Source organism: Narcine bancroftii, chromosome 3, assembly GCF_036971445.1.
Source record: "Narcine bancroftii isolate sNarBan1 chromosome 3, sNarBan1.hap1, whole genome shotgun sequence".
Taxonomy (NCBI): Eukaryota; Metazoa; Chordata; class Chondrichthyes; order Torpediniformes; family Narcinidae; genus Narcine; species Narcine bancroftii.
Genome location: NC_091471.1, coordinates 136,713,478 through 136,815,821, shown reverse-complemented (window position 1 = coordinate 136,815,821; position 102,344 = coordinate 136,713,478). Strand labels below are relative to the sequence as shown.

At 39.3% G+C, this 102,344-nt stretch overlaps 1 long non-coding RNA gene across 4 annotated transcripts; it reads right to left on the bottom strand.

The window, feature by feature from the left end:
• Window positions 1-41,395: 41,395 nt before the first annotated feature.
• Window positions 41,396-98,577, bottom strand: LOC138757603 (uncharacterized). 4 transcript variants are annotated; one of them, XR_011353727.1, is made up of 8 exons: window positions 95,260-98,577; window positions 78,787-78,974; window positions 76,534-76,635; window positions 71,424-71,459; window positions 54,965-55,217; window positions 47,408-47,461; window positions 44,969-45,175; window positions 41,396-41,770 (listed from the first exon to the last, which is right to left on the bottom strand). It is a non-coding gene; the product is annotated as an uncharacterized lncRNA (long non-coding RNA). The 4 variants fall into 4 exon arrangements; XR_011353726.1 differs by having other exon boundaries at window positions 76,534-78,974; XR_011353729.1 differs by lacking the exon at window positions 54,965-55,217 and having other exon boundaries at window positions 76,534-78,974.
• Window positions 98,578-102,344: the final 3,767 nt, after the last annotated feature.

Genomic DNA, 102,344 nt, shown 5'->3' with positions numbered 1-102,344 from the left:
AAGATGGGTTGTGAGTGCTTAGTTCAGCCTGTTCAAAGCCTTTGTGGTCCAAAAAAGAGGAGAGGACTGGGTGCCTAATGTTTCACTTGAAATAAGAGAAACAAAAAGGAACTCTGTGGTTATATAAAAGAAAGAGGTTAACATCTGAAAAACCCTGATGAAGCAAGTTTCTTAGGCTAGACACTGAAGTGGCTGATCTGAAGTAATCAGTTGTGGGTGTCCAGCAAACAACGAATCTCTCTCTGAAAACTGACAAGAACCTTCCTGAGAGGTCACCATTTACCTTTCAAGCACCAAAGCCTGGTAAACTTCATAAATGTTAAATTATATGCACAGTATAAGAATTGCCTGCAACCAGTAAACTTGGAGGAATGAGAAGTGAGTTTGGACTGTGAATCAAATAACTTTTCTGAACTTACACACACATTACATACACATGTGCTTTGAATATGAAGTGGGTTAAGTTAGGTTAGTTAAGTTAATAGTGATAAGTTAAAGTGTGATTCTGTTTTCATGTTTAAAGATAATTAAAAGCAACTTTTGTTTAAGTAACCATTTGTATTGGTGAATATCTATTGCTGCTGGGTTTTGGGGTCCTCTGGCCTCGTAACAATATATACATTTCAATTCCTAAAATGCAATAGATCAATCGTATTGATTATAAACTGAATGCACAGGATGAATAAATTAATTCTTCCATGTTGTCATGGTAAAATATTAGCATCACTGACCGATTCAGTAAGAAATGTAATCGTATTATTTGATTTCATTTAATTAATAACTGAATGAAGTTCAAAGCCAATTATGTGGATGTTAATATCTAATTTTTTACCTGGCTGCATGTTTCAACACATCTCATGTTTTTTTTTAATATATAGTAAAAATGAAATTGAATTATTCACTTTTCATCTCACCAAACAAATAATCATCCTGAACTGTTCATGTAACATAAGTCTCAGGATTTACTTGGCAACTATAACAAAGAAGTCTTGCTTGTAAATTTAAATCAAAGTTTGATGGTTCTGATGAAAATATTTTTTATAACTGGCTGCAATTAAGTTAGAGGCAAAAGTCTGAAAAAATATCAACAGTGCATTGTGGTAGTAATACAATATGGTTAATAATTGACCATTTTTCCACAAGGATTCCTCTCCTGCTTCTTTAGTGGTTAACTCTGAGTAAAATGCTACAAGGCAATAAAGTGTTACATCATTTTCATATGTGTTCCAAAACATATTGGCTCAATTATTTTAGTTCTTTAAATGAGGATTTTCCCAAACAGCCGAATATTTTGGTTGTTTCGTTGACTACATCCAAGGATGTATACAGACTTGGAAACTTACACCTTGCTACAAGGCTCATCATTGTTTGTACAGATCACCAAAGTGCTGAACAAGCCTCTAAATTCTAACCCTACATGAATTTTCAGGGATTCATTAGTCATCACATATTTTTACTTGTTCAGAAAAGTGTTTATGGAAATCTAATGGTTACACCCAAGAAAAAGCTCTCACATGTACCACAGAAAAGAATTCAATCTAGCTGAAAACTGCCATTCTGAAAAATCTGTGGAAAAATATTGAACATTTATACTTTGTAGAGATTTCCTGTGATTATTTTCCAAATGTGGAGATATTCAATTAATTTCAATTCATAAAGAAAAAGGCAGTGGTACAACGGCAGCGCTCCTGCTGCTGGGCCCATGAAGAGCGAGGAGCAGAGACACAGCTCTCCAGCGGGATCTACCTTCTCAGTCCAACTGATGTCAGCTCCACACAGGCTTTGAATGGCTCACTAAATGAGCTGGCAGTGGTTTTATTTAAAATCCTGCTTTGATCAGCAGCAGCCATGAGGGTTTTCAGGCTCCAGGAGACCAACCCCCGTCTGAGAAGGAGAAGGAGAGAAAAAGACCCACGTGACACTGGACTAGTGAGTGGTTCTTCAGCTGAAGGAACCACACAGGCAGTGGACTGCTGATCACTCGAGGTGACGAACCCATGGAGGATGTGGGTTGCTGGAGACTGCCATCAAGGGATTTGTGCCAGGCTGCAGCCTGCTGGAGATGGGCTCAAAACTGGCTGAAGGGGGAGTCAGATATCGGAACCGGGAAGCAAGAGGGTGCCAAGGGTTCTGAAGGGTTCCAAATCGTATTGGAGGTTTGGATCTGGAGCTCCGGCGGACCATGGTTTGGATTGGTCTCTGCATGGCTCTAGAGTGCTGGGGTGAATCCTTGGACACTCGGTGATTCTGGGGAAACTCTCTTTTCTTCTCTTTCTTGAATGTAAGAGTTGCTTCAGGCAGTTTCTGCCAGTTTCTGCCTTACAGCTGACATAAGCAATTTTGTGTAATATGACACGTTTTATTGCATGACAATAAATTGTATCTTGAATCTTGAATAGTGCATCAAAATTGTGATCAACTATACTTTATTGACGAACCATATTGGGCTAGTTTTTTTGATATTTAAACAACGTCAAGTCACATTTATTGTCATCTGATTGTACAAGTACAACCTGACAAAACAGTCTTCAGCAGTCCTCAGTGCAAAACATGCAGACACACAACCAGACATAACACACATACAGACAAACAATATATATGCAGGACAAGTATTTCATCTATGCAAATAAATAAATATTGTTTTGTACATATGAGAGTCTCGAATGGTAAGTGTGAGCAGTTTCCTTGATCGTTAGGCATTCTCACTGCTCTTGGGAAGAAGCTGTTCCTCAGCCTGGTGGTACTGACTCTGATACTCCTGTATCTCTTCCCCAACGAGACCAGCGGAATGATGCTGTATTCAGGGTGGAAGGGGTCCTCAGTGATTTTGCTTGCTCTCTTCAGACAATGATCCCAGTCGATCACGTCAATGGTATGGAGGGAGACACCAGTGATCCTCTCTGCCACTCTTATAGTCCTGTGGTTTGTCCTCTGATCCATTTCTCTGCAGCAATCTTACCATGCTGTGATGCAGCTACCTAGGACGCTCTTGCTAGAGCTCCTATAGAAGGTTTACATAATGATGGCTTGTCGTCTTTCCCACTTCAGTCTTCTCTGGAAGTGCAGTCATTGTTGCACCTCCCTGACATATAAGGAGATGTTGAAAGTCCATGATAGGTCACTAATTGAAGGAACTTGGTACTCTTCACTCTCTTTAATACAGTTTTTGATGTGCAATGGAGGGTGGTCATTCTGATCCACCTGAAGTCCACGATCATCTCCTTTGTTTTGTCCACAGCAAGACTCATTGTTACTCTCGTACCATTCCGCAGAATTTTCCACCTCTTCTCTGTAGTGCAATACATTTGTTGTTGCTGATGAGTCCAACTAAAGTTATGTCATCTGCAAACTTGATGACACTGTTGGAGCTGGATCTGGTGATGCCGTCCTACATCAGTAGCATGAACAGGAGCAAGCTGAGCACACAGCCCTGAGGTGCACCAGTGCTTGAAATGCAATACAAATCTTGCCCATTATAATGATGAGGAGGTTTCCTTTTCTGAGGAATCTAGATAGAGAAGGCAAGGATCAAGAATAAGGGGTGAACCATTTAAGACAGAGATAAGGAATTTCTGCTCTCAGAGGAGAGGGTCATGAACCTTTGGAAACTCCTGCCACAAAGAGCTGTGGAGTTTGAGTCATTAAATATATAAAACATCTCCTCATATTTCCCATATCCCTTCCCTCTACATTTCCCATCTGACCACCATCCTCGATAATCTTGATCTATTCATTAACTTCCTTTCTTGTCATTCCATAGGCTGCAGCCCTTTGTCATCCCTACATATTTCCTCCCAGCCATTATCACTCCTTTCACCCTTCCCTCATTGACCTGGCTCTATCTGCCCATTAAACCCCCCTATCTCTTCCCCTCACTGTTAGCTCCTTATACTGGCTAGCTCCCATTTCCAATCTCAGTTCTAGTTCAGGGTCTTGACCTAAAAATGTCAACAATCTATTTCCTTCCACCCACCAAATATTTCCAACGTTTTGTTCTTCACTGTAAACATAAGCAGGAAGTTTCTGCTGAAAAATTTGTTAGCACTTGTTAGTCAAATGATTTTCTAATTAGTCAAACATTTTATTGACATGCTACTTGTGATGGGCCAAATAATTCTTGATCAAATCAGTTCCTTCAGGACCCTGTCTCCACTCTGAACCTGCATGCAGCAATGATGACTATCCTCTCCCTATACCCTATACCCTACTCATTGCTGGGCCCACCTCGTGAGATGGAACCAAGTCAACATAAAGCAAAGCAGCTGGGTGGAATGTGCAGCCTCCCCCCCCCACCCCCCCCCACCTCGTGAGATGGAACCAAGTCAACATAAAGCAAAGCAGCTGGGTGGAATGTGCAGCCTCCCCCCCCCCCCACCCACTCCCCCCCACCTCGTGAGATGGAACCAAGTCAACATAAAGCAAAGCAGCTGGGTGGAATGTGCAGCCTCCCCCCCCCCACCCACCCCCCCCCCCCCGCCCACCTCTCCACCCCCCACATTTTGCTCAAGATGTTTTCGTTCCATCCCTGGACTCAGACCTGGCAAAGGAGCTGGAGGTAAAGTGACAAAGTGATCAGCAAATGGGAACTTGCAGGTGGTTCTTTAGAAAACTCCCACTAAAAGATAATAAAGTTTTGGGTCATGTTGATGCATTTAATCAAAGTAATGAGCATTGTTTAATTTGGGCTTGAAGCCACTAAGGATTTTGAATGAAGAGTTATGAAACCATCACCAGAAGAAACATTACTGGTTTTTCACATCAACTTATCAATATCTCAAATTGTATTTTGAATCTTCTCTGGTGAAGAAAGCCACCTCAGCAATTATCACAGTTAACATGAATTATAATGGCGGGTGCACCCACAGAGTTCAGTTTTCCTATGACCGAGATCAACAGTACAACAGGGCTTTTCTGGGGCTGGTTTGTCACACCATATATAGGTATGAGACTAGTAGGTATGTTATTACAAGATGCTTGGATTTACATATACAAGTTTTTACATGCAGGCAATATTTTACACTACAGGTACAGAAACATCTTAAACTATTTGTCCAAACACTTGCATTTCTCTGTCCATTTAAAATAACATGGCATCACTTCACTGAGAGTCTCTTTGCACCTTAAGTTCAAGTTGAAGTTTATCATTATCATCCAATTGCATCAGCATAACTGGACAAAAAAAATGTTCTTCAGTTCTCAGTGTAAAAACATGCAAACACATATATAGACATAGCACACACATTTACAAGCGATTTGTATGCAGTATATATACATAAATAAATAAATTTTGTGAAATAATTGAGTCTCGGGGGGGGGGGGGGGGTTGTGTGAGTAGTTCATCAGTCAATCAGCGGTCTTATTGCCTGTGGGAAGAATGTGTTTCTCAGCCTAGTGATTCTGGCTCTAATACTTCTGTACCTTTTTTTCCTGATTGGAGTAGCTGGAAGATGCTGTCTGCAGGGTGGTAGGGGTTCTTAATGATTTTGCGAGCCCTCTTCAGAAAAAAATCCTCCTCTATCATGTTGACTGGGGGGAGGGGGAGAGAGAGGAGGAAGATCCCAATAATCCTCTCTGCCGCTGTTATGATCCTGTGGTTTGACCTACAATCCAATGCTCTACAGCAGGGATGGCCAATCATGCTTAAGATAAGAATAAAATATAATAAACTTCAGATGTTTGAGAGCCACAAGTCATGAAAAAAATATTACATGCATGTCTTTATTCTTACATGCACGTATTGATGCAAACATTTGCAATAAATATTAAGATGTTTGGAGAATACATTGAAAGGAATTAGGAAAGCTAAATGAAAGTATGAGGTGGCTTTTGCAAACAGGGTGAAAATAAATCCAGAAGATTTCTACAAATATGTTAATAGCAAAAGGAGAATGAGGGATAAAATTGGTCCCTTAGGGAAGCAGAGCAGGCAACTGTGTGTGGAGGCAAATGAGATAGGGGAGATCTTGAACAAGTTCTTTTCTTCGGTATTCACTAAGGAGAAGGATATTGAATTGTGCAGAGTAAAGGATGCAAAGAGTGTAATTATGGAAACTGTAGTAATTAAGAAAGAGGAAGTACTGGAGCTTTTGAAGCATACAAAGGTGGATAATCTCTGGTCCTGATGGAATTTTCCCCAGAACCTTGAGAGAAGTTAGTGAGGAAATAGTAGAGGCTCTGACAGTAATTTTTCAAATGTCATTAGAGATAGGTATAAGTGTGGAGGCTCGGCATATTGCACATGTGGTTCCTTTGTTTTAAAAGGGTTCGAGGAGCAAGCCGAACAAAAGTTTGACATCTGTGGTCAGTAAGTTAATTGAAAGTGTTCTTAGAGATATATATATATATATATATATATATATACATATATCTGGAGAGACAGGGTCTGATCTGTAACACTCAACACGGATTTGTGCGTAGAAGGTCATGTTTGACCAATCTTGTTGAATTTTTTTGAAGAGGTGACTAGGAATGTTGATGAGAATAGAGCAGTGGATGTTGTCTATATGGACTTCAGTAAGGCTTTAAATAGATTCCATATGGAAGGTTAGTCAGAAAGTCGATCGCTAGGTGTTAATTTTGAGATAGTCAAATGGATTCAACAGTGGCTGGAAGGGAGATGCCAAAGATTTGTAATGGATAACTGTTTGTCAGACTGGAGACCATTGACAAGTGGTGTGCCTCAGGGATCTGTATTGGGTCCCTTGCTGTTTGTCATTTATATTAATGATCTGGATGATAGGGTGGTAAATTGGATTAGTAAATATGCAGAAGATACTAAAATAGGTGGAATTGTGGATAATGAAGAAGGTTTTCAAAGATTGCAGGGGGGGTTTGGATTCTTAAAAGATTCTTAGAAGATGACAGATGGCAGATGGAGTTTAATGCTGAGAAGTGTGAAGTGGTTCATCTTGGAAGTAAGAATGCAGAGAATATTTACAAAAATGTTGCCTGGGTTTCAGCATCTAGTTTACAAAGAAAGGATGAGCAAATTAGGTCTTTATTCTTTGGGCCATAGAAGGTTGAGAGGGGATTTGATAGAGCTATTTAAGTTTATGAGGGGGATAGATAGAGTTGATGTGGAGAAGCTATTTCTTTCAGAGCCAGCTCTTCAGCGCTTGACGTCCTGTTTTGCGGAAACTGCCAAAATGTGTGGCCTGGAAGTCAGCCTGAAGAAAACTGAGGTCCTCCATCAGCCAGCTCCCCACCATGACTACCAGCCCCCCCACATCTCCATCGGGCACACAAAACTCAAAACGGTCAACCAGTTTACCTAACGGTCAACCAGTTTACCTATCTCGGCTGCACCATTTCATCGGATGCAAGGATCGACAACAAGATAGACAACAGACTCGCCAAGGCAAATAGCGCCTTTGGAAGACTACACAAAAGAGTCTTGAAAAACAACCAACTGAAAAACCGCACAAAGATAAGCGTATACAGAGCCGTTGTCATACCCACACTCCTGTTCGGCTCCGAATCATGGGTCCTCTGCAGGCATCACCTACGGCTCCTAAAACGCTTCCACCAGCGTTGTCTCCGCTCCATCCTCAACATTCATTGGAGCGACTTCATCCCTAACATCGAAGTACTCAAGATAGCTGAGGCCGACAGCATCGAATCCACACTGTTGAAGATCCAACTGCGCTGGGTAGGTCACATCTCCAGAATGGGGGACCATCGCCTTCCCAAGATCGTCTTCTATGGCGAGCTCTCCACTGGCCATCGTGTCAGAGGTGCACCAAAAAAGAGGTACAAGGACTGCCTAAAGAAATCTCTTGGTGCCTGCCACATTGACCACCGCCAGTGGGCTGATATTGCCTCAAACCGTGCATCTTGGCGCCTCACAGTTCGGCAGGCAGCAACCTCCTTTGAAGAAGACCGCAGAGCCCACCTCACTGACAAAAGACAAAGGAGGAAAAACCCCACACCCAACCCCAACCAACCAATTTTCCCCTGCAACCGCTGCAACCATGTCTGCCTGTCCCGCATCAGACTTGTCAGCCACAAATGAGCCTGCAGCTGACGTGGACATTTACCGCTCCATAAATCTTTGTCCGCGAAGCCAAGCCAAAGAAGAAGAGACAAGGAAAGATTGAAACAAGAGGTCATGAGTTAAGAGTTAATGGGCAAAAGTTTAGAAATAACATGAGGGGGAACTTCTTCACTCAGAGAGTGGTGGCTGTGTGAAATGAGCTTCCAGGAGAAGTAGTGACAGTAGGGTCCATTTTGTCATTTAGAGAAAAATTGGACAGATACACGGATGGGAGTGCAATGGAGGATTATGGGCAAGGTGCAGGTAGGTGGGACTATAGGAAAATACTTGGTTTGGTGTGGAGTAGAAAAGCTCAAATGGCCTGATTCCATGCTGTAATTGTAATATAGTTACCTGGTTAAATACATGTATGTAGTTTTTAAACTGCTAATTTCTATTGGTTTTGATAATCAAAATGTACACAACATATATGTAATAGTTAAATTTTGTGGAACAATTTTTAGAGTAAAATTTAGGGACCTGATTATTACATATTTACAACCTTTGACTGCAGTAGATATCTGAGTCAGTTGAGGTGTCAGGAGCTCAGATGGGCAGTCAGCTGGCCCGGAACTGGTGGTAAGTCTGGGTTCAAGATGTTGGGAGCTCCGATGGGTGGGCAGGTGGCTGAGGCAAGAGTCCACGGTTGGGATGTCGGGAACTTCAGATGGTGGGCGGCTGGGGTGACTTGAGCACAGATGGCAAAACAGTTGTGGTGTCGGGAGCCGGGAGCTTGGATGGGTGGGCAACGGGGTTGTTGGGAGCTTTGGAGGGTATACAGTCAGGGCGTCAGGAGCTCAGGAGGGCAGGTGGCCAGAATGTTGAGAGCTTGGATGGAATGATGACCTGGATCACACTTACTCTCCGCTAATTTCACTGCCAACAACATGCACCACAATCAGGCGATTGCAAGCCACAATCACTACACAGCCAAAGTCCCTCTGCAAGCTGCACATTCCTTCAAAAAGTTGCAAGTGGCTCGCGATCTAAAGTTTGGCCACCCTTTATCTACAGCAACCATACCACGCTGTGATACAGCTGGCCAGATGCTCTTGATAGAGCTCCTGTAAAAAGTTGACAGGATAGTGACCAATGGGTTGCCTTACCCACCTGTCTTCTCTGGAAGTGCAGTTGCTGTCACACCTTCCTGACCAGTGAAATGCTGAGTGTCCAAGATAGGTCAATACTCAAAGACTCCAAGGAATTTGGTGCTCTCTGCTCACTCCACTACTAATCTATTAATGTGTTGTGGAGGGTGATCATTCCCAAGTCCTCCTGAAGTCCACAATCATCTACTTTGTTTTGTCCCCAGTGAGACTAAGGTTATTATTCTCACACCATACACAAGATTTTCCATCTCTTCTCTGTAATATGATTTAATGTTGTTGCTGTTGAGGCCAACTATGGTCATGTGATCTGCAAACTTGATCATTCTGTTAAAGCTGGATCTGGCATTGCAGTTGTGGATCAGTAGTGTGAACAAGAGCAGGCTGAGCTCCCAGCATTGAGTTTTGTCAGTGCTCAATGAGACAGTACTCAACATTCTGCTATTGACCTGGACAGATGTGGTCTTTCTGTTAGGAAGTCTAGAATCCAGTTACGGAGAAGGGTGTTGTGTTCCAATGAGGACAGCTTCTCCACCAGCCTCTGGAGATTGACTGTATTAAAAGCTGAGCTGAATTCAATGAACAGCAGGCTGGTGCATGAGGCATCTTTCTCCAGGTAGGTCAGGAGAGAGTGGAGGGACAAGGCTATAACATCATCAGTGGAATGGTTCCATCTGTCAGTGAAATGAAATGTGTCCAATGTCTCTGGGAGATGTTTCATTACCAGATGCTAGAAGCATTTCATAATGGTGGAGATCAGTGCCATGGGGTGGTAGTCATGGAGGCCTTTTTACTGTCACCCTATTTGGTATCAGGATGACAGCTGGTGTCTTGAAACTCATGGGTACGATGGACGTGTTGAAGATGTCTGTAAGGACCTCCATCAGTTGGCCTGCATAGCCCTTCAGTACCCAACCAGGTATGTTGTCTAGCCCCACTGCCTTGTGTGAGTTCACCTTGGATAGGGTTCTCATTACCTTGGCCATGATTATGCAGGAGGACACAGAACTTTCTTCAGTGTCAGACTGTTCTTCTTGTCAAACCGTGTATGAAAGTTGTTCAGTCTGTCTGGAAGGGAGGCATCATTGTTTTTGATTTGCAAGGTTGTCTTATAATCTGTTATAGTTTTGATCGCTTACCACAATGCCTTGTGGCACTGGTGTCACTCGGCTGTCTGTGGATTGATTGTCTGTGCATTCTCACGTTTTGCCTTCCAGATTGCACAGGAGAGTTCTGCCCTGGCTGATCTTAGTGCTATGTTGTCTCCTGTTGCAGCATCATGAAGTGCCCCGACCTATGCATCCATAGGTTTTGGCTTAGTCCTGGTTGTAAGTCTTTGATCTCAGTGACATCCTCAATGTACTTTCTGATGTAGCCAGTCGCTGAGCTCTTGTACTCCTCGATGACCATTGTAGGTGGCCACCTCCCTGAAACAGCTCCAGTCTCAAAGCAGTTATGTAGCATTGCTGTGGCGCTTTCTGGTCACATCCCAATCTCTCTGCGTACTGGCTTCATTTGTTTTGCCAGTGGCCTGTAAGTCAGGGTTAGCAGGACTGATATATAATCAGAGTATCTAAGATGGGAGTGAAGGCAGCCTTGTACACACCAGGGATGTTGGTGTAGAGCACACATGTCAAACTCTAATTATATTTGGCCCGCAAGATCATTTCAAAAATGTATTAGAGGTGGCCCGCTGGCCGCCGCGCCAGTATAGCGCATGCACAGTAATACAACAAATCCCAGAATGCATTGGCGTCAGCCTGCTAATCGCCCCCACCTCCTCTGTTTACGTTGCAGGGTCTCACCGTGGACTCTGGTTTTGGGGCCTGGCCAGTGTCAGGGGAAGCCAAGGCCGCTTCCCAGCGCCTGGAACCGGAGGACTCGGGCCTGACCTCGCCAGGACCGTTGCCCACTCCCCCTCCCTGCCGCAGGCCGACCCGCGACTCACGGTGACGAGGCCACTGATCAGCCGAGATGCCGCCCTGCAGCGAGAGCCGATGCCCCCACACTGTCGTTGTCCAACCCGATCGCCCGCAAACCCTGCCCTCCTGCACACAGGCCTGAGTAAGTATTATGAACTTTAATCTCAGGATAAAACGATCTTCCAATAGTTTCATGTCACAGTGATAAATATATTCCTGGTTAAAAATGGTCCTGCACCTGGATACAAGCTCATTAGGCATAAAACTTGAAAAGTGTGTAAATCAAAGGATATCTGTACAAATGGAAAAAGGGCATGGCAAATAACCCTGCTAGAGTTCATGCCCACAATCAGTCACCCATTTGATTGTTTCAGGAATCATGTTATTCTCCCTCATTCTCAATAGCCCTCAGATTTTACTATTCGACAGAGCACTAGCAACATTTGACAAATCCTCTATAGAGAAATATTATTTATTGAATATTTTATTTCTCATTTGTTAATGCTTCTGGAAAGAGTTCATCCGAAACTATTATTAAACATTTATTTTAATAAGAAAAAGTTTAACATTACATATGTTGAAAGAAGAGAAAACATGCAGATGTTGTTGAAAATTTTCAATAAATATTTAGTTCGGCCCTCGACTTAGTCCAAGTTTTTAATTTTGGCCCTCCGTGAATTTGAGTTTGACACCCCTGGTGTAGAGTATATCTCTTCTAGGGCATTCTCTCTCCTCTGGTGGTGGGTGGCATGCTATTGGTACTGGTAGAGCTGTTTTCAGGATGGTATGGTTGAAATCACTAGCCAGAATAATGGCACCGACAAAGTGGGGCATCTGGGGTGCGCAGGTGGCTCCGTTAGATGTGGGGAACAAATCTTGCTCATTTATGTTCTAAGATTCCTTCATTAATGTATAGGGGCTATCACATATACTTTATTGAAATACAACTCAATGTGTTACTCAAAAAAATATATATACTTGCAGATGTGTTGCAGGTTGATGACCTGCGGCTTGTAAGGGAGAGTGAGGAGTTAATCGACTCAACTTTCAGGGCGATAAATACTCCAGAACCCATGTCAGGTAAGTGGGAAACCGTCAGGGGGGGAAAGAAAAAAGCGAGAAAAATGGAGAGCACACCAGTGACTATCCCACTCAGCAACAGTTATGTTGTGTTGGATTCTGTTGAGGGAGATGACCGGACAGAAGATGGCCACGGCAATGAGCCTGGCAGAGTGGTGCAAAAGAAAAGGAAAAGAAGAAATGCAGTAGTTATTGGGGACTCCATTGTCAGGGGTACAGACAGGAGGTTCTGTGAGCCAGATAAGTATACCCGCATGGTGTGCTGCCTCCCTGGTACAAGGGTACGAGGTATCACAAATCGGGTCCAAAATATTCTGAGAGGAGAGGGAGAGCAGCCTGATGTCTTTGTACATGTGGGTACAAACGACATTGACAAGAAAAGGGAGGAGGTTATGAAAAGGGACTGCAGTGAGCTGGGATGAATGCTGAAAGACAGGAACACTAGGGTGGTGACCTCGGGATTACTACCTGTTCCAAATGCAAGTGATGAAAAGAATGCAAGGATAAGGAAAATGAACGTGTGGCTGAGGTGCTGGTGTACAAGGCAACGATTTGGCTTCTTGGATCATTGGGACCTCTTTTGGGGAAGACATGATCTTTACAAAAGGGATGGGTTGCACCTAAATCCAAAAGGTGTCAACATTTTGGCAAGTATGTTTGGTATAGCAGTGGGGCAAGGTTTAAACTAATTTGGCAGGGGTATGGGAACCAGAGTGATAGGGAAAAGGGTAGGGAAGATAAAGTAATGGCCAGGAAAAGTAAAATAGGAAAAGTAATATTGGGAGGAGAAAGTAAAAAATCCGATGGTGCAGTGAGTTTTCAGGTCAATGATAGTGTTAAGAAAATTACAAAGAAAAATAGTGGGCAGAAAAATCAAAAGAAAAGGTTACAGAAGTCACTAGATATTAAAAGGACAAAGAGCATAAGGGCACTTTATCTGAATGCCCGCAGTATTAGAAATAAGGTTAGTGAACTTGAGGCGCAAATCGGTACCCATGCCTATGATTTTGTAGCCATCATGGAAACATGGCTACAAGGTGACCCTAAATGGGAATTAAACTTTCAAGGGTATCAGGTGGTGCAAAAAGATAGACAGGATGGTAAGGGAGGTGGAGTTGCACTCTTAATCAAAGATAAGCTCCAGGCAGTAGTGAGGAATGATATAAGATCTAAAGAGCATAATGTTGAGTCCATTTGGGTAGAGATAAAGAATAACAAAGGGAAAAAATTATTGGTGGGTGTTATCTATCGCCCACCATATAACAATAGTTTAGTGGCACAGGAAATAAATAGAGAGATAAGTGAGGCATGTAATAATGATACGGCAGTCGTCATGGGGGACTTTAACTTCCACATAGATTGGGAAAATCAAGTTGGTCGTGGGAGTCTGGAAGAGGACTTCATAGAATGCATCCGCGATAGCTTTCTTGAGCAGCATGTTAAGGAACCCACAAGAGAAAATGTTCTCCTGGATCTAGTGTTGTGCAATGAGATAGGTAGAGTAAATGATGTAATAGTCAGAGACCATCTGGGAAATAGCGATCATAGTATGATTGAATTTCTCATTCAGATGGAAGGGGAAATAGTTAGATCTAAAACTAATATATTATGCTTAAACAGGGGTGACTACCATAGGATGAGGGAAGAATTGGGAAGAGTGGACTGGGAGCACAGGCTAATTGATGAAACATTTGAGGAACAGTGGAAGATTTTCAAAGAAATATTTTGTAATGCTCAACAAAAATATATTCCGGTCAGGAAAAAGGACAGCAAGGGAGGGAAAAATCAACCGTGGTTAACAAAGGAAATAAAGGAGAGTATAAAATTGAAGACGCAGGTGTACAAAGCTGCAAAGAGCAGTGGGAAACTGGAAGATTGGGAAAACTTTAAGAGACAACAAGGGGTTACAAAGTAGGTAAAAAGAGATGGGAAAAAGGATTATGAAAGTAAATTGGCACAAAATATAAAAACAGAAAGCAAAAAATTTTATAAATATATAAAATGGAAGAGGGTGGCCAGAGTTAACATAGGGCCCTTGGAGGATGAGAAAGGAAAACTGGTAGCAAAAAATGAGGAAATGGCGAGGCATTAAACAAATATTTTGTGTTAGTCTTCACGGTGGAAGACATGTCCAGCATGCCCAAGTGTGGAGTTAAGGATATGAATGTTGGGGAGGGCCTTGATAAAATAGTTGTTACAAAAGAAGTAGTGATGGAGAAACTAATGGGACTAAAGCCAGACAAATCACCTGGTCCTGATGATATGCATCCAAGGGTTCTGAAGGAAATGGCAGAAGTTATAGTTGATGCATTGGTGGTCATATACCAAAATTCCTTGGATTCTGGGCAGGTCCCGGCAGAGTGGAAGACAGCAAATGTCACGCCACTTTTTAAGAAGGGATGTAGGCAGAAGACTGGAAATTATCGGCCAATTAGCTTGACGTCTGTAGTTGGAAAAATGCTTGAAGCCGTCATTAAAGATGAAATAGTGAAACTTTTGGAACGTAAGGGTTCAATCAGGCAGACGCAGCATGGTTTTAGAAAGGGAAGATCTTATTTGACAAACTTGTTAGGATTCTTTGAGGATATAATGGGTGCGGTGGATAGAGGGGAACAGGTTGATGTTGTATATTTCAATTTCCAGAATGCATTTGTTAAGGTCCCGCACAAGAGACTTATCAGTAAGTTACAGGAAAATGGAGTCCGGGGAAGTATATGGCCTGAATTGAAAATTGGTTGTCTGACAGGAGGCAGAGAGTCAGGATAAATGGGAGTTTTTCAGGTTGGCAGAGAGTGGTAAGTGGGGTGCCACAGGGGTCAGTGTTAGGCACTTAACTGTTCATCATTTACATTGATGACTTGGAGGAGGGGACAAAATGTGGTGTAGCCAAGTTTGCGGATGACACCAAATTGAGAGGAAGAGCAAATTGTAATGAGGATGTGGAGAGTCTGCAGAGGGATATAGTTAAGCTGGATGAGTAGGCAAAGGTCTGCCAGATGGAGTACAATGTTAGTAAGTGTGAGGTTATCCACTTCGGCAAGAAAAATAAAAGAGCTGAATATTATTTAAAGGATGAAAAACTACAGCATGCTGTTGTGCAGAGGGACTTGGGAGTGCTTGTGCATGAATCGCAAAAAGTTAGGTTGCAGGTGCAGGAGGTTATTAAGAAGGCAAATGGAATGTTGGCCTTCATCGCTAGAGGAATTGAATTCAGGAGTAGGGAGGTAATGTTGCAACTGTATAAGGTACTGGTGAGACTGCACCTGGAGTACTGTGCCCATTTCTGGTCTCCATATTTGAGGAAGAATATACTGGATTTGGAGACGGTCCAGAGGAGGTTTACTCGGTTGATCCCCGGGATGAAGGGGTTGACTTATAATGAAAGATTAAATCATCTAGGATTGTATTCGCTCGAGTTCAGAAGAATGAGAGGAGATCTTATAGAAACATACAGGATTATGAAGGGTATAGATTGGATAGATGTAGGAAGGTTTTTTGAGCTGGCCTGGGAAACTAAAACGAGAGGACACAGTCTCAAGATTCAGGGGAGTAGATTTAGGACAGAGACGAGGAAAAATAGTTTTTCCCAGAGAGTAGTAAATGTTTGGAATTCTCTAACCAGGGAAGTGGTTGAGGCTGCCTCATTAAACATATTTAAAATTTGGTTAGATACATTTTTACATGATAGAGGAATTAGGGGATATGGGGAGAAGGCAGGTAGGTGGAGTTAGGTCATAAATTAGATCAGCCATGATCGTATTGAATGGCGGAGCAGGCTCAATTGGCCATTTTTGGCCTATTTCTGTTCCTACTTCCTATGTTCCTATGTTCCTATGTACAGTGACCCTCCCCCCCCCCCCCCCCCCGCCCCCGTCCCATAATGTTTGAGATAAAGACTGTTTTTCTTTATTTGTTTTGGTGCTCCAGAGTTTTAAATTTGAAATCAAATAATTAATGTGATTAAAATGTACATTGAGGATTTTATTTAAAATAGAACATAAAACAATACAGCACAGTACAGACACTAAGGCCCTCAATGTTGTGCCAACCTATATATTCCCACCAAAAAGAAAATTAAAGGTTATTTCTATACATTTTGGTTTGACCACAAAGAAATTACAGCACTTTTGACACATTCTGTAGTTTCCACATTTCAGGGCACCTAATGTTTGGGACATTTGACTTCACAGGTCTTTGTGATTACTCAGGTATATTGAATTGCTTCATTGGTGTAGGTATAAGAGAACTAGGCTTGCTTCTAGGCTTTTGGTCACCTTTGGAGCACGTAGTTGCCATTTTTCAACATAAGGATCAGAGTTGTGCCACGCAAGTCAAAGAACCTATTATGAGCTTTACAAAAGAATAAAACTGTAGAGACGTCGCTCAAATTTAGGATTACCAAAATCAACTGTTTGGAACTTCATTAAGAAGAAAGACTGTGCTGGTGAGCCCAGTAATTGGAAAAGGACTGGTAGGCTAAGGAAGACTTCTATTGCTGATGACTGAAGAATTCTGATCATAATGAAGAAACATCCCCAAACACCTGTTCGACGGATGAGAAACACTCCTCAGGAGGCTGGTATGGAGGCATCTGCAAAAGACGTCATGAACGGAAATACAGAGGCAACACTGCAATATGAAAACCACTAGTTAGACACAGAAACAGGATGGCCAGATTACAGTTTGCCAAGAAGTACATATTTAAAAGAGCCTATAAAATTCTGGAAAAATGGTCTGTGGACAGATGAGACCAGATTAACCTGTATCAGATTGATGGCAAGAGCAAAGTGTGGAAGTGTAAATGAACTTCCCAGGATCCACGGAATACACCTTTATCTGTGAAACATGGTGGAGGGGGTATTATACCCTGGGCATGTCTGGCTGCCACAGGTACTGGTGCATTTATCTTCATTGATGATGTACCTGCTGATGGCAGTAGCAAAATGAATTCTGAGGTATATAGAAATATCTTATCTGCTCAAGTTCAAGCAAATGCCTCCAAACTTATTGGATGGCACTTCAACCTACAGGAAGACAATGATCTCAAACATACTGGTAAAGCTGTTTCAGAACTAAAAACTGGAAAATTCTTGAATGGCCAAGTCAGTCATCTGATCTAAATCCAATGGAGCATGCCTTCCATAGGCTGAAGTGAAAATTTAAGGGGACAAGCCTCCAAAACAAGCAGGAGCTGAAGATGGCTGCAGTTGAGGCCTGGAAGAGCATTAGCAGAGAAGATACTCAGCACCTGGTGCCCTGAAATGAGGGGACTATGTATCAAAAGTACTGTAATTTCTTCATGGTCAAACCAAAAAGTATACAAATAGCCTTTAATAAAATCTGTAAAGCACACTTTAATCACGCATGAATTGTTCGATTACATATTTAAAACTGTGGAGCACAGAGGCAAATAAAGGAAAAACGTGTCTTTGCCGAAACCTTATGTAGGGTGTTGTCTTTCTTTATCAAAATAGAAACATGATTATAAAATAATAGATAACAGTGGGATTATATGTGGCAAAAATGGAAATGAGAATCCAGAAAATGTTAACATTTATCATATCAACGACATGAAATATTCCATCACAGCTACATGTTGCTATCATGGTACACCTCATTCCAATCTACAATTAATATCCTATTGGAAAATGTTTTTAGAATATAAGAAGCCTGATAGAAACCATTGAATGAAGAAGAAAAATGTATCTAGCTGCAGTGCTGGGATCACCGTGGCAAATCTCAGCACTGAAAGTATGCCGCTCAGGACTTGGACATTTGAGTGTTTATGCATACTCTTCCAAATTCAGACTTGCATATCCTACTCCTGCACTGGTTATTAGTTCAGAGAAGTGGTCATCATCAGAAATGTCCATCCCTAATTCCACCACGACTGGAGCAGGCATTCCAGAGGACAGATGGAGGCCAACCTGGAGTGATGCTTAGGTGAGTGGTAGCAGTGGCTAACTTCCTTCTCTGAAGAATATTTGTGAACCATGTAACTTATTATAATCAGTCTGGTGGATTTTTTGTCTATTCAAGATTTATTTAATTATAGTACATACATGTATTCAATTATTTAAATTACAATTTCCCAACTGTGTTGTTGGCATTCAAACATGTCTCTGAGTTACTGGACTGGGCTTCTGATAAGAAGATTAACTATTGATTGGTCTTCATTTTTCATTTGTGTTCATAGTTTCATTGTAAAATATATTGAATTTATTGGTTTAGTCCAATCCATTAATTGTTATAAAATATATCCACTTAAACATTATATATATTAGATATAATATATTTATATATTAGATAAATGAATCCATTGCAGTAAATGATTGCCCTCATTTTATACAAGTCTGTGGGAAATGATGCTCTTTCTTTGAAGATTTTGATGACAGAGCTGAAAACAGGAGTATTCCAATATTATACTGGCTTTTTACAATCTAGCAACATCAGAAAAAGTTGGTTGGTTCTGTTTCCTTTCCCAATGACCTTTTTTTGAGAGAGCCAATCCTTTAACATTCAGATCTGTGGAGGCTGGAGTAAGAATGGATTCAGAGATCTGATTTCCCTGTGTACAAAACAGTTAAAAATTAAACTTTGAACGGTTTGGAAATATGCTTTGTAAGTAGAAGGTCAACAAATTGAATATTAACCCAAAATAAATTGCAGTGTTCTTTCAAAGCAAGCTATTGTTACCTGAACAGAGAAGAGATTCGAGAGATGATTTAAACCATCCACATACATTGAATAAGAATTTGGCAAAGTTCATGTTTCATGTCTATGAACAATAATGCCTTCAGATTTTTATTGAAACACTGTTTTAGTTCTGACTAAAGGTCTGTGCTAAACATGGCAAACATGCTTGCCTCTTGTCATGGGTTAAACCTGCTAAACTTGAGAAACTTCACTCTCTATGGCTTTGATTGATTCACTCTGAGGATTGATGTTCTAAACTGAAGCTAGCAAAATGAAAAGCATTATTATTTTTTGCTTCAGTACTGAGGGCATTTCATGCTGGAAGCAGTTTTCTTCACCAGAAGTTTTGTGAGCCATCTCCAGTATTGAACCAAGTCACTAGCAGTATTGGTAAAAGAATACAGATGGTGTGACATTGTGACTGATTGGGATCACTTTCAGTGCTCAACACATGTTCTGGGAGATGACAAAGTTGGCACGTTTCAGCTCCTGTTCATGCTTGGATAAAGCACCAACATGATTGAAAAATCCATGGCCTCATTCAAAGAAGCAGTAAAGGCACCATGTATGACAATCGGCAGGAGTCAGGCATGCACATTCTTCCAAAATCAAAGGAATCAGTTTTAAAGTTAAGAAGCAACTTTTCCCGACATATTCAGGACAGAGACATACCACATTGTTCTGTTACTTTTCAAATGAGTTGAGCACTTTCTAAGCAATATTATTTTGTGAAATAATTATGTAGAAGACATAAAGGAGGCCTTTTTGGAAATGAGTCCTTCAGACTGCATCAACTATCAATCATCTGTTTATATAAATCCTGTATTAAATAAATGTAACTCTACCCCTAGATTCTACCCCCACCTACTCACCTGCATGATGTGCTGGGGAGACTAACAAGGGATAAGGAAGGAGGTTCCCAAGTTCCTTCAGCAGTTTTTTTTTACTGCAGATTCCAGTACCTGCAGGTTCTTGTGTCTCCAGTGTACAGATTGCCAGGCATGTCAGTAATTGACAAACAAAGAATTGGTGGAAGAACTCAGAAAGTCAGACAGCATCCATGAGTAGAAATAATCAGTCAATATATAGTCAGTAATGGGTATCATTCATCAATTACCAGCTGGTTGATGATCATATTATAGTCAAAACATAATCTAAACCTTTTATCTATCTTGTGTAACATCACATGTCGCAAAGCTTCCATTTAGAACTGTATCCTTCTACCTCTACATTCTGCCTAGGCAGTTTTGGGTCTAATTAGCCAATGCATCTCATGTGTTTCAATCATCTGTACCTGTCTATCTGCAAAACCTTGTCAAATGCCTTACTAAAGTACATGTACACATTGTCTGTTGCCCTGCATTCATTAGCTTTTTAGTTACCTTCTCAAACAAAATCTATCAAGTAGGTGAGACGGGAACTCCCCTTCACCATACCATATTGACTATTCCTAATCAGCCATAAATGTACATAAATCCTATGATTTAGAATCATCTGCAACATCCTACTATCATAAGGCTCACTGGCTTATCCCTGCTGCCTTTCATAAATAAAGGAATCACATGAGCTGTCATCCATTCTTCAGGCATCTCGTCTATGGTTAATGAAAATGCTAGAAACCTCTGCCAGGGCCCTTGGTTTCTCTTCCTTTTCTTCAAATAACATGATGGGGAAAGATTTCATCCAGCTTTGGGGACATCAACCTTAATGCATCACATGATACATTTTGCTTCTTAATACAGCCCTGCTCCAGATTACTCCTTCCTGGGACTCAATGCATTTCACATGAATTTTTAGTGAATATAGATGGAAAGTATTTATTTAGGACCTTGCTATATTAATGGCTGAGACAAAAACAATTAAATTAATAAATTGACAAACTTTCTAAATTACAAGATTATGGTCATTGATTCCAACACTTACATCACCATCACTGGCCTGGTTTTGTTGCCCAAGTTAGAGTCAGGCAATGTCCTACCTCCAATAGGACTCTGTATGTATTGAGTCAACAACTTTTCTTGGATGCATTAACAAATTCTAACCCAATTTAGCCTCTTTCACTGAAGCAATCCCAGTCAATATCGCTGGCATAATTACAAAATCCACAATGCCCTTTTATAAAAGCTTTAATTCATAGCCCTTTGAAAACTATATGGAGCATCTAGCAACTCTGAGATTTGTCTGCTGAAAAATTTACATTGGCTTTTTGTTTTCAGTCTTTAACCCATAGAAGTGTTAAAAGTTTTGAATTTGAGTGAAAACCAAAGAGTGGTTCTTGAGGATTTTTTTTGCCATTTTGCGAAGATGTCAGTAGCTTCCTGTTTACTTTTCTCATTCTGTGCTTAAATCCAGCCAGAATGACTTCACTTTCTCTCATTAACGGTTTCTGAAGTAAAGCAACATTGCGGCTTTGACCTAATTCCTCCTGGAACAATTGAAATTCATCGTATGATTTATTGAGAAGCTATATGAACAGGAAAGTGGAACATTCTCACTGGTGCTGTAAAGGGAGTGCTTCTGAAATCAGGGTTACAGGTGGAAAGGGAGGATCCTCTGCTAGAGGACCACTGTGTGCTCATAGCAAAGGGTTGGAGATATTACAACAGAGTTAAGCAAAATAACAAAGTCATAGTTGACTGAAATAGTCATAGCCTCCCCCACCAATCCCTGAAAAATGACATAGCTCTCCTTTCATCAGTGATGGGAAGTCAGGAAATCTTTTTAATCTGTCAGAGTTCTCACAAAAGAAGACATTACATGGAGTTGAGTACTCATATTTCACACTTTCCAATATGTATATGATCATCAACAACACTGACAAAGTGAATGCCCACTCTAAATTATGCTTCTGAAAATGCCTTCAGGGATCATACATCTGAAAGGAAAGACCAAGTGAAACACAGAGATTAATGCCTGCGGTGTCTTCAGTGCACAGTTCTGACATTAAGCAGACATTCTGAGATGAAGAGACTTGGCCCCTGCTGAACCCAGGAAGCTATGTAATAACATCTGGACCTGGAGGAAAATATCACTTTCAAGCAGAAATGTAATAATGGAAGGGCCATTTTTTACATTGTGCGAGAAGGGGACTGAAAACAATTTAAGATTTGGATGAATGATTAAAAATGTTTTGCTCTCTTTATATTTATTTAAAACTTGAGATGATTAAATGTGTTCAGAAGTCAGGGTAATTAGAAAAAAATACATTAAAAATTATAAATAAAGAAACACTATTTATGGATGAAGCCACAAAGGATAAATCTGTAGCAAAATTCTTCTAATTAAATTCTACATTCTTCCAAGTAAGTTCTGCAGGCACCTTGAAGTGGAAAATATTTATTTAAAGGGTGGAACAGTCGGAATAAATTCCCACATATTTACATGTCTGGTGATCAGATCTGGATCCCACATTGATGTAATAGTCAAGAATGCACAACACCCCTACTCCCTTTGGATGATAAGGAAGTTCGACATGCGTCCTATGCCCCATAACAACTTCCTCAGATGTACCCATCGAAAGCATTCAAGTGTGGTACAGGAGTTGCTCCGCCCAAGATCGGAAAAAGCTGCAGAAAGGGATAAATGCAGCTCAGAACATCACACACACCCATCTCCCCTTCATCGACTCCATCTGCACCTCCCATTGCCTGGGAAAGACAGCCAACATACTGAAGAATCCATCTCACCTGAGGCACACTCTGATCTCCCTGCTCCTGTCAGTAAGAAGGTACAAGAGTATGAAATTGTGCGCCATCAAGTTCAAGGATAGGTTCATTCCTGGAGCCATAAGGCTCCTGAATAAATATTACAATGGTGCTCTCATCCCACCCTTGTTATGTACTATTTGATCTTTTCACTGTAACACTACAGTCTGTAATGGACTATTGCTCTTTTACTTTGCATAACTGTGCGCATGTTAGAATTGACTTGTTGAACTGCTGGCGGAACTAACCCTTCTCATAGTTACCAGGTTTCATGTGACAACAAACCTTAACTTGAATACAATGTTTTACTGCAATTTCTCATGGTGAATTTATTCATCTTAATTAATTACATACTTCAGAAAATCAATTTACACCAGATTATCAAAATAAAATAAATAGACATCCTCAGCAAGCCACAGGACATCTATGAAGAGGGAAAAGTAAATCCCAAAATTCTGTAGTCACCGTGGTTGGAATAAAAAGCACACAAAATGCTGGAGAAGTTCAGCAGGTCAAACAGTGTCCTTTATGTAGCAAAGGTAAAGATACAGAACTGACGTTTCTGGCTTGGACTCCATCAAAGTATGAGAAAATGCCGGCAAGCGTCTGAACAAAAGAGTAGGGTTGGGGTGGAGGGGTGTGACAAAGACAGGTGATGATAGATGGAGAAAGGAGGGAGGGGACAGCAGCAATGAGGGGGAGGAGGGATGGCTGGGTGAGTAGGAGAACTGGAAAGACAGGAAAAGGGGAAGGGGAAAGAAAAGGCAAGCAGATTTAGTGCAAGGCAGTAAAGTCAATGTTAGGAGGGTGCTCAGACGGAAAATAAGTATTGTTCCTCCAATCTGCGGGTGGCCTGGATGCACAAAAAGTAAGGCAGGGTCTATGGTTCATTGATTATTCAGGAATCTGATGGAAGTGGAAAGAAGCTGTCCTTGTGCCACTGTGTATTCATCTTTAGGCTCCTGCACATTTTTCCTTATGATAGCAGTGTGAAGAGACCGTGGCCTGGGTGGTGGGGTCTTTGAATTCAGAGACTGTTTTTTTTTTAAGGCACCACCTCATGTAGATATCTTTGATGGTATGAACTCTGGTGCCTGTGATGTCACAGGCTGAGTTAACAACCCTCTGGAGTTTATTCTTGTCCTGAGAGTTGGTGCCTCTATACCAGTCAGTGATGCAACCAGCCAGAATGCTCTCCATGGTACACCTTTCTTATTTTTCATTCTTTTTATTATTCACATTATGGGTAAACAATACATGAGGAGAATATGAATACAAAACCAAGGAGGAAAAAAATCGCTACATGACATAACATTTTGCATAGCACCACAATTAACTAATATGTTCTCATCTCCTCAAACTGAAATCTCAAAGTAAAATACTTTTTAAAATTTTATAAAGCCCCTCCTAATCTAAGAAAAAAAAAGACTTGGCAGTCTATTCTGGATAACTTATTAATAAAAATTAACCATCTGGTCTTCACGAACAAAGAGAAAAGAAACAAAATTAAATATAGTCTAGAAGAGAAAATAATTATAGTAACTAAATCATGTGGATATAATTTATAAAAGGTTGCCATGTCTCTTCAAGTATCAAATGTATGACTCCTTTCTCTAAACTTAAACATGACATAATTTGTGAGAACTATTAAGTCAAATTAGGCAGATTAGAATCTTTCCATTTAAATGAAACAGCTCTTCAAGCTAACAATATAGAAAAGGCAACAACCTGATATGTGGAAGTGGGAACTCATCCCAATTCTGGAACTATAATTCCAAAAAGAGAGCAGTCAGTGGGTTAGGTTGCAAACTAATAACCAGTATAGTTGACACAGACTTAATGGTACACCTGTAGAAGTTTACGAGAGTCTTCAATGACATATCGAAACTCCTCAGACACCTCACAAAGTATAGCCACTGGCAAGCCTTCTTTGTGATTGCATCAATGTGGAGGCTCCAGGACAGATCCTCGGAGATGTTGAAATCCCTTAATTTGAAGTTCTTGACCCTCTCAATGATTGATCCCTCAATGAGGACTGGGTAGTGTTCCTCTGACTCCCTCCTCAAGTCCACAATCATCTGCTTGGTTTTGCTGACGTTGAGCGCAAGGATGTTGTCATTCCACCATTCAACGAGCTGACTCATCTTCCTCATTTCCATTTGTGATTCTGCCAACAAACTTGTTGATGGCATTGGATTTGTGTCTGGCCACACAGTCATGGGTGCATAATAAGTAGAAAAGTGAGCTAAGCATACATCCTTGGAGTGTACCCATGTTGATGATCAGTGAGAACGAGACATTGTTTTCAATTCGTGCTGACTGTGGTCTTCCGATGAGAAAGTCAGGGATCCAGTAGCAGAGGGAGGTACAGAGGCCTGGAGTTTGTAGCTTCTTGATCAGCATTGAGGGAATAATGGTATTGAAGACCGAGCTGTAGTCTATGAAGAGCAGTTGTATTTAAGGCTGTTTTCAAGATGAGCTGAGTGGAGAGCCAGTGATATTGCATCTGCTGTGGAGTAATTGTGATAATAGATGAATTGCAGTGGGTCCAGATCAATTCTATCCATGACCAGCCTCTCAAAGCCATTTCATCACAGCAGGTTAGTACTCCTGGGTGGTAGTCGTTGAGGCAGCTCACACTACTCTTCTTGGGTACTGGGATGAAAGTTGTTTTTTTGAAGCAGGTGAGAATTCAGCAATGAGAGGTCTGATGTCTTGCGATGGTTCACCTTTTTGAATGATATTCTGATATTGCCCTCAGAGACACATATCACAGAGTCCTAAGCCTTTTTGGTTCACCTTCTTGAATGATATTCTGACGTTGCCCTCAGAGACACATATCACAGGGTCCTCAGCCTTTTTCAGGGATTCTCGTAGGCACTGTTTAGTTCTTCTTCTCAAAGTGGGCATAGAAGGTGCTCAGCCAATCAGGTAGTGAAACCTCACAGCCATCTATACTGTACACCCTCACTTTGTAGGCTGTAATGACCTGAACTCCCTACCACAGCTGGTGTGTATCTGTCTCTGTCTCAATTGAATCTCTTGTGCTATAACATTCCTAATGAAAAAGATGAGGCCATCTCTTGAGCTTCAGATGTGTTTTTGTAAAATAATAAAGGAGGATAGAGAGGTCAAAGTGGAAGTGCGGCAAAGAATTAATGAGAGGAAATCAGAAAGATAAAGGGTTCAAACTCAAAATGTTGACTGACAATTTCTGCCTATGGATGCTATTTGACACATTGAGTTCTTCCAGCAATTCTTCGTCTAAATCAGAAAAAATGTTTGGGTGATTATATGATTCAATTTAAGAAACAAAATGCAAAAGAAGAAATAAAAAGAACAAAAAGTTTAAAAATATTTTTCATTAGTACTACAGAGATTTGCTTGTATTATGTGACAGGCAAAACCTATATCCATGAGTCCATTTCCAAAGAAATAATCCATGTTCTGGCCGCTAGAAATATCTAGAATGTAGCAGTGAGCACATCTGTTATAGTGCCAGCAATCAGGACCAGGGTTCGAATCCTATGCTGTCTGTAAGGAATTGGCATTTTCTCTCTGTGTCTATGTGGCTTTTCCCCAGGGTTCCATTTTCCTCCAACCATTCAAAATGTACTAGGGATTGTAGGTTACTTAGATATAATTGAGAAGCACGGGGTCATGGGCAAAAATGGTCAGTTGACATGCTATATGTCTGTATGTCTATATTTAAATTTAAGATATCCAGTTGATAGATAAGGCAAAGTGTACACAAGTAATCTATTTTTGTCAACCTCTGTTTTATTTATCTAGTGTATATTTCGGCATACAAGTTGAGTCATGAAACCCTAAAAAACTTCTCAAAAAGCAGGGGTGGGGGGGTCGACTTATACACTGGATATAATTTTAAGACCTTAAATCCACCGATAAAACCAGATTGACGTATTAGTTGATGCTGGAAACACCTCCCTACTGCCAGCGCCGCTGCTCCCTGACAATTCCCCACTGCTGCGTCCTGCCATAATCACTCCTACCTGGGACCCTGAGGTCGCCGTAACCGCTGCTGCCTGATAGGCCGAGATTCCTGCTCAAACTGGGAGCACAAGGCGCTCCAGCTCTGTGGGCTATCGCGCTGCTGCCTGGTAGGCTGTGGTTTTTTTTTTTTACTTACTTAATTTACAGCTTTGTTACTTGTGATTAAGGTGTTTTTTAAAAAAAATTGGGTTGTTCCTGCGAGGACTGAACAGCCCGAAAAATGGGAGTTGACATATGCTGAACATATTATAAAACCATTAACATTAGGCTGAAAAATAGGGGTTGACATACGCCAGTCGACAAATGCAGAAATATACGGTATTTAATTTTCTTTTCTAACATTAAAGCTGCTTTCTTTTACAGAGGCTATCGACATACCATGCAATCTTTATCTTGCAGGTACATTTCTTGCTTGGATACCTGGCTTTGTGTATAATAAGATCAATCCTTGGTTGGAATTCCTAAGTAGAACCTTCACTCTTCAGAAAATAACTTGAAGCTGGAGAAAGGTAATTATCAAGAGAGACTGGTTCAGAACTTTGGAGTCAAATAATGGGCTAAATCCAGCAGTCGACTACAAAAGACAGAAAAAAACACTCTCAAACAGAATGATTTTAACCTTCATCTGTGGTTTCCTGTCATTTTCTTCATTGAATCATCAGTTAACAATCTTGCCTTTTTTAAAATATTGATTGAGGAAGTGCTGCACTCTCAGAGAGCCACAGTTTTAATGACATGATATGGTGAAAACTTGGTGGCTATCATACAAAAATACCAAAGATTGGTCTTTCTTCTAATCATGGCTGAAAGGATCCTGCTGATAGGTTTAGATGCTTAACTGTGGCTGCATTTTATGATGTGTATGAGAATCCAATGTGCTCAAATTGTCTTGATTTTATAAGGTCTGACCAATAAATGTGAATCTTAAATGAGAAAAATTCTTTAGCCCCCTTGTGCCTATTTTATTGCATCACCTGTCAAGATGTTGTAAAACAGATGTGGCCAAACCATGGCTCGCCAGCCACGTGCAGCTCTTTGGCATGTAATGTGTGGCTTGAAGAAATATACTGGCTGTAGGAGATACCAGCACTCCCAAAGCCATATATAACTATATTTAAAAAACAATATAACAATTACAGCACCGAAACAGATCAAGTCCATGCCAAATACTTCTCCCATCTAACACCTCTGACCTACATTCAACCCACAAGCTTCCATTCCATTCCTGTCCATAGACATATCTAACTTCCCCTTAAATGCTAATATTGAGCCTGCCTCCACCTCTTCTTCTGGAAGCTCATTCTACACATCCACCACCCTCTGAATAAAGAAATCTCCCCTCATGTTTCCGCTAAATTTTTGTTCCAGCTGTGTCAAGAAAGGACTTTGGGTGAGGGTTTGCCATGCGAGGGCAAGTCCACAGCCTGCACAGCACCCAGATCTGACTCCGGCCCCGAGCTGTCTGCCCCAAATTCACCCGAACCCACTTTTTGCGCCACACAATAATTGGCCGCAATCCCAATAGGATGTATCCCCTGTTCGAGTTCCCCATTCCCAAGACCTTGAAAACTTTGAGGAGATGCCTAGGATTTTTCTAATATTATGCCCAGTGGATCCTTCAATGCGCTGATAAGGTTTGTTCTCTCTTAAAAGCCACTATTTTCCCTCTCTGGGCTGAAGGCCAAATGGCTTTTAAATACCTCTGAAATCATGTGCAATAGCTGCCATACACACGGTGGACGAGAATATACCTTTCCAAGTGGAAAGCGATGCTTTGGATGTAGCCCTGGCCATTACCCTGAACCAGGTTGGCAGGCTGGTTGCATTTTTTCCTCAGACATTAAAAAGCCATGAGCTCTGGAACCCCTCTTTTGAAAAGGAGGCTCAAGCCATTGTAGAAGCTGTGAGGCAATGGAGACACTACTTGGCTGGTAGGAAATTTACGATCCTCACTGACCAGCGCTCGGTCGCATTCATGTTTAATAATGTCAAGACGGGCAAAATCAAAAATGACAAAATTGCTAGGTGGAGGATCAAGCTCTCCACCTAAAATTATGACATTGCCTATCGGCCAGGAGCCCTTAACGACCCTCCAGATACCTTATCCAGAGGAAGTTGTGCCTCTGCAAACACTGGTCAACTGTAGTCTCTGCATAATGAGCTCTGCCATCCAGGGGTTTCCCGCATGGCTCATTTTGTCAAGGTGCGCAATCTGCCCTACTCCATGGAATATATCAGGGAAATGACCAGGTCTTTCCAGGTCTGCGCAGAGTGCAAGCCGCACTTCTGCCTTGAAAAGGCGCACCTGATCAAGTCATCAGGCCCTTGAATTTTAAGGGACCTCTACTGGCCACAAAAGGGAACACTCTCTTCCTCTCTATCACTGATGAGTACTCCTACTTCCTGTTCACCATTCCATGTCCAGACATGTCCACCTCGTCAGTCATAAAGACCCTAGATTCCAGTTTCACCCTGTTCAGGTATCCTGGCTATATTCATAGCGACTGGGGCTCATCTTTTATGAGTGATGAGCTACTTCAGTACTTGCTGGGGAGGGGCATCGCATCCAGCAGGACTATGAGCTACAACCCCCGGGGAACGGGCAGATTGAAAAGGAAAATGCCATGGTCTGGAAGGCTATCAGTCTGGCCATGAAGTCAAGAGGCCTTCCAGACTCATGCTGGCAGAAAGTCCTTCCTATGGTGCTCCATTCCATCCGGTCGCTACTATGTACTGTGACCAATGCTACTCCTCATGAGCTCCTTTCACTTTCAAAAGAAGGTCGGCATCAGGAACTACACTCCTAACCTGGGTCACCACTCCTGGTCTAGTCTTTCTCAGGAATCACATGAGGAGAAGCAAGTCTGACCCCCTGGTGAAAAGGGTGAAACTACTCCACGACAATCCCATGTACGCCTACGTGGAGTATCCAGATTGCATGAAGGACACTGTCTCCATCAGGGACATGGCACCCACCGAAACAGAGGGTCCGTTGCCTCAAGTGCCCTGTGAGCCACGGAGCTCATTCCCACCCCCACAGTCAGGGCCTCAGGGAATCCAGTTCAAGAGGAAAATGCATCCCCCTCGACCGTAGGACTGGAGACTCCACCTGCCACTCCTTCCCCACAAGGGGAATAGGAGACTCAAGAAGCCCAAGGTCCTCCTATGCTTAGGTGCCCACCAGGATCTCCAGAAACCCAAACCATTTAAATCTGTAACTTTTCAACTTTTTTTCTGAATCAACATTCTCTGTCTTCAGCCACAGATCCTAAATTCTGCAGGATGGGGTGAATGCAGTGAAGTGAGTTTCACTAGTAGTGTGTTAAACTGATGTCTGGGTACACCCCCATCCATCCATATATAACCCTGGTTTCCCACCTGAGCCTCTCTGAAGACCACTGTAAAACCCTACCCTCAGTTATAAGCTATTAAAAGCATATGTTCTCCCTCAGTTGTGAGAGCTTTTATTCACACTACAATCATTATTATAAGAATATATTTTCTGAAACATCGTTTGCTTGGTGAGAGATTACTGTATATGCTGTCATACAGGATGAACCTGTATAGGACAATCTTTGGAATTTCCACCTCAAATGTTACAGCTATACCCGCTGTAAATGACAACCCTCAAATCTGGCACTTACCATTGACCACAGACCAGTGGAGTGATGCTGTCACAATATTTTAATACCAAATTACCTTGTAAAGGTTTTAATTTTATTTGCATACTTTTTTTTTAAATAATTTTTATTGATATTTACATTTGTACAAAATTAAACCATACAGTTATAATTTAGGATACAATTACCAAAGGAAAAAAGAAAATAAAACATTTGGTCAAAAACCCTTTCCATTTAGCAAGGTTAGAAAAAGAAACCTAACATGTAGATATCAAGTGACAGCAAGTTAGAAACCAACAAAACAGGTTAGATCAGTTTTAAAATTTTAGATTATGGTAATAGACCCTGAAAGGACCCCTTGTCTTTATGAAATTAATATTTGATTCCTTCATGGAATATCTATATTTTTTCTAAACTTAAACAGGACATAACATCATTTGACCATTGTGTATGTGTAGGTACAAGGACTGCCTAAAGAGGTACAAGGACTGCCTAAAGAAATCTCTTGGTGCCTGCCCCATTGACCACTGCCAGTGGGCTGATATCGCCTCAAACCGTGCATCTTGGCGCCTCACAGTTCGGCGGGCAGTAACCTCCTTTGAAGAAGACCGCAGAGCCCACCTCACTGACAAAAGACAAAGGAGGAAAAACCCAGCACCCAACCAAAACCCACCAATTTTCCCCTGCAACCGCTGCAACCGTGTCTGCCTGTCCCGCCTCGGACTTGTCAGTCACCCACGAGCCTGCAGCAGATGTGGACATTTACCCCTCCATTAATCTTTGTCCACAAAGCCAAGCCAAAGAAGAATGTATAGGTGGAGTGTTATTCTTCCATTTGATCATTATTTCATGTCCGGCTATCAACAAAGTAAAAGATAAAATTTGGTTTTGAGATGAAGTCAAAAAAGCATCATCATCAGATAATCCAAACAGAGCAATTAAAGGGCAAGGTTCCAATTTAAGATTGAGAATCTTTCCAAAATATCTTTCCAAAGTTTTTCTAGATTAGGGCAAAACCAAAATGTGTGAACCAAGGAAGCATCTGCAATTTTACATTTGTCACCTAGAGGATTTATATCAGAAAAAAAGGAGCTAATTTAGCTTTAGATAAATTTACTCTATGGACCACTTTAATTGCAATAACCAATGTGCACAAAGGGAAGTCGTATTAATCAAATTATAAATTGAATTGCAAACCTCATCAGAAATCAAAGATTCAAATCATGTTCCCAATTGCTTTTGATCACATCTAAAGAGGCTGTTCTTAAATCAAATTATTGTAAATAAGAGATATTAAACTTCTGTGTGAAAGTTCAAATTCCAAATGTAAAAATAAAATATTCACCTCAGGAATTTGTGGAAAATCGGGAATGTGAGATTGAACAAAATGTCTAACTAGCAAATATCTTAAAAAATGTGTATTTGATGAATTAATTTTTGCCACCAATTGTTCAAAAGAAGAAAAACTGTTATGAATAAAAAGGTCTTTGAAACATTAAATACCCAATCTGTGCCAATCATTAAAAACTATGTCTGACAAAGAAGGCAAAAAGATGGTTATAAAAATGGGACTAGCAAAGGTCAAATTCCAAAATCCAAAAATCCTTCTAAATTGTGCCCATATTGTCAATTTATGTTAATTTTTTTAGATTATTAGCTATCTTATAGAAAGAGGAGGATAAACAGGAACATAAAATTCAATTCCATTCTATCCATGAAGGGTGGTCAACCAAATTATCAAAATATAACAAAAGAATTAATTTACGTATAGTGACTGCCCAATTATATAATCTAAAATTGGAAACTGCCAGTCCACCATTTCTTTAAGGTCTTTGAAGATGAGCTTTATTTAAGCAGGGGTGTTTCCTTTGTCGTATGTACAAATAAATAAGTGAATCAAGTGAGTCAAAACAAGATTTAGGAATAAAAATTGGTATGGATTGAAAAGGTACAAAAATTTAGGTAGGATGTTTATTTTAATAGAATTGATATAACTAATCATCGAGAATGATAAAAGTAACTAACTCAATAATAATAATTTAACCTGATTAAATAGAGTGGAAAATTTTTCCTTAAAAAGGTATTTATAGCTCCTAGCAATTGTAGTACCAAGACAGGTGAATTGATATTTCACAACCTTAAAAGGAATATTAGAATAATTTGATATAGACCCATCTAAAGGTAAATGTTCACTTCTATGCAGATTGAACTTATTCCCTGAAAACTGACTAATATTAGATAACAAAGCTAACATACTTGGTAAGGAAACCTCTAGATTAGAAACAAAAATCAATAAATCATTTGCATATAAGAAAGCATTATGTTCAGTACCGATCCTCTAGATCCCAATAAAATTTACACTTTCTTGATGACCAATTGCTAAGGGCATAAATACCAAGTAAAAGAAGTAATGGATTTAAAGGAAAAACCTGACGAGTATTCTGCTGAAGATTGAAAGGTTTTGATTTCTGTAAATTAGTAAGAATTGATACTGTGGGACATAAATAAAGTAATTTAATCCATTTAACAAAATAAGGTCCAAAGTGAAATTGTTTACAAAGTAGCAAACAAATAACCCCATTCCACCTGATCAAAAGCTTTCTCTGTATCCAGAGAACGAGTACATTCAAGGCCAGGAGTGGGAGGTAAATATAGAATTTTCAATAAATGATGTATATTAAAATAAAAATAACAGTTTTAATAAAGCCAGTTTGGCCTTCAGAACTGACTGAAGGTAAAATATTCTCCATTCTATGCACCAATATTTTAGACAAGATCTTCATATCTATGTTAAGTAAAGAAATAGACCTATAAGAAGCACAATCAAGTAGATCTTTCCCTTTTTTCAGAATAACAGAGATACTGTGTCAGCGCACATAATTGCGGTGGTGAATTGCAGTGGGGCGGCCGCGGCAAAAATGGTGTCATGGGTCTTTTGCTTTCGGTGCAGGCTGGAAGCACACATACACACTTACATCAACTTGATTTAAGTTACAGGATGTGAGGGGTGGGCTCCGGACAGCCTTAAAGGCTGCAGCATGAACTTCACAGTAAATCAGTTGTGCTAAATGAGCTCACAGACTGTTGTCTCAGTTTCTTGCTGTGCTCACGCACAACACACTACACTGGTGACCCTGATGAGTCTTCACATTCTGAAGACTTGGGACAATGGACCCTGCACTGTTACATTAAAGCTGCCAACTTTCTTGACGAACAGGCCCCGCAGTTGGTTCAGCCAAGTGGAGGCCCAGTTCCAGATCAAACAGATAACCTCGGATTCAGCTCGCTAGACCAGGAAGCTGCTTCATGAGTCAATGACCTCATCCAGGCACCACCAGAGGAAGGTAAATATATGGCTCTGAAGACCTCCTCATTTGCACTAATGGGCTACCACAGCATGAAAGGGCTACCAGGCTCCTTCACTTGGATGACCTAGGGGACAGGACACTGTCCACCCTCATGGGTGAGATGCTTACCCTGGCAGAGGAACACAAACCCTGCCTCATGTTCGAGCTGGTATTCTTTGAGTAAATGCCTGAAGACATTAGGATCCTAAGAGCTGACACGGATTTCAGCGACCCACCTAGGGCTACGGCACAGGCAGACATCCTCTACCGCTCCAAGCGTAAGCCTACAGACATAGTCAACCATGTTACAAGTCAATCACATTACAATGCCATCCCCCAGGTCAACGCCCATACCCAGTCCAATACATGAGCAGGACCCCTCCCCCCACCCAAGCCCATGAATTGAAAATCCTGACCCAAAATGGTGCTTCTACCATCAACAGTGGGGTTCAGGAGCACGCAGGTGCCATCAGCCAGGGAAATGACAGGGCTAGCTGCCATTAATGGCCATGGTGGCGGTCTGACCGAACAGCCTACTCCACATTTGGTACAGGATTTCAGGCTGCAGATTTCTCGTGGACATGGATGCAGAGACACACACAAGAGACATTTGAGACACACACAGGGCCCCATAGCCCCACCCTGCACACACCCAACAACAACACCATTAAAAATTTTGGCAAGAAGCGCATCCCTGTTAGTTTCAGCGAGACCACTTTCAATTGGTCATTCACACTGGCATCCATGGACAAACCCCTTTTAGGTGCAGATTTCCTGTGAGGACACTGTCTATTGGTAGACCTCCAGGGCAAATGACTGGTCCACTCAGAGACCTTCCAGGCAATACGCTTTGGCATGTCCAACAAACTGGCCACCTCGCTCACCTCTGTGGAGACTTTGCATGGCCAATACAGCCAACTACTTGCCAGCTATCCTTCCATCCTTCACCCTCCAGTTCCCCATCACCATGCTGTAGAATGGTGTCCAGCACTACATAGCAACCACAGGCCCATCAGTGCATTCTTGAGCCCGACATCTGGCCCCTGATAAACTCAACCTTGCCAAGGAAGAGTTTAAGTGCATGGAAGAACTCTATATCATCTGTCATTCTGACAGTCCGTGGGCCTCTCTCTTCCTCGGTGCCCAAGTCCAATGACAGCCAGAGGCCCGCAGAGACTACAGATGCCACAATGATGTGACGACACCAGATCCCCAATCCCCCATATCCAGGATTTTGTGGCAAATCTCCATTATGCATGCCTCTTCTCTAAGATTGACCTGACTTGGGGATACCACCAGATCCCCATTCACCCAGATGATGTCCAAAAGACTACCATCATCACCCCTTTTGGCATTTTTGAGTTTATTTGCATGCCATTTGGTCTGTAAAATACAGCCCAGATGTTCCAGTGAGTCATGGATGCAGTCGACAGAGACTTGCCTTTCCATTTCATCCACATGGACGATATCCTGATAGTGAGTAAGACCCTTGAGAAACACATCTCACATTTTCACCAGCTTTTTAACCAACTTGCAGTATTCGGTCTCACCATCAACCCACCAAAGTGCCAGTTTGGCCTCAAGGAAATTGACTTTCTGGGCCACAGAATTACCAAAAAGAGCACCACTACTTTACCCAAGAAGATGAAGGCTATTCAACACTTCACAAGACCGATAACTCTGAAGGGACGGCAAGAATTTGTGGACATGGTAAATTTCTACAACAGGTTCATCCCCGCAGCTGCCAGCATCTTGGGCCCACTCTTTGTGTTAAGAAAGACTGTGACTGCACCGATGAGATGCAGGGCCCTTTCCAAAAAGCCGAGGACCTGGCCACCACAACGATGCTTGTCCACCCATGCATGGACATGCCCATAGCCCCCACAGTTGATGCATCCAACACAGTGGTGGACGGTGTCCTGGAACAGTTTGTGGATGACACTTGGAGGCCCCTCACCTTTTTCAGCCATCACCTACGAGCACCTGATCTGAAGTACAGCATGTTCGACAGGGAGCTGCTAGTCCTCTACCTCATCACCTGCCATTTCCACTACTTCTTGGAGGGGCGGCCTTTCACAATCTACACAGACCTTTCTCCAAATCTTCTGACCTGTGGTCTTCCCGCCAGCAGCGGCACTTATCCTACGTCTCTGAATTCACCACCTCTATCCACCACCTCTCGGGCAAACAGAACATTATCACTGATAGACTCGCCAGGCTGGCTATTCATGCCGAGTCGCAAGGCATCAGCTACCACAACCTGGCTCGAGCCCAGCAAGATGATCCTGAGCCCCATGGTTTCTGGACAGCAATCATGTGTCTGCAACTCTGAGACTTCCCACTGGACACCAATGGTGCAACTTTACTCTGCGACGGCTCCACTGGCCAACCCTGACCACTCATCCCCGCCCAATGGCGACAAATGGTTTTCACATGTTACATGGCCTTTCCCATCCCTCCATCAATACAACAGTGCAGATGACATCCTCCAGATTTGTCTGGCATGGGCTGCGCAAGCAGGTTAGTGAATGGATGAAAACCTGCACACACTGCCAAACCGGAAGGTCCAGTAACACACCAAGGCCCGCCACCAACAGTTTGATGCACCAACTCATAGGTTCAGCATGCCAATCTCAATGTAATGGGCCCATTGCCAGTCTTCCAAGGGTCTCGCTACCTGCTAACAACAGTGAACAGATTCACCCAGTGGCCAGAGGTTGTCCCCATCCCAGATGCCACCACCGACAGTTGCGCCAGAACTTTCCACTCCACCTGGGTGTCCCGATTTGGAGTCCCGGCATACATAATCACTGACAGGGTGGGAGGGGGCAATTCACCTTTGCCCTTTGGAACAAACTGTTCAAACTGATGGGCACCCAGCTATACCAGACCACTGTCTACCCAGTCCAATGGACGTCGAGCATTTTCATAATTACCTTAAGTCAACACTGATGGCATGGCTTGAGAGGCCAAACTGGGAGAATGAACTGCCATGGGTCCTCCTTGGTATACGCACAGCGCATAAGGATGACCCCAAAATCTCCTCAGCTTAGTTAGTTTACGTCAAGACCCTCCTTTCATCGCCAGGCCAAGTCTCTGACACCGCCGCCATACTGGAAAGACTGAGAAACAAATTGGGATCACTTCCACCACCACCGCCATCGTAACACTGTCACCCACCCTCCAATCACCCCACAGACAAACTCCTGCGATTATGTGTTTGTTCACAGGAGCGGACACAGGACGCCCCTCCAGCATCCCTATGAGGGACTCTACAATGTGCTCCAGAGAAATGCATCTGCTTTCACTCTCAACATCGGGGGTAGAGAGGAGCTTTTCACAATGGACCACCTCAAACCAGCCCACATGAACATCAGAACTGGTAAAGGTCCCGCTGCCAGTACATAGAGGTTAGCTATCAAAGCAGCAGATCTCACCCATGACACACCATGAGACCATGGGCACTGGTTGTGGAGGGGGGGGAGAGAGGTTGTGTGGCAGTGCACATAATTGCAACGGCAAACCGGCCCTGTTTGTCAGTGGGGCAACAGCGGCAAATGTAGCGTTGCAGGTTTTTCTCTTGTGGAACATGAGGGGTGGACTCCAGATGGCCTTAAAGGCTTCAGCATGAACTTCAAAGTAAATCAATTGTGCTAAACAAGTTCACAGACCGCTGTCTCTGTTTTTTCGCTGCGCTCATGCACAACACACTACAATACAAGCTTCACCAAAAATGAAGGAAGATTTCCTTGTTTAAATGAATCATTCAGTAAGGAACTAAATTGAGGCATTAGTAATTTAGAAAATGTCATAAAATTCCATCGGGACTTGGAAATTTACCTAATTGTCAAGAAGAAATTGCAAAAAATATTTCCTCATGGGAAATAGGTGCTTCCAAGCTGTGAAAGTGAAGGCAAATTGAGATGGTCCAGAAAATCCAACATTGAAGTGTTATCATTACTGGATTCAGAGGTATACAATCTAGAAAAAAATATTTAAAGGTATAAAATGGTCAGCTGCGTCTGTACCATGTTCCATCTTAATTTTATTAATTTGTCTCTTAGTGGCCATCCATTTCTATTGGCACAACAAACTTTTACCAGACTTTTCACCATGTATGTAGAACTGACTTAAAGGTAGAAGTAGGATAGGTAGAAAAGAGATAAAATCTAGTTTTAAGTTCAGCTCTCCTCTATACAAATCAGGACTTTTAACTTGTGCATACTGTAAATCAATTTGTTTAATCTGATTGACCAAATCTAATCTTTCCTCATTCGTCCTCTTTTTTAAACCACAGCTTTCATAGTATCCTAAATAATCAAGTTAGAAACTGTTGGGGAAGAATTTGAAGTATAAAAAAAAATTGAATTTGCTCTTGCATAAAATTCAGAAACTCATTTTCTGAAAGTAAAGTAGAATTAAAATGATAATGCCTCCATGTGAGAGAAGTGTTGGGAAAATTCAAAGATAAAATAACAGGAGCATGATCAGAAATCACTATTCCTTGGTATTCACATGATTTGGTCAATGAAATCAATTGAATATCTATTAAAAAATAATCTATGCAGGTGTAAGAATGGTGCACATTTGAAAAAATGAGTATTCTCTTCTATTAGGATTTAGAAAACGCCAAATATCTGAGATACCATAATTTGTTAAAAAGCAATAAATTACTGTTAAGTTCCACCCCCCCCCCCCCCCCCCACCCGCATACCAATTAGGAATGACTTAAGACAAGTAAAGCTGAAAAAAATTCTCAACAAATTCTGGTTAATCAATGTTTGGGGCATAAGCATTGGCAAAAACAACCTTTTTACTATATAATATGCCAGTGAGAACAATGTAGTGACTTTGTCAGATAACATGTTATGAAATACAATTGTAAAATGTTGATTAATTAAAATTGAAACTCCCCTAATCTTAGCATCAGAACAAGAATGAAAGTGTTGTCCTTTCCATTCGATAAAGCCTCTCCTTATCAGAGTTCTTAATATGGGTTTCTTGAAGAAGGACAATACCTGACTTCAGGTGTATAACATGGACAAAGATTCTACTTCTTTTATTTGCACCATTCATACTTTTAATATTCCAAGAAATAATTCTTATTGAACTAATCATGAGTCTCAATTAATATTATAAGAAATCCTCTGGCTGTGTTTGTCGCATTCCAAGACCACTTCCTTGAAACCTCACAGCAGTACCAAAAATATAAACATGAAAAGAAAATAAACTTGCAAAACCCAGAGAAAAAAAAACTCTCCCTCAAACCTCCCAATTCTGAAGGTTGCCAAACAGATGGAAAGGCAACCAGCTCAAAAACCAAATCCTTACACTTCTACAGTAATTTTAAAATATATCTCCTATGTTAAAAAAGAATAATAAATAATAGGTCCCCCTCAAACAAAAGAAAGTTCTAAATATGTATAAAAAAGGAAATTTGACCAAACTAAAAATACCCATACGCACAATGCTGTTCACTGCCAATGTTTAACAGGTAAGGCTACAGTGTTTGCAGTAAGGATAAATAATATATGCACATGCACAATAGCTTCATGATTCATTCCCAGTCTCTGTCAGGTTAGAAAAAGTGTTCACAGCTGTGTTACTATTATTTGCATTCCAAGAACACACACAGGTCAGTTGCTATCAAAAGAACCATTATATCTTAAGCTTTCAAAAGATACACAAATAATTAATTTAAAAAAGGAATAAAGAAAGCTTCTTAAAATATGAAAAAAATCCCACTTTAAACTATCCAAGCTCAATGACATGAACCTTATAACTTATTTGAATAATGTAAAATTATTCCCCAAACCTTAACTAGATTAAGTGCTTATACATCATTTAACGTTGACCACATTTTCCCATGGTCGTGAAATAATCTAACTGTGCAAGTCAGCTTTCCCATGGTGGAATAATTAAGCCCATGTGCTATGTCACTTGTGGTATTAATAAATGAATAATAAAAACAGGTAAAAATCAATCTACATTTAGTAAAATAAGCTTAATATAATCTATTTAAATTTATTTTATCAAAAAAGCCCCACCGCCAAATAAACAAAACAAACTAAAATAATTAATTCAATAAACCTCTCAAATAACAATAAAAAAACAATCAAGCTTCCCACAACCCTAAAGGAAAAGAAAAACCCTTCCAATAAAGAAAAGCTTCCAATATAAACTATTAGTTCATGTTAAACTTGAACATGAAGTGGAATCCTCCAAGACATTGAGGGCATCATCCACCCAGTTCAGAAATTTCTTCTGACCACCTTCCAGGGTGATTGTCAAGTGAGCTGGGTTCAGCAAAGCAGGTCACTCATGACTCCACTATATTCTTTTCACGTTTCCATAATTTCAGGGCAAAAATCTTCAACAAATCTTATTTGTTTACCTAGATAACTCAAATTATTTTTCTGAAAGGCTTCACAAATAACCCAATCCTTTTTTTCTTATTGATGAAAGCGAAGAATTACAGAGCTTGAGCACTGCTCTGAAGCTGGCTTGGAAGATGAAGATTGATGTGCTCTGTTGAATTCAGGTTTAGAGGCAAAGGGATTCTCCTCCAAACACCTCCATAAGCAAGTCTGAGGAAAAAAAATTAGTTAGTTTGCCTTTTTCAGAATTTTCTTTTAAATCTAAAATCAGTAGGTCTGGTCCTCTCACCAGTACTTTCGCCCCTAGTTTGGAATTGCTGGCAGCCATTGTTTCCCATCAATTTTCTAAACTGTCAATACATTCATTAACCAACCACAAATCATCTTCAGCAGTTTCCAGATGCTCTTCAATTGCTTTTAATGGAATTTAAAACTCGATCAATCTTGTAATCCAACACGCGTTGACATTCCTTCATGGCAGCAGTGATTTCTTTAGCTAACTCCCGAGATTGTTTCTTCAGCATTTCAGACATATTTTCAACAGACAAAGGAACTGTCTCTTTTTTCCCATTCTTTGGAGTTTTCCCAGCTCTGGTCACCATCATTTCAAAAGCAGTGATATTAGGTATCAAACGGGCAAAACTTAAACCACTTGGGTTAAAATGAAAGACAATTGAATGAGGGGATATTACCAGGAGATCCTAAAAGCTGCCCCCATCTCATGGCAGTCACCCTCTGGAAGTTGCATATTTTAAAATAAACCACTGTTAGCTCCTTTAACAGGCTGTTTAAAGTCTGTACAGAGTTGATGGAAGTTGAACTGGGTGGATGGAGCTTGCAGGTAAGTGCTGAGACGTTGTTGATAACTAACAGGACATGCACAAGATTGGGCTTTTTCATGGATGTCATTGGTCGATGCAGTGAACTTTAATGTTTTTCTGAATGCTATAAAATTAAGGAACTGCCAAGACTATGATTTGCCCCACTGAATGAGCAATGCCCATCAATGCACGTGCAATCCAAGAGGCTCCCTGAACAGAGATAAGCTGGAATTGGTGCATGCAGTTTTTGTGAATGTCACGTCCACGACTAAGTTTCCTCCTTCTTTGCTTTCACCATTTGCATGGAGATGAGCTGGGTTGTCAGCATGAGGAAGGTAGTAGAGGGTGCCTAAGGCCTGACCAGGATACTTGAATTGGAGCCAGTCGGATGGGGATAGGAATATGAAGGGGGAAGGGGGAAGTGGCAGTGGTGTTCAGACTTCGCTGTCAAGGTTTGGATTTTATACTTGGTGTACAAGATGACCTCCTGATTTTGAGGTGACATTTTTAAGTTTTGAGGATCATCCTTTAAGCCAACATATATACGGTAATAAACGAGGCACTGTTATTTGCCTTTTAAAGCAGCAACACCAAGGAGCCTACAAGCACTACAGTGGACATCATCATATTTTATTAAATAAAAATATTGAAAATGAATAATTGTTGGTGCTATAATGGATGCTATTCTTGCTTGAAAAGGATTATTGTTCAAGTGCATATATTCAAAAATGTTCACAGTTCATAAGGCTCCCTCATACATTTAAAAAGGAACACCAGTAATTCAAATAGAATGAAGAACTCTGCTTTAATTTGTATGTGTCCAAAATAATGAATAAATGAAACATTATGAATGGTTTGCATTGCAGAAGGACTGATTGTTATAACAAATGCGCTGACTGCAAGGCTGCACGAACTATTTGGCTGCTTTGTTTTCATGCTTTTAAGCAACACCTGCCTCAGCTACTGCTCTGCCTCTCGATAAAATACATTGTGAAGAGTGCAAGGCAGATACATACCCAGCCTGTGTTATCTTCCATGTTCAGGAGGACTTCTGAAAACAGAATGAGTTTGAACAAGGTTTATCAGTAAAACCACAGCATGGAATATTTGGAATCAATCAAGTACAGCTAATACCAGTTCCATCTGAATTCCTCAGGCTGATCTGAACTCACTCAGCTGAATGACAGGCTGTGGTCAGTCAGAATTGCTTCCCTGAACATTTTAACTGTAGAACAATGATTTGGCAAATCACAAACTTTGGCTGTAAATTAAAATAATTAAACATCCCCTGGACTCGCATAGCCTAAAGCTTCTCTTGCTCATGGCGGTTTACCTTGCTAAATGCCAAAGTTTTGGTTAGTCCCTTTTGACAAACGATGATGGAGCATGTTGACTGTGAATTTTCAACCATAAATTTGGATGGCATATTTATTTTTGGCAATGGTAGTGCAATTCAGTAAAACAAAGACCTTCTGTATGAGCTTCTGTATTGGGGTGGGACAGCAGGATTATTGTCTCCCCTACTTCTTTTCTAACTGAACTAAACATAAATATCTGTTCTAAATAAGGATTTGTCTTTCCCAAAGACTAAATGATCCTAAAAACAAATTTCCTTATTTATTATTGGGGAAAGTTTGTTGTTTTCATGATGCACATGAAAAAACATGATATAGTGAAAAATCTTTGTCTTATTACAAATATATTAGGCCATAAATGTTAGTGCTTGTGTTAAGACACACTATGTGAGTGTTACATATTGAGTCAATTATTTCCTTGGTCACAGATATGATCTCCATTAATAACACAGCATCCAAGCCCTTGAACGTCAAGTACTACTGACCTGGTGTGAAAAGTTGGCAAGTTGCACAAAAGAAAGTGTAGAATCTAGGGACCAGGTTTGAGGTTCAGGGGGTGAGGGAGCAAAAAGGGTCATGTGATCATAGGTAAAGTCAGGAATTGCTGGGAATACTCAGCAGGTCAGGTTGCATGTGGAGAGAGCCACAGAGTGACAATTCAGATAAATTACCCTTCATCGACATGGAAAATATGAGAAAACAATTATGATATATTGAAGAATGGGGTGAAGGGTGTGGTGAAGGAACAGATGAAATGTTGTCCGGATGATACATGGCTCTTGGAGCTATCTGCTTTATCATTGTTAATGGATTTGGAGGAAGGTAAGTAGAGGTAAAAGGACATCTAGAAACAAAAAATAAAGATCACAGCAATTGCCACAAATCTGAAATCAAATTAAGCGCTGGAAACACCTAGCAGATCAGCCACATCATTGGAGAAAGAAAAAATGAGTTAATCTTGAAATGACATTGGCCAATTCTGGTGTAAACAGGAAATGTTGGTTATCTAAACTTGTTGAATTCAATATTGATTCCTCAGGATTGCCACGGACTAAGATGAAAATCAAATTCTGGTAAGACATATAGAGAAAATTACAGGAACCTTTAGAAATTTGGTGTACAAAGCAACCATGGGAAATATCTGTGGTTTCCTGAAAGTAGCAACACTGATGGAAAAAGTAGACTAGGGAAGAGAGTTTAGATCTAGAGAGGGGAGAAAGAAGATAGTTACATAGTTTTTCACACAGTGGATGATGGTAATTTGGTAATCCCTTCCCATGACAGAGATTGGTTTGACTTTTAAACAATGGAGCCTTCCCAATGATTGCACAGCACACATATGAAAATTACCGATTGTTCATTGAAGGATGGTTGAACATAACAAGGTTATATAGTAGCTCGAGTGAACAAAGAATTGCTGAAAGAACTCAACAAATCAGATACCATCCTTGAGTAGAAATGGTCAGTCAACATTTTGGTCTTAACCCCTTTATCATATAGCATTAGTACCTGCTTTTCAGTTCTGCCTGCAATTAGCGCAACTCTCTTAATTCTTCTCAATAAAATAAATTGGACTGAACAGGTCCTACTTGTTACCACTAATTTCCACCAAATCTCATAAAAATGATAGCGAAAGCCTGATAAACAATAGTCTTTGATGTTGGTACACTATAGACCATGCCATCCCTCACAATAATGACTTCTGCTTGCTCTTTGATCTTTTCTCACACTTGCATTTGCTAATATACAAACCAGGACAAGAGAAATTAAAGTTTTCTATAGGTTCAACATGATTAATCTTGGTATCTAGCTTTAACTATTTTTAATGTTAACATCAGTATTTTCTGTTTACAGAGGTGACCTGACAATCATGGTATTTAAAACGATTCAGATGATGGGTAATGTATTCATGCCAATGTTTCAATCAGGTGATTGTTAAAGGGCATTGCTGCCTCTGAGTATTATGAGGTAAAGGTTTTGACCAAACTTTTTCAAATGTGTTACATTGGCAACCCACATATTGCACAAATGTCTTTTGTGTATCATTCTATCAGATACATGAATAGAAGTATAATGGTCAATGAATTCGTTTTAGAATATTTAACTCAAAAGTTCAAACAATCTGCTGTCATATGTTACAAGGAGATTATTTCCAAGATTCCTCAACCCATATCATTACCATATAATTATTAGAATTATTAGTATCAATTAACATGAATTAACATATAATTATAATAATTGTAACTACATTCATTAACTTTTTTGATGTGTTAATCATGATTGTTCATCATAAAAAAAATAAAGATTTTGTTAAAACAAACCTTCCCTGGCTACATCTGCCCACATCTGATTCTCTGAGACCAGACGCATTCTCAATCCACCAGTAAAACACAGAGATGCTGGAGGAATTCACCAAGGTCTTGGAGCATCCATAGGAGGTAAAGGTATATAACTGACATTTCAGACCAGTTCCCATTGTTGTTGCCATCCCTCTAAGGCATTATTCCCCATTGCAGCCTTCTCCACATCAGAGAAACCAGTTGCAGATTGGAAGATGGCTTCACTCAACACCTCCTCTCTGTCCCCAACCACAGCGACTTCCCAGTAGCCAACCATTTCAATTCTGAGTCACATTCCCAAGCTCACATGTTTGTCTGTGGCCTTATGAACAGCAGTTTATATTCTGTCTGGGCACCCTCCAGCCAGATGACCTTACATTGACTTCTTTGGTTTCTACTGAACTTGCTTGTTTTTTTCCCCCATCCCCCTTTCCACTCTTTCCAGTTCTACTCTTCCCTCCCCCTTACCCAACAGCCATCACAAAGGACACTGTTTGACCTACTGACCTTCTCCAGTATTTTCAACCACAGTGTCCACATATTATCATCATTTACCTGTAGTCCTTTGGATGTGAGATCCTATTTGACATGTCAAAAATTAAAAAAATAATCGAGTGACATAGACTGGTCTCACAGCTCTGGCCAACTGGGGAACTGCCAATCAAAATGAATGACACCAGGTCATGATGATACCAGACCATGATAATACTAGGTCATGATGAAGGAGCTGAAATCTCTTTCAATTCATTTGTGAATTTGAACCTGCAGATTCGGAGACAGAAGTAAAGGTAAATTATTATTTCATAATTTTGTCATATTTATGAGCATTTTTAAATATCCAGTGTTTACCAGTACTGTAGTTAACTTTTATATTTTTGTACTTTTTATTATTTCAGTTAGAAGTGGTTTAAAAATCTAATTGTCAGCTATAATTCAAAACTTTTAAAATCCCTTAAAACTTGAGAGGAGCTATGCTCCTAACCACATCCTCTCTCCCCACACCACATCCCAATAACTTTGGCTTCTGAAAGCTCATCTGAGGCATTTTGGAGGGGGTGGTGCTGTACTCTCTGGCCATGCCAGTGAGATCAGATCTCTGCCTGCAGCTCCAATAGATGTGGTAATGAGGACTGCAGGTGGCAATTCTGGGCAGGAAGCCAGCTCCAGCATGATTCATCTCAGTATTTCTTGAGGTTTTCTCTGCTTCAAGGGCTTGTTGTCCTTACATGTTTGATGGGTGAATACAGATTGATCCTCTGTTTTGTTTCATACTCTTACTTCTGTAATTAAAGGCAATGCTCTCAGCCCATCTTCTTGTCTAGTTAGCCAAAGGGCAAGTGATTTAATTTCAGAATTTGTCCTGTATTTCTCTAATATTAGCACAGAGTTAACCTTTATTTTTCAGGTATTTTGGTTGTCTAGCAACAATTTCTTCATCATGGAAAATAGCAAAATACCGATATTCTGGTTAAAATAAATACTGGGTAGGTTTTCTAGGTTTCACTGTTTGAATTTGTTCAGTATTCAACCACAGTTTCACAAATGCATTCAACTGAAAGCTGTCTATCAACTTGCCAAGCTCTTTTTTTCCAACATTGAACATTTGTTCTTTTTGCGTCTCTTTTCTTCATTCTCCGAAAGTCAGATTATGAACTGACAGGATGACAGAACTTTGTTTTATCCAACATAGACAAATTTAAAATTAAATATCAGTGAACGATGCACACAGCTGAAAGTGCACTCTGAGCTCACACAGTGGTCAGGAACTGCCTGTTTCCAAAAGGACCCTTTGGAAAATGATAATGAACAGTAACATTGTATGTTTTTACAGGGAAAGTGAAATTATTTCCCATCTCTGCTTCCCCCAATACTGCCCTGAACCCTTCCTAGTTTATTTTGGAAGTGCAGCACAATGTTAGGCCTGTGTTCACTCTAAATTGAAAACAGTTCTTTTATAACTTTTTAAATTATTTAAAACATTTATTCTTATCTGTTTCTATGCAAGATCAACAATTAAATTCTATGATGCTATGTATTATTAAAAGTGAAATAGAAGTGATGAGAACATAAATGTTACAGTGGATTATGACCATGCAACGACATATTCTAATTTACTTTAAAACCCCTCTTTCACAGATGTTGGGTTTTCTCTGTGTGAGGGATAACATCTGGAACTGGACAAGAAAATACATTTCATATTCATCCAAATTAATCCAATCTCTGTAGAAAATGGCTTTTAAATAAACAGTATCTACTTGGATTACAAGGAATTTGTGGTCAGTCTTATTTAAAGCAGATGCTTATACCCAAGATGAAGGGAAAATATCCTATATCAGAATGGATGAACTCCTAGGAACTTGGAATAATAAACAAGTGTTCATTTAATTTTGTATAAATAATAGAAGATTACACTGGACATTTTTTCAAAAGGTATGCTTCTTTAAAAATATTTGGGGATTATGATAGACAACACAAAGATAATTTCAAATTTGCTGTATCATGTAGGAAGTTGAAGAAATATTAAATTAACGTTTATGGAATTTAAAGTTTAATCACATAATGATACTGACACATTGCTTTAGTTCAAATGACCTAAAAATGTTTTTCCCCTGCTGATTTTCATTTGTACTTCACATCTGAGGCTTCTCGAGTCAGTGTCCAACAATAGTCGGCCAGCAGTGATGCATTCTAATTGCCCTGATATTGCTTTTCCACGGTCACAATGTCCTGGTGAAACCTTTCACCATATTTGACACTGAATGCACCAAATAGGGAAGAAATCAAAGTGTGAATACAGAAAACAAATTTTCAATGACTTGTTGCACTTCATGGTTTTATATGAATGAAATAAACTTTAAAAATGATGAAATCAACCTTTCGGCCAGCTGCGACATGGAGTAGACGCAACTATCAAGAACTCTTATCTACTCTCTTCTCTTTTCTTTTCACTCCTTACCATTTTATTTTACTATGAAAGTGTTATATATTTTGTACCTTTCCCTTCTTTTACTCTTGTTTGCCTCAAAATGACTACAAGAAGTGGAAAATCTGGAAAAAAAAAGAAAAAAGAAGCAACATTAGAGGTTACTTCTACCCTACTTCAACAGAGACTGGTGCTGACTGCCAAGTTCACAGCTTCTTTTATCTTGTTAGAAGTTAAAGTTGATCAAATCTGGTCATTAGTGGAGGAGCACAGCCAGCATTTGTCATCTTTGGAGCTTGCTTCGGAATATTTAATCCAACATATTACTGAATTAGAAGATATCTGCTCCAGCCTACATGAAAATTAACATAAATGTCTGTTTGAGGTTTGAGGCTATTTGACTATTATTATTTTGAAGCGTTATAGGTTTTGTCATACAGTATTTAGTGGCGAGGTCCATCTGGTCCTCTCTATTTTGGAAGCACTTTATGGGGTAATGTACTCATTTTGTCTGTTGTTTTGTGAGGTTGTTTTTTGCTTTAAATTATGGGATTTATTCATTTTTTGTTGGAACATTGGGAAAAGTTTATACTTAGTTTTTTTATTATCAGTTTATATTTCTATTTTGTAATATACTTTCTATAATTGTCTAAGAAATTCTGAAAGTAGTTGATTTTTTAATAAAAGGTTGTATTCCTTTCCAAGTTTAATGTTGCTTTTGCAGTGTAGACTTTAGTTTTAATAACAATATTGGAGCCAAGATGTTATTATGTGGGACTGGAAGTGTTTTTTTTGGGTGAGGAATGTTTATTGTGATGAGTTTGCTGCTGGGGTATTTGGCAGTTGTCTGGTTTTTGGGTGGGAGGGAGGGTGGTGGTGGGAGTGGTTCTTTTCAATGTTATTATTGTGTTAAGAGACTACACAATCTTTGACCTTGTATGGTTATTTTATTTTAATATCTGTTATATGTTCTGTCCTATTTTCAAGGCTGGAACCTGGAGCTTTTACAATATGTGCATTTTTCATTTTACTTCTCTAACCATAGATAATGGATAGTTTTTTTTAATAAATGTGTTAGTTGGAATGTTAAAGGTTTGAACTATCCTGTTAAAAGATGAATGTCCTTTTGTTCATCTTAAACAACTTAAAACAGCTATTTTATAAGAAACACATTCATAGCTCTAATAGTTCATGTCTCATGGCACAGTGGAGTGGCAGTATTTTCATTCCACTTTTCAGGATAGAGCAAAGGTTGAACCTTGATCCTTATCCATTTTGTTCATCACAACATAGTATCACATATTAACAGTCATTATATTATTGTTTCAGGGAAAGTCTATACTAAATTGTTGTCATTGCTAATGTTTACGCCCCTAAGGTGCGTGATATGGGTCTTTTTAAAAAAAATTATTTAACCCATCTGGACTCATACTCTCTTGTGCTTAGTGGAGATTTAAACAGTTGTTTTGATCTTCTGTTGGATCGGTCTTCTTACAACCCTGTAATTGTGAGTAAGTCCACCTCATTTATTCAATCTGTCTTATCAGATTATGATATTTCTGATGTATGGTGTTTTATTTATCCAAATAGTATAGAGTATTCTTTCTTTTCACATGTTCATCATACTTTTTCTAGGATTGATTATTTTTTTATTGATAATAAATTAATTCCATTGACTTGCTCTTGTGATTACAAGAGTGCATTGATATCTGATCATGTCCCTATTTTACTATCTATGATGCTTCCAGACCTTCCTAAAATAAATAGACACTGGTGTTTCAATTCAATTTTACTATCTAATATTGATTTTGTTAAATTTATGGAGGAACAGATAACCTTTTTCTTTAGTACAAATACTTTCTCAGAAACCTCCAGCCTGATTGTCGGGGATGCATTTAAGCCCTGAGGGGGCAAATTATCTCTCGTGCTTTGAATATGGAATGAAGGACCAATAAAGTATGGAAGTATGGAAGTAATTAATTGAATTAAAGAAAGAAATCATCAATATGCTCAAGTTAGAAATCCATAATTATGTAAAAAGCAAGTGGAATTTCAAACTAAATTTGATCTCCTTTTAACATGTAAAATTGAAGGCCAACTTTTGAAGAATAAACGTCTTATCTATATCCACGGTGATAAATCTGGTAGTTGTAAGCCAATCAGTTGAGAGGATTTGAAACATGTTGGCAAATTGCCAGAATTAAAATGCAGAATGGTGATGTTACTTCATGTCCCTCCAAGATTAATAACACATATTCAGGAATTTTTATTCCTGACTTTACTTACTGAATTTCAAAATGGTAATTGTTTGATGGAGAAATTTTTTAATTGTTTAAACATTCCCACACATTCTCAAGATAACAAAATAAGATTAGACAAACTTATATTACAAACAGAGATAACTGTGGCTATCTCTTCTTTGCAATCTGGAAAATCACTGGATCCCGATGGGTTTCCTATGGAATTTTTAAAATTATTTTCTTCTTTGCTTTCACCATATTTATGTGTTGCCTGATTTGTTTAAAGATGGTAAACTTCCAGCATCATTCAATGCTGGTATTACTCTTATTGAAAAGGAAGATAAATATCTATAGAGTGGTCCTTATTCAGGCCAATTTCTTTATTAAATGATGATGTTAAAATTCTGGCTAAAGTTTTGGGCCATAGATTGGAGAATATTTAAGAACATAAGAAATAGGAACAGGAGTAGGCCATCTGGCCCATCAAGCCTGCTCTGCCATTCTATAAGATCATGGCTGATCTGATCATTGACTCAACCCCTCCTACCTGCCTTTCCCCATTATCCCTTAATTCCTTTTTTATGTAAAAATCTACCTGAACTGAATCTTAAATATGTTCAATGAAGTAGCCTCAACTGCTTCCCTGGGCAGAGAATTCCATAGATTCACTACTCTCTGGGAAAAAAAAGTTTTTCCACATCTCTGTCTTAAACCTACTCCTCTGAATCTTGAGGCTGTGTCCCTTAGTTCTGGTCTCACTTATCAGTGAAAATATTTTTCCTGCCTCTATCTTCTCTATCCCTTTCATTATTTATTTGTTTCTATAAGATCTCTCATTCTTCTGATTTCAAGTGAGTACAATCCCAGGTGATAAAGTCTCTCCTCGTGGGTCAACCTCCTTTTCCCTGGGATTAACCTGGTGAACTTCTGCTGGACTGCCTCCGAAGCCAGTATATGCTTCCTCAATTATATCCAAGGATCAAACCGGTTTTATTAAAAGTTGTTACACTCATTTCAATATATGTTGCTTACTTGACATTTTATACTCAAGTGAGGTTCCTGAATGTGTCCTTTCTTTAGAAGTGGAGAAAGTGTTTGACTGTGTGAGTAGAGGTTTTGGAAAAAAATAATTTTGGTCCAAGTTTTATTACATGGATATTTGTGCCCTACTGCTTCAATTCTCACTAACTTTCAACAGTCACAACCCTTGAATCTCCAAAGGGGAGCTCGTCAAGGATGTCCTCTAAGTGCATTACATTTTGATCTGGCTATAGAGCCATTTAATCATTGGATTTTGAACCTGTGAAAACATCTTAGAGATCTGGAGGAAGGGAGTGCAACATAAAGTTTCCCTCTATGATTTTCCTATTAAGTCCTGATACCTACTTACCTTCTATGTTGTGTTATTTACTCAATTTCAACAGTTTTCATGGTACAAACTACATTTGTATAAAAGTTAATATATTTACATCAGTAAATTTTCTTATTTAGGTATTACAGTTAAAGATAACATAAGTATTTTTTTAAAGAAAATTTATTTACCCTGTTAAAACATACCAACTTTTATTCCTAATATTTTTTACTCATTAAATTCTATTATATTGTCCTCCACAAGGCATATGGAAGAGTAAGCGACCTGGATTGTGTAAAGTTCATCTTCAGAAATCGAAAGGAAATAGAGGCATGATGCTGCTTAATTTTTGAATTTATTACTGGGTGGCCAATGTACGCAAACATATTTTGGATACACTTTCCTAAATGACTTGACTGTCCATTGGAGTTGTATACAGCTAAAAATATCTCCATTCCAGCTTTTCTTGGATCCTCACTTCCTTTTTCTTTAGATACATCCATTAATAATCAATTTGTTAGGCACAGTCTAAGGATATTGGCTCAGTTCAGAAAATTTTTGGATTTTATGGTTTGTCTCTTTCAAGCCCTATTCTATCCAATAATTTCTTCCAACTTTCCTTGCACGATTCTGCATTTCAAGAATGGCAAAGACTGGGTATTAAGTGTTTTAATTATCTTTTTGTTGATATTTGTTTTGCATCATTTGAAGAACTTTCTTTAAAGTTCAATTTACCAAATACGCATTTTTTTTCCCGATATTTGCAAATCAGACATTTTCTCTATTCTGAGATACGTAATTTTCCAGGTGTAGGTGTTTTTTTTTAATTTACAGCCCATTCTTAAAGGTTTAATATCTATTATTTATGATAAGATCCAGGTTTAAGATCTGTCCCCCTTGATAACATTAAATCTGCCTGGGAACAGGATTTAAACCTTTCATTGTTGGATGAGATTTGAGATTTAATCTTCAAATTGGTTAATTCCATATCCCTCTGTGCCCATCATTGTTTGTTGCAATTTAAAGTTGTGCATAGAGCTCACGTGTCCAAAGCTAAATTATCTCGTATTTATCCAGATGTAAACATTTTGTTGTGATAAATGTAAGAGAGATGAGGCTTCCCTTATCAATATGTTTTGGACATGCCCTAGCCTCAAAAAATACTGGAGAGATGTTTTCCAAACCCCATCCTAAATCTTTAATTTAAACCTTGAATCTAACCCTTATGGTTGCTGTGTTTGGTATCACTGAAGAGAATGGCGTTCGCTTGACTCCAATTAAATCTTGAGTTCTGCCTTTTGCCTCTTATTTGGCCTGATGTGTGATATTAAAAAGAGGAAGGGATGCTGCTCTGCCCTCTCATGCTCATTGGCTGAGGGATATTATGTCCTGTTTAAATCTAGAAAAGATTTGTTATTCTGTTAGTAACTTGGATATAAGGTTTCAAAACTTATGGGAACCTTTCCTGAACTACTTTCAGATCTCCAATTTTATTATAAAACTTTCCTTCCAACACTATTATAATACTCTAGGTATAAGGTATACTTTAATTATAGAACTTTGTCTTGATAATGGATTCAAGATATGGGGGAGAAAATTAAAATATAATATTCAGGATAAAATTGTACGATGTTCTGTTACTTTATAGATATACTCTATAAATTAGACAACTTTGTTGATTTCTGTATATTTGACATCTTTGCTGTATATTTTACAATTTTTTTGTATATATCAGTTTACTCATATATAACTCTAAAATATTTAGGAAAAAAATGATGAAATCACAAAAATAGGTTGTATCTAAAAAATGTTAATGTGACTTCATTTCAGCAGTCTAAAATTCATAAAATACACCCAAAGTGTTCAGGAAGCAAAATCTTTGTTTTCCAGTGTTATGGATACATAGTATTCTGGTACACTACAACCAATATAGCACATATTGTCTAATATTTAGACTTGATAAGAGAGAAAAATAATTAATGTTATAATTGCATTGCAAAGATACTGAAGAAGATTAATTTTTGGGGGGGATGAAATTGCAATAGTGTTTTAAACCTTTGATTACTATTTTTCAAAGATTCCTTTTATTGGCATGCAATATTACATTAAAAATATAATATACATGATATACTTCAACTTTTGTCTGCTGTAAGTCAAACATGAGCATTGCCTGTCATCCTAACAATAAGAGAGAGAGAGAAGCAAAACACAGTTCGTGGATTTGCCTCCAGTTTTCTCGTAGCCTTTGCAGCCATTCAGACTCAAGTTCAATCCATCGGCAACTCGTGCTCCGGATCAAAATCTTTAATTGATAGGAAACCTTCAGCTTCTGAGGCCCCTTCAAGAGGGTTTCATGTCTCTTGAATCCTGGCTTTGATATTTGGTTCCCATGAGCCAATCTCTAGCGGCCAGCAGTTGAAAACATTACTGCGGTTTAAAACATTACTGCGGTTAATGGAAGTGAAAACCAATAACCTCTCTAAAATTTGATAACCTATATACCAAAATTTTGAAAGATAAAAGGTTTATTAGCTGTCATCTGCTACATTTATCAATTTTAATATTGTTCCTGCAGATTGGAAGCCAATAAACCACAATTTAAGAAAGGAGGGAGAAAGAAAATGGGGAAGCACTCACCAGTTAGGTTTACATCAATAATGATGGAGATGCCAAAATCTATTATTGACAAGCAGACAACAGAGCACTTAGGAAATTGCAAGTGGATTGGAAGAGTCAGCTGTTATATATTTATAAAAAAATGAAGTCATGTTTGGCAAATCTGTTTGTTGAGGTAGAAATTAGCAGTATAGATTTGATGTAGAGGTAAAAAAAATAACCTGTTGATATGGTGTTTTACTGAACTTTCTGAAGTGACACCATCAGAGGTGGGCAGATGCCAAAATGACTGTCTATAAAATTTTTGAGCAGTATTCCAGCAGAAATTTATTTTTAATAAAAATATCCCTGTACTTAGTTATAACAACATTTTTTTTTCTGTTAGCCAAGCTAACAAGGCTAAAATCTATGCTAATTTACTTTTTGAACCTTCTAAAGCACCCTGATCAGAGCTAACCCACCACACCAACTCATCGCTGCTGCCACCACCCCAGACATACAAGGAACACTTACCTGTTTCTTCTATGCTCAGTACACTTGTACGCTCCGGGGGAGGGGGGGTCAGGTTGACGCCATGAGTTACCTTACTGGGTGACATCAACCCTAGTGATGCCACTGGTCTTTGCTAAGGTGCTACAGATGAGATTATTAAACAAAGTTAGAGAACTGTAAATTGAGGATGATGTACTGGCATGGATCAAGGGATGGTTAATTGTCTGAAAACAAAATATATAACAACTGTGCCATTTTGGTTTGGAGGCTGTAACCACTGAGGTGTCACTGGGATTGATCTAGGTCTTTAGTTCCTCAGATAGTCTATTAATGGACTGAATAAAGGGGTTATGTGCAATATATCCATTTTTTCTGATGATACTAAGATGAGTGGTGGGGAGAAGTGTTCTGAAGAGGATTATAGAGACGCTCCAAGGAAATGTGCTCAGGCTAATTGAGTGGGCAAGAACATGGCTGTGAAATATTTTGTGGAATAATGCTAAATTATCCACTTTGGTGGAGAAAAAAATAGAAAAGAAAAACATTATTATTTACATTCAAAATATGTTATGTTATCAAGAGATTTCGGTATTCTAATACAGAATCACTGAAAGTTAACATTCAGTTATAGCAAGCAAATAGAAAGGTAAATATAAGATTAAATGTACCCTATAATTTCAAAGGACCCTGGTGAGACAGTGCTGTGACTTTGAAATGCACAAGGAGGTATTCAAGTAGAATCAGGTTTCAAGGCTTCCTCCTGGGAGAAGTTCATGTTTATTATCATATGACTGTACATATAAAACCTGATTAAACAGAGTTTCTCTAGACTATGGTGCACCCACCAAAACACACAATACACAGTACATAATGATCACATAAATAATCAATATAAATGGGTATATATAAACATTTTTGGGATGATTTACATGGTTTAGGATACTGCTCATCAATCTCACAGCCTGGGGTTAAAGCTATTCATTGCTATTCATTGACATCAGCTTGGCGTTCAACTTCAACGTAATCATGCCTCAGCCTGGCAGTCCTGCTTTTAATGCTCCTGTACCTCCTTCTTGATGGTAGTAGATGGTGTACTGGAAATAAAGTGTCTTCTATAATTTTTTGACTCCTATTCAGATATCACTCCAAATAAATGTCATCAATGGAGGAAACCTCCACCACCTAAAATGACAGAAGGAGAAAACAACAAAATGAACTGACCCAGTATGTAAAAATAGAAGACACAAATTTCTTGTTTATTTTTATTTAGTGACGACATTGTTTAACGGGTTTAATGTATCATATAGATTGAACTTTGAATAAATGGGGGAGGGGTGAGGGAGGGAGGGAAGAGGGAGGGAGGGAAGGGAGGGGGGAAAAGGGGAGAAAATGACACTGTATATATTCAAGAGAAAAATGTCTGTATATATTTTGGTCAGAATGGTTCATAGTGTGAAAAATATTTTTTTTAAATGGAGGAAAGGGAGATCCCAATGATCCTCTTAGCTGTTTTAACAATCCTCGGCACAGTACTTCCAATCTGATGTTTTGCTGCTACCATACCACACAACCAGACAGGATTCTTTCCATTGTGCACCTGTAAATGGTAGTCAAGATGAGGGAAGGTAGTCTTGCCCAACTCAGCCTTCTGAGATAGTGTAGAGGGTGCTGCATCTTTCTGAAAGATGAGATGGTGTTGTGATGGCAGGATAGCTCATTCATTCTATGCACACCAGTAACTTGGTGTTCTCTACTTTCTCTACCACAGAACCATTGAAGTCCACAGTCATCTCCTTTGTCTTGTCTACTTTGATATTTGGTTGTTCCTCTTGCACCATTAATTGAAACTTTAAACCTCCTCTTTCTAATGTGGTTCATTATTGTTGCAGATGAGGCCAACTACTCTTATATCATCCACAAATTTGATGATTCTGTTAGAACTGAATCTGACAGTGCAGTCATGAATCAGAATTTATTTCCATGAAAAATCCATGACTATGCTATATTAAAAAATATAATAGTGTATGAAAAGTAAGGGAGCGTCTATGGTTCACTGATTATTCATGAATATGATGGCAGCAAGGAAGAAGCTGTTCTTGTGCTGTTGAGTGCTCATCTTTAGGCTCCTGTACCTCCTTTCCAATGGTAGCAGAATGAAGAGGGCATGGCTTGGCTGGTGGAGGTCTTTGAGAATAGAGGCTGCTTTTTTAAGACACCGTCTTATGCAGATGTCCTCAATGGCATGAAGTCTGGTGCCCGTGATGTCACAGGCCAAGTTAACAACCCTCTGGCTTGTGTCCTGACTGTTGGCATCTCCATACTAGGCAGCGATGCAACCAGCTAGAATGTTCTCCAAGGTACACCTATAGAGATTTATGAGAGTCTTTGGGGACATATCGAAGCCTTCTTTGTGATTGCATCAACATGGAAACTCCAGGATAGGCCCTCAGAGATGTTGACACCCAGAAATTTGAATTTCTTGCCATCTCCACTACTGAGTCCTCGATGAGGACTGAGTTGTGTTCTCCTGACTTCCTCCTGAAGTCCACAATCATCTTGGTTTTGCCGACATTAATCGAAAAAGTGTTGTCGTTACACCATTCAATGAGCTGATCTAGCTCCCTCCTGTACACTTCCTCATTGCCATTTCTGATTCTGCCGACAACTGTGGTGCCATCGGAGAACTTGTAGATGGCATTGGAGTTATGCCTGGCCACACAGTCATGGGTGCATAATGAGTAGAGAAGTGGGCTAAGCATGCATCCTTGGGATGCACCTGTGTGGATGATCAGTGAGGAGGAGACATTGTTTCCAAATCCTACTGACTGTGACTGTACAATTTGTCCTGAGCCAACAACGTGAATAGTAGAGGGTGAACAAACAGCCCTGAGGTGCACCAATGCTTAACCTGATGGAGCTTGAGGTTTTACTGACAACCTGGATAGAATCTGCTCTTTTTGTAAAGAGGTCCAGAACTCAGTTGCCAAAAGGAGTGTCGAGTTTAAGTGAGGATAGTTTATCCACCAACTTCTGAAGTATGATCATGTTTAATGCCAAACTGAAGTCAATGAACATAGCCTAGCATATGAGGCATCATTCTCTAGTTAGCTCTGGGTGGAATGGAGGCTCAAGGCTGTTGCATCATCTGTGGACTGGTTTGGACGGTAGGCAAACTGGAATGAGTTTAATGTCACTGAAAGGTGTGCTTTGATGTGTTCCATCACCAGCTTCTCAAAGGACATCTGTATAAAGTGAGCAGAGGAAAGTTTAGGGGCAGTGGTAGCTTTTTTTTTACACAGTGCCTGGAATGCATTGCCTGGGGTGGTGGTAGAGGTTGGTACAATAGGGATATTTAAAAGTCTTTTGGACAGGAATCTGATACAAGAAAAATAAAGAGTTAAGGATATGATGTAGGGAAGTTTTAGATTGCTGAGTATGTTTAAATAGGTCAGCATAACATCATGGGTCAAAGAACTTGTACTATGCTGTTATGTTCTATGTTCTATGATGGTAGATGTCAGTAGCACTAGGGGTAGTCATTTAGTCTGCTTACATCGCTTTCTTAGGCACAGGGATGATAGTACCTGCTGTATATCATGTGGGGACAATGGACCGCTGCAGTGAGATGTTGTAGATGTCTGTTACAACCTCCATCAGCTGGGCTGCACAGACTTTCAGCAACTGACCAGGTATGCTATCTGGGACTATTGTTTTGTGTGGGTTCGCCCTGATAAGATCTTCCTCAGCTCAGTCGCAGATATGCAGGGTGCCTGTACTTGAATCACACATAGAAAGTGTTCAGCCTGTGAGGAAGGACAGTATCATTTTTCCTCACCTGCAAGGTTGACATAGTTAGTTAAAGTTTGAATAATCTGCCATATATGCCTTGTGCTGCTGGTAAAACACAGGTTTCTGTACGTATGCACATTTTCCCTTCCTGATTGCACAGGAGAGTTCCGCCCTTGCTGATCTTAATGCCATCTTGTCTCCCAATTTAAAAGCAGCCTCACAAACTCTGCAAAATGCAGGAATCTCCATGAATGAAACTCACAGAATTCAAATTACATTGAAGTTTTATATTCTATATTTTATATTATATGAGCCTAAAAGTAATAACAGGTGATTAATTGCAGTTTCAATAGTTGTAGTTTCATAGTTTACTGCAACATTTTGGATATAAACAATTAATCTATGAATATTTAAACACCTGTAGATGATCTAAAGCTTCTGACTTGAGAAAATATATCATTTATATTTACTAAATCTAAACCAAAGGAGAGAGACCTGACTTCAGCTCATCTTGTTAAGTCTGCAAACATTTTTTGTAGTTCAGCCAGCTTTGTTCAGTAAATAAATAAAGACTTGAATTTATTAAATGGTATTCATATCCTCAGAATATCCCTAATTGCATCATAGCCAATGAAGTGTAGATAATGCTGTAATGTAAATAATGCAAATTTGGGCAGAGATATGTTCCACGTACAGCAATTCAATAATGACTAGATTATATTTTTATTCCACTCTATTGGACAAGGGAGCCAACAACACACAAATGGCATTGAGAAGAAAGCATGCCAACACCTTTATTTTTTCAGGAATTTGCAGAGTTTTGGTATGACACCACAAACCCTGGCAAATTTCTACAGATGTATGGTGGAAAGTGTGCTGACTTCCTGAATCCTGGTCTGGAATGGAGACACAAATATCCCTGAGTGTAAAGCCCTTCAAAAGGTAGTGAACAAAACCCAGGACATCACAGATAAAACCTTTTCCACTATTGAGTATATCTACATAGAATGCTGCCGCCAGAGAGCAGCAGCAATCATCACTACAGGTATACAATCCTTTATCCGGACATCTAAAATCCAGAAAGCTCCAAAAACCAGTATTTTTTTTCCTGTTGGTGGTACAGTGGAGGGAGGAAGAGAGAGAGAGAGAGAGAGAGAGACAGATAGCAGCGTGACTAGGTTGTGTGGCGGACAGAGACGGCAGAGCGACTCGGGAGGGCGAGGGGGGAGAGAGATGGAAGCATGACGGGTGGGCAGGGCAGGAGAGAGAGAGAGAGATGGCAGCACGACTCGGGTGGGCGAGGGGGCGAGAGATGCCAGCGCGACTGGAAGGGTGTGGATACGGAAGCACAATTAGGATGGGCTTAAATATGAGCAGCTGGCTTGATCTGAAATCCGGAAAAATCCAAAATTTGGAACACACTGTCCCCCAAGGGTTCCAGATAAAGGAATGTGTACCTGTACTACCATCAGAAAAGAGGTACAGGTGCCACAAGACTCGTACCACCAGGTTCAGGAGCAGCTGCTACCCCTCCAACATCAGACCCCTCAACAACAAACTCAATCAGAGACTCATTTAAAGATTCTTACTTTTTTACTTTATTGATATTTTTCTCTCTCTATTTCACGGTCAGATTTTTTAACATTTCTATATTTACATGTGTATGTTCAGTCTGATTTCTTTTGCACTGCCAATAAGTGGTAATTCTGCCTCACACGCAGGAAGAAGAATCCCAGGGTTGCCTGTAATGTCATGAATTTACTGACAATAAATCTGAAATTACACATCAGTAACTTGGGAACATGTTGATGTTTCCCAAATAATGTTGCATGCAAATGTCTGTTGTCTTGCATGCTCCTATGTGATGAGTGTCTTTCGATAATAGTTATTTCTTTATTTTTCTATTTTACAAACAAGTAAAATTAAGCTGTAACCAATGTTAAATCTACATTATAACTAATTTAATTCACAATGGTTTGTTTTTTGTAGGTCTCTTGTAAGGTAAACTCCATATAACCAGTGTTTCTATAACCCAGTAGTTCCTCACCCATTCTTAGTTTCAGAAACATGAAAAAACATGCCCTTAGTTTGTTTTCTTTGGTGCTTCAAGGGAATGATTTAATATGCAACAGGAGGAGCATTTTATAAATCAAAACTTAGTTTTAAAGTGAGAATTAAATTTGCACGAAAGGTCCCAGTTGTTGTCTATACATTGAATGGTCAAGTAAAGCAAGTCTCCGATCTTTATAAAGAAACAGAAATGGAAAATACTGCAGCTACATCAGTGGTTCTCAACCTTTTTCTTTCCACTCACAACCCACTTTAAGCAATCCCTGTGCCATAGGTTCTCTGTGATTAGTAAGGGGTGGCTTAAGGTGATGTGTGAGTGGGAACAAAAAGGTTGAGATTCACTGCTCTAGACCCAATTGTTACTGAAATATTTTGCTTGAGAAAAATCGTCATTGGCCCATTTCCTTTGGAGTTATGAAACCAGTTATTTAGGTACAATTAAAACAGTGGTATTCAAAGCTTTTCTTTCCACCCACATACCACCTTAAGCAATCCCTTACTAATCACAGAGCACCAATGGCATAGGGAATACTTAAAGTGGGATGTGAGTGGAAAGAAAAAGGTTGAGAACCACTAAGCTACAGCATTGCTTCTATCATACAGTTTACAAGTCATCTGTGTACCGTAAGTTCCCAGACCACAGTGGAAGATGTGGTTGTATTTACCATGTATGAGACAAGGTAGGAGTTATGCTTTTCACATTGCCACTTTTTTCTGGGATTTTATTCCCTTTTTCCTGGAACACATGCTGTGTAAAAAGCATGGAACCAGAATGATCATGCCATTCCAGTCCCATCCTTTTTTTCACCAAGACCGCTTGTAATTTCCCCAAAATGCCTGCAGTGTCCAACTCAGGTCGTGATGTGTATTGTGTACCATAATTTTCTTAGCATATTGTGTTACGTAACTTTTTTAGTGCTGCCTGCTCTCTCCAGTGGCCCACTGTCCCACTCTGCCCTGGCAGTCTGCTGCTTGCTCTCTGTTGTAGCCCGCTGTTCTGCTCTGTCCCAGCAGTCCACTGCCTCCTCTCTGTTGCCGTGGGCTGCTGCACCTAATCCTAAACCAACCTACCCTGAAACCCTACACCTAAACCTAACCAAACTTCCAACGAATTAATCCTACAATTAATACAGTGGTTTTCAAACATTTTCTTTCTACCCACATACCACCTTAAGCAGTTCCTTACTAATCACAGAGCACCGATGGCATAGGAAATATTTAAAGTGGTATATGAGTGGAAAGAGAAAGGTTGAGAAGCACTGAAAACCCTAGATTTGACATTAGGTCTGCCAGATTGTGAGTAAGCTGGTCTGAGGGTTTGTCCTCAGTTTGAACAGTCTGAAGCCCAGCACCCCGCGCTCCCACTGACACCCAGCCACCAGCCCCTATTAATATGTAAGTAGAAAGAAAAGGTTTGAAATCCATTTCTTTTGATCAATACTTGTAGTAGATTTTCCCACACTCTTATAAATTGTGCGCGTATGTTTTATTCAATTGTTCAGTCTTCTCACTTTCTTTAATAAATTGTACACGTGTTTTATTCCTGCTACCATTTTCCCAAACTCTTCTATTAATTGTTGTGTATTTTAAAAAGTTACATTTGATAGCAAATCCTTGTGTCCAGACTCATCTCTCATGGACCTGACACTTTCTTAACACAATGACCAGCGCGAGATCCAACAGCATTACTGTTGGCATTACTCACCATTATCACCCTAACTTCATCCTGATATATAAAACCGGGGAATATTTTTGAGCCATTCTTTGGGGAAAAACAAGTGGCTCTAACATTCCGTCAAATACAGTAGATTATATATGACATTAGACGCAGAGGTCAATGCTGTTGAGTTACACGTCGTTTCCCTTTTGTTCACGGAATGCTGGTATGCTGCATAAAATTGTGGACTGATACGGAGATTTTCATGTTTTGGTCATTCCAATGCAAATAACCAATTCCGGGATATTGGAGGCTCTTCATAACAGAAATATCCTGTGAAAGCTGTGTGTATGAGTGCCCAGAGAAAATATCTAAAAATAAAGCTACTTAATTTACAAAGGTGTAATGCAAAAATGGAAGTTATCACTGCAGATTTTAAGGACAAGAGTCTTGAAAACTATGTTTTCAGTGACAACATCTGAATAGTTACCAGAGATGGAAAAAACTCATATTTCCATAAAGGAGCTTAAGGGAGGGTTTCCTTGGTCTAATATCATTGCTGTCTCTATTTTGAAAGGATTAAGCTATCCTATGTTATTTGCTTTGTATTAACTTTTTGGGAAAAGTGGCAATGGCTGCGGCAAGGTTGTTCTTTTTTTTTAATTTTTATTTTTTACACAATGAACCATATTGACCAGAATACATACAGATATTTTTCTCTTGAATATATAGTGTCATTTTCTCCCCTTTTTCCCCTCTTCCCCCTTCCCATTTATTCAAAGTTCAATCTATAAGATACATTAAATCCGTTAAACAATGTTGTTACTTAGTAAAATAAACAAGAAATTTTTATCTTTTACTTTTATATATTGAGTCAGTTCATTTTGTTGTCTTCTCCTTCTGTCATTTTAGGTGGTGGAGGTTCATGGTAGGATTTCTCTATTGTATTTCATGTATGGTTCCCATATTTGATCGAATATTGTGATGTTATTTCTTAAATTATATGTTATGTTTTCTAATGGACTACATTTATTTATTTCTATGTACCATTGTTGTATTCACAAGTTGTCTTCTAATTTCCAGGTTGACATAATACATTTTTTTGCTACAGCTAGGGCTATCATAATAAATCTTTTCTGTGCTCCATCCAAATCGAGTCCACATTCTTTATTTCTTATATTGCTTAGAAGGAAGATCTCTGGGTTTTTTGGTATATTGCTTTTTGTGATTTTATTTAATATCTGGTTTAGATCTTCCCAAAATTTTTCCACTTTCTCACATGTCCAAATTGCATGTATTGTTGTTCCCGTTTCCTTTTTACAGCGAAAACATCTGTCTGATTCTGTTGGGTGCCATTTATTTAACTTTTGGGGTGTGATGTATAGCCTGTGTAACCAATTATATTGTATCATGCATAACCTCATGTTTATTGTGTTTCTCATGATTCTGGAGCATAGCTTTTGCCATGTTTCATTCTTTATCTTTATGTTTAGATCTTGTTCCCATTTTTGTTTAGGTTTACAATTTGTTTCCTCATTCTCCTTTTCTTGCAGTTTGATGTACATGTTTGTTATAAATTTTTTAATTATCATTGTGTCTGTAATCACATATTCAAAATTGCTTCCTTCTGGTAACCTCAGACTGTTTCCCAATTTGTCCTTCAAGTAGGTTTTCAGTTGGTGGTATGCAAACCTTGTATCGAGAGTTATATTATATTTGTCCTTCATTTGTTCAAAAGATTTATTTCCCGAAAAACAATTTTCTATTCTTTTGATCCCTTTTCTCTCCCATTCTCTGAAGGAAAGGTTATTTATTGTGAAAGGGATTAGTTGATTTTGTGTCAATATTAATTTTGGTATTTGATAATTTATTTTATTCCATTCTACATCAATCTTCTTCCAAATGTTGAGCAGATGGTTTAATACTGGTGAATTCTTACGTTGCACCAATTTTTCATCCCACTTATAGAGTATATGCTCAGGTATCTTCTCCCCTATTTTATCTAGCTCTAATCTGGTCCAATCTGGTTTTTCCCTTGTTTGATAAAAATCTGATAGGTATCTTAATTGTGCTGCTCTATAATAATTCTTAAAGTTTGGTAGTTGGAAGCCTCCTTGTTTGTACCATTCTGTTAATTTATCTAGTGCTATCCTCGGTTTCCCACCTCTCCATAAGAATTTTCTTATTATTTTCTTTAGCTCCTTGATGAATTTCTCTGTTAGGTGAATTGGTAATGATTGAAATAGGTATTGTATCCTTGGGAAGATGTTCATTTTAATACAGTTTATCCTTCCTATCAGTGTTAGTGGTAAGTCTTTCCAGTGCTCTGAGTCGTCTTGTAATTTTTTCATTAATGGCTGATAATTTAGTTTATATAGATGGCCGAGATTATTATTTAGTTGTATACCTAGGTATCGAATTGCTTGTGTTTGCCATCTAAATGGAGATTCTTCTTTAAACTTTGTGAAATCTACCTTATTCATTGGCATTGCCTCACTTTTATTTGCGTTGATCTTGTACCCCGATACTTCTCCATATTCCTTCAATTTTTTATGTAATTCTTTTATTGATATTTCTGGTTCTGTTAAGTATATTATAACATCATCTGCAAATAGACTGATTTTATATTCCTTCTCTTTTATTTTTATTCCTCGTATTTTATTTTCTGTTCTTATCAGTTCTGCTAGTGGTTCTATAGCTAATGCAAACAGTGATGGACGTAGTGGACATCCCTGCCTTGTTGATCTGCTTAATTTAATTTGGTTTGATATATATCCATTTACTGTCACTTTCGCCAATGGTCCCTTATATAATGCTTTAATCCAATTAATATATGTCTCTGGTAGGTTGGATTTTTGTAGTACTTTGAATAAATAATTCCATTCTACTCTGTCAAAGGCTTTCTCTGCATCTAAAGCAACCACTACTGTTGGAGTTTTGTTTCCTTGTACTGCATGGATTAAGTTAATGAATTTACAGATATTGTCCGTTGTTCGTCTTTTTTTAATAAATCCAGTTTGGTCTAGTTTTACTATTTTTGAAACACAATCAGCCAATCTGTTTGCTAACAGTTTAGCTATTATCTTATAATCTGTGTTAAGTAGAGATATTGGTCTATACGATGCTGGTGTTAGTGGATCTTTCCCCATCTTTGGTATTACTGTAATTATTGCTGTTTTGCATGAATCTGGTATGTTTTGTGTTTTTTCAATCTGGTTCATTACTTCCAGGAGAGGATGAATTAATAAGTCTTTGAATGTTTTATAGAATTCTATTGGGAGTCCATCCTCTCCCAGTGTTTTATTGTTCGGTAGTTTTTTTAATATCTCCTGTATTTCTTCTATTTCAAATGGTTTTATTAATTTATTTTGCTCCTCTGTTTGTAATTTCGGTAGTTCAATTTTAGTTAGAAATTCATCTATTTTGTCTTCTTTTCCTTCGTTTTCAGTTTGATATATTTATTCGTAGAATTCCCTGAAGTTTTCGTTGATCTCCGTTGGGTTATATGTAATTTGTTTGTCCTTTTTCCTTGATGCCAATACCTTCTTTTAGTTTATTCTGTCTTAAGCTGCCACGCTAGTATTTTGTATGTTTTTTGTCCTAGCTCATAATATTTCTGTTTTGTCTTCATTATGTTCTTCTCCACCTTATATGTTTGTAGTGTTTCATATTTTATTTTCTTGTCTGTCAATTCTCTTCTTTTAGTTGTATCTTCCTTTATTGCTAATTCTTTTTCTGTATTTGTTATTTCCCTTTCCAACTGTTCTATTTCTTGATTGTAGTCTTTCTTCATCTTAGTTACATAACTTATTATCTGTCCTCTGATGAATGCTTTCATTGTGTCTCATAGTATAAATTTATTTTTCACTGTTTCCATATTTATTTCAAAGTACATTTTAATTTGTCGCTCAATTAATTCTCTAAAATCCTGTCTTTTAAGTTGCATGGAGTTTAATCTCCATCTATACATTCTTGGTGGGATGTCCTCTAGCTCTATTGTCAATAACAGGGGTGAGTGATCTGATAACAATCTTGCTTTATATTCCGTTTTCTTAACTCTTCCTTGAATGTGAGCTGATAACAAGAATAGGTCTATCCTTGAGTATGTTTTATGTCTACTCGAATAATATGAATATTCCTTTTCCTTTGGGTGTTGTTTCCTCCATATATCCAAAATTTGCATTTCCTGCATCGATTTAATTATAAATTTGATTACTTTGTTCTTTCTGTTAGTCTTTTTTTCCAGTTTTTATCCATGCTTGAGTCCAAATTAAGGTTAAAATCCCCTCCTATTAGTATATTCCCTTGCGTATCTGCGATCTTCAAAAAGATATCATGCATAAATTTTTGATCTTCTTCATTAGGTGTGTATACATTGAGTAAATTCCAAAATTCTGAATATATCTGACATTTTATCATTACATACCTCCCTGGTGGATCTATTATTTCCTCTTCTAATTTGATTGGTACATTGTTATTGATTAATATAGCTACTCCTCTGGCTTTTGAATTATATGATGTTGCTGTTACATGTCCTATCCAATCGCTCTTTAATTTTTTGTGTTACACTTCAGTTAGATGTGTTTCTTGCATGAATGCCATATCAATTTTTTCTTTCTTCTGTATATTTAACAGCATCTTCCTTTTGATTTGGTTATGTATTCCATTAATATTTAAAGTCATATAGTTCAACATGGCCATTTCATACTTTGTTTATCTTTCCTTTCTGTTTTCTCATCACCACCTTCCCTTCTTATTCATTTCTGCTTTCTTTTTTTGAACACATTATAAGACAACATTTCTAAAACATAAAATATTTCCACTATTCTCATATCTAAACTTCCTTTAACCCCAATAGTCCCTCCTCTTTCTGAGTTGCCCTTTGTCCCTTGTCGGGCAACCACATCTCCCCTCTCCATTTGGATTTGCGAACCCGCTCGCAAGCGTCAACTGATTTCCCAGTGACTGTTATTCTTCCCCACCCAGCCCCCTCAGAAAAGATTTTAATCTTCATATATAACAAAACTCACTTTCTTAATTCCCTCCTTACTTCCTTTCTTCCATTTCTTTCTCTTCTTAGTTCTCACTTATACTTTCTTCTTCTTCATATATAGTTTGTTGTCATTTTTGTTCTTGTTATATCTCTTCATCTCTCTGTCTGTTTTGTAGGTGTTCTGCAAATTTTCGTGCTTTTTCCGGATCCAAGAACAGTTTGCTCTGCTGCCCCGGGATAACTATTTTAAGAACCGCTGGATATTTTAACATAAATTTATAACCTTTTTTCCATAGGGTCATTTTTGCTGCATTAAACTCCTTCCTCTTCTTCAGGAGTTCAAAACTTATCTCTGGATAGAAAAAAAATGATCTTTGTATTCCAGTGGCTTTTTGTCTTCTCTTATTTTTTTCATTGCTTTCTCCAATATATTTTCTCTTGTCGTATAACTTAGGAATTTTACTAGAATGTATTTTGGTTTTTGTTGTGGTTTAGTGGCTAATGTTCTGTGTGCCCTTTCTATTTCCATTCCTTCCTGTAATTCCTGCATTCCTAGGACTCTGGGGATCCATTCTTTTATAAATTCTTTCATATTTTTGCCTCCTTCATCTTCCTTAAGGCCCACTATCTTTATATTGTTTTTTCTATTATAGTTTTCCATTATATCTATCTTCTGAGCTAACAGCTCCTGTGTTTCTTTAACTTTTTTATCAGATTCTTCTAATTTCTTTTTTAAGTCATCTACTTCCATTTCTATGTCTGTTTCTCGTTCTTCCACCTTGTCTACTCTTTTCCCTATTTCTGTCATGACCATCTCTAATCTATTCACTTTTTCTTCTGTACCTTTTATTCTTTGTGAATTCTTGTGTCAACCATTCTTTTTATGTTTCCATATATATTATTTAAAAAAAATTTATCCATGTACTGTCCCTTCCCTTCATCTTCCATTTCTCTGTGTAGAGTTTGATGTTCTCCCTCCTCTTCGTCTGAGTCCACTCCAGGATCTGTGTCCTTTACCTCTGTCTCTTCTGATCTTCTTGTTGGGTTGTTTATTTTATTTTGTTGGGTATTATTGTTTTATTATTTTTATTAGAAGTGTCTTGGTGTTGGTCTTCTTCCTCTGGGTTGGTCATCTGTTGTTTCTCTGATTTCCTTTTTTTATTCTCTTCCTTCTTGTTCCCGTTATTTTCTATGTTTTCCTGTTGGGAGTCTTGCTGTCGTGTTATACTTGTCTGTTTCAGCTGTGGAGATTTACTCCTCAGCTGGTCCCCCCTCCCGTCAGTGTTGTTTTTCTCTTGTGCATCGCGCATGCACGGTTGCGCACTTTTGTTTGGCTCCGTGAGCCATATTTGTAGTCCTGACTTCGGGGTTTCCATTGACCTCAGGGAGCGGGCTTCTCTCTCCACGGCGGGCCTCCTCGTACAAGTAAGGCCTTCACCTTTCTCTTCCGACATCTTTCTTCTTTTCTTCCCATTGTTTTTGATTTTCCTTTCTTTGCTGCCATTTTCTCCACACTTTTATTTTTAATTTGTTATGGTTTTTGTGTTTGTAGCTTTGTTTTTTTCTTTACTTTTTTTAAACTTTTCTGGAGAGGGCTGGTATTCTCTTACCAGTCTCTACTCCATCACGTGACTTCCTCAAGGTTGTTATTCTTATCCTTAAGGAATTAAAAGTGAGATGCTGGTTTATGATTTTACATTGTAATGAACCCTTCTCCATTAACAATGGCGTGAAGCAAGACTGCGTTCTCGCACCAACCCTCTTTTCAATCTTCTTCAGCATGATGCTGAAACCATAAAGACGCTGTTTACATCCGGTACTGCACGGATGGCAGTCTCTTCAATCTGAGGTGCCTGCAAGCTCACAACAAGACACAAGAGCAACTTGTCCGTGAACTACTCTTTGCAGTCGATGCCGCTTTAGTTTCCCATTCAGAGCCAGCTCTTCAGCGCTTGACGTCCTGTTTTGCGGAAACTGTCAAAATGTTTGGCCTGGAAGTCAGCCTGAAGAAAACGGAGGTCCTCCATCAGCCAGTCCCCCCACATCTCCATCGGGCACACAAAACTCAAAATGGTCAACCAGTTTACCTATCACGGCTACACCATTTCATCGGATGCAAGGATCGACAACAAGATAGACAACATACTCGCCAAGGCAAATAGCGCCTTTGGAAGACTACACAAAAGAGTCTAGAAAAACAACCAACTGAAAAACCTCACAAAGATTAGCGTATACAGAGCCGTTGTCATACCCACACTCCTGTTCGGTTCCAAATCATGGGTCCTTTACCGGCATCACCTACGGCTCCTAGAACACTTCCACCAGCGTTGTCTCCGCTCCATCCTCAACATTCATTGGAGCGACTTCATCTCCAACATCGAAGTACTCGAGACGGCAGAGGCCGACAGCATCGAATCCACGCTGCTAAAGATCAAACTGCGCTGGGTAGGTCACATCTCCAGAATGAAGGACCATCGCCTTCCCAAAATCGTGTTATATGGCGATCTCTCCACTGGCCACCGAGACAGAGGTGCACCAACGAAGAGGTACAAGGACTGCCTAAAGAAAGCTCTTGGTGCCTGCCACATTGACCATCGCCAGTGGGCTGATATCACCTCAAACTGTGCATCTTGGCGCCTCACAGTTTGGCGGGAAGCAACCTCCTTTGAAGAAGACCGCAGAACCCACTTCACTGTCAAAAGACAAAGGAGCAAAAACCCAACATCCAACCCCAACCAACCAATTTTCCCTTGCAACCACTGCAACCGTGTCTACCTGTCCCACATCGGACTTCTCAGCCACAAATGAGCCTGCAGCTGACGTGGACATTACCCCTCCATAAATCTTCGACCGCGAAGCAAGCCAAAGAAAAAAAAAGAAATCCATCCCCAATTTCCCCACTTCAAGATAAAGAAACAATATTAACAATGGCTGTATAAAATGCACAAAAATATCAAGGTCCATTAACAGTGACGAATAATTAGTTTTTTTTTTAATCTAGGCAGATTTAGGTATGTCAATAGTTAAAAGGAATATAATCCTGTGAAATCAGTTCTCTGGAAAAAAAAATATAAATTTTCATTTCAATATTCAGCTACACGAAGTGCTCTCCAGAGAAAAGCCATCAAAATTTTTTTGCAAATGAAGAAGAAAGCTTTAAAACTTGGGAATTTTCTTCCAAATATTAAACAGGATCAATGAATAGATGTGCAGAGTTCAACTACCCAACAAGTTTTGGCAGACTGATCTCAGACAATGAAAGTTGCAGAACAGGTGTCGAAGCAGCATGAATTGGGTGAGATTGATGATGAGCAAGTGAATAAAGACCTTGAAGAAGCTCTCTACTCTTATAAGTGAACTGTCCAGGAGGGGCGGACTTTTTATTTTCTCCTTCCATAACCATGTGCCACATTGTGGCGAGGGCCACTTCCCGCATAATAGAGGAAAGTAGTTCTGGTATTTCCTCATTAGTGCTTATTTTATCATGGACTATTTTCATTTTTTTTTCTTTTCTTTTAATTTATTTCTGGTTGGAGATGCAAAATGTAATTGAAGGTTTCATGGAGTTGGGGGTTCATGTGAGAGTCTTTAATTTTTGGATTTAAGAAATGACAGTTATCAAGGTATTAAATTTTGTAAGTTTTAATATAAATTGACTTAATAATATTAAGAGAATAAAGGTTTTAGCTTATATTTAAAAATGAAATTAATATTTCCTTTATACAAGAGACACATTTAACAGAGAAAGAACAAAATTTAAAAAGAGATTGGATAGGGCAAGTGGCAGCTTCTTTGTTTAATTATAAAGCAAGAGGGGTTGCAATTTTGATTAATAAGATTCTGCCTGTTAAGATTCAATCTGTAGTTACAGATCCTGCTGGGAGGTTTGTTTTGGTACATTGTCAAATTTATTCAGAGATGTGGACACTTATGAGTATTTATGCACAATGTTGATGAAAGGTTTGTTAATGATGGTTTTGTGCATTTTGCTGGAGCTCATGAGAAGATTTTAATTGGACGAGATTTTAATTGTTGTCTTGATCCAATTTTGGATAAGTCACAAAAAATCACTTACTAGAACTAAAATGCAAAAAAGGATCTTAACTTTGATGAAGGATTTGGATTTGATAGATATTTGGCGAAGGTTAAAAAGTGTAGATTTTTGTGATTTTTTAAGGAAAAAAATTCAACAATTTTTTAGAAATAAATTCTCATTCAGTGCATTATAAATTTATTTTATGGAATGCTTTGAAAGCATATTTAAGAGATCAGATAATAAGATACTCAACTATAATTAAGAAGGACTATACTAAAGTAGTTGACCCATTAGAAGAAAGAGATAGAGAGTTTGGAAAAGGACTTGCAGAAAAAGCCTTCTGATGAAAAAAGGAAAAGTTTAATAAAGAAGAATTTTTATTATAATACAATTCAGACATAGAACTGAAAAATTAATTGAGAGAACTATACAAAATATTACGGATTGGGAGAAAGAGCTTATAAAGTTATTGCTTGGCAATTGAAAACAGAACAAACTTCTAGAACAATTAATGCTATTAAGAAGATTACATAAGCCTCAAGAAATAAATGATAAATTTAAGGATTTTATTTTAATTTAAATAGATCCAAGTTTAATAGTGATGAGGTTAAAATTGACAATGTTTTGTCTCAAATAAATTTATCTACTTTGAATTGTCAAGATCAAAAGGATGTAGATGTTCCATTTACGGCAAGAGAAATTAGTGAGGTACTCAGTTCTTTGCAAAGTGTTAAGTCAGCAGGGGAGGGTGGTTTTCTGCCTGAATTTTATATGAAATTTAAAGATTTGTTAATACCTCCTTTTATGGAGGTGTTGAAACAACCTACAGAAACTCATTCTTACCAGAATCTTTTCCAAATGCAATTATTGCTGTCATACCTAAGAAAGAGAGATTTGTTAAAAACTGAATCTTATAGTCCAATATCTTTGTTAAATGCTAATTATAAAATTATTGCCAAAATTTGGGTAAATAGAGTGGCTAGATATCTACCGAATTTAATTCTTATGGATCAAATGGGCTTCATTAAAAAGCAACAATCTGCTGATAATATTGCTAGCCTGATCAGTTTAATATATTTACCTCAAAAGAAGGGTGATCTACCTGTGGCAATAACTTAAGATCTGAGAAGGGCTTTGATAGATTAGAATGGAATTATTTATTTAAGGAATGAGAAAAAAATTGGTTTTGGATCTATATTTATTAATTGGGTCAAAACTTTATATAAAAATCCTTCTGCTAAAGTTGACAAATTTCTTTTGCTTTTCAATTATCTAGATCAAGTAGACAGGATTGCCTTTAACAGGGCAACAGCTTTGCTGGCTTTAGTAATAGAACCTTTAGCAGAGTTAATAAAGCAAGATTTCAACATTAAGGGTATAAAAGGTTAATCAGGAGACTAATTTATTTGCTGATGATGTTTTGGTTTATGTGACAGACCCTATAAATTCTTTGCATCAATTATATATGACTTTGGAAGAATATGGTGAAATTATTGACTTATAAGATTAATTGGGGAAAAAGTGAAATTATGCCCCTGGTTAAGGTGATTATACTCAATGTAGAAAATTTGCTTGATTTAAGGGGCCAGAGGTTGGAATTAAGTATTTGGGGATTAAGGTTGATAATGACAAATAATTTATATAAACTGAATTATTTACCTTTACTCAATAAAATTAGAGAAGATTTGAATAGGTGGAATAATTAGCCCATAACTATAGTAGGTAGAGTCAATTGTGTAAAGATGATTTTTTTTCCAAAGGTTCAACATCTTTTTCAGTCAATTCCTTGTTTGATTTCCCAAAGAAAATTTTAAAAGATTTATATTCAAGTATTATGAAATTTTTATGCGAAGGAAAGATGGCAAGTGTTTCTTTGGAAAAATTGACTTGGAAGTTTGCATTGGGAAGTTTTCAACTTCCCTATTTTAAGAAGTATTATAAGGCAGCTCAATTGAAATGTGTTAATGATGTAGGTAAAATCCAGCTTGGGTTAAAATAGAATTGAGTAAAATAGGAGAAAATAATATGCAGGAAGAAGAGACATGCCTGTTCTGAAACATTTGATTGAATTATGCAGTAAAATAGATTATAAAATAGGTGGAAAAGGTAAGAAATTTGTCAAGAAATGACTTTATATCAAAATAGACCTTCCTTTTTCTATGGATAATCAATTTTTGAGGATTTGAATTTGAATGGGTATTAAGAAAATAGAAGACTGTTTTGAAGCTGGCAGAGTTATTACTTTTGAATGAATGAAGAATAAATTTAATGTTCCAAATAATACCTTTTTTTTGTTACTATCAGGCTAAGGCTTTGTTGGTTGATAAATTAGGTCCTAGTTTCATATTACCTAAACAGAATGAATTAGAATTATTGATATGTAAGGACAATTTGAATAAGTTTATTTTTGTGATGTACAAATTACTTCAAAAAGTTCCTAAATTAGGAATGTATAAATCGAGATTTAGATGGGAGGTTGCTTTAAATAGACAAATAGATGAAAATGATTGGATACAATTATGTAAAGAATATATGGCAAAAAATACTGTTAGGTATAGACTGATTCAATATAATTTTTTGCATCAATTATATTTAACACCTCAAAAAATGTTTAAAAATTGAACCCAATATGATCACATTTATGTGGTCAGGAAGTTAGTTCCTTTTTGCATTCTACTTGGAAGTGTCCTAGAGAGGTAGGGAATGTTTTGGAGAAAATAATAGGGGTTAAACTCGCACAGGATCCAATGTTATTTTTGTTGGGTAATATTAAAGTGATTAGACCTAAATTGAGGTTAACTATGCATCAAATTGAATTTTTATGAATTGCTTTAGCTGTTTCTAGGAAGTGCATAGCCATTAGTTGGAAACCAGATACAGATTTAGGGATGGAGAGATGGGATGCTGAACTACGTAGTTGTATTCCACTTGGGAAGATAATTTATAATTTACATAACAAATATCAATTTTTTGGAAAATATGGAGCCCATATTTACAAATTGTTGATTTGAAAATTTGAGGGACTCTCTGAAAGCTGGTAACACCCAGCTCCATTATTAGTATTGAGATCTTATGTTTTCTTGACATTCTCCAAACTTTCTTTTCTTATAGATTTTTTTTCTTCTTTTGGTATATTCTGAAGGGGAGGGTGGTTGTACAGGAGGGAAGGGAGGGAGAGTTTTTATTTATACATAAAACATATTTTTTTTGTAGTTTTATTGAATACATTGATATTGTTTTAAAATTCTTAAATAAAATATTTTTAAAAAAAACGAGAAAAGATCTCCATCATTGCAGGTTTTTTCCCAAAATTCAATGTAATACCACTGATGAAAATATGAAACTTTGAACTGCTATTATTGATGAACTGATGCTCACTGGAACACAATATGCCTGAGGTTTATAATCTGTGTGTCAGACCAGATTGCTGACTCACAGCTGATATAGCACTACTGTGTAACCAAATCTCTATTTACATTTTAAGTATGGGGGTCAGAAGTTCATGTGCATTTTATCCCATCTACATTTAATCTATGGGTTTAGGTGAATACTGAAGGTGGCAGATGCACACCCTTGCACTTCATTCAATTGCTGCAGGGCAAATTTGTGGGTCTAAACAATGAAAGATGTGTCTATGACCATCGCCAGAAGTAGACAATGCACCTGCCTGATACAAGACAAAACATGTTTTTTTCCCCAAAGAGCTTCTATCAAAGTGTATATTAAGTTTAATGTATTATTAACTCTTTATCTCCAGAGTGCATGGTAAACAAAATAAGACCTGAAATTTTAAAAAGTATTAAAAATACTGTAGACTCTGCTTGTTCGGGTGTTTGTACATTAGTGAACATGACATTACATCAGAAACTGATTTTGTGCAAGTGAAAGAATGATTATGAAATATTCTCAGACAACTGAATGCTTCCAATTAGTATGGTATTGAATATTGAATTAGTTGAGATGCTTTAACATCATTTACACTAATGAGAGTTGAAGACTGTATTGATACAAATGTACAACACATGAACTATTCAACTCAAAAAGTCTGGGTCAATGTTTCTCCTCTGTATGAGCAGTAATCTTAACCAATTAGTAGCTATTGTTTCTTATAACCATATAACCATATAACCACTTACAGCACAGAACAGGCCAGTTCGGCCCTACTAGTCCATGCCGTAGCAAATCCCCACCCTCCTAGTCCCACTGATCAGCACCCGGTCCATACCCCTCTAGTCCCCTCCTATCCATGTAACGATCCAGTCTTTCCTTAAATGTAACCAATGATCCCACCTCGACCACGTCTGCCGGAAGCTCATTCCACATCCCCACCACCCACTGCGTAAAGAAATTTCCCCTCATGTTCCCCTTATAATTTTCCCCCTTCAATCTTAAACCATGTCCTCTAGTTTGAATCTCCCCCTTTCTTAATTGAAAAATCCTATCCACATTTACTCTGTCTGTCCCTTTTAAAATCTTAAACACCTCTATCAAGTCCCCTCTCAATCTTCTACGCTCCAGAGAAAAAAGCCCCAGTCTGCACAACCTTTCCCTGTAACTCAGACCATGAAATCCTGTCAACATTCTCGTGAACCTTCTCTGCACTCTCTCTATTTTGTTTATATCTTTCCTATAATTTGGTGACCAAAACTGTACACAGTACTCCAAATTTGGCCTCACCAATGCCTTGTACAATTTCATCATAACCTCCCTACTCTTGAATTCAATACTCCGATTTATGAAGGCCAGCATTCCAAATGCCTTCTTCACCACAACATCTACCCGAGTATCAGCCTTGAGGGTACTATTTACCATAACTCCTAAATCCCTTTGTTGCTCTGCACTCCTCAATTGTCTACCATTCAATGTATATGACCTATTTAAATTTGCCTTTCCAAAATGCAGCACCTCACATTTATCAGTATTAAATTCCATCAGCCATTTCTCAGCCCACACCTCCAGCCTTCCTAAATCACCTTTTAATCTACGGTAATCTACCTCACTGTCCACAACACCACCAATCTTTGTGTCATCCGCAAACTTGCTTATCCAATTCTCTACCCCTACATCCAGATTGTTAATATATATAACAAATAATAGTGGACCCAGGACCGAACCCTGCGGAACTCCACTAGTCACCGGCCTCCAATTGGACAAACAATTTTCTACCACTACTCTCAGACACCTTCCATCCAACCACTGCTGAATCCATTTCACTACCTCCTTATTTATACCTAATGCCTCCACCTTTTTTCCTAACCTCCTGTGGGGAACTTTGTCAAAAGCTTTACTAAAGTCCAAATAGACAACATCCACAGCTTTCCCTTCATCAACCTTTTTTGTAACCCTCTCGAAGAACTCAATCAGGTTTATCAAGCATGATCTACCCCTGACAAAACCATGCTGATTACTCCCTATCAATCCTTGTACCTCCAAAAATTTGTAAATAGCATCCCTCAGAACACTTTCCATCAACTTGCCCACCACAGACGTCAGACTTACAGGCCTATAATTCCCAAGTTTGCATTTGGACCTTTCTTAAACAGAGGAACCACATGCGCCACCCTCCAATCCTTTGGTACCACCCCCGTGGCCAGTGACATCCTAAATATCTCTGTTAATGGCCCCACTAACTGTCCACTAGCCTCCCTGAGTGTCCTAGGGAATATTTTGTCCGGTCCGGGAGATTTATCCACCTTTATCTTTTTTAACACAGCCATCACTACCTCCTCGGTTATCTTATATGCCTACATAATTGCTTCTGTTACTGTCTGTGAATGAATCTTAACTCTACACAAAAATAGTTTTTCCTACTTCCTCTCCTAATTGGCAAATCATCTGATCTTATCTACATTCTTTTATCTCTACATAGCTTTAAATACTTGTATCTAACTGCCCCATGAACAGTTCTGTTTGAATGAAAAGTCTCAATATCTTTAAAGTAGACAATATTTACCTCAATAGTCTTTCTTTAATCAGAAATTCCCAAACACAATATTAATCCAATTATCTCCAATTCGATGTTGAGATGAGCAATTTGTTATCATGTAGATCCATTCTCAGATACCATAGAGACAAAAGATTCTTCGTTAATATATGTATAATTGTGTAGTTTCACTTAAGGCTGTAACTCAAATTCCCAAGAACTTCTGTTTAGTGTGCCTTCATTGACATTTGCAAGATCACTATGAATTAAATTATGTTCATCATGGAAAGATTGCACCAAATGACTTTTGTGATTGTGCAAATTGATTTTCATACAATGCAGTCTGTACCACCCACTGTCTTAGAATTATTTTCATACACTTTGAATGCAAGCTTGTTTAGTGAATGTCAGATGACTGAAGATAACATTCATGTTGAAATCCACAAAGACCTTCAGTCTTTATCCTTACACCTTCCTGTTCTTTGCTTTTTCCTTGAAGAAGGACTTAGGCCCGAAATGTTGGTTATATATCTTTACCTCCTATGGATACTGTGAGACCTGCTGAGTTCCTCCAGCATTTCTGTGTTTTTACTACAATTCAGTGTCTATAGACTTTTGTGTTTCACTCCATCTATGCATGGTAAGAAGATGACTGTAGAAAAAGCTGTTTGCCTTGATGAACAGGTACCCTGCATCACCAAAGCCAAGCTGAGAAAAACCCTATCCAAGGTGAATCCACACAAGACTGCAGAACCAGAAAACATACCCGGTCAGATACTGAAGGACTGCACACAGCAATTGACAGAGGTCTTCATGGACATCTTCAACTCCCAACTGCACCATTCACTCATTCTTGCAGGATTCAACTCAGCCACCATCAAACTCATACCCAAGAGGGCAACAATAACAAGCTTCAGTTATTACCACCTTGTGGCACTGACCTCCACATCAAAGCACATCTCCCAGAGATGCTGGACTAATTTCAATTCACTTATAGAAGACTCCATTCCACAGACAATGCTATAGCCTAGTCCCTTCACTCAGTCCTCAGTCCTCATCCACTTGGAGAATGACACCTCATACATCAGGCTGTTCATCGACTTCAGCATGGAATTAAATGCAATCATTTCCCCAGAGGCTGGTGGAGTTGTCCTTATTGGGGCTCAACATCCCTCTTTTTAACTGGATTCTAGACTTTTTAGCAGAAAGACCACAGTCTGTCTCAGTCGGTAGCAGAATGGTCTTCAGCATTGTCTCTCTGAGCCCCGTTCACACTATTGAACCTTGACTGCATCACCAGATCCAGCTCCAACAGTGTCATCAAGTTTGCAGATGACACAACAGTAGGTGACCTCATCAGCAACAACAATGAGCTGCACTACAAAGATGAGGTGGAACATCCCATGAAATGGTGCAAGGTTTGCAATCTGAGTCTCAATGTGGATAAGACAAAGGAGATGATTGTAGACTTCAGGAGGACCAGGAATGACCATCCTCTACTACCTATCAATAACTCTGATGGCTCTGATGCTGAGAAAGGAACTGACATTCATATTTTTGAAACAATATTTATGAATGCTTGTCCTGCATATGTATTGTTTGTCAGTAGGTGCATTATGCCTGGCTATATATCTGCGTGTTTTAACATAGAAGATAAGAGCAGGAGTAGGTCATTTGGCCCTTCGAGCCTGCTCCGCCATGCAATGAGATCATGGCTGATCTTAAAGTTCAGTACCCTGTCCCCGCCTTCTCTCCGTCACCCCCTAATTGCACTGAGGACCGGAGAATGCAGTTTCATTGGGTTGTACTTGTGCAATCAGATGACGATAAACTGGACTTGACTAGAAAACAGAGCTATAACTATAATTCACAAGCACTCAATGTCTCTACAGGAATTCTCTTTTGGTTCTCTTTCTCTTATTATGAGGGGTGCCAGGTAATGTTAACGGTGACTTTTTGTTTCCCTCTCATCAGGCAAAATTGAATTTCATGTATGTTACATTTTTTGTATTATTACATGACAATAAAGAGGAATCTAATCTAATTTAATCTAAAACTTGAGTTATCATAGCGTGGAGATTGACACTACATATGCCAAATAAGAGTACAAGATACAGAACTACAGAGCTCAGCTTATTTCTGATAATGGCTGATGTCTGCTTGCCCCTCAATAAATGCACATTGAATATTATAACATTATGAGATGCAGCATTTATACAACAGTTAAGTATTCCCCTCTATTAGATCCAAAGTGAGCAATGTAAGCAATTGGATTCTATCTACCAATGCTTGAATCCTAATGGCTTTGAAAAAGAGTTGATGTTCCACATTTATGGCCCTTCGTCCTCCTGAATACCACAGTCATCTCCTTTGTCTTGTCCACATTGAAACTTAGGTTGTTGCTCTTTCACCACTGTACAAGCCTTTGAACTTTCTCTCCGTTAGCCAATGAGGCTATCATCAGCACTTTCCTTAAGAAAGAAAGACATTAATAAACATCTATAAGAAAAGTTAAAGCTGTGGTCATGTGACAGAGACAGTTCAGCTACTTATCTATTACATTCGTACTACTTCCTTCACTGATATAATTCAATTAATTTAAACATCTACTGATGTGTGTCTTGAATATAACCCCAGGAAAAGCAAAAACTTTCAGTAAAAACAAAATGTTTATTTCAGGTTTATTTAAAGTGAATTAAATTAGATGAAGCTATATCCTAGAAATCTGTGGCAATTAATAAATGATTTGTTTGTTAGCTCTTCACTGAGAAATTTAAGAGTGAACAAGATGCAAGACCTTATGGATGATTGGATCGACCATAATCAAGGTGAGGCCTTGCTCTGGAAATCAGGCCTGTAGGTTGAGTGTGGCAGGGTCAAGGATTTGTTTTGTATTGATTAGAGAGTTGAAGAATTGGGAGAAGGTGGAGTATTGAGGATCATGGGGACTGTGCGTGTACAGTAGTTTAGAGGGACTTGTGACATGACTTGAATTGTGCAACTGGCAATTGGAGTCATCATTCAGGACAAGGGGTAGGCTTAGCATTTGATGATGTTGGATGTTTGGTGTGATTGTTTAGCAGTGTTGGACATTGGGGCAGAGTTTGGTTGCTGGTGCTGCAGTTGCCAGAGAGAAGTGAACAAGCCAAGGAGTGTGATCAGTTGCCAATTATAGGATATTGGAGTCAGTGAAAGTGGGTCTTCCTTGTTGAGAGAGAGAGAAGTCTGTGAACAATGTTGCAATCAGGATTTGGTAGTGTGCTTGGCAGTCAAAGCAGCAATTTATTGTTGACAAGTGGTTGTCAGTGGTTGGAAGAGATCTTGGATTGTTGGGATTAGTCAAGATGGTTGTTCCAACAGATTGCTATGACTGGATGAGGGCCACAAGCATGGGGTTTGTTATGGGGTCACAAGCAGGAGGAATGGGAACCCCCTTCCCCCAGACTGCCAGATAAATACATAACTGAAAGATTTATCTGAGTTGGGCTACAAAAGCAGCCTGATTCATGGAAGAAGGATTGCTTGAGATTCTATGATGAGTTCCTATTTTAATTCATATTACCTTGATCATTCATTGCCTGCTCTTGCATTTTTATAGTTTTTAAGCTTTTTGTAGCTCTCTGGGGGTAGCCGGGCATACTTATCATCAATCCATGCCTTCAAGGGAAGAAGGCGCATCAAATGATAATAGAAACAATGCACCAATATAACAATGACCAAGGAACCAAGATTTCTTTGGGTTAAATGAAAAAGTTTGAGCTACAAAAATTAATTCTTATCAAAGAGCAGCCCTAAATTTCTGCTTCTGCTGAGCTACCTTTTATGAGGGAAAAGAAATTTTAAAAACTGAGTCAGAGTCACAGAGATATCGAGCATGAAACAGGACCTTCAGCCCAACTTGTTCATGCTGACCAGTTTGATGTTCTGAGGTAGCAAAGATAAATCACCAATGTTTCAGGCTTGAGCCTTTCATCGAGGTGTGGGGGAACATGAAAGATGTCTCTCATGTTCCCCCACACCTTGATGAAGAGCTCAAGCCCAAAATGTTGGTGATATACCTTAATGTTTGTTACATAAAGGCATTGTTTGACCTGCTGAGTTTCTCTAGCATTTGTCTCTTTTTTCAGTTTGGTGTTCTGGGTTAATCTCATTTACCTTTCCAGATGTGCTTGCTTCTACAGATTCCTCCACAGCTCGTTCCAGATAAAATAAACTGTCTGAATGAAAATGTTGACCTTCATATCCCACTTAAATCTCTGTCCTCAGACTTGCGCCCTTTAGTTCTGGAATAATTTAATTGGGGAAAGACTGTACATTCACTCTATTCATGTCCCTCATCATTTGTAAACCTCTCAAAGGTCACCTTTTAGCCTTCTACCTTCTAGGGAATAAAGACACCGTCTATCTAATCTCTCCCTACAGATCAAACCCCTAGTCATGGCAACATCATCCTGGAGTGCGAGATATCACATAAAACCATGCCTTTTTTTTTGTTTGAGGCAGGGCACTTGCTTAAAAGAATCACTATCCAGAAATTGAATGGCATCAGTTTAAATAGTTTGTGTGTGGCCAGCTGACGGCCATTTTGTTTGTAGACCTAGTGCTGGAAAATTCAGTTGCACCAGAGACCTGGAATATACAGGCTATGCATGAATACACACTTGCATGCTTTGAATCTTATTTGACATTATTGCACTAGTCCACCCTTCTCAGTGTGTGAGCACATCAGCTTCATGGAGGACCAGGAAGGAAAGTCACAGACTTGATGAATTTGTCAACAATCCTCCTTTTGGAATAATTTTTCATTGAAATGTAATCACATAGCAAACAAAAATTGTGGTGCAGTTTGATCCAGTTTCTAGACAAATAGATGTTACTCTGCATAAAATACTGGATGTAGCCTGTGGTTTGTTGACCTATGCTCTTCACCTGTGGGTTTTCAGTTTGTTATTGACAGAGCATTAAGGCAGAGAATAGAGGTCATCAGTGTCAATATACTAACTGTAATTGATATACAGAACAGTAAGAAAACATTAATCAACCTTGAAACCTAGTCTAGAAAGGCATTCTTTTCAAAAGAGATTTTAATTGTGAATAATGCAGCATTGAAGGATTTTATGATGTTAGTTTTATTGCCTACAATGTAGCAAGTGAGGAAGGATAAATATTAATAGTAATATAAAAAGAGCAGGTCAGCATGTGCAGAGATGAAAAACAAAATAAAGTTTCAGATTGGTGGGCAATTATCAAAATTACTTGATTTTAATGAAATGTGGTATTTAAGTTAGGCACTGACTAAAAATTAATCTGCCCATAAATAACAATTAAGGGCAATTTCATTATTTCACTCAAAAACACTGCAACATGATTCAGTAAAACACAAGACACCATTGATAAAATGCAAATGACAAAATGGTGAATTCTTGGGCTAGTTCGTAGTAGGGAGAAAGAACCAGCAGTGAAGGGCAAGATCGGTACCTTGGGATTGCCCACTGTTAAGTGTTTTCTTATGAAAGAGTGCAGGGGTAGAGTCTTGGGGATGGCTGGTAATTAGGAGGTGATGATGAGGGTTTAGGGACTTTTGGAGATATGAAAGGGGTTTTGAGGGTCAGCGCTAAGTTTAGGGTTAGGGTTGTGTAATTGAGAGGAAATGGTAAGTAGAAATTGGCACAGTTATTGGGCCAAAGTTCAAAGAAAGCTGAAAATCCTGAAATGAATCTAATTGAGAACAAGGTTGGGACTTGGACAAGTTGGCAACAGCAAGTAATGCACAAATGATTGTTCCAGGAGTGAATGGCCACAGGGCACTCTTGACAATCTATGGGAAATGACATTAACTGATGCAAATTCTATGTCAGACTTAGAGGGAGATTTGTAAATGGAAAGACCTGGCTTATTTTCTGGAATTGGTCAGTATTGTGCTCCACTCCAGAAACGAGCAATATTTCAATGCAAGATGCTGGAAAATTCACCTGAATTTCTGAGATATTAAGTTTGGCTTTCAGGTATTATTTTAGTTGTAGATTTGTTCAGCTCTGCTGAAAGTAGGACACCACTGATTTCATAGTGAATTAAGGCTTGCCTTTGGAGTTCAGCAGGACTAAAATCTGCAAACTTAATCTTAGCTACCTATCTTTGGACCATGGTCAAAATGGGTGAGAAATGTTTATTCCCGCCCAGAAGAATATTATTGTGAGGAGGTGGTTTATGGGAAGAACTCAGAGTAAATGTGAATATTATTGAAGATAATCATTGGATCAGAACAAAACATTTGAGAGAGATGTTAAAAATTAACTGTGGTTTTGAATGAGTGCAAAAGGATAATGTTTCCTCTGACAAAGGAATTATCTCCCAGGGTGAACTAAATGAAAGAATCAACAAGAGGCATGGACAATACCATAAACACAGCAAGTTGTTATGATCTGAACTGCTCCATTTGAAAGCTTAGTGGAATAAGATTTTGTTCTAATATTCACTTGAAAATTGGATGGATAGATGAATAAAAAAATAGCAAGGCTAAATGGATGGCTGAGATTAAATGGGTAGAAAAACCTGAATAGGCATAAAGAGGTGAATGTCGTGCTGTTATGCTATGCCATTCTATAGAGTGATAAAATCCAGATATGTGGATATCAGCCTTAAGCTGCTAACTAGCTGTGCCACAAGAAATGGAAGATTAAGAATGAGAGATGTGCTCACTGGAATTCAATCCAATCACAAAGTGCAGCATTGTTTACTGTTAAGAGTGCCATTGATAGTTACAGGAGACAAGAAAGGCAGGCATCACACTTGGAATGGATAAGATGGACCAAAGGGGCTTGCTACTGTGCAGTATGATTCTGCAATTGTCAGAATGGACCAAAAAGGAGGGATGGAATGTGATTGTAAAAGTGTGGAAACAGCGACTTGTTTAGGAGAAAGCTGAAGGGTTCCAGCATAAATTAAGAGAGGGAGTTGAATGGAAATAATGACCGGGGTGGGGAGAGGCCTGCCAAGAATGTATAATTGCATTAATGTCTCAAACCACACATCACATTCTTTAATATGCTGTTTAGAAATGTCCTTAATTATGAATTCCAAAACCTTTTTATCATGAGAACTAGCCTAATGTCATACAGCAGAGTCACATGCCATTCGACTTACTATGTCTTTGCCTACCATCATTCCAGCCTACACTAATCCAATTTACCAGCAATTTGTCCATAAATCTTCAATCTATTGATAAGTCAGTTGATTAACCAATTGCTTCTTCAATGTTGTGAGATCCATTTTCTCAGACGGTGCATTCCAGATTGCAACCACCTTCTGGATTAAATAAAATCTTTGAATTCCCTCCAGATTTCTTCCTCTTCATCTTAACTCTAGACTTGTGCATCTGAAAGATGGTTTACTAGCTATCCTTGAGGTATGCAAAATCATGACTATCACAGCTATCAGATCCTGCATGGTCTTCTTCTGCTCCAAAGCAACCAAATTGAGACTACACAATATCTCCTCATAATTGAATCATTCCATCCCAGTCAACAACCGGCTCTGCTAAAGGGTTCTGACCTGAAACATCAACCATTCCAGTCCATGAGTCCCTGCCTCCCCAATGCCCTCATGTGATCAATTAACCTACTAACCCCATACATCATTGAAATATGTGAAAAAACTGGAGCATCCAAAGGAAACCCATGAACAACGTACAAACTCCTTACTGGAGCAAGCCACTACACAAACTGTGCTATGGCAGTTATTTAAATCAGCTTATTTATTTGAGTAGAATCAAGTTGATAAGTTAGAAACCCAAAAAGGGAAAAGTACTAAACTTATGTATATTTATTTAAATACATTGAAAAGTCTGCAATGCTTTCCATTTTAATTTCTAAATCTTTAAATTAAGACAAATAGTAGATTTTCCAAAATTTAGAGCAACTTAATTACTGTGAGATTTTCTCTCATCTCCAGCCACATCTTTGACATAAAATTGGCCAAGGAAAAACATTTTGGACACCACACAACTGCAGGACTCCCAAGTCCAGGTATTCAGGCAGTGGTATCTACTGTAAAATTGGTGCTTCTATGCCAAAAGTCAAGAGGGTTTTCTCAAATGTTCCCTCTAATCAAGTAGTCTTTGAATTATTGTTGTTCTTTAGTAAAGCTTTTAATCTTTAACTGCAGAATGTGATTCACGTATCATTTATTCAGAGACATAAATATGATATTTATGTCAATAAACATTTGCTACAAATACATTAGAATTAATTGCAGAAGTTTCCATTTATAACTATTGCAAAGAGAATTAAAAGGCATCAGCAGGGAATCCATGGGGGCAGCAGCAAAATATTAAAAGGTATCTTATCTCTAAGCCAACATTCTAAGTTCATAGTTATCAATATAATGTCAGCTACTAGAATGGAAATATTTTGTGGTTTGGTTCAGTTTGGGAAGACGCAAATGTGACTGGGGCTTCGAGCCAAACAAAGACTCCCTCCTCCTCCCCCCCCCCACCCCATCATCCCTTGATCTAGTGTGCCTCCAGGCCCATCATTGGAAAATGTGATAACAATGGCTCATAATTATACAGTATTTTTGTATTTGTCAAGGTTTAGATTTATTGTCAGAGTATGTACTTGACATTATATAAAACCCAGATATTCCTGTGGGAAGGCAGAATTACCACTTATTGGTAGTTCAAAAAAAAACTGTACTTAAGATGATATGTATACATGTAAACAAATAAAGAAATTTAGACATACAGCACAGGGAAGGGTTGAGAACCATTACTCTAGACCCAATTGTTACTGAAATATTTTGCCTGAGAAAAATTGTCATTGCTCCATTTCCTTTGAAGTTATGAAACCATATACATAACAAGTCAATTAGGTACGATTAAAACAGTAGTTTTCAAATTTTTCTTCCCACTCACAGATGGCCTTAAGCAATCCCTTACTAATCACAAAGTACTTATGGGATAGGGATTGCTTAAGGTGGAATGTGAGTTTGGGGGAGCAGTTTGAAAAGCATTGCTCAAAAATTTCCTGGAAAAGTGACAGGTATAAGATTGAAGAAGGTACTTTGTTACGTATGTTTTGATTTTGTTCTTCCTCCCATTTTTGGGAAGATAACTTTTGTACCTTTGTTTTTAATTTGAATCTGATAATTAATCCTATAATTGTCCTTTTTGGATCAACTAAGATAACTGATTTGAATTTAACTATGTCTCAATCCCATGTAGTATTTTTTGCCTCCCTTATTGCTGGATGCTGTCCCTCCTCCTCCTGATACTCAATGGCTACCTGATTTGATGGTGTGCCAAACTTTGGAAAAAGAAACAGATGCTCCTCCATTGTAATGGGTTTAAATATTCCAAGTTATGGGGTCTTTTTATTAATGATTTTTGTAATTTGTAAAATCACTTGGATCTTGCTTTGTGAGTTTGTCATTTCTTTTAATAGTAGTGAAATTATATGAACTTATCAGAAAGTAATTTTTTTTATTAACTATGTTATAATTGTTTAAGTGTTTACAACTTTTTTTTCTGTTTGACCATTATAACAGATTTTTTTTTCCTGTATATTCCTTTTATATATTATCTTTGATTAATGGCTTCTATTTATGTACTATTTTTGTAAAAATCCAATAAAAGTATTGAAAAAAAACAACTTCTGCCATTTTGCTCCAGATCCATGGGGCCATGTATGGGCCCCTGCTCCACCTACCTTTTTGATGGGTGTGTGGAGTAGTCGTGTTCCAATCATACTCTGGCACCGTTCCCCAACTCTCCCTCTGCTATATTCACAACTGCATTGGTGTTACCTCCTGTACCTGTGCACCACTTAACAATTTTATTAAATTCACCCCCAAATTCTACCCAGCTCTTAAATTTATGTAGACTACTTCTGAAACCTTGTCTTCTTCCTTAACCTTTCTGGCGCTATCACAGGGCACAATGTATCCACAGCTCACTGACTCTCACAGCTGCTTAGATTATGCCTCTTCCCATTCCGTTCCTTGCAAAGATGCCATTCCATTCTCACAATTCATCCACTTTCATCACATCTTTTCTCAGCATGCGGCCTTCAACTCCAGGACAATCTTTCTTTAATAAACATGGATTCCCCCTAACTGTCATTGATAAAATCTCTATTTGTATCTCTTCCATTTCTCATACTTCTACCCTTACCCCACCTACCCCCCCAGGCAGTCCCTTCAGTCCTTACTTGCACCCACCAGCATCTAACACATTATCTTGTGACAATTCCACCAACTTCAGTGTGATTCCACTACTTTCTCCTTCTTCCCCACTACATCTTGTTATGAGCCCAAAGGATCCCAAAACCCAGCAGTAATAGACATTCACCAAGACAAGTAGTTACTTAAACAAAAGTTGTTTTAATTATCTTTAAACATGAAAACAGAATTAAACATTAACTTATCTCTATACTTAACTAACCCAAATTAACCCCCTTCTAATTCTAAGCACAAGGTTCTTGGGTTCACAGTTCAATCTCACTTCTCCTTCTCCCATGTTCTCTGGATGCAGGCAATTCTTATACTGTGTACAGAATTTAACATGTATAAAGTTCACCAGGCTTTGGTGCTCGAAAGGTAAATATTTACTGCTCAGAAAGGTTCTTGTAGGGTTTGCAGAGAGAGATTTGTTGTTCCAGGATGTCTATAACTGAGGTACCACCATTAGTCACCTCAATGTCTCACTGATGAAACTTGCTCCATCAGGGTTTTCCAGGTGGTAACCTCTTTCTTTCAGGCTATCACAGAGTTTATTTCTGTTCCACTTATTCCAAGAGAAACATCAGACAGGATTTCTCCTATCTTGGTCAAGTTGTTGTCTTAGATAAACAAAACCTAGGAATGATCTTTCTGTGAGCACTTTGCAGAACAGTCAGAAGCCTTGTAGTTATCCAACCATCCAGCCTGCTTCCAATTCCAAACAATGGTCTTTAATTTCATGACATCATTTCAATTGGCACCTATTTGTGAAATGTGGATAAAAGTCTCCAAAGATCCTGCAATGTTCAGTCTTTCAAATAAGATCTGTTTTTAAATGTGTGTATGCATATAACCCACTAATCTTATCGAATTATCCCAATATTTATCCATTGCAATCCCTATCTACTTTTTTTTTTAAAGTGAATATATCTCCATGTCTCCCTAGTCCACTATTTCCCTTGCCACCCACTCTTCATCCTCTTAGGCACTTCCTGCTGTAACTGCAAAACTTATCCAACATCTCATCCCTCACCTCCATCCAGAGCCACAAACAGTCCTTCCTGATGAGGCAGAGTTTTCTTCTTTGGCTTGGCTTCGTGGACGAAGATTTATGGAGGTGTAATGTCCACATCAGCTGCAGGCTCGTTTGTGGCTGACAAGTCCGATGTGGGACAGGCAGACACAGTTGCAGCGATTGCAAGGAAAAATTGTTTGGTTGGGGTTGGTGTTGGGTTTTTCCTCCTTTGTCTTTTTACAGTGAGGTGGGCTCTGCAGTCTTCTTCAAAGGAGGTTGCTGCCCGCCGAAATGTGAGGCACCAAGATGCACGGTTTGAGACGATATCAGCCCACTGGCGATGGTCAATATGGCAGGCACCAAGAGCTTTCTTTAGGCAGTCCTTGTACCTCTTCTTTGGTGCACCTCTGTCTCGGTGGCCAGTGGAGAGCTCGCCATATAACATGATCTTGGGAAGGCGATGGTCATCCATTCTGGAGACGTGACCTACCCAGCGCAGTTTGATCTTCAGCAGCGTGGATTCGATGCTATCGGCCTCTGCCATCTCGAGTACTTCGATGTTGGAGATGAAGTCCCTCCAATGAATGTTGAGGATGGAGCGGTGACAATGCTGGTGGAAGCGTTCTAGGAGCCGTAGGTGATGCCGGTAGAGGACCCATGATTCGGAGCCGAAAAGGAGTGTGGGTATGACAACGGCTCTGTATACACTAATCTTTGTGAGGTTTTTCAGTTGGTTGTTTTTCCAGACTCTTTTGTGTAGTCTTCCAAAGGTGCTATTTGCCTTGGTGAGTCTGTTGTCTATCTCATTGTCGATCCTTGCATCTGATGAAATGATGCAGCCGAGATAGGTAAACTGGTTGACCGTTTTGAGTTTTGTGTGCCCGATGGAGATGTGGGGGGGGCTAGTAGTCATGGTGGGGAGCTGGCTGATGGAGGACCTCAGTTTTCTTCAGGCTGACTTCCAGGCCAAACATTTTGGCAGTTTCCGCAAAACAGGACGTTAAGCGCTGTAGAGCTGGCTCTGAATGGGCAACTAAAGCGGCATCATCTGCAAAGAGTAATTCACGGACAAATTGTTCTTGTGTCTTGGTGTGAGCTTGCAGGCGCTTGAGAGTTTTACATGCACATCATCCAACCTAATTCAGTGTACCTGCTGTAGCCTCCTCTACATCAATAAGACCAAACACAGATTGGGTGACTGCTTCACTCAATACCTATGCTCTGTTAGTGGTTTTAAATTTTAGCTTTCCGTAGCCATCCATTTCAACCACCCCATTCATTTCTTCATTTTCATGTCTCTCCTCAGTTTCTTCCATTGTCCGGCTGATGCTGAACATAAACTTAAGGAACAACACATCACATCCTTCCTGGACATCCTTCATCCTAATGGCATGAACATTGATTTTTCTAATTTTAGGTAACTTCCATTCTCACTTGATTCCAATGTTTATATCTCTTTTCATTTATCTATTCCTGTACTTATTATTTTTCTTTCCCTCTCCCCAACTCCCTCCCCCATTTCCTTATGATGTCCCCCTCTACCTGTCTTTCTACCTCTCACACCTTCAGTCCAATCACTCTGGGCCCCTCCCCCAGCATCATTCCCCTTTGGCGTTTGTTATTTTACCTACTTTACCTTAATAAAGGATCCAGACACAAAAGGTTGACTGAAATCTTGTTAAAATTTGTTGATATGAAACACTTTTCTTTCAATTGTTGCTAATCATCTCACTCTTATTTACAGGATTCAATAAGCATGGAAAGTAAGACAAGAGATTTTTTTAAACTAATTCTGGAAAGTTTTTTTTTATAAATCACCAAAATGGGTCATTTACCAAAACATTTAATGGCTTCCAAGTCAATATTGTTTTCCATACACTTATACTTGCAATTCAAACTTATTCTGCAAATTCAGTCTAAATCTACCATGTTTAGCCATTTTCTAACTCACCAGCTTACACCTTATCGTAATGGTTTGACGAAGTCAACATTAATTATAATAACAGAGCTACATTCAAAAAGACAGATAAATTCTTCTACGATAACTCAAGAACATACCACTTACTGAAATGCTAGATTCAGGTTTTAGGTTTAAACATTCATCTATTTTCAGCTTTTCCTATTCAACATGCGCTTTGAAACCAACTTAGAACCATCACAAATGTATGAATAAGCCACAGTAAAAGAGCCGTCTGTATCCAAGATGAGGATGCAGACTGCCCTCGGAAGTAGTGAAAGGCAAATTTCATTCTCAATATTCCTTCAGACAATTTAATTTGATTTAATTTGCCATTCGACTTACAAATCAAGGGGAAAAAAAAATTGTTGTCAATCCTATCTTTTCATAATGAATTTCACCCTCAATCATTAAACAGTGAAATGTCAGAGGTAAAAATCTTTGAAATAGAGAATCAATTCTTTCTGATTGCTAGAAGATAATAGGTTTCATTCTTCAGGTTGTTTAACACTGATTGGTTGACATAACTATCAGCCATGCACTTGAATAGCTCAAATATTAATTATAATTTGTTTCAAACCAGAGGAACAGAATCTTCCATGTATCTCAAATTTTGCCACCACAATAAAACAAAATGAGCGAGTTAACTAAATTGAACAAATTTAGATAACTTTTAAGAATTCTGAACATAATTCCGTGCGAAAGGATTTTTAGATACAATTGCAAGGAAGATTGGCAACCATATGAATAGCTGTTTGTGAAAGTAGTGCGATGTGTCCTGATATTTGCCAAATATAGGCACAAGAAATGGTTGGCAGAGCCAGGTTTTCAGAAAATGTTGACAGTTCTGCAGTAGTAAGGATTCCAGTGGGTTTGGGATTTCTGAGTATGTGTATACAAACACAGATGTCTCAAACTTGCTGACACCTGTTTGCCAACTGTACTCTGATGTGGGATTCCTCACAGAATGCAGTGGCAGGTAATTCTCAGCACCTTTGACAGTATGCAGCAAATTAGACTTGTTCCAGAGGGTCTTCCATTGCTTTCAGTGAGGGAACCTAGCTGGTGAAAATTAATGAAAATGAAAAATATGTTGGATTTAATTTATTACTGTTTCTGATGATTAAATTGAACTTTTTCTTAAATGTTAAGGCTTTTCTACATTTCAAGATTTATCATTTTCAAATAGGTCTCAAACATTTTTGGTATCCAATGGGCTTGAACAATTTTGACAACCAGCTAAGAGCAGGGACATGAACTGGGCTATTTCACAGTCTTTCAGCAATTTTGTGGTGATTTTTTCTTGGCATAGCCTGTCATGAACATTTTGCCCTGGGCTCTTGTGGATTTAACCACCATTATTCAGCAAGAGTGCAATTAGAAATTTAGTCTTGAGATTTACAGTGCAGGCAATGCACATTTATAAGTGTTTTTGTACCTACATGTAGCACGTCAATATCTATGTTGAGCACACAATGGCTTAATCTATTTTTCATTTCAATCTACTGTACCAGTTAGCATTAAAAAGTACCTAGAATTATTTTTAATGCAAAATATAGATGTCAGTGCAGGATACCTTATTGTTTGTTCCATTGGGTCATAAAATGATTGTTGGGTCCTAAAGAAAATCTTAAAACTTTGCAGTTCCAGTCAAAGAGAACAAGTGGTAATCGTATTTTAATGCATTGAAAATTATAAGGATATTTTCTTTAATTAAAAATCTATTCACATGTTAATGAGAATGTTTTTTAAAATAAATGATAAAAACAATGAAATCTCAGCTTTGAAAGTTTTAGCTTAATTTACAAAATTGCTATTAGGGTAGGGTCTTATGAAAAACATGCAGACTTTTTAAATAGTTCTGTCTCTCTCCTACCAAACATTAAACTCCACTCACTTTCCCAGAAGTAAACCAAACAACAATCTAATTCATTCATAGCATATTGATACCTTTCATAGAATTATCAAATTTCACCATTGTCATTACCATCTCTGGGTAGTTCCTGTTCCTAGTGAAAGAACAGACCCACCAGCGTAGAGGTATGCAAGCAGGAGAGAGTAGTCCTTGTCCTTGAGATTCTCAACATTAACTCCAGACCTATAAATTCTCATAGCATCAGGTCAAACACGAGCTGAGAAGCTACTTCCTGACTATCATCTTTTGACCTCCTCAGTGGCAAGGCCAAAGAAGGTGGGGATCCATCATCAAAATTACTTTGGCAGCATCATCATGAATCAAGACAGCTGAATCCTGAAGGACACAGTGGATTTGCAGCAAATCACAAAGACACAAGAATGCAGGATAAACCAACTTAACCTTCTAGATGCATCCATCCAAGAAAGAACTGGCAGACATAACCACCACACAGACTATTTGGACTCAAAGTCCCATATTCTCACCAAGGATACTCTTGATTAAGCTATCCTACCAATTCTAATGACTTCAAATTGGGCATCCATCAGCAGCAGTGGAAATGTACACAATCTGTAACCTCATAACCCAGCAAATATCTCTCTTTTATTATCAAGCCAGAGTTACAATTGTTCACAAAAGCACAAGGTAAATCCAATCTGGCGAACTATCACCTACTCAATCTTCTTTAAATCACACAATATAACCTTCCCATAATCTGCAAGGCGTAGAGCACCCCTCCCCCGCCAAAAAAAAAATTGCCTTGTTAAGTGTAGCATGAACAATTCCAGGCTATTACTCATGTAAAAAGAAAATTCTGGCAAAGTTGGAGTCTCAGATGGGCACTCAGCAGCTGTGGTAGGACTTGTATGCCAGTACATCCATCCTGTCAGGCAAAACAAGACAGAATCATTAACTGTGCTTCCAGTCTGTGAGGCTGCCATGACCAGAACCTTCTGGCAGGTAAATCCACAAAAAAAGCATCTGGCCTCGACAGTAAATGTAGCCGTTTCCTTAAAACATGTGTAAACCAGCAATTTGGAGCTTTTTGTGAACCTTTTCAAACTTCTCATTACAATGGTTAGAAGTCCCCACCTGCTCCATTATATCGGCCCAAAAAGAGCAAGGTGACCTGACAATCACTTTTGGTCAGTGGTTCTTAGGTCTGCAATGCTAATATCTTTTGAGATCAACTCCTGGATCCACTTCAATTTGCCTGTCATCACAACAAGTCAATGGCAAATGCCAGCTCACTGGCCCTCCATTCTGTGTTAGATCATCTCAAAGCTGTATGTTTTGTCCCCATCTCTTTTTATTTTGCACTCATGACTGAGTAACCAAGTTTGGCTCCAATGCAATCTTCAAATTTACTGTCAGTTCCACTATTTTTGGCCAGATAACTGAAAAATTATAAAGTGGAAGCTGAGGGATCATACACCTCTCTGCATTGATGGAACAGAGATGGAGAGGGCTAGTACCTTCATGTTTCTAGGTGTCAATGTATTTAGAATGTAAAACATTACAGCACAATACAGGTCATTTGGCCCTTGATTTGCTGTCGACCTATATATTCCTACCACAAACAAAATCCTTCCTACCGCGTAACCCTCTATTTTTCTTTCACCCATATGCCTGTCTAAGTCTCTTAAATGCCCCTAATCTTTCAGCCTCCACCACCACACCTGGCAAGGCATTCAGGCACCTGGAACTCTATGTAAGAAAATTAGCTCCTAAACTTTCCTCCCCTCACTTTGTACAGATGCCCACTGGTATTTGCTACTCCAGCCCTTTGAAAAAGGCACTGGCTGTCCACCTTATTTATCCCTTTCAGAATCTTGTAGATCTCTATTAAGTCTCCTCTCATCCTTTCCTCACTCCAACAAGAAAATTTTGAGTTCTGCTCACATTGCTTCATAAAACTTATTTTCTAATCAAGGCAACATCCTGTTAATCTCCACTGCATCCTCTCCATAGCTGCCACATCCTTCCTAAAATGAGGTGACCAGAACTGAACACATTACAATGTAGAAGAAGACCTCTGCAGGACACAGCATATTGAGGTAAATGTGAAGAAAGCACACCAATGCAGTTACTTTCTAAGAAGTCAAAGAAGATTTTTCTTTGAATACTCTGTCAAACTTTTATAGATGCAGTATGGAAAGTATACTGACTCATTGCATTATAGCCAGGTTTGGTCATTCAAGTGCACAGGAATACAGAGGAGACTGCAGACCAGCACCTCTACTTTCAAGAACAGTTTCTTCCCAACATCTATCAGGCTACTGAACTTCCCATTGCTACACTAAGTGGAGACTCTTCTGCACTATCGTAAAGCCATTTTTTTCTTGCAATATGGAAATTGAATATTGATTAATTGTATTTTTTCGCTACAAAGAAACTGTTCAGCTGTAACAAGTTAGAATTTCAGTACATATTTATAGTGTATAATCCAGTGGCTCTCAACCTTCTCTCCACTCACATCCCATTTTACACATTCCCTATGCCATAGGTGCTCTGTGAGTAGTAAAGGATTGCTTAAGGTGATATGTGGGTGGGAAGAAAAAGTTTGAAAACCACTGTTTTAATTGTACTTCATTGACTCGTTATGTGCATGGTTTCATAACTCCAAAGGAAATTTTTATCCAGCAAGATAATGCAATAACAATTGGGTCTAGCCAGCCTTCTCTTCCTGCTCACATACGACCTTAAGCAATTCCTTACTAATTACAGAGCATTTATGGCATAGGAATTACTTAAAGTGGTATGTGAGCGGGAAGAAAAAGGTTGAGAACCACTGGTATCTATATGACAATAAAATCATTATTGTCAAACATTTCTGCAGTCTATTAACTTATTAGAGTTGATTATGTTATTTTCATTATTTAGAAATGATTTTTTTCTGGATAAAAGAACTAATTCTTTTGAAAACTCAGTTGTGTTATTAAAATCAAATTAGTCAGAAGTCTTAAATGTATTAAGAAAAATTTTAATACTGTAGTGCTGGACTCAGCCACCATATTGAAAGTCGTTAATGACTGTTTTTATTCAAATTCAGCGCCCGCTCTTTTAAGGGCAGCATGAGCTCAGTCACTTCGTGCATTGTGATGTCATAATCGCTGCCCCAGGAGCGTGCTGGGCAGGAGACTTAAGGCAGGGATAAAACCCTGACAGTGCCATCTTCCCATGGCTGCCCGTCATGTGGTGTTACACATGGGGCCGGTTCGCCATGAGAAAGTACACCACCACACAACCCCCCCCCTCCAGAATCAGCTATGCGTCCCACTGCTTGAACGGGCGGCCCCGGAGTTTGGGCATGGCCGTCTGCACTGGCTGTGATGGGTCCAAGTGTGTCGCCTTCAAACGGTCCACAGTGAAAAGTTTATCTTTACCCCCATGTCCAAAGTGAAAGTCCTGCCAGACTGCTGGTGGACCTTGTATGGACCTTTGTACGGGAGTTGTAAAGGTGCTGTATGTTGGCTGCACTGAACAAATATGAATTCTGCCGAGTCCAGCTCTTTGGGACGATGTGTCGGCTGGACGCTATGATGCGAGGGAGGTGGGGGGGGGGGGGGGCTAGCAAGGATAGTTTCTTATGGAGATCTGACAAAAGGGTCATGTACTCGGACGTGACATTGGGCTCCGGGCCAAAGTACTCACCAGGCAGTGATAGCAGCACACCGTAGACCAGTTCTGCAGAAGATGCCTGTAGGTCCTCCTTGGGTGCTGTTCTGATGCCGAGGAGGACCCAGGGCAGTTTGTCTACCTAGCCTGGGCTGGTGAGATGAGCCATGAGGGAGGATTTCATATGATGATGAAACTTCTCCATCAAACCATTTGCTTGTGGGTGGTAGGCTGTGGTGTGGTGGAGTTTAACCCCCAGGGGGCTCGCCAGCTGAGCCCAGAGCACGGAGATGAACTGGGCACCCCTGTCAATAGTGATGTGCACTGGGACTCCGAGCCTAGCGATCCAATGACTGACTAGATTCCTGGTGCACGTCTCGGTGGAAGCCTCTTTGATGGGAACGGCCTCCAGCCATCTTGTGCTCCGATTGACTATTGTGAGAAGGTAGTGCATTTCTCTGGACACTGGCAGGGGGCCTACGACTTCAACGTGGATGTACACCGCCGGGACAAATTTCTGGATTTGGGCCTGCATATGCCAGTGGACCTTGGAGGCCTGGCACCTGGTGCAGTTCCTCGCCATCTCAGCCACCTCCTTTTTGAGCCTGTGCCACACAAACCGCTCTGCCACCATTCACACCGAATTCTTCACTGAGGAGTGGGCTAGGTCATGGACTAAGCTGAAAACCCTCGACCTCCACTGTGGTGGGACAACCGGACATGGCGAGCTGGTGGAAACATCGCAGAGCAGCATGTCCGGGCTGTTGGGCAACTGAAAGTGCTAGAGCTCGAGGCCAGAGCCTGCATCTCTGTGTCCAGCTTCTGGGCCTGTGCTAACTGTGTGTAGTCAAGGCCGGGGGCGAGAGCTTTGGTCGCTGGATGAGAGAGCACATCTGCCATGATGTTGTCTTTGCCTGCCCTGTGCCGGATGTCGGTGGTGAACTCCGACACGTAGGAGAGGTGGCGTTGCTGGCAAGCCGACCACAGATCTTTGGCCATCGCGAGTGCCTGTGTGAGGGGCTTGTGGTCCATGAACACCGTGAAGGGCCTGCCCTCCAGAAAGTATCGAAAGTGTCAGATGGCCAGGTACAGCACCAGGTGCTCCCAGTCGAAAGCACCGTACTTGAGCTCTGGCAGACATATCTGTTTGCTAAAGAAGGCTAGCGGGTGCCACTGACTGTTGAGCCACTGCTTGAGTATTCCCCTACCACCGTGACTGAGGCATCCATCGAGAGCACCATTTGTGCCTCCGGCTGTGGGCGCACCAATAGAGTTGAGTTGGCGAGGGCCTCCTTTGTTGCAGCATAAGTGGTCTCTTCCTCCTCCGACCAGGTAGGACTTTCTCCTTAGTGGCGATCAACATGAACAGCTGTCGCATGATGCGGGCAGCGCCGGGAATGAACCGATGATAAAAATTCATCATCCCCATGAACTCCTGTAAGCCCTTGAGTGTGGTTGGCTTGGGGAACTGCTGGACAACCGTGACCTTCTGTGGCGCCGGGGCAGCACTTGCTGCCAAGATGGTGTGCCCCAGAAACTGCAGTGTCTGCCTGCCGAACTGACACTTGGGCACGTTGACTGTGAGGCCAAACTCTGCCACTTGGAAAAACGGGGTACTCTTTGCTCTTTGCAGTTGCGGCAGGCGATAAGAATATCATCCGGGAAAATAAACACAAAGTCCCAACCCACTGTGTCCATGAGGCACTGAAAAGTCTGAGCCGTGTTTTTGAGGCCGAAAGGCATACGCAGGAATTCAAAAGAGGCCAAAGTGGGTGATGATCATTATTTTGCCGATGTCCTCGGGGTGGACCGGGATCTGATGATACCCCTGCACCAGATCAGTCTTGGAGAAGACTTGCGTGCCGTGGAGATTGGCCGAGAAGTCTTGAATGTGTGGAACGGGATACCTGTCCGGTGTGGTCGCGTCATTTAAATGGCGGTAATCGCCGTAGGGACTCCAGCCCCCGGAGGATTTGGGGACCGTGTGGAGAGATGATGCCCAGGTGCTGTCCAAGCAATGGACTATCCCTAACTCCTGCAGCCGGGAAAACTCCTCCTTTGCCAGTTGCAGCTTCTCAGGTGGAAGTCATCTGGGCTTGGCATGCAGCGGGGGGCCCTGCATAGAGATACGGTGGTAGACCCCATGCTGGGATAAGGTGGCGCTGAATCGTGGTTGAAGGATGACGGGGAACTCATGGAGTATGCTCGAATACTCATCCCTGGAAGTGGTGATGGCGGCAATCTCAGGCCTGCAGGCGTTCGTGGCATCCAGGCATACCGAATAGAAGGTGTGAGTATTGACCAGTCTATTGCCCTTCATGTCGACCAACAGTCCGTGTGCCCTCAGGAAGTCAGCCCCTAACAACGCAATACCCACTGAGGCTAACACGAACTTCCAGCGGAATTCCTCTTTCCCGATGTGGATCTGCACCCTGCGGGTACCAAAAGTCTTGATGGTGGAACTGTTGGCTGCCCGCAGGGTGGGACCAAGAGATCAGGAGCGTGTCTTGAGGGCAGTGGGGGGCAGGATGCTCAGCTCCACTCCTGTGTCCACCAGGAAACGTCGGCCGGTGGAATTGTCGGTAATGTGAAGGAGGCTATCCACGTACCCAGCTGTCGCAGCCATCAACAGTGACTGGCTGGGTCATTTCCCCTGGTAGTCACACAGTTGTCAACACTTACAAGCTTGCACTCCCCAGCACTGATGGTATAAGCACTAGGTGGAATGGCGCACCTCCAGCTTGTGCTTGGGGGAGTTTTGAGGCCAGCTGGCTCTTGGTCATGCAATCTGACTGAGGGCTGCTTCATTCTCTTGTTGCGCCAGAGGGTGTCCGCTTGTGCTGCGACTTGGCAAGGATCTGTGAAGTCCTCATCTGCCAGGTCTAGTTGGCTGTCCTGGGCATCTGCTTGAGGAAGATCTGATGGAATAGGAAACAAGGTTTGTGATCCTCCGCTAGTACCAACTCCTTGTACATTAGGGCTGATGGTGTGCAGTCCCCAAGCCCATCGAGGTGCTGGAGCCTGGAGGCACGCTGCTGAGGGGAGAGCCCGAAAGTGCCAAGGAGCATGTTCTTGTGGGTTGTGTATTAGATCGTCCACCCTGGCTCCTCTTTCTTTGTCCAGCACGCTCTCGACATGGTAGAACATCGTGGCATCTGCTGAAATGTTCCTCAGTTGAAAGTGTGCCTCTGCCTGCCCAAACCATGTATTCAGGTGATGGGTCCAGAAGGGGGGCAGTTTGATGGCAAAGGCGTTGATCTCGCCTGGATCCATGTTCTTGTGACCATAGAGGTATCTGGGCTCAACTGTGTCACCAAAGTAGGGCTGGACACAGCCAAGAAAGACTAAGCCACTTCATTGAAAGTCGTTAATTACTGTTTTTATTCAAATTCAGCGCCCGCTCTTTTAAGGGCAACATGAGCTCACTCACCTTGTGCATTGTGATGTCATAATCACTGCCCCAGGCATGCACTGGGTTGGAGACTTGAGGCAAGGAGAAAACCCTGACAGTGCCATCTTCCCATGGCTGCCTTGCCACGTGGTGTTACACGCATGGCCGGTTCGCCATGAGAGAGTGCGCATTATTTTCATAAAGAATGGGTTCTTAAATACAGTCTCATTATGCTGGTCATGTGTGATCTAATAAAGTTTCATCGGAACATTGAAGCAAAATTCACTTCATCTTTAAAGCGCCCAGATTCTCCAAAGTATAAACTCTTGGTCAAGTCAACCTGATTAGAGAAAATGGTCACGTTGAGGTATCGAGAAATCTGTCTCCTGTTAGAAGTCAGAATGAATTCTGTATTAAATTCATTTTATTGAAGGCAAATGATTAGATTCCATAAATTGAAATAACACAGGCATATCAACATTGTCCAGTTATGCTACAGACTATGGATGAAATTCCATTTAAAGGTCTTAATTAGTTTACCCTGTTCAATTCTACTAACACATGCTCATTCATCAGAATTGATCTCTGGTTAGAAATTCAAGTTTGTTACTCCTATTTGCTGGAAGCCAACCAAGTGCCTAAGTCTCCCATGATTTAAGCTAGAATTGCCTCATTATTACAAGCCAGTAGGATTCCTCCACTGAATTAATACAGTAAAAACACAGCATGATATATAAAATATGAGGATTGTTTGATTTGAAAAATAAGATGCTATTTAATGCCCATTAATTTTATTCAGGAAAATTTCATCAATTGATTTACATGTGGGTGAACAGTGAATTTGTAAATTCACACCTTCAGAGCATACTTAATATTATAAGTATATACATTACTTATAATGTATATAAAAGGTAGAAGGAGCAAGAGCACTAAATACCGCACCAAAACTATGAATAGCAACCACCCCTATTTTTCTGGTAAAATTTCATTTTCCATTTTTTGAATTGTTGGGGCCTCTTTACTGATTGCTCACGCTACCTTTATTCTCACAATTCTGGCTTTCAGCAATCCCTAAATGTAGCTCTCCATCTTTCAGTTATCAGCCCTGCTAAATTACATTTGAATGTGACTGCCACCCTAAATATTCAAGAATAGAAATTATTCACTCACTACATCCCTGAATCTTATTCTTCAAGAAAATTCTTGTTAATCTGTGTCAATGATTTATTCTGGGGTGGGGTTTCAAATCCTCTGCAAGTAAAAAATTCTTAGTTTGTTTCATATCACTAAATCATATTTCATCCTGCTCATTTGAAGAATCAAATATTAATATTAAATAAAATAAATGCAACAAGAGATTTTGTTCCACATTACAAATCAGTATTCTAGAGGCAAAGATTAAATCTTCAATAAGAATGTGACATGGACAAAAATGAGAAAAAGTTTCTCATGTCAAAGAAGTAGTGCATGTCCCATCTTAAAAGTACATAAGTACTTTTGCTTCAAGTCAGCATATTTCTACAATAGGCCTGTTTATTATTATTGAACTCTCCATTTGCAACAAGCACTGAATGTCGAGTTCACTGTTTGTTTGTCTGGGTCAACGTTTAGAAATGTGGGAGCCATTTTTGTGCTGGGTTGGACTGGAAATCTGCCAGATTACAGTTTTATTCATGACATTAGAAATACCAAGGTCAGGAAAAGAATGTGAGAACAGTTGGAAAATAATGTAATCTGTGAGAAATGAACCAAATGGCTTTCACAAAGTTTCATTTTTCCGTCATCTTTGTCGAGAAACTAATAATGCTGGATATGGAAGAACAGTGTGGTATTTTGGAGCTTTAACACTTGGGGTTGATTAGCAAAGTAACTGGCATTGATGACCTGCAGTGCAAAAAGATTAAGCAATGAACACCCAAGCATGTCCTTAATGAAAAGGAGAGGAAGATTCTCAAACAAAAACAAAGATACTTGAAATACTTAGGTCAGCCGTATATTTAGGAAGAGAGTCAATATTTCAAATGGTAAATGCTTCGTCAGAAGAATCTTAGGATTATTTTGCTGCATTGTAACAGGTTGGGAACAAACAAATGGTCGTATGGAAGTTGTTGTCTTTTTGTAAATAATAGCTTAGAGTCTGAATGATGCTGGTAAAGTTATGTAAATGTGTAAATCGAGAAGTGTATTGTGGTCCAACAAATGTATTGCTCAGTGTCCATTGCTCAGTGCCATGTTAATTTGTGCAGGAGGCCCATGCTACCACAAACAGAGCTTCTGTTCTCAAGAACTATTGGAGTGTACTCTACCATTGAGTAGTATGCATATGAAATCAGGTAAATAATTTCTCCATCTCTGCACTTGGAGACAGTACTAGTGTCACAGTGCAGAGAGACACAAAGGAAGATGACAGGTTAAAAAGGAAGTGGAGGGTTTAGGATCTAAAACAAAATGAAGGTCACCCGGTGACTAGGTTGTGATTGACTAGAACCATAGTACACTACGGCAAAGAAGCAGGTACTTTGGGCTCTCTAGTTGGTGACAAACTAATATTCTGCTCAGTCCCATTGACCTACATCCATTCTCTTCCAATCTATGTATCTGTCCAAATTTTTCCGGAACCACATACACCACCTCATTTTGCAGCTTGTTACATAGTCTCACCACTCATTGGTTGAAGTTCCTCCTACTGTTCCTCCTGAATATTTCACTTTTCACCCTTAACCATATCCTCTCTTTCTTGCCTACCTCCTCTGTAAAAATAAAGCCTATTTACATTTACTCTCTTAATAATATTTTTATTAAGTTTTAGCAGTAAATAATAAATAGGTAATAATAATAGTAAATATCCATTAAAGTAACTACATTGGTACATTTCACTACAAATAATCTATTATACATAAGGCAAAAGGCAGAAAATAATTATACTAATAATTTAACCCCACCCTTATGAAGATGTTGGTTGAACATACATGCTCCACTACTGTAAAAAGAAAAAAAAACAAATCACTAAATGGGATCCAATTAGTCTTATAAATTCTGAAAATAATTAAAAGGAGCCCATAAACCTACAAAGTTAAAATTCATTTCATTTCAGTAGTAGATTATCTAATTTTTTCCCCAAAGTCAGCCATCGCATCAGACAGCCACTGGGCATGTGTGAGGGAACGGCATCTTTCCATCTCATCAACATAACTCTCCCAGTAATAAGAGAAAAAAAAAGACAACTACATGGGATAATGACCCAGACAACTTCACGTCAGTAGGCTTACTTATTCCAAAGAGGGCAAAGAAAGAATTAAAAGTCAAATTTATGTTAAGGACTAAAGAAAAGGTCTGAAAAACACTTTCCCAATAACTGGAAAGAGAAGAACATGACCAAAACATATGAAACAATGTACCTTCTTCAGTCTTACATCTATCATATTTTGAGGAAATATCAGAATAGAATTTAGCCAATTAAACTTTGGAGAAGTAAGATCAATGCACTACTTTAAATTGTAATAATGAGTGTCGAGCACAGAGAGAAGATGAATTTACCAATTTCAAAATAGAATCCCATGTAGCATCCAAAAATAATTGTTGAAAATTTTGCTCCCATAATTTTAGTCTTGTCCAATAAATTACCTCAAGACAACAATATCGTAAAAAACTTATATCAATTTTTTTTGTGATTAAGTTTAAAATTATAAATCTTCCCCATCATATTTGATGCCAAATCTTGAGGAGATTC